We start from the raw sequence: 144179 nt of genomic DNA on the forward strand, positions 1-144179 counted from the left end.
TGACCTCTGGAAGTAATATTGCATTTAGTGTTCCTCCCTTCCCAGATCTAATTAGATAAATGAGATGTCTCTACTCCCTGACAGCTCTCAACAAAAAGGTACATTTCAAGTAAATGCAAAAGAAATTAAACAATATTTATTTTAAATATAGAATTAGTTGTTACCTATTAACTATTGCTTATTTTACCAATCAATCAAATGAATATTGAATAAAAAAATAACAAAAATCTGAGTCCTTGGAATCCACACAATTTAACTCAATGCTATAGCAAAATAACTTTCCCTTCAATGACAGTGTAACAAATGACATAAATCAGGATGAAACACTTGCAGATATGTAGATATGTACATGCACATTCAATGAATAAATATCAATGAACATTCACGTTAAAAAGAAACACAAAGAACAAAAACACAGGCATATATAAAATACCACATCAGAATGTGTCAGTGTATATGTACAGTAGTTGAAGTGGCTAACTTAAACAATCCACTTGACTTTGTGAAAATGTACAAAAAGTAAAAAAGATTCATTTGAGATGAACCAGTTGAAGATGTCACCTGGATGGCAAGGTAACAAACAATCTACAGCTCCGAACCACCTGAAAGCTACATCTCTGCACCAACTGCATCATGCAGCGGCCTCGGTCTTGGGCTCCGACACGTGCGGGAAACTCTAACACTGGAGAATGGTCCCGTAGATGTGTTGGTCCTCAACACTACCCCTCAATCAAACTTTGGCTGACAAGAACCCAGCAGAGTTTGCACTCTAAGTGTACTCACATGGCATTCACGATATGTCACGGCGTCATGCTAACCACTAACACATCTTGTAGAAACAAATACTAATAAAACCCCCTTTTTTTTACTAAAGAACGCGTGTCACTATCCACATTGTAACTTAGTGCTGTTGTCTTTAATACTCTAAGTCTCAATAATCTTTGTTGAAACAACTTTATCAAACAAGCTTCCCAAAACACAACACTACACTCACTAATGTGTGGCCTACACTCGCCATGTGCTCTCTCTACTGCCATACTTCCGAGAATGCAAGTTAGATTACTTGTCAAAATAAAAGTATCACAAATACAATCTCTTAAGATTATATAAGTATATACCTATTAGATATGTATGGACAGACAGATGCACAGACAACCTGATACAATAATGCCTCCAACACCTACTACAACTGACTATAGAGTGAGTTAAAACATTCCTAAAGTCTTAAAGTTAGATCAGTTATATTCCATCCCTTTTTTCTCAGTTTTAGATAATCATCTTGTTTAGGATTTTATTTATATATATATATATATATATATATATATATATATATATATATATATATATATATATATATATATATATATATCATTATTTCTCTCTAACTTGAAAAGCTGGACATTGGCCAAACCCACTGATGAAAGTGGTCCCAGATGGAATCACCCCTGACAAATCTGCAGGGAGACATCCTACATGCTCATATGGGAACAGCAATTTCTGAACATAAAAATAAATATATATAAGCTAGAGAATCAGAGACTCCTACTAAAGGACAGACAGTCAGTGACCAAGCTGTGATCAACTTTGTAAGCAGTTGTAAACCATACAGAGGTTTCGTATTGTGATTTATTTTTTGCAAACTATGCTTAAAGGACTATTTCATAGCTCGCTGTGTGTTTTTGTCCTCATATACACAGAAAAGAAGTGATGGAAAATTCCTCTGGAGAATTCATGTTTGTGCTTCAAGGACTGAATGACACATGGACAAACAGATATATTTATTTTGCATTCGGTCTAATTATCTATATTATGACTTTTTCCCTAAATATGACATTAGCTATTACAATCATACTTGACAAAACACTTCATGAACCTATGTATATGTTTGTATGCAATTTGTTTGTTAATGGGATACTTGGGGCTTCCACTTTCTATCCAAAAATCCTTGCTGACCTTTTATCAGAATATCATGTTATCTCCTATATAGGATGCCTCTCGCAACTTAGCATAATTTATTGTTATATTTTCTGTGAATACACATGTTTAACAGTCATGTCATATGATAGATACATATCCATTTGTAAGCCTTTGGAGTATCATTCTATTATGACACCTCAGAAAGGTTTAAAATTGTTGATTATTACTTGGTTCTGTTCCATACTAGAGGCTGCTGTTGGGGTTTTGATGACTGCCCGACTTCCGTTATGTAGTAATGTCATTGACAAGATTTACTGTTCTAACTGGGAAGTTGTTAGGCTGTCTTGCACAGATGTGACAGTGAACAATGTGTATGGGTATTTTCTAATGGTCTCTCATACATCTCAAGCTGCATTCATCATTGTGTCATATATTAGCATTATCAGAGCTTCTTTAAGATCCAAGACACAGTGGGCAAAATTCATGCAGACATGCCTTCCTCATTTAATAGCAGTCACAAACTTTGCTCTTTCCCTGCTCTTTGATGTCATGTATGCACGTTATGGGAAAATCCAGGGACTGCAAGCTCTACGCAACATCTTGGGTATTGAATTTCTTGTTGTGCCTCCTCTCCTAAACCCAATAATATATGGATTTAAATTAACGCAAATTAGACATGGGTTTGTTAAAATATACCGCCAGAGACGTAAAGCTTTGCGTCATAGTTAATGTATGTGGTGGCCAGGGAAAACCCTCCAAGCGATACCTATTTCATATAATCTATAAATTATAAAACATATAGAAATATATAGTATTATATTTATATCAATAGTATATAAATATACTATAATTCTCAGAAGTACAGATGTTCCTGAATGAAATATATTTCCCTATTGAAGTTAACTGGTTCAGAAGTAATGTTTTAAATGTTGCTTAGAAAGTAAAAAATAAAAGGAGAAATCCCTGTAAGATAATAATATATCTGAATATACTTATGGAAAACCATTACTACAAAATGATTAGTTTACACTGTGAATCAAGTGATTTCTTTGATTATCAGCATAATCCCTATCAGTCGGAACTAATTATTCATGTGTCCATTTAACTATCACAATTACATATAAAATAAACTCAACAACAAAACAAGGAAACCATGTGAAATACACTTTTGGCTAGCAGGTTTTACGCAGACTGAGTTTAGCCAAGAACACAGTCACTCATGTGCTCAAGATCTGGCATGAATGTTTTTGTCTGTCTATCACAATATTATAGAGATAAACTATGTAAACTGGCTAAAACCTGCATATTGTTTGATGATATTTATCTTCTTTTTCATGTCTTAAATTTATTGTGTCTTTAAATGCATACAGTGTTTAATCACATAAAGCACACTGTTGCTACTGAACTCCCAGATAAACAACTTACCAGTGTTAATTGAAACCCATATAGTTTGGGAGAAATGTCTTTAGAAAAGTATTAGAAGAATACAATAGTCAATCTATGGAATCTCCAAAACTGGATTTAAAAAAAAAAAAAAAAACAGTTGTTAATCTGTTTTAATAAATGCAAGAAATAGAACTTGATACCAAAATGCCTCAAACATGATGCTTCAGTCACCAACAAGTTTAGCCCTTTGTGTTACTAAACTGTATCCCTCACATGCACTTAAAAATGCCCTTAAAAGTACATTTGAACTTTCAGACATTTGACCTCACTATGACCTTCAGTTCATCTGTTCATTAGAATAATAATTCCAAATAAATCCTACAATCATTCAACTGCTCAAATTTGAGCAAATGAAAATCTCTAATATATGCATGGACAGACAGATGCACAAACAACCTGATACAATAATGCCTCCAACGCCTATTACAACTGACTACTGAGTGAGTTAAAACATTCCTAAAGTCTTAAAGTTAGATCAGTTATATTCCTTTGGTTCCCTTTTAGAACTCAGAAATCAGCTATTATGATAGCTATTTAGAGCACAATTATAGAATCAGAACACTCCACAAAGCTAGGCAATGGAATAAGCATGGCAACAAGTGTGGAGCTAATGTGAAAAAAGGTAAGTCTCGTGCTGGTGGTCTGTGTATTTACATCAACACGGAATGTGCTTGTTTCTAATTACTGCTCATGCCCCTAGTGGAGTTTGTGACTGTTAGATGCAGGCCATTATATTTATAACATGAATTCACCATGCTTTTCATTGTCGGAGTGTACAATCCCCTAAGCTCTAATGCTTAAGAGGCACTATAGGAGCTCTATGGGGCTATCACACTGGATCTTGTTTACACAAACATTCCTGGCGCGTATCTTGCAGTGCCCCGCCCTCACCTCAGTTACTCAGATCACATCTCTGTTATCCTAATTCCAGCATTCAAACCACTCATCAGACACTGTTAACCGGTTCTGAAGCAGATGAAAACCTAGCCAACAGGAGCCACCTCTGCTCTTCAGTACTGCTTTCAGTGCACTGACTGGAACTTCTTCAAGGAGGCTGCAACCAATGGTAACTCCATCAACTTGGAGGAGTAAACGGCATCAGTGACCAGCTACATCGGCTAGTGCATTGATGACATGACCGTCTCCAAGACCATCACCCACACACACGCTCCAACCAGGTCACTTCACCTGGTCACTTAACACCAGCTCAATCACCAAGAAAGCCCTGCAGCATCTCTACTTCTTACGAAGGCTGAGAAAGGCACATCTTCCCCATCCTGACTACTTTTTACAGAGGGACCATTGAGAGAATTCTGAGCAGCTACATCACTGTCTGGTTTGGGAACTGCACCATCTCGGATCGCAAGACCTGCAGCGGAGGACAGCTGAGAAGATCATTGGAGTCTCTTTTCAAGTCAAGTCAAGTCAAGTCAAGAAGCTTTTTTTGTCATTTCAACCATATATAGCTGTTGCAGTACTCAGTGAAATTAGATAACTTTTCTCCAGGACATGGTGCTACTTAGTATGTAAGTCTTAGCCACATAAAGTGCAACTGTGCAACTTGGAGCAAACAGTGCTGGACAAGACAAACAAGAGAGACAAAACAGTGCAGACAAAAGACAGTCAGACTCTTCCCTCTTTCGTGGACATTTACACCACATGCTGCATCCGCAAAGCCAACAGCATTGTGGATGACCCCACAAACCCCTCACACGCATTCTTCATCCTTCTGCCCTCTGGAAAAAGGTACTGAAGCATTCAGGCCCTAACGACCAGACTGTGTAAGAGTTTCTTTCCACAAGCCATCAGACTCCTTAACAAATGAACTGAACTGTACTTAGCACAACACACACAACTGTATGGACTGCATAGACCTACACCATATCCACACTCTTCCAATATATATCCATTAAACTGTTTACATGCTGTTTTGCACATTGTTTTTGCTCTTTGCACATGCTGTCTCACATTTCAGTCAAATTGCTGTTTTGCACAATACTTTACAATATCTCATGTAACTGCTGCTATAATACTTTGTTCATTCCAGTATTTAAGCACATGCAATATTGTTTGAACATACAGTATTTACACTGGTCGGTGCTGTTTCTGTTTCTGTCTTTTGTGTATTGTCTTGTGTTTTTTGTTTGCACTGTCTTTTGTCCTGCACTGTCGTTTTTGTCTTGTCCTGCACTGTTGCACCAGGTTGCCCAGATGCATTTTATGTGGCTAGGAGTACTTACTAAGTCCTTAGCTCTGTCTTTGTTTTATGTAGCACCATGGTCCTGGAGAAACATTGTATTATTTTGCTATATACAGCTATATATGGTTGAAATGACAATAAAAGCTTCTTGACTTGACTTGAAGTACTCTAGTCTAATGAGTCCAAAATCCATGGAATCCCAAAACTGCAATATTAACAGTTGTTAATCAAATCAAAGTGATAATTAAATACAAGAAATTGATCTCGATACCAAAAAGGGTTCCAAAAGATATGCTTTGGTCACATACAAGTTTAGACATTTACTCATTTACCCATGTTCTCGTCACCAGGAGAACTTGAAAAGGACATTGGCCAAACCCACTGATTAAAATGGTCCCAAATGACAAATCTGCAGGGAGATGTCCTACATGCTCATTTGTGAACAGCAAATTCTGAACATAAAAATAAATGTATGTTGTGCAAATTTATGGACGAAAAAATGCTCTTCGCCCTCTGCATCAGCAGCCAAGAAGAGAGAGTGAAAAAGGCGGCAGTTCAGCACCTCGCCTAGCAGTTCTGAACGCGATCTTCAAAACTTCAGGCCCTTGGTCAATGCCGCTGGGAGTGAGAGTGAGGCAGGGCAGCAGAAACTCCCACCAAAAAGCAAGGGCCAATCAGGAGTGCTGCTGGAGCATTCACCCTCCAGGAGGAGAGCACAGCAAAAAGCTAGGCTCAGTGGCTAGGGAGAGGTAAGGGGGCATGCCTGATGGAACTAATGAACGTTATCTCTTTGATATTCTTTTTCAAAAACCTCCAACTGATCCAAGACTTCAGATTGCCGGCTGAGACTATGGTACGCTCCTGGAGAGGACTGCTTCACCTTGTTACTGCCGTCCCCCCTTCTGCTGCCTAGGCTTGGAGCCTGAATTTCTGCCCAAGCAACCCCTTAAAGGAATGAACTAGTTTGTTTTCTCTTCATCAATGAATTTCTGCTGCACTAGAGACTTAAAGAAATATAAAACCATGCCACTGCTTGCTCTAATCCCGTTTCTGTGCCTGTTCTTCCTTGTCCCATCTCTCTAAGTGCCCTACACTGGTGGAGAATGCGGGCACCAGACATGGAGGAAGCTCCTGAACCCACTGTGGTGCAGGTCTTACAGCACCTTACTTTTGGCCTACATGGGGCTCCGGCCACCTTCCAGCACCTCATGGACATAGTCCTCCAACCCCTCCGCACTTTCACTGCGCCTATCTTGACGATGTCTTAGTCCACTCCTCCACCTGGGACTTTTTAGGATTGCCGGGCTATTACAGACGTTTTGTGCCTAATTTCTACTCTTTAGCTGCCCCCCTCTCAGAGTTAACCAAAAAAGTTCAGCCAGCCCAGACGCACTGGAAAGACAACACAGAACGGGCATTCTGCCAGCTCAAGGAGGCCCTCACCACCCAGCCAGTACTGTGGAATCCGGATTTTGATCACCAGATGCTACAAAAGGATGCTTCCAAAACGGGGCTAGGAGCCATTCTTTTGCAGGAGTTCGATGGGGAAGAGCATCCGGTCCTCTTTATCTCCCGAAAACTGACCCCCGCCGAGAATAACTATGCTGCAGTGGAACGAGAAGCCCTGTCGGTCAAGTGGCCCATTGAGGACCTTCGGTACTACCTGGCAGGACGGCACTTTACCCTTGTGACAGACCATGCCCCTCTGCTCAGCAGCTAGGCAGAGGTAAGTGGGCATGCCTGATGAACCTATGGACGTTATCTCTTTGACATTCTTTTTCAGAAACCTCCAGCTTATCCAAGACTTCAGATTGCCGGCTGAGCCTACGCTACGCTCCTGGAGAGGACTTGCTTCCCAGAAAAACAGATTACCAGAACCCATATAGTTTGCGAGAAATGTCTGTAGAAAAGTATTAGAAGAATACGATAATCAATCTATGGAATCTCCAAAACTGCAATATTTTTTTTTAAAAACAGTTGTTAATCTGTTTTAATAAATACAAGAAATAGAACTTGATACCAAAGACCTCAAAAATTATTTTTTGGTCATGTACAAGTTTAGCCCTTTGTGCTACTAAACTGTATACCTCACATACACTTAGAAATGCCCTTAAAATAACATATGGGCATTCAGACATTTGACCTCATTATGACCTTCAGTTCATCTGTTCATTAGAATAATAATTCCAAATGAATCCTACAATCATTCGACTGCTCAATTTTGAGCAAAGGAAAATCTCTAATATATGAGTAACGGGGATTATTTAGCCCGTCGTGTAGGGGAAATCAATCGCAGCTGCCCCGGTAGCTTCTACAAAGAAAGGTTCTTAGTCCCCCGCTCCCCAAGCTTTTTAGTCCCTTTACACACTGTGTGTATAAAATACCCTGCTGTTTCGTTGGTGATGTAATATGTGGGCGGAGTGATAGACCTGCGCAGACAAATTCTAACTAGTTCAGTCGCTACGTAACAGGCGGATTATTGTTTGTTTGGATATGTGCGTCCTTGAGACTGTAAGTTACGTTTATTAATGGTTAAGATACGTTATGCGACTGTTAATGTGCATTAATAATTCCTATCACATTTATGTTTGTAATAATTTTTGGTCACGTGTCATGATAGCATGAGCATGTTCAAAGCTTAGCTTGCTGTTGCAATTGCTCATACTGGCAGCAAAATATTTAATTCTTTGTATATGTTTGTTGTTAAGCTAAGATATTAGAATTTTGACACACATATATTATTTATAAAGCTTAATCGGATTTATCGCGATTACCTACGTTAGATGTTGAAATTATTTCCGGGGTAATAGTGCCATATAGTGGCTAAAGGTGAATAATTTACCTTTCTTGTATATGTTCTATTTCACTGTTTGTTGAATTAGTCTAAATGCATACTTTATTTTACCACTTGTAAATTCCTGTTAAGTGAATTTATTATTTGTTTTATTTCAGAAACCACACATACATATACACACACAGACAAACACATAAACCCAAATGGAAACTGAACATGATTCAAGTGGATTTTCTAGAATAAATCAGAGTGTTTGAACCATATATGTCGTGGACAATCCATTATTGCATAATCCCATAACCTTCTAATCGTGGTTGAGGACAAGTGTTGACACATCAGGATCTCACACGCATATATCTAAAACAAAGTGGTCCTTCGAGCCGGATGTTGATACCTTGTCCTCATGGCAACATCAAAGGATTACAGGGAAGAGCAGAGTCATCGTCCTAGCAGGATCCGACGGATTCCCGGACATCTGGAGGACTTTCTACTTACTTCCCAGTCACGGCATACAGTTTCAAACCCCTTTCATGACGATGTAAGGTTTCATGATAATGTAGACGTGGAATATCACTCGGCAACACCTGAGAGGCTTCAAACTGAGCGCTTGACTGAAACAGAGAGGCTTCGTAGAGTTGAGGAAGGAGTATGGAATGTACAAGGGCAAATTAAGGAGTTGCAAAGCACATTGGAATCGTCTCTTGCACAGCATAAAGGTTCACCACGCATGCATCAGGGCTTATTTCATCCCTGTGCCACAGGTGTCGGACATCAACAATCAGTTCCTCACTCAGGCATCCAGAAACAGCCCATCCTGCAACGTAGTGCCAGCTTACCTCTTATTCGTGCAGACATTGAACTTAGTTCAACAACCCCAGATAATGTTGAAATAACAAGGTACTCCACACCATTAATTCCTACACACCCATCGAGCCCTGTCATCTACTCTCAGCTACCTAGTCAGCGTTCAAATCAGTTATCAAAGTTAATACCTCAGGTTCAACAGTCAATGTCTTGTCCAGGATCTGTCCCAGTCTGTATGGTTCTCTGACACATATTTAATGGGTTATCAACCTGTCAGACAACCAGGTGCAGTGTCTCAGCACCAGATGTATTCTGCACCATACTCATGTACTGCACTGCCAGCAGCTCAAGTTCCTAACATGGTGGAGATGGCTATTGCTTCCTCATACGGAATACCTAAACCTAAGCTGATCAACTTCACGTCTGGAAGAGAAAGTGAATTTGCTTTGCTGAAAAGGGGACTTGATAGCATATTGGGTCCTCATATGCACCTGACAGAAGACTACAAATACCAAGTGTTACTTGATCATCTGAAACTGCCAGCTGCCTTCCAAATAGCAAAGAGGTACATGTATGATCCCATGCCATATACTCGAGCCATGCAAGCATTGCAACAGAGATACGGGCAGCCTCGTCAACTAGTTCAAGGAGAAATTGGCAGCATTCTGCGCACTCCTACAATAAAACCTGGGGATTCCCAAGCCTTTGAAGACTTCTCTTTATCAGTCAGTACTCTGGTTGGCCTTCTTAGTACATTAGAAGGGCCTTCTCAGACTGAGCTTATGTGTGGATCTCATGTTGACAGATTACTCACCAAGCTCCCATCATTGTACAGAGATAGCTTCATTGAATATTGTCTGTCAAAGGGCATTTTCCAGAATGGGACTGATAAAACGTATACCCTCCTTGAATTTGCAGAGTGGCTTGAGAGGAAATCACAAGCGCTGCAGATATCCAGGAAAGCAGTTGAACTTTACAGCTCAGAAAGAACTCGCTAAGAGAATAGAGAACAGAGAACCCTAAAACCACCTAAGGTACAGTCTACAATTTACTATGGCATGAATCAGACAGCTGAAACTTCAGCTCCGGTAAATGTATGTTCCCAACCCGAAGAAGGATCTGACAAAGGTTAAGAAACGGGAAAGCTTTAAACCATACTGTCCCTTCTGTAAATGCCAAATGCATTATCTTAACTCTTGTGCCGAATTTGGTAAACTGACCACATCACAAATAACTACCTGGATAAAGGATAACAACAGATGTTGGAATTGTGGCAGAGGACATAAGCCTGCTAACTGTACCCTGAAAAGGCCCTGTACCCTCTGTAGTGAACAGCATTTAACGGTTCTCCACGAAACAGCAGTCACTATCAACAAGAGCATTCTTACTATGAATACGGTACCCAGAACAGTTTACCTTGATCATGTGACTCACTCTGGCAGAGTTATGTTGAAAGTGGTTCCCGTCAGACTCCATAATAATGGAAGAACACTGGATACATATGCGATCATTGACGATGGTTCTGAGAGGACTATAATTCCCCCCACAGCAGTAAATTACCTTGAGCTGGAAACCGTGGTCGAATCATTAGCTCTTAGGACCGTTAGACAGGAAGTAGTCGAGATTCAAGGCGCATCAGTTTCATTTGAACTGTCTACACCTGTCGATCCTAGCATTCGGCATAAAATACACACAGCATTTACTGCTCAGGAGCTGAACTTAGCCAAACAATCGTGCCCCGTGGATAGGTTGAAAGCAAAATTCAAACATCTCAAGGATATTCCCCTTACTGCTTACAAGGATGTTCAGCCACTGCTGTTGATCGGTTCTGATTACCCCGAACTCATCATACCAATAGCCCCAGTCTGTATGGGCTCACTACGCAGTCCTGTAGCTGTTAATACAAATTTGGGTTGGGCTATTCAAGGACCAGCAACCTTTCTGGATCAGTCATCTGACTTCACCTGTTTGAACACCTCCCTGTTCTGCTCTCTCACACAAGATCTATACCAACACGTGGAAAAGTTATGGCAGGTAGATGTACTTCCCTTCCAAACGGTGAAAGACTGTACACGTTCCAAGCAGGATAAGGACGCTCTTAAAGTGCTGGAAACAAAGACCAAAAGAGTAGATGTAGATGGAGTATACCGTTATGCAACACCTCTTCTCCGCCTGAAGGATGCAAAGGTCTTAAATACTGGCCCAGAATCAGTTATGGCCCTCCTACGAGCCACAGAACGCCGATTGCAACAAAATATAGAATTGGCCGAAGTTTATAATAATGGAATCCAAAAACTGAAGAATGCAGGATATGCAGTGAAGCTCACTCCTGAAGAGGCTAAAGGTACAAATGAGTCATGGTTCATTCCACATCATCTTGTACATCACAACGGGAAATCCAGAGTTGTGTTCAACTGCTCTTATCAGTATCAGCAAGTTGAATGATCAGCTACTTCCAGGACCTACATTAGGTCCATCTTTGCTGGGTGTTCTCCTCAGATTCAGACAGTATCCGGTAGCCATCAGTGGTGACATCCGAGCAATGTTCCACCAGGTTCGTCTCCTACCAGAAGATCATCCGTTGCTTCGGTTCTTGTGGAGAAATCTGGAAAGAGAGAGGAGCCCTGACATTTATGAGTGGCGCGTCCTACCATTTGGAACTACATGTAGCCCATGTTGTGCCATATACACCCTCCAGCGTCATGTCATAGATCATCACGAAACCAACGAAGAGGTAGTGGACTCAGTATTACACTCCTTTTATGTAGATAACTGTTTGCAGTCTCTTCCCACAAAAGACCAAGCCAAGCGACTTGTTGACAAAATGAGACAGTTACTATCAAACGGCGGATTTGAAATCAGACAGTGGGCCAGTAATTACCCAGAAGTAATTGAACACCTACCCACTGAGGCACGGTCCGAAAACTGCGAACTACAGCTGACTGAGCACAAAACCGACCATCAAGAGTCTACCCTTGGGCTCTCTTGGCATTGCATATCTGACAGTCTGAGTTACAAAAGTAAAGAATTATCACCCGAGGAGCCCACCATGCGCAATATATACAGAGTACTAGCCTCCCGATATGACCCTCTTGGTTATATTTTGCCTTATACCACCTGGGCTAAAATCTTAGTACAAGCTCTGTGGAACAAGAAAAGAGGCTGGGATGATATCATTGAAGAAGAAATGCTAAAAAAATGGCAAGATTGGACTAGTGAGCTCCAGGTTCTGCCCAAAATAAGCATGCCAAGGTGCTACTTCCCTCTCTGTCCAAATACAGATCGTGGCACAGTTGAGTTGCATGTGTTTTGTGATGCGACTGAGCGCGCATATGGTTCGGTCGCGTACCTACGTCTGCAACTTGAGAAAGAAGTTCAAGTCTCCTTTGTAATGGCTAGGTCCCGTGTGGCCCCTAAGAGGCAGTTATCAATACCACGATTAGAACTGTGTGCTGCTTTAACTGGTGCCCAGCTAGCTAAACTCCTCCTAACTGAACTTTCCATACCCATACAGATCCCTGTTCTATGGACAGACTCTACAACAGTCCTTACTTGGATCAAATCAGAATCCTGTCATTACAAAGTGTTTGTTGGCACACGGATTGCTGAGATACAGGAATTGACAATTTCAGATAGTTGGAAATATGTAGACTCAAAACTAAACCCTGCAGATGACATTACAAGAGGCAAATCTCTTTATGAGCTCTCTCAAGTATGCCAATGGAATCAGGGCCCTCACTTTCTACAGCAACCACGAGAAAACTGGCCAATACAACCCAACTTATCCTCAGCAGATGAGGAGTTAAGAAAATCATATTTCTGTGCACATGTCGCTGTTACTTCATCTTCTCTACCAGCCCCAGACCAGTTCACAACATGGGCAGACTTAGTACAATCTGCTTATCAGTCTGTGCATGGGGCGACCACACCCTCAATGTCAGCCACACAGCGTATCGACACTGAAATTCTCCTCCTGAAACAGGCCCAGCAGGACTGTTTTCCCGATGAAATCCATGCACTAAAAAACGGGAAGGTAATAAGCTCCAACAGCAGATTAAACTCTTTGTCACCTGAATATGACCAAGCGATAGGATTAATTCGAGTAGGTGGTCGTCTTCGTAAAGCAGAGAAACTAGAGATTGATGCTTTGCACCCCATTGTACTCGCACCAGAACACCCCATCGCTAAACTCATAATACAGGATTATGATAATCGCTCTTTCATCCTGGACCTGAACGCGTCTTTGCCGAATTGCGAAGAACTTATTGGATACTTAGAGGCAGGCAGGCCATAAGAAAGTATCAACGACAGTGCATAGAATGTAGGAGGTGGCGTAGTACTCCAATCAAGCCCAAAATGGCTGATCTCCCTGTAGCTCGTCTCCGCATTTATCAGCCACCCTTTTGGTCGACAGGAGTTGATTGCTTTGGACCATTTACGGTAAAAATAGGCAGAAGACATGAAAAGCGCTGGGGTATTATTTTCAAGTGTCTCACCACAAGATGTGTCCACATAGACCTGCTACATAGTATGGATACGGACTCCTTTCTAATGGCTTTACGTCGCTTCATTTCCCGACGTGGTAAGCCCTTCGAATTAATATCCGATCAGGGCACAAATTTCAGAGGTGGCAACCGAGAACTCCAGTCTACCTTCTCTGCTCTTGAACCAACACTCAAAGAAAAACTAATGAAACAGAGTATATCTTTTCAGTTTAACCCTCCACATGCACCTCACTTCGGAGGGGTCTGGGAACGGGAAATACGCTCTATTAAGTTCTGTCTTCGAGTGATACTTAAGGATCAGGTTGTATCAGAGGAAGTCCTTTCCACTGTTCTAGTAGAAGTAGAGGGGATGCTAAATTCTAAACCACTTGGTTACGTATCATCACAGATATCCGATACTGACCCAGTCACTCCAAATCTGTTGCTCATGGGGCGGCGAGATGCATCTCTGCCACAAGTGGTTTATGGTCCAAGAGATTTATTGAACAAGAGACAATGGCGACATAGCCAAGTGATTGCTGACCAGTTCTGGAAACAGTTCATTCAGAACTACTTGCCAACCCTACATCGTCCTAAATGGAGACAGTCTACACCCAACCTATCAGTGGGAGAAGTAGTCATGGTTATGGACTCTCAATTGCCACGATCTCATTGGCCTGTGGGTAAAATAACTCAAGTTTTTCCTAGCAGTGATGGAACAGTTAGAGTGGCAGAAGTAACTATTGGGGACAGTATCTACAGGTGCCCTGTTTCCAAACTTATTGTCCTCCCAGAGTTACCAAATGATTAGTGGTATATAACCTTTAGTTGCAGGTGTAATTTTATTTATTTCTAATTTGTTGAACAAATTAGGGGGCGGCTGTATAAAATACCCTGCTGTTTCGTTGGTGACGTAATATGTGGGCGGAGTGATAGACCTGCGCAGACAAGTTCTAACTAGTTCAGTCGCTACGTAACAGGCGGATTATTGTTTGTTTGGATATGTGCGTCCTTGAGACTGTAAGTTACGTTTATTAATGGTTAAGATACGTTATGCGACTGTTTATGTGCATTAATAATTCCTATCACATTTATGTTTGTAATAATTTTTGGTCACGTGTCATGATAGCATGAGCATGTTCAAAGCTTAGCTTGCTGTTGCAATCGCTCATACTGGCAGCAAATATTTAATTCTTTGTATATGTTTGTTGTTAAGCTAAGATATTAGAATTTTGACACACATATATTATTTATAAAGCTTAATCGTATTTATCGCGATTACCTACGTTAGATGTTGAAATTATTTCCGGAGTAATAGCGCCATATAGTGGCTAAAGGTGAATAATTTACCTTTCTTGTATATGTTCTATTTCACTGTTTGTTGAATTAGTCTAAATGCATACTTTATTTTACCACTTGTAAATTCCTGTTAAGTGAATTTATTATTTGTTTTATTTCAGAAACCACACATACATATACACACACAGACAAACACATAAACCCAAATGGAAACTGAACATGATTCAAGTGGATTTTCTAGAATAAATCAGAGCGTTTGAACCATATATGTCGTGGACATTCCATTATTGCATCATCCCAAAACCTTCTGATCGTGGTTGAGGACAAGTGTTGACACATCAGGATCTCACACGCATATATCTAAAACACTGTGTGTATGTGTTATTTTTATCTTATTGTGTGTGGACACTACAGATCGACAAGGGTAGGCTTCAGGTATTGTAAGATTACATGGTGACCTCCTGAAGTAATATTGCATTTAATACTCCTCCCAGATTTAATAAGATAAATGAGATACCCCTACTCCCTGACAGCTCTCAACAAAGGAGTATGTTAGAACTCAGAAATCAGCTCATATGATAGCTATTCACAGAACAACTACTGTATAGTCAAAACACTCCACAAAGCTAGGCTATGGAATAAGCATGACAACAAGTGTGGAGCCAATGTGAAAAAAAGTAGTCTAGTCCAGGGGTTCCCAAACTTTTCAGACAGTGACGCCCAATATAAGACTGCTGATGATCCCCCCCCCCCAAACAAAAACAAATACATCCCATAACTGTGAAATGCTTACAGACAGAATACAAAAAAGCTGCCTGTAACACACATACAGCTTTGGCTGGTGCCTTGGAACAATTATAACTTCATAACCGCCGTTTCATTTTTTATCAAGTTTAGATCTCAAAATAGACCAACCGCTGTTTAACAAAACACTAAATGTGCGTCTATCTAGAGCATGTTGTTGTGCTGTAAATTGTGATTGACGCCGTCACTTAACTGTCGTAATTAATCGGAGCAAATAAAGTTTTATTTCCAGTTTATTTTAATTATCCTAAATTTATACTCGCATCATTACAACCTTTTTTAAAAAATATATATATATAAAAGGAAATATAGTTTCTGGAATTCATCTCACGACCCGCCGCCCCCACTCTGCGACCCCCCGAGTCCCCACTTTGGGAACTGCTGGTCTAGTCTAATGAGTCCAAAATTCCTGTATGGTTAAACGGCAATATTTCTTTTTAAACAGTTATTAATCAAATCAAAATGATAATTAAATACACAAAAAAAATAGATCTCGATACCAAAGGTCCCAAAAAGTGATGCTTCGGTTATATACAACTTTAGCTATTTAACTCATTTATCCATATTCTCATCACCAGGATAACTTGAAAAGTTGGTCAAACCCACTGATGAAAGTGGTCCCAGATGGAATCACCCTTGACAAATCTGCAGGGAGACATCCTACATGCTTATTTGTGAACAGAAAATTTTGAACATAAAAATAAATGTATATATAAGCTAGAGAATCAGAGACTCCTACTAAAGGATAGACAGCCAGTGACTTTGTAGACAAAGGTTTCGTTTTGTGATTTGTTTTTGCAAACTATGCTTGAAGGACTATTTCATAGCTCGCTGTGTGTTTTTGTCCTCATATACACAGAAAAGAAGTGATGGAAAATTCCTCTGGAGAATTCATGTTTGTGCTTCATGGATTGAATGACACATGGACAAACAGATATATTTATTTTGCATTCGGTCTAATTATCTATATTATGACTTTATTCCTAAATATGACACTAGCTATTACGATCATACTTGACAAAACACTTCATGAACCTATGTATATGTTTGTATGCAATTTGTTTGTTAATGGGATACTTGGGGCTTCTGCTTTCTATCCAAAAATCCTTGCTGACCTTTTATCAGAATATCATGTTATCTCCTATATAGGATGCCTCTCGCAACTTAGCCTAATTTATTCTTATATTTTCTGTGAATACACATGTTTAACAGTCATGTCATATGACAGATACATATCCATTTGTAAGCCTTTGGAATATCATTCTATTATGACACCTCAGAAAGGTTTAAAATTGTTGATTATTACTTGGTTCTGTTCCATACTAGAGGCTGTTGTTGGGGTTTTGCTGACTGCCCGACTTCCGTTATGTAGTAATGTCATTGACAAGATTTACTGTTCTAACTGGGAAGTTGTTAAGCTGTCTTGCACAGATGTGACAGTGAACAATGTGTATGGGTATGTTATAACAGTTTCTAATACATCGCAAGCTGTATTCATCATTGTGTCATATATTAGCATTATAAGAGCTTCTTTAAGATCCAAGACACAGTGGGCAAAATTCATGCAGACATGCCTTCCTCATTTAATAGCAGTCACAAACTTTGCTCTTTCCCTGGTCTTTGATGTCATGTATGCACGTTATGGCAAAATCCAGGGAATGCAAGCTCTACGCAACATTTTGGGTATTGAATTTCTTGTTGTGCCTCCTCTCCTAAACCCAATAATATATGGATTTAAATTAACACAGATAAGACAAGGGTTTGTTAAAATATACCGGCAGAGACGTAAAGCTCTGCGTCATAGCTAATGTATGTGGTGGCCAGGGAAAACCCTCCAAGCGATACATATTTAATACAGTATATTCTGTAAATTATAAAATACATAGAAATATATAGTATTATATTTATATCAATAGTATATAAATATAATATACTTCTCAGAAGTACAGATGTTCCTGAATTAAATATATTTCCCTTTTGAAGTTAAGTAATGTTTTAAATGTTGCTTAGAAAGTAAAAAATAAAAGGAGAAACTCCTGAATGATAATAATATATCTTGGTATACTTATGTTAAACCATTACAGCAAAAAAAATGATTAGTTTACACTGTGAAACAAGTGATTTCTTTGATTATCAGCATAATCCCTATCAGGTACTGTCTCATCTCCTGAGGTAAATCATTCGAATTTCACAGACCAAATTATTTTTCTTTTACTTTCTTACATTAACGAGGAAATTATCACTGATTAACTTATTTAAAACTGTTTTGTTGACAAAATTAATTATTCATCTCTTTTAATGAATGAAACAGTTTATTCTGTCATCTATACACAGTGTGTAGGCACCCTTTTCTGTTTTGCTAATAACAATCAGAATTAATTATGCATGTGTCCATTTAACTATCACAATTACATATAAAAAAAAAAAAAACCTCAACAACAAAACAATGAAACCATGTGAAATATACTTTTGGCTAGCAGGTTTTAGGCAGATTATGTTTAGCCAAGAACACAGTCACTCATGTGCTCAAGATCTGGCATGAATGTTTTTGTCTGTCTGTCAAATGTTATAGAGATAAACTATGTAAACTGGCTAAAACCTGCATATTGTTTGATGATATTTATCTTCTTTTTCATGTCTTAAATTTATTGTGTCTTTAAATGCATACAGTGTTTAATGACATAAAGCACACTGTTGCTACTGAACTCCCAGATAAACAACTTACCAGTGTTAATTGAAACCCATATAGTTTGGGAGAAATGTCTGTAGAAAAGTATTAGAAGAATACAATAGTCAATCTATGGAATCTCCAAAACTGCAATATTTTTTTTAAAAACAGTTGTTAATCTGATTTAATAAATGCAAGAAATAGAACTTGATACTAGAAGGCCTCAAAAATGATGCTTTGGTCACATACTGTACAAGTTTAGCCCTTTGTGTTTAGATCTCAAAATAGACCAACCGCTGTTTAACAAAACACTAAATGTGCGTCTATCTAGAGCATGTTGTTGTGCTGTAAATTGTGATTGACGCCGTCACTTAACTGTTGTAATTAATCGGAGCAAATAAAGTTTTATTTCCAGTTTATTTTAATTATCCTAAAGTTATACTCGCATCATTACAACCTTTAACATCTAAAACAATTTTAAAAATAAATATAAATAAATATAAAAAAAGAAATAAAGTTTCTGGAATTCATCTCGCGACCCCCCGCCCCCCACTCCGCGACCACATGAGTCCCCACTTTGGGAACTGCTGGTTTAGTCTAATGAGTCCAAAATCCATGTATGGTTAAACGGCAATATTTCTTTTTAAACAGTTATTAATCAAATCAAAATGATAATTAAATACAAAAAAAAAGTAGATCTCGATACCAAAGGTCCCAAAAAGTGATGCTTCGGTTATATACAAATTTAGCCATTTAACTTATTTATCCATATTCTCATCACCAGGATAACTACAAAAGTTGGACATTGGCTAAACCCACTGATGAAAATGGTCCCAGATGGAATCACCCTTGACAAATCTGCAGGGAGACATCCTACATGCTTATTTGTGAACAGCACATTTTGAACCTAAAAATAAATGTATATATAAGCTAGAGAATCAGAGACTCCTACTAAAGGATAGACCGTCAGTGACCAACTTTGTAGACAGAGGTTTCGAATTGTGATTTCTTTTTTGAAAACTATGCTTAAAGGACTATTTTATAGCTCACTGTGTGTTTTGTCCTCAGATACACAGAAAAGAAGTGATGGAAAATTCCTCTGGAGAATTCATGTTTGTCCTTCAAGGACTGAATGACACATGGACAAACAGATATATTTATTTTGCATTCGGTCTAATTATCTATATTATGACTTTATTCCTAAATATGACATTAGCTATTACAATCATACTTGACAAAACACTTCATGAACCTATGTATATGTTTGTATGCAATTTGTTTGTTAATGGGATACTTGGGGCTTCTGCTTTCTATCCAAAAATCCTTGCTGACCTTTTATCAGAATATCATGTTATCTCCTATATAGGATGCCTCTCGCAACTTAGCCTAATTTATTCTTATATTTTCTGTGAATACACATGTTTAACAGTCATGTCATTTGACAGATACATATCCATTTGTAAGCCTTTGGAATATCATTCTATTATGACACCTCAGAAAGGTTTAAAATTGTTGATTATTACTTGGGTCTGTTCCATACTAGAGGCTGTTGTTGGGGTTTTGCTGACTGCCCGACTTCCGTTATGTAGTGATGTCATTGACAAGCTTTACTGTTCTAACTGGGAAATTGTTAAGCTGTCTTGCACAGATGTGACCGTGAACAATGTGTATGGGTATTTTATAACAGTTTCTAATACATCTCAAGCTGTATTCATCATTGTGTCATATATAAGCATTATCAGAGCTTCTTTAAGATCCAAGACACAGTGGGCAAAATTCATGCAGACATGCCTTCCTCATTTAATAGCAGTCACAAACTTCACTCTTTCCCTGCTCTTTGATGTCATGTATGCACGTTATGGCAAAATCCAGGGAATGCAAGCTCTACGCAACATCTTGGGAATTGAATTTCTTGTTGTGCCTCCTCTCCTAAACCCAATAATATATGGATTTAAATTAACACAGATAAGACAAGGGTTTGTTAAAATATATCGGCAGAGACGTAAAGCTCTGCGTCATAGCTAATGTATGTGGTAGCCAGGGAAAACCCTACAAGTGATACATATTTAATACAGTATATTCTGTAAATTATAAAATATATAGAAATATATAGTATTATATTTATATCAATAGTATATAAATATAATATACTTCTCAGAAGTACAGATGTTCCTGAATTAAATATATTTCCCTTTTGAAGTTAAGTAATGTTTTAAATGTTGCTTAGAAAGTAAAAAATAAAAGGAGAAACTCCTGAAAGATAATAATATATCTTGGTATACTTATGTTAAACCATTACAGCAAAAAAAAAAAAGATTAGTTTACACTGTGAAACAAGTGATTTCTTTGATTATCAGCATAATCCCTATCAGTTACTGTCTCATCTCCTGAGGTAAATCATTCGAATTTCACAGACCAAATTATTTTTCTTTTACTTTCTTACATTAATGAGGAAATTATCACTGATTAATTTATTCAAAACTGTTTTGCTGACAAAATGAATTATTCATCTCTTTTAATGAATGAAACAGTTTATTCTGTCATCTATACACAGTGTGTAGGCACCCTTTTCTGTTTTGCTAATAACAATCAGAATTAATTATTCATGTGTCCATTTAACTATCACAATTACATATATAAAAAACCTCAACAACAAAACAATGAAACCATGTGAAATATACTTTTGGCTAGCAGGTTTTAGGCAGACTGAGTTTAGCCAAGAACACAGTCACTCATGTGCTCAAGATCTGGCATGAATGTTTTTGTCTGTCTGTCAAATGTTATAGAGATAAACTATGTAAACTGGCTAAAACCTGCATATTGTTTGATGATATTTATCTTCTTTTTCATGTCTTAAATTTATTGTGTCTTTAAATGCATACAGTGTTTAATCACATAAAGCACGCTGTTGCTACTGAACTCCCAGATAAACAACTTACCAGTGTTAATTGAAACCCATATAGTTTGGGAGAAATGTCTGTAGAAAAGTATTAGAAGAATACAATAGTCAATCTATGGAATCTCCAAAACTGCAATATTTTTTTTTAAAAACAGTTGTTAATCTGATTTAATAAATGCAAGAAATAGAACTTGATACCAGAAGGCCTCAAAATGATGCTTTGGTCTGTACAAGTTTAGCCCTTTGTGTTACTAAACTGTATACCTCACATACACTTAAAAATGGCCTTAAAAGAACATTTGAACTTTCAGACATTTGACCTCACTATGACCTTCAGTTCATCTGTTCATTGGAATAATAATTCCATATAAATCCTACAATCATTCACAGGGCTCTCAAGTTTTGAAGACAGGCAAGTGTGACATCTCAAGCAATCAATAGAACATCAGTCCGACACACAAGTCAACTTAATCGGATACAGAGTGTGTCGAACCAAATCCACCACATCCGCCTTTTTTAGCCAAATTTCAGATATTTAACTTACATTCAAGGTGATCCAGTCAAATCTACTAATGTGCATATTCAACTCTATCAGACAGAGACTTTAATTAAACATTTGACTAATTTAACTAACCAAAACACCATTGTAAACATTTATTCACAAGTGTTCTCTGTAAACATCAGTCCCTTCAAATTTCTTTGACAATATTTTACTTATGTCTGGTCTGCATATGTACTGTGGATCCTGGAACAAGCTCAGCTAGTGTCTTGGCATGTGGGTTTTACTGATGCCGCATATGAGATTGCAAATCCACCAGCCTTTTGTGTATATGTTGTGGGGTTGACTGTTGAAGCACAGCGCCAGAGCATGGGAGTGTGCTCCGCAGGACTCTGCCCATTAGCATCTGTGCAGGGGATTCATTCAGGCCTGTCACTGGTGTGTTTCTTAGTGACATTAATACCAGATGTGGGTCTGTGCCTGTTTGCATCGCTTTCTTCAACACATGTTTGACAGTCTTTATTGCTCTTTAAGCAAGTCCATTGGACTGAGGGTATCCAGGAGTGGAGAATGTGAGCTTAAAGTCCCTATATTGCTGCAAATGACTTCATCTCGTAGCTGTCAAATGGAACACTGATTTCATTTTTTGTATTACTGAGTGGGCTGATTTGTCAGGTAAGTTTAGCACCTCTGGGTATTTTGTCAGATAGTCCACTCGCAGTAGATAAGACTGAAGTTTCACAAGAATCTCCACTCCGACCTTCATCCATGGTAGTTCTGGAACGTCATGTGTGATGAGTGGCTCTTTCTGATGTCGTGGCTGGAGTTGTTGACAAGGCGCACATTTCTCCACCTGGATACCTTGGTGAGCTATGTGTAGCTTATCTAAGATGACTTTTTTGAAGCTCTGAGGTATGATTATTTTGTCTCCTACCATCATGATTCTGTTCTGTATGCTGATTCTGTGTCGCATAGGCCAGTAACTGTGTAGGTTGTTGTTCACGCTGCGTCTTTTCAGTGGCTAGCCGGTTTCTTACTTTCTTACACAGATCTTGCAACAACATGTCTGCAAGCAGTGGCCTCTTCAGCTGTTGTGTCTGTGGGCTCAATGCATCAGTGGCCTCCAAGCCATGCACAACTTTCTCATCATAGAGGTCTTCACCTTCTTCAGCCTCTCTAGTTACAGTTGCACAGGATAGCGTATCAGCAATATACATATGCTTGCCCGGTGTATATGCAATGTTCAATTCATACTTTTGTAGTTGTAAGAGTATTTGCTGCAAATGTGCTGGGCCCTTGCACAGCTGTTTCTGCATGATGTTCTCGAGGGGTTTATGATCTGACTGCACGGTCACTGGTTTGCCGTATATATACTGGTGAAACTTCCTCGCTGCGAAGAGTATGGTGAGTAACTCTTTCTCAATTTGAGCATATCTTTGCTCAGTATCAGGGAGTGCTCGTGATGCGTAACACACAGTGTTGCCTCTTGCAGGAGACAGGCTCCCAAGCCGTCTTTTGATGTCTGCTTGTATTAGTAGCTTTTTGTGATCATAGAATCTAGGGCTGGGAGACATGGCCTAAAATAAAAAATCCCCGATTTTTTGTATATTTATATACACACTGCTGAGACAGATTCCAAGGGACCGTCTGCAAAGTGCAAACCCCGAAAAGCAAATACTATAAAAACAATCAATAACTTCACTTTAATACACTGTACTGTCACCAAATTCAGCTCACACACCACTGATGTCCTGATAGTTATACAACAACACATATTTGGGGGAAATGTCTTTTTGTATAATTTTTATGATTTTTCATATAAAAAAAACAGTGCAGCGTATTACAGTGAAGTTATTGAATGTTTTTAATAACTTCACTGTAAAATTTTTCGGGTTTTGCACTTTGCCGACGGTCCCTTGGAATCTGTCAGGTGTTTGCACATAGAGACTTATGTACTTTGTCCAACGAGGAGGAAAGCTGATTTTGAGGAAAATTAGGTTGTAGCTGCCTCTCTACATTACTACGATAAAAAAAGAGGTGTTATTTGTGTAATAAAAGTGTTTAGCTCAGGAGTTATTGACTCAGGAAACTCGAATCTGTGAATATTTGGCCAACTTTACTTAAGTCTCAATACACAACATAGAGTATAATTTTTGTTGATGCTTATAACAGGGATTCTCTGCATCCATGATCACTTTCCAGTGGGCCACCTTCTCATCATACTGTATACAGTTTCTAAATGTTTCTAAGACGGTAGGTTGTTTTTTGGCGGTGTGCTTGTGCTGCCACGGTCTTTTTCATTTCGCAGGGCGCAACATCTCTCCCACTCGACAGCATGGCTCTGTTTAAGGTGCTGCAGTAAATTAGTCGTACTGCTACCTTTGCTAGCAACAGACTTTAAACACACTTGGCAGCGGGGTGTTGTGTGTTCTAGGTCTGATGCCGCAAAACCGAACCAATTCCGTATGACAAATGACACTGTGCCTTTATTGGGAACGAGTTCTTCCCTGCTCACTGCCATGTTGTTTGTGTATCTCTATGGCAAACGCATGGGGGGAGGGCTGAACCCATTAGGAACTACGGGAGCCCAGAGGGGAGCGTCAGTGGATGTTAAAGAGAAAGCCGATTGTCATTCAAACAAATCGATGTAAACTACACATTCGAGTTAAGCGATAAAATCAATTTATCGCCCAGCCCTAATAGATTCTAAGCACAGGTGATTTTTAGAGAGTGGCCTTTCAACTCTCTGAAGTAGCGCTATGATGGGGATTCCACTGCCATACCACATCCTTTCTCAGCAATTGCCTTAGAGGCGCTGTGAGTGAAGCTTCATTCGGAATGTACTGAGCTAAGTACTTAGTCATGCAGAGTAGACGTTGCAGGCCTTGTTTATCCTCTGCAGCTGGCATGTCCATGATCACAATCACTTTTGCATCGTGAGGTCGGAGGCCGTCTGGTGTGTTTATGTGTCCCATGAATAAATCATTTCCCATAAATCATTTTCACGGAGCAATCTTTCTTTGAGATTAGGGTTTGTTATGCTAAATACAAGCTGGTCTCTAAGCATGTCATTCTCACTTGCACCAAACTCACAGTCTTTGCTTTTTTGTCTCAGCTCTGTGATGAATCTTTCCACTGTAATGCATTCGGCCATTTGATGAGACCAGAATTGATCTTTTTACTGACTTCCGCAACTGCAAGGCATAAGTAATCAATAGAACATCAGTCCGACACACAAGTCAACTTAATCGAATACAGAGTGTGTCGAACCAAATCCAAAACACATATGATAGCTATTCAAAGCACAATATAAGCACTATAGTCAGAATACACCAGAAAGCTAGGCTATGGAATAAGCATGGCAACAAGTGTGGAGCTAATGTGAAAAAAATTAAGTCACGTGCTGGTTGTATCGTGCTGGACGGAATGGTGCAAGAACTCTGTGCTTGTTTCTGATTACTGCTCATCACTAGTGGAGTTTGTGACTGTAAGATGCGGGCCATTATATTTACAACATGAATTCACCATGGTTTTCATTGTCAGAGTGTACATTCCCCTAAGCTCTAATGCTAAAGAGGCACTATGGGAGCTCTATGGGGCTATTAGCAATCTGCAGAATGTTCACCCCGATAGACTGTTTATCATCACCGGAAATACATTTAATATAAAGTACAGACCAAAGGTTTGGACACACCTTCTCATTCAAAGAGTTTTCTTTATTTTCATGACTATGAAAATTGTAGATTCACACTGAAGGCATCAAATCTATGAATTAACACATGTGGAATTATATACGTACATAACAAAAAAGTGTGAAACAACTGAAAATATGTCATATTCTAGGTTCTTCAAAGTAGCCACCTTTTGCTTTGATTACTGCTTTGCACACTCTTGGCATTCTCTTGATGAGCTTCAAGAGGTAGTCACCTGAAATGGTCTTCCAACAGTCTTGAAGGAGTTCCCAGAGATGCTTAGCACTTGTTGGCCCTTTTGCCTTCACTCTGTGGTCCAGCTCACCCCAAACCATCTCGACTGGGTTCAGGTCCGGTGACTGTGGAGGCCAGGTCATCTGGCGCAGCACCCCATCACTCTCCTTCATGGTCAAATAGCCCTTACACAGAGGTGTGTTTGGGGTCATTGTCCTGTTGAAAAGGGGGTGTGTCCAAACTTTTGGTCTGTACTGTATATATATAAAACACAACATCAAAACAATCAAACCATGTGAATTACACTTTTGGCTAGCAGGTTTTAGGCAAGTTTAGCCAAGAACACAGTCACTCATTTGCTCAAGATCTGGCATGAATGTTTTTGTCTGTCTGTCACAATGTTATAGAGATAAACTATGTCAACTGGCTAAAACCTGCATATTGTTTTATGATAGCTACCTTCTTTTTCATCTCTTAAATTTGTTGCCTCTTTAATTGCATACAGTTTTTAAGCACACTGTTGCTACTGAACACCCAGTAAGTACTGAACTTGCCAGTGTTAATTGAAACCCATATAGTTTGTGAGAAATGTCTGTAGAAAAGTATTAAAAGAATACAATAATCAATCCATGGAATCTCCAAAACGGCAATAGAAATCAGAAATAGAACTTGATACCAAAAGGCCTCAAAAATGATCCTTCGGTCACCTACAAGTTTAGCCCTTTGTGGTACTAAACTGTATACATACTTACACATACACTTAAAATGTCCTTTAAAGAACATATGAGGATTCAGACATTCGACCTCACTATGACTTTTAGTTCATCTGTTCATTAGAAAAATAATTCCATATAAATCCTACAATCATTCAACTGCTCAAATTTGAGCAAATGAAAATCTCTTATACATGTATGGACAGACAGATGCACAACCTAATACAATAATGCCTCCAACACCTATTACAACTGACTTCAGAGTGAGTTAAAACATTCCCAAAGTCTTAAAATTAGTTCAATGCAGAGCCCCGCAACCACTCATCAGACGCTCTTAACCAGTTCTGAAACAGGTGAAAACCTGGCCAGCAGGAGCCACCTCTGCTCTTCAGTACTGCTTTCAGTGCACTGACTGGAACATCATCAGGGAGGCTTCAACCAACAGCAACTTCATCAACTTGGAGGTGTAAACGGCATCAGTGACCAGCTACATCGGTTAGTGCATTAATAACATGACCGTCTCCAAGACCATCACCCACACACACGCTCCAACCAGAAGCCGTGGATGACTGCTAAAGTGCATGCACTACTGAAGACTAGAGGCCTAGTATCCACAGATACTTCCTGGACAGCGTAGACACCCAACAACTGTGGCAGGGCATACAGGCAATCACGATCTACAAGACAGCTTCACCTGTCTGTGATAGTGATGCACTAATTGACTATATGCTCTCTTTGAGGTGCAAAGGAAGGCAAGGAAGACCATTCCATCAGAACAGCTAGAGGATGTCTTCACTGACATCTTCAACATTTCCCTGAGCAGCGCTGTTGTGCCTACGTGTCTCAAGACAACCACCATTGTCCCCATCCCAAAGAAGTCTACGGTGTCCTGCCTCAATGAATATCGTCCCAGCGCACTCAAACCCATCTTTATGAAGTGCTTGGAGAAGCTCGTCATGAGGCACATCAAGACCCAGTTACCACCCTCCCTGGACCCCATACAGGTCGTGTATTTTCTAAACTGCTCCACGGACGATGCCATTGCCACGTCACTTCATTGAGCCCTCACCCACCTGGACAATAAAGACACGGTACTGTTCATAGACTTTAGTTCAGCAGTCAATACAATCATCCTTCTGCACCTGATTGGGAAGCTGAGCCTGCTGGGACTGAAAACCTCCCTCAGCTACAGGATCCTGGACTTCCTGACTGGGAGACCTCAGTCAGTCCGGATCGGGAACAGCATCTCCAGCACCACCACATTGAGCACAACCCACTGCTATTGAGCACAACCCACTGCTATTCACCTTGCTGACTCACGACTGTGCAGCAATGTACAGATCGAACCATATCATCGAGTTCGCCAATGACACGACCGTGGTGGGTCTCATCAACAAGAACGATGAGTCAGCATACAGAGAGGAGGTGCAACAGCTAACTGCCTGGTGTAGAGCCAACAGCCTGTCTCTGAATGTTGATAAAACCAAAGCGATGGTTGTTTTCAGAACAGAGCAACCACTTTCTGCTGATCATTGACGGATCATCTGTAGAGATCGTCAAGAGCACCAAATTAATTTTGTACATGTAGCGGAAAACTTTACCTGGTCACTTAACACCAGCTCAATCACCAAGAAATGCCTATCAGTGTCTCTACTTCTTACAAAGTCTGAGAAAGGCACATCTTCCTCCCCCCATCCTGACTACTTTTTACAGAGGGACCATTGAGAGAATTCTGAGCAGCTGCATCACTGTCTGGTTTGGGAACTGCACCATCTCGGATCGCAAGACCTGCAGCGGATAGTGAGGACAGCTGAGAAGATCATTGGAGTCTCTTTTCAAGTCAAGTCAAAAAGCTTTTTTTGTCATTTCAACCATATATAGCTGTTGCAGTACACAGTGAAATGAGACAATGTTTCTCCAGGACATGGTGCTACTTAGTATGTAAGTCTTGGCCACATAAAGTGCAACTGTGCAACTTGGTGCAAACAGTGCTGGACAAGACAAACAAGACAGACAAAACAGTGCAGACAAAAGACAGTCAGACTCTTCCCTCTTTCATGGACATTTACACCACATGCTGCATCCGCAAAGCCAACAGCATTGTGGTTGGCCCCACACACCCCTCACACACACTCTTCACCCATCTGCCATCTGGAAGAAGGTACTGAAGCATTCAGGCCCTAACGACCAGACTGTGTAAGAGTTTCTTTCCACAAGCCATGAGACTCCTTAACAAATGAACTGAACTGTACTTAGCACAACACACACATCAACTGTATGGACTGCATAGACCTACACCATATCCACACTCTTCCAATATATATCCATTAAACTGTTTACATGCTGTTTTGCACATTGTTTTTGCTCTTTGCACATGCTGTCTCACATTTCAGTCAAATTACTGTTTTGCACAATACTTTACAATATCTCATGTAACTGCTGCTATAATACTGTGTTCATTCCACTATTTAAGCACATGCAATATTGTATGAACATACAGTTGAACATTTATACTGGTTGGTGCTGTTTCTATTTATTGTCTTTTGTGTATTGTCTTTTGTGTATTGTCTTGTATTTTTTGTTTGCACTGTCTTTTGTCCTGCACTATCGTTTTTGTCTTGTCCTGCACTGTTTGCACCAGGTTGCACAGATGCATTTTATGTGGCTAGGACTACTTACTAAGCCCTTAGCTCTGTCTTTGTTTTATGTAGCACCATGGTCCTGGAGAAACATTGTGCTATTTTACGGTGTACTGCAACAGCTATATATGGTTGAAATGACAATAAAAGCTTCTTGACTTGACTTGAAGTACTCTAGTCTAATGCAAAATCCATGGAATCCCAAAACTGCAATATTAACAGTTGTTAATCAAATCAAAATGATAATTAAATACAATAAATTGATCTTGATACAAAAGGGTTCCAAAAGATATGCTTCCGTCACATACAAGTTTAGCCATTTACTCATTTACCCATGTTTTCGTCACCAGAATAACTTGAAAAGTTGGACATTGGCTAAACGCACTGATTAAAATGGTCCCAGATGACAAATCTGTAGGAATATGTCCTACATGCTCATTTGTGAACAGCAAATTCTGAACTTAAAAATAAATGTATGTTGTTCAAATTTATGGAGGAAAAAACACTCTTTGCCCTCTGCATCGGCAGCCTAGAAGAGAGTGAAAAAGGCGGCGGTTCAGCACCTCGCCCAGCAGTTCTGAGCGTGATCTTCTAAACTTCAGGCCCATGGTCAGTACCGTTGGGAGTGAGAGTGAGGCAGGGTGGCAGAAACTCCTGCCAAAAAGCAAGGGCCAATCAGGAGTGCCGCTGGAGCATTCACCCTCCAGGAGGAGTGCACAGCAGAAAGCTACTGTAGGCTCAGCGGCTAGGGAGAGATAAGGGGGCATGCCTGATGGAAATAATGGATGTTATCTCTTTGATATTCTTTTTCAAAAACCTCCAACTGATCCAAGACTTCAGATTGCCGGCTGAGACTATGCTACACACCTGGGGTCTCATTTATAAATCGTGCGTATGCACAAAACGGGGCTGAAAACGTATGTACGCAAGCCAGTTCCCACGCAAAGGTTGTGATCTATAAAAAACAAACTTGACGGGAGAATGTTTGCACCTTTAAGCAAACTTTGAGCCGTGCGTACGCACATTCTGGAGACAAAGGGAATAGGCGACACAGATGGTGAGGTCGTGAACTGAAGTTAGATTGTAGAAAATAAATGTGAGAAGAACGATTATAAGAAGTAATGACATTAAATTTTCATTCCATTTCATACGTTATATCCACATTAACATGAAGATTAAATCCAACAGTGTTATTTGTGCCGATTGTTTTAGGCTATTTACATCTAGTAAAATCCAAATGTAATTCAAAATGTATTTAAAAAAATAATAATAATAATAATCAGCGCTGCCTTACAGTCACATTGTCCACAACGGGAGCGCAGGAGGAGATGGCGTGACTACATGTGATACAGAATAGCATGAAATACCCTTTTATTAGAGAACTGCAGAACACGGTGTAAAAACTAAATATTTTCTTTAATGTACATATATCATAAAACGTCAAAGTCTGCAAATACAGTCATGAAGCACAATCGCTACTCATCATCGGTCCTAACTATTACGGTGTTCATTACAAAACCTTCATGAAGAAGCATGTGTTCACTATAACATTTTCGTCTTAAATTTTCACCCACAAATTAATTCTGCGATCAGTCTAATTGCTAGAAACATATAAATCCTCCGGTGACCTGTAATGCTTCATGATGGCACAGTTGGATTATTACGCCAATGGCAGAATAAGGAGAGAACGAGTTTTCAGGGAACATAATGATTTCCTGGCCCATGATGATGACTGGCTAATAAGCCGATTTAGATTCCCTAGTGTCATGACTCGGACTTTGGCCATGTGCAGTTGTTTGTTTATGTTCCTCGTCACGTCTCTGCCCCGCCTTCGTCTGCTCCTCCCTGTCTACACACCTGTTTCCTATTGTGATCTCCGTGTCTATTTAACTGTGCCGCGTTGCCTTGTGCATTGGGGAATCTACTGTTGTCCTGTCCTGTTTCCAGACCGTGTCCTGTTTCCAGTCCGTGTCCTGTTTCGTGTTCCCTTTGTTATTAAATCCTGTTTGTTTGGGTCCGCTTCCTTACCTCGTGTCATGACAGAAGATTCCGCCCCACCAGGACCCAGCAGGATAGCAGCTTGGACCGGCTTATTGTGGGAGCATTTTTGTTTTTTTCTTTCCCCTGGACTTCGCGGGTTTGGTGACATCGGTCCGCATTTTTTCGGTGAGGGACGCCGCTCCAAATCCGGTTTCTCTGCGGGGGGCGCCGACTCACTTCCGGGTTGCAGGCCATGTCGCCAGCCCGAGTTTTCTGTCATGACTCAGCCCAGACTTTGGCCAAGTGCAGTTGTTTGTTTATGTTCCTCGTCACGTGTCTGCCCCGCCTTCGTCTGCTCCTCCCTGTCTACACACCTGTTTCCTATTGTGATCACCAACACCGGGTCTATTTAACTGTGCCGCGTTGCCTTGTGCATCACGGAATCTACTGTTGTCTTTGTCCTGTCTCTAGTCCGTGTGTTGTTTCATGTCCTTTTGTTATTAAACCCTGTTGATTTGGCTATCCTGCGTTTGGGTCCGCTTCCTTACCCCGCATCATGACACCTAGAGCTGTGCTCTTGGATCTATATGCTGAATTGGGTCCAGTATTAGAGAGGGCTACATGATGGAACCATGCCATCCCAGTCCAAATACAAGTCCTCACCACTCTGGGGTTCTTGGCACCCGGCTGTTTCCAGCAGGAATTGGCAGACAGGTAAATTATTTATATAAAAAAACTAGAAGTAATCCTCAACTTTGTCTCTAAGTCCTTTTTGTATATGAAATAATTCTAGTGGAATCTATCATCTCACCCTATACAGTAGGTCTGGTATATCACAGCCATCCCTGAGTGCCATAATATCTGTCATTTTGAATGGTATACTTTAATATGGGTAGTCGATACATCAGGTTCCCCTATACTGTGCGAGAACAGGCCGAAATTAAAATGCAATTTGCAGCAATGTCTGGTTTCCCAAATGTAATCGGCGCAATTGACTGCACTCATGCTGCTATAAGGGCACCATCTGAAAATGAATTTGCTATGTTAATAGAAAGCATGTGCATTCTATTAATGTGCAAATCATATGTGACTTCATCATTCATTCATTCATTCATTTTGTACCGCTTATCCAAATTACTTGGGTCACGGGGAGCCTGTGCCTATCTCAGGCGTCATCGGACATCAAGGCAGGATACACCCTGGACGGAGTGCCAACCCATCGCAGGGCTGACTCCAACCTGACCCTCACAAACATTGTGGCAGGCTGGCCTGGTTCAACACATAATTCCATTATCAGACTAAATGCAGGCGCAGTACGTGCTGGCTGGCTTCTTGGTGAGTTTAACAATATTAAAATGTAGAAACTGTAACAATTTTGTTTTTAATATAATTATAACAACGTTGCTTTTAATATTATTATAACCTGCAGGCGACAGTGGCTACCCCCTGAGATGCTGGCTCCTCACCCCATTTTTAAACCCGGAGAGCGCAGAGGAAACTCATTATAACGAGGTCCACTCTCGTGCCCGCGCAGTGTAATGGGCGTGTAAAAATGGGCGTGTACAGGGCGGGATATGAGGCTGGTTCATGTACACACATCATGAACATTGTTTGCAGGTGTGCGTATGCACGGTTTTATAAATCAGAATATTTTTGGCTTATGCCATTTTTGGCTTTTGGGCGCACATAAACTTTTAGTAGGGATCCACGCACAGTTTTATAAATGAGACTCCTGGAGAGGACTGCTTCACCTTTCTAGTGCCATCCCACCTTCTGCTGCCTAGGCTTGGAGCCTGGATTTCTGCCCAAGCAACCCCTTAAAGGAATGAACTAATTCGTTTTCTCTTTATCGATGAATTTCTGCTGCACTAGAGAATTAAATAGAAAAATAAAACCATGCCAGGCCTTGCTCTAATCCCATTTCTGTGTCTGTTCTTTCTTGTCCCTACACTGCTGGAGAATGTGGGCAACGGACACGGAGGAAGCTTCCGATCCCACTGTGGGGCAGGTCTTACAGCACCTTCCTTTTGGCCTACATGGGGCTCCAGCCACCTTCCAGAGCCTCATGGACATAGTCCTCCGACTCCTCCACACTTTTGCTGTGCCTATCCATTCCTCCACCTGGTCTGACCACCTGTTCCATCTGGAAAAGGTTCTGGGAGCACTCCGGAAAGCTGACCTTATGGCAAATCCCCATAAGTGCCGCCTGGGCCTATCTGAGGTCCAGTACCTGGGATATTGCATAGGTCCCTGGCTGCTGAAGCCCCAAGAGAAAAAGGTCCATGGCATGAGCGAATACCCCCGACCCACTACAAAGAAACAGGTTTTTAAGGATTGGTGGGCTATTACAGACGTTTTGTGTCTAATTTCTCCTCTTTAGCTGCCCCCTCTAAGATTTAACCAAAAAAGTTCAGCCAGCCCAGGTGCACTGGACAGACGGCACAGAACGGGCATTCTGCCAACTCAAGGAGGCCCTCAACACCCAGCCAGAAATGTGGAATCCGGATTTTGATCACCAGATGCTACAAAAGGATGCTTCCAAAACGGGGATAGGAGCCGTTCTTTTGCAGGAGTTCGATGGGGAACAGCATCCGGTCCTCTTCATCTACCAGAAACTAACCCCCGCCGAGAAAAACTACGCCGCAGTGGAACGAGAAGCCCTGTCGGTCAAGTGGCCCATTGAGGACCTTCGGTACTACCTGGCAGGGTGGCACTTTACCCTTGTGACAGACCATGCCCCTCTGCTCAGCAGCTATGGAGAGGTAAGTGGGCATGCCTGATGAAACAAATGGACATTATCTCTTTGATACTCTTTTTCAGAAACCTCCAGCTTATCCAAGACTTCAGATTGCTGGCTGAGCCTACGCTACGCTCCTGGAAAGGACTGCTTCCCAGAAAAACAGATTACCAGTTTTAATTGAAACCCATATAGTTTGCGAGAAATGTCTGTAGAAAAGTATTAGAAGAATATGATAATCAATCTATGGATTCCCAGAAAACAATGCACGGTGGGCAAGTGCATCAAGTGGGTAAATATCAGTGGACTATTTTATGTTGTTACTGACACATTTGGGGACTGTAGGTAAATGAAACCCCACATTTTAGACAAACGGGGGCGCTAGAGAGACACGCCTTTGTCTGTCCTTTTTGTCCACACTTAACAGCCAACAAATGTGATGTATGTGTCAAATTTCAAATTTAAATTTAAATTCAAATTTAATCTAAGCATGCCAAAAGCCTTAAATATGCCGTTCACCGCATGCACTTATAAAACAATCCAAAATGGATGACTTCCTGTTGGGCGGAGCTCATATTTTAGAGCGCGAAAGTTGATCGGGTCGATGAGATGTATAGGCGTACAAACTCTCGTACATGTGTAATGTTCTGAGTTTTGTGTTCCAGCAAACTTTAGTGTCTTTTATTTTGAAAGAGATTTCATTTGAATGTATTTAATTATTTTTGTAATTTTATGTTTTTCTTATCAATCCATATAATTTTCATTTTTTTATATAGCACAAGGAAAGAAAACAATGTACTTTGTAAAAAGTTAGTTTACATTGGTGTGACGTCACTTAGAGGCGCTGTTACGTCTGACTCTCAGTTCTACATGTGACTGAAGAGAGTCAGGTTGGTTTCGTTGCATCTCTGTACAACGAGTAATACAAATATAAAAATAGTTAAAAATATTAGTTGATATTAAAGTTAGAAGTGTTAGAAAGATGGATTGAGTTTATATTTTTGATTTTCTATGAGAAGTTAGACGCATTTCAAGTTTTAGAAATGAACGGCCTTAATTTGTTTGTTTAATGTTGCCGCCCGCATGGAAATTGAGTGCGAGGTTTTTCCTTTTAATATTCGTTTTAAATACAAAGTTTTGGTGGATTGTGTCTGTAGATATGTTATGTTGTTTATTTTACTTTAATTGGGTGTTTGTAAATTTTATTTAAGTCGTGTATTTTGTATATTTAGCCAACTGAGACCCAGAATTTAAGTATGCAGTTACTGTGTTAATGGAGGACAGGGATTAATCTGTTTGTCTCACATCCTTCAGACAGACTGTTGGTGAGAGGATGTGTGTGTGATCCCGTGTCTTTTGTTTAATAAACTGCAGGTATGTAAACCACAAACCACTATACGATCACATAATTGAGTGAAATTGGCTAAATATTGTCTGATAAGTGTGTTTCATGTGTAATGTAAAGGAAAAGTGTACATGTTGAGTTAATTTTATTTTCTATAATTTTTATGTATATTTGTGTAAGAAATGTAAGAGACTATCAGATGGACTTTATTCAGGACTCTCAGTTCTACATGTGACTGAAGAGAGTCAGACAGACTGTTGGTGAGAGGATGTGTGTGTGATCCCATGTCTTTTGTTTAATAAACTGCAGACGTGGTTCACCAAAGAGCCTGGAGTCGGTGTGTCATTTGTGGTGCTGGGTGAAATCCGCTACACATGTGCGTACATAATTGCCCGATCTGTGCACAAATGTTTGTTTTTGCATTACAGGGGGCGCTACAGAGCCCCCCTGCCACAGCCGTATTCCAGCCTTTGCCCGAGCTAGTGTTGCACGACTCTGTCGTGTGTGCCAAATTTCAAGAGTTTTCAAGCATGTTAAGGGACCCCAATTGGCCAATGTGTGCAAAAAAGAAATAATAATAATAATAATAAACCCGAGCAAAAACAATAGGGCTTCACACCATTCGGCGCTCGGGCCCTAATGAATCCTACAATCATTCAACTGCTCAAATTTGAGCAAAGGAAAATCTCTAATATGTGTGTAACGTGGATTTAGGGAATCCCGTCTTGTAGGGAAAATCAATCGCAGCTGCCCTGGTAGCTTCTACAATAAAAGGATCTTAGTCCCTTTTCACACTGTGTGTACGTGTTATTTTTATCTTATTGTGTGTGGACACTACAGATAGACAAGGGTAGGCTTCAGGTATTGTAAGATTACAAGGTGACCTCCTGAAGTAATATTGCATTTAGTGGTCCTCCCTTCCCAGATCTAATAAGATAAATGAGACACCCCTACTCCCTGACAGCTCTCAAAAAAGGTGTGTTAGAACTCAGAAATTAGCTTATATAATAGCTATTCACAGCACAACTATAGTCAAAACACCCCACAAAGCTAGGCTATGGAATAAGCATGGCAACAAGTGTGGAGCTAATGTGAAAAAAGGTAGTCTAGTCCAGGGGTTCCCAAACTTTTCAGACCGCGACCTCCAATATTAAACTGCTGACTGCCGACAATTCTAACTTCATAATCACCGTTTCATTTTTGATCAAGTTTAGATCACAAAATAGGCCGACTTCTGTTTAACAAAACACCAAATGTGCGTCTATCTAGTGCATGTTGTTGTGCTGTAAATTGTGGTTGAAGCCGTCACTTAATTCAATTCAATTAAATTCAAATTTGTTTGTATAGCGCTTTTTACAATGGACATTTTCTCAAAGCAGCTTTATAGAACAGAAGGTAAACATAAGGAATAATATAAAGAATTTATATAATAAAAATTTTGTAAAACTTTTTATATAATAAAAAGTGTGTAGGTATGTATGTATGTATGTATGTATGTATATGTACTGTATTTATCCCAGTGGGCAAGTCTGAGGTGACTCGGGCATCAGTGGCAAGGAAAAACTCCCTTAAATTGGTAAAGGAAAAAACCTTGAGAGGAACCAGATTCAAAGGGGAACCAATCCTCATATGGGTGACACTAAAGGGTGTGATTACAAATATACAGTCAAACAAATGTTGTATTGGTGTAAGGATCACATAGAGTTCAGATCTCCTCTTAGTATCACAGAGTCCAACTGGAGCTGGTAGATCGGTGGATGTCTCAGGATTCTCATAGAGTCAGCCTCATCTCAGTGGAGGTCCAAAATCTTCATCGCATGGAAGACGATCAGCTGGTACAATGTCTGGATGACTTAACTGTCATAATTCATTTTTAGCAAAGAAAGTTTTATTTCCAGTTTATTTTAATGATCCTAAATTTATACTTGCATCATTACAACCTTTTTTAACATATAAAAATAATAAATAAATAAATAAATAAAGTTTCTGGAAATCATCTCGCAACTCCTCGCCCCCCACTCCGCGACACCCCGGGGGTCGCGACCCCCACTTTGTGAACTGCTGGTCTAGTCTAATGAGTCCAAAATCCCTGTATGGATAAACTGCATTTTTTTTAAACAGTTATTAATCAAATCAAAATGATAATTAAATACAAAAAAGAAAAAATAGATCTCAATACCAAATGGCCCAAAAAGTGAAGCTTCGGTTATATACAACTTTAGCCATTTAACTCATTTAACCATATTCTCATCACCAGGATAACTTGAAAAGTTGGACACTGGCCAAAGCCACTGATGAAAGTGGTCCCAGATGGAATCACCCTTGACAAATCTGCAGGGAGATGTCTTACATACTTATTTGTGAACAGCAAATTCTGAACATAAAAATAAATGTATATAAGCTAGAGAATCAGCGACTCCCTACTAAAGGATACAGTCAGTGACCACACTGTGATCAACTTTGTAGACAGTTGTAAACCATACAGAGGATTCGTTTTGTGATTTGTTTTTTGCATACTATGCTTAAAGGACTATTTCATAGCTCGCTGTGTTTTTTGTCCTCATATACAGAGAAAAGAAGTGATGGAAAATTCCTCTGGAGAATTCATGTTTGTGCTTCATGGATTGAATGACACATGGACAAACAGATATATTTATTTTGCATTCGGTCTAATTATCTATATTATGACTTTATTCCTAAATTTGACACTAGCTATTACGATCATACTTGACAAAACACTTCATGAACCTATGTATATGTTTATATGCAATTTGTTTGTTAATGGGATACTTGGGGCTTCTGCTTTCTATACAAAAATCCTTGCTGACCTTTTATCAGAATATCATGTTATCTCCTATATAGGATGCCTCTCACAAGTTTGCTTAATTTATTCTTATATTTTCTGTGAATACACATGTTTAACAGTCATGTCATATGACAGATACATATCCATTTGTAAGCCTTTGGAGTATCATTCTATTATGACACCTCAGAAAGGTTTAAAATTGTTGATTATTACTTGGTTCTGTTCCATACTAGAGGCTGTTGTTGGGGTTTTGATGACTGCCCGACTTCCATTATGTAGTAATGTCATTGACAAGATTTACTGTTCTAACTGGGAAGTTGTTAAGCTGGCTTGCACAGATGTGACAGTGAACAATGTGTATGGGTATTTTCTAATAATTTCTCATACATCTCAAGCTGCATTCGTCATTGTGTCATATATTAGCATTATCAGAGCTTCTTTAAGATCCAAGACACAGTGGGCAAAATTCATGCAGACATGCCTTCCTCATTTAATAGCAGTCACAAACTTCACTCTTTCCCTGCTCTTTGATGTCATGTATGCACGTTATGGCAAAATCCAGGGACCGCAAGCTCTACGCAACATCTTGGGAATTGAATATCTTGTTGTGCCTCCTCTCCTAAACCCAATAATATATGGATTTAAACTAACACAGATAAGACAAGGGTTTGTTAAAATATACCGGCAGAGACGTAAAGCTTTACAGCATAGCTAATATACTGTATGTGGTGGCCAGGGAAAACCCTCCAAGCGATACCTATTTTATATATTCTCTAAATTATAAAATATATAGAAATATATAGTATTATATTTATATCAATAGTATATAAATATACTATAATTCTCAGAAGTACAGGTGTTCCTGAATGAAATATATTTTCTTTTTGCAGTTAGCTGGTTCAGAAGTAAATTTGTAATGTTTTAAATGTTGCTTAGAAAGTAAAAAATAAAAGAAGAAACTCCTGAAAGATAATGATATATCCTAATATACTTATGTAAAACCATTACTGCAAAAATGATTAGTTTACAATGTGAAACAAGTGATTTCTTTGATTATCAACATAATCCCTATCAGTTACTGTCTCATCACTGGAGGTAAATCATTAGAATTTGACAGACCAAATTTTTTTTTTTTACTTTTACAATAATGATGAAACGATCACTGATTCATTTATTCAAAACTGTTTTGTTGACAAAATGTATTATTAATCTTTTTAAATGAATGAGAACATCTATACAGAGTGTGTGTAATCACCCTTTTAGACATTTTGATCAACAATATCCAATTACAGTCATTATTCATGTTTCCATTTAACTATAAGCAAAATACACAATAACAACAACAAAACAATCAAACCATGTTAATACACATTTGGCTAGCTGGTTTTACGCAGACTGAGTTTAGCCAAGAACACAGTCACACGTGCTCAGGATCTGGCATGAATGTTTTTGTCTGTCTCTCACAATGTTATAGAGATAAACTAGAACGGTACATTTCCTAAAGAAAATGTGAATGTGCTTGCACGTGGCAAGTTCCCCTCATCGTGCTGAGTGTTTTATGTTGTGTAACTGAGATATGGCTTCTTTATATTGCAATATGGTTCGTAAGGTGCACTACATGGTTGCTAGGGTATGGCTGCACAGTTACTATGGTTATTTTGCAGACTAGTTTCTCACCTGCAACAAAAGAGCACACCTGAAAATCCATTTATCTTTTCCTGAAACAAGCGCCATGAAGATCTTGAACTAAAGCATCAATCAGTGATTTTACTGGGAAAAAATGAAATCACATTACAATAAGGATCATTAGTTCAAATTTAATGTATTAACTAACATTTACTAACCATGAGCAATAAATTATTGTATGTAGTAATCTTTGTTAAAATAAAGTTTATTCTTTGTTCATGTTAGTTCACAGTATATTAACTAATGTTAACATGGTGTTAATAATGTATTAGTAAATGTTGAAATTAACATGAACAAAATTAATAAATGCTGTAGAAGTGCAGTTCATTGTTAGTTCATGTTAAGTAATGTGGTAACTAATGTCAACTAATGAACTTTTATTATAAAGTGTTAGAAAAAAAAAAATACTGTCCAAGGGTGGATTCGAACCGCAAAACTCTTGCATGCTAAACAGAATCGCTATCCACTAGTCCATTCAGGAACACAAGAAAGCCTTTGCGGTGTTATGTATTAATTCACTAATGTGAAGAATGGCGATTCTAACAGTACCCAAGCTTTATTATATTAAAGTCATTCTTATCATTCTTTGTGATATACATTTGTCATATGTTTAAAAAATAATTATGTAATGTGAGGAGACCAAGAAAAAAATGCGCTTAATTTGAATTAATGGGTGGCTCTTAAAAGAACCGTTGCTGCTCTTAAAGGACATTAGTTTAAACTGAAATAAAAAATTATAAAAACTACACTGATAGTTGAAAACAACAAAAAGTTATACAAATGGCAGAAACAACATATGTGACCGCCGTACTGTCCACGGCAGGCCACCACTAGTTTTAAGCATTAAATCCTCTAAATACACGGTTAAATGTTATATTGTTTGAAAGCTTAGACTCTCGGGATTTTATTAAGCCCACACACAAAGCATAATATGATTTATAGCCATCATACTAATTTAATTCAAGTTGATAGTCACCTGAACTAGGCGGCGCTTACCTTCAAACGCTTCCCTTTCTTCACTGGGGTAATATTTTCCAAAACAAATGCTTGTAAAAAATCCCCAAGAGTCTAAGGAACTGGAATATGTAAGCCTTTTAATCCAAAACGCTTTAATCCAAAACGCGTTTCTGACCGAAACACACAGCAGTTCAGTTCGTCCTTTGTTTCGGCTCTCAATTGTCTTAGGAGGCTTATAAAACTACACTGAGGCATCAGATTTGTAGTCCAGGGCCTAACGAATCAAACGAAAATCATGAAAATAGGGGGCGATCCCACAATATATATATATATATATATATATATATATATATATATATATATATATATATATATATATATATATATATATATATATAATGAAACGGGAGCTCACCAATTCTAACAACTTTGAAATATAGCAACAAGCTTTAAAGACCTTTACACAGATTCACTGGTGTCTGCTGCCCTCTTTTGGATGTTGGCACATCTACAGAGAGATTCCCCATTCAAGTCTATGGGGGAAAACACCCCTTTGAGCTTCCATACTGGGAATTCTGGAATTCCGATCGCTTATAAAAACCATAGCACACCTCTCCTCAATGAGCCGGTCGATTTGACACCTCATTTATGGGTCTAGGACAAAAGCTGCGGGACAATTACGCACCGAAAAAGTGTCCGGAAGAAGAAGAAGAAGAAGAAGAAGAAGTTTGCAAGAGAATAAGAATGTGCTTTGCAAGCACATTAACTATGTAAACTGGCTAAAACCTGCATATTGTTTGATGATATTAATCTTCAATTTCATCTCTTAAATTTATTATCTCCTTAAATGCATACAGTGTTAAAGCACATAAAGCACACTGTTGCTACTGAACACCAAGGAAAACAACTTACCAGTGTTAATTGAAACCCATATGTCTTAGAAAATTGAAATGTAATTGAAATGTCTGTAGAAAAGGAGAATACGATAATCAGTCTATGGAATCTCCAAACTGCAATATTTTTTTAAAAACAGTTGTTAATCTCAAAAATGATGCTTTGGTCACATACAAGTTTAGACCTTTGTGTTACTAAACTGTTTACCTCGCATACACTTAAAAATGCACTTAAAAGAACATTTTAACTTTCAGACATTTGACATCACTATGACCTTCAGTTTATCTGTTATTTACAATAATAATTCCATATAAATCCTACAATCATTCAAATGCTCAAATTTGTTAAAACATTAAAACATTCCTAAAGTCTTAAAGTTAGATCAGTTATATTCCTTCCCTTTTTTCTCAGTTTTAGTCCATAATCATCTTGTTTATGAATATATATGTACATCATTGTTTCTCTCTAACTTTAGTTTCCTGTCAGAACTCAGAAATCAGCTCATATGATAGCTATTCACACAACTATAGTCAGGGGTGACAGGGAAATCAAGCTTTGCACAATATCTTGGGTATGGAGTTTCTTGTTGGTCCACCCCTACTAAACCCAGTGTTGTAATGTAACGGAGTACAAATACTTCGTTACTGTACTTAAGTAGAAATGTCACGTATCTGTACTTCACTTCGCTATTTAAATTTGTCAACTTTCACTTTTACTCCACTATATTTCCTAAAATGTATACATTTACTCCGTTATATTCCCACTAAGTATCTTTGTTACTCATTACTACAAAATAAAATCAGAAGAAATGTATGTGACCGTGATAAGCGAGGTTTGGTGAATCACTGCTCCTAGATTGTATTACGCTCCGCACGCTGTACGGAGAAGCACAGGTACGCGCAGCGTGCACGCGCAGTCAGAGTTGGGGGCGTTTATCTACGGCGGCAACCAAAAGCAAACAAAAGCAGTGAAATATCACTATTCTTATTACCAGAGTTGTAGCACAAACAACATATTAATGCAATATCAATACTAAATAAACTACTAAATAAAAATAACATTTATTGATTTGGTCTTTGTCTTGTGAATATTAGTTTATTAATGACTGCATTCATTGGACACAGTTTGTACAGAATGCACACACACATGAACTGATCTGATTCAAGACTGACATCATTACCTCATGCATAAAATTTTGGTGTCCACTTTTGCCATTTTAAATAATACCATAACTTTTGGCTTACTATGTAGTCATATAATATATGATATAAAACTCTTCTTGTTTTAAATTCTCACTGAGGGATAAAACCCCTAAAGATGAAACCCTAGAACCGCCCCTGCTCTTATGCCTACCGGAAATCAATGAAATTTTACTTTTTACTTTTACTTCAAATACTTAAGTACATTAAATATCTGAAAATGACTTTTGATACTTAAGTACAGTAAATATCAGATACTTTAAGACTTTTACTTGAGTAATATTCTAAAAGGTGACTTTCACTTCTACCAAAGTCTTTATGATACTTGTACTTTTACACAAGTATTGCTTTCTACTACTTTATACAACACTGACTAAACCCCATAATATATGGAATGAAAATGACCCAAATACGGCATGCATTAACTGAAAATGTACAGACACAGACTTACAGTAAATGTTTGCAGCACAGTTAATACTTGTAATACTACTGACAGAAAACCCCTGCAGATAGTCAGTTAATGTGTTTGTATGTTATCTATGACAAGACACAAGATACTTTATTTTATATATTTAACCTACAAATGTCATTTTGACATTGAAAGCTTTTTAGCACTAATGACCAAAGAGTGCACATGATAAGAAAATAACATGGTATTTTAAATGTACATATTGTAATGTTTATATTTATAAAGTGTTAGTTAAACAGAGAAAAAATGTCCTTCTACAGGCTTTGTAATATACTTTACAGATAAAAATAGATAAAAAAAATCTATTCTTTGACTACAGTTTGATTTGGATATTTTCTTTAATTCAATACATCACACTTTAATTGGTAAATGAAACAATGTAATATATTAAATATATCTGGAGTATCGCCACAAATAAATAATTATTTTGTACTCATCAATAATATTAATAATTTTGTAAAGAAAATATTCTTTTTTGGTGATTTACTTAAAACAATAGGTTCTTTGTCCACTTTACAATGCCAAAATTACATGCTTCTGCCCATATGTATAAGGTGAAGAAAACACAATATAAATTTTCAGTCTATCAACATTTCTTGGCATTATTTATATATTGCTTTGAAAAAAAATAGATATCTATATAGTGCAAGCTGAATACTACATAAAGAATTCAGGACACTGAAAGCAGCAGTAGTCTTCCTGACTTGCTCAGTAGTTTAAGGCAGGAAGACTACTGCTACTGAAAGCAGCAGTAGTCTTCCTGCCTTAAACTACTGAGCAAGTCATTTGTATACAAACCTCAAGCTCAACCAACATGTTTACAAAGTCCCATTTCAAATGATCATCCAATTGCTAAAATGCATTCCTTCATGGGTGATTTAGGGGTCTTCCCTTTTCTGAATTGTGTAGGGACCAAGTCTGCATACCTAGTCTTCTACTGTACAAAATTGTCCCTATCCAAGAATTATTAATGACACCAAAATGTATACGATGGAAAATCAGCAAACTTTGCCCATGCATTCTATCACAACTGGCACTGATTTTTGCAAACCATTGGTGCACACAGAGGTGCCTGACTAGAATGAAATACACTACATTGGATAATGTTTGCAATCAAAATCTACACTCTTCATGTATTTAGTACTGGATAAAAACTGATAACTTAAGCATTACTGAATTAAAAATTATATAGATATTTTCATTAAAACATCTGCCCCATCTATAAAGCAGCAAAGCAGAGTAGTGTCACGTTATATATTGTCATAGTAGCATGTTAGCAAGTTAAGACGTAATGTACTCCGTGCAGAATCTGATTTTAATTTCAGTGAAAGGAACCAAGTTGTGAATAACAAATAACCCAGGTTGTTATCACAACCACAGTTACATCACATCATAATACAGAAAAGCATTTCATTTCAGGACAAATGATTTGTTTGTGTCTCATAATTAACTAAAATGTTATGGCAGGGATAAAGCCTTGTGGTTTACTGAACAAAGATATATTTAAACAGAATGACAATTTAACAGTTATATTACATAAATCATAATAGCAGAAACAGCCATGCTTGTTGACTGTTTCAACTAAGACCCAAGACCTTTACAACAATAAAATAAACAAAGCTGAAAATCGTTTTATATTAAGAGAACATTCCAGGCATTGAAATAATATGTCTGGCCAATTGCTCCTACATACTGCTACATAGCTAGTATAACTACTACATAGCTATACTGATCTGAGGATCAGATTGTTTTTCTCAGGCTCCAGATACTCCTCCAGCAGAGCAGAGGTCACATTTGCTAACTCTTCTTCAAGACTTGATATATCTCTGTGGGAATAAAAAAGTCTTTAGTTCTCTTTTCAGAGCTGCTTACTGAACATACAATATTTGTATAAAATATATCACTTAAATCCCCTCCGTGCACACAGCCTGAGAGGACCCTTATAAACTTACCTTTTTCCAGGTGGTGCACAGAACTCTGTATAGTACTTGATCTTGGGTTCTGTCCCACTAGTCCTAAGGGTGGCAATGATACCATTCTGAAATGTGAATGTCACCATTTGGCTGTTTTTGGATACAGGTAGGACCTGAGCAAAGAGGACATACCAACACACATCACTTATTATTACTTAGTATCACTTTTTTTCACCCTAAAAAAAATCATCGCAGATTTAGGTGGCAAGAGTTTGCGTTAGTTCTCATCACCAGTCCCGGAAACACAATAATCTGGTCAATGTGATGTTTTTCCTACTCCAAGAAAAAAACACACTAAAAATGAAGCAGCACTTAATAATAAACTTCCACTGGATATTTCTTTGCATAACTTGGTATAGAAAACCTTAAACTGTGGAGGGCATGGCACTTTCAGAATTGGAGTTTAGCAGATGCTACAGTACATGTCTGGTACTATTTTTAACATGTACTTTTATTAAATCGGGGTGTTTTGCATATTTTCTAAAAGACTACCAAATGCTTTAATACTTCAATAAAAATTGCATTGAATAATGGAACCACTACTTGGGCAAAACTAATTATTGCAAATAGAGCGATTTAAAAGTACCATATACAGATGTTTAATAAACATCTAGATAACAACAACAATAAAATACCAGGTATATTATTTTAATGTATGTAAGAGAGTAGCATACAGATGTATGACCAAATAAAGGCTGCAAGGCACCTTGGTAAAGATACTTTAAATTGATTCAGAGGGTGTCTAACATTTCACTGCAAAATCTAGAAATAAATGTTTAATTAGATTGTGATTTGTGACAGCCATAGCATATGACTTTTATAGTAATGAACCATTAAGTGAGGCCTTGTGTGGAAGGGGCAGAGTCATCCTGACACAGACCCGTTTCCAATTAACTTTGCTTGATTTTTGCAACAACGACTGCCTCTCACTCATATGTACGTGTTGGAAAATTTCATCAAAGAAGACTGAACAAAGAAGAATATCTTGTCTATATAATTTTGTTTCCAGGAAATATTACACCCTATAATATATCTAAAACAAAATCAAAATCAAGACAGATGATACATACACATTTTTTGTCAGGTTGGCTGCTGTCAAAACCTGTAGTCACATCTCTGATATGTGCAATGCTGTATCCACCACACGTCTTCGGGTAAACTGCCTCGCCTTCAAAGTTGCGTAAACGATAAAATATTCTCTTGACAGTTGGAGCATCATTGCAGATAACATAAGAAGTTCTTGAAATGTGGTATCCATAACTGTAGCAAAAACAGTGAAAGAAATTGTACAAAAACAACATGAATAAATCTTCCATGTAAAGGTCAGCCTTAAAAACTTAGAGAATATTTAAGTGTTAAATTATTCGATTATTCAAGAACCAAGTTTGATAGAATAATGCTGATAATGCAAGACTCACGTTTCATAGATGTTTAGAAGTTGTTGTTTAAGTGTTACATTTTTTGTATGCAGATACACTGCCATCTCAGCAACAACTACAGCAGCACTAACTCCATCCTTGTCAGGGACCATTCTCCCACACAGAAAGCCTGGTGCAACACAAGCAAAGCTAATAACCACAAATTTATCAAACTACAAAAACTGCTTGGATAGCTTGAAAAGACAATAATGAGGAGAGTTAAGAAGCAAAAAAAAATCAAAATAAATAAATATTTACCTACACCTAGCTAAAGGCATTCAAACTCAATTTTACACATTTTATTTTACCATATATTTCCTCTGTTAAATATATTAGGGTATCAAACAGGTTACATATAATTTCTATAAGAGGTAAAGGTTTCACATAATCAGATTTTCCGCGGGTCAAATGTTACATACACTTTGTTAGTATTTTGTGGCATTTTCTTTTAATTGAATAAACTTGAATCAAACATATAGGCAAACCTTCCAAAATCTGTTCACCAGACTTTGCCTTTATTTTTCTCCATTGTACCACTAGATGCCAGCACTGAACTAATAATTCTTCACCTAGCAATTCTTATAATAATATAATATATAGTACGTATTTGCCAGTTACAACAGCAAAGCCTGTAGAATGAAGTTACAAATGACTGGCAGAAAGTCATTATAGTGTCTAATTGTCCAATGTACCTTTGGTGATTTTTTTTTAAAATCAGCATAGAAATAAACTAATGAATGCCTTAGTAAGAAACTAAGAACCGCATTAGTAGTTCAGTGCTGACATCTAGTGGTACAACTAGTGGTTAATTCTACATGCTTTGTCAAAGCAGTGACAACATACACAATGGATGTATATACATACATACATATACATTATATATATATATATATATATACATATGTACGTATATATTGTTTATATATGTACATTTGTTTATATATATATATATATATATATATATATATATATATATATATATATATATATATATAAAAAAATGTCTAACACCCCCGTTAAAATGGCAGGAAAAAAAGAGGATTTACGAGACCTTTTTACACACACACACACAATGTGAAATGGCAACATATAATAATATGTTAAATATTAAATTGAAAATCAAGGGAAAAACATTCAAGTTTCACTAATTTACTCCAAACTATGTGGCAAATTGTGTTAAGATCTGATTAACCCAGTTCTAAAAGAATCAGAATTTAAATGTTAAATGTAATTCAGAATAAGAATTAAGGTTAAGAATAATTCTATTACCAAATACCACCTCCAAACCCAAAAAGGAATGTTTGTTGGAAAAATAGCACATCACCTAAGGAACACATACCAAATGTGAAGCATAGTTGTGGCTATCAAAAAAGAAAAAGGTTTATGGTGCCATTGCACATAATAAATAAATGTGTATACTTCTAAAATTAGCACTTGGTGTTATTTAGAGAGTAAACAAGACACTGAGAAAACAATAACATGTTTCTGGTGACCCAGTATGCTTTTGATGTTAAACACTTGATAAAGAAATGACATGATCAACTGAAATATTGTATACTTCAGGCTTATCATATGAGTATTAGTTAAAAATGTGCATGTCCACTTACCAATGGACTCCTCAAAGGAAAATATGACGTCCTTTCCTGTTTTAGCTAACTCGTGGATTTTATTTCCAATCCATTTGAAGCCAGGTAAAGTTTCCTGAGATCGTGAAACGTCAAACAGGACAAATGGAACAGGACACAGGCAGCCTTTCAATTGACAAGAGTACAAAAACGTAACAATATGAATAAAATCTATAAGGTGTATTTTGTTTTATGATTTTTTTTTTTTTTTTAGAATAAATGCAAACCTATTCATGTTTTTATTGCTCATACAGCTTTTTACATTCTTTGAAATGTATCAAGCATACTGGAAGAGGATTGATGGAACTGACTGTATACTTTATTTACAGTTATATAAATGCAATTATATTTGCGTGTTTGCCTGACACCAACACAGAAACTAGCAAAAGTTGATATGATGAGATTTTGAGTAAGGGCCCAAGCCATATACTGATGTAAATCTAAGACACCTCAGCTGTGGAAGTCACCTATCATACAGTGGTATAAGACAACCTGAAGAGTTTTGCACTCTCACTGGTGATCTCCCTCCTTTGCAGTTTTAACTAACCTCAAAATGAAAGCCCTCCATCTCTGCCATTGTCTTGAGGATTCTGGAGGAGACTGCTGTGGCCAGCATGTATACACTGCCAACCTCAGCTGGATCTGGGTGAGTCTCCTTCCAGTTTAATAGCATCCACCAACCCAGCAATGCAGCCAACTCATTCCCAGTAAAAAAATTCCAGCCACATCTGCTCACAAAAATATTACTAATTGTAAATATTAGTATGACACTTTAGGCCACGGGTCTTGATATTCCTAAATACTTAATTGGGAAGAGGAAGATAAGTTTCCAACCCATTCCATCATGACAATGGCCTTGTCCACTAAGCAAAGTTCATTAAAACATGGTTTGACAAATCTGAGTCAAAGGTCATATGGAGTTAAATTTTTTTGTAATGAATCAAATATTAATACTGGAATATTCATGCTTTTTATAAGGTACCCAAAAAAGTGCTTTATTTACACAAATGTTAGTAGATATTAAACATATACATTACTAGACACAAGTAACAGTTTGCATGCCTAACAGTAAAAATGACTGACTTGTCACACTGCTCTGCCACAGCCAGGCGATCAGCATCAGGGTCTGTGGCCAGCACAATCCTAGCTCCCTCTCTCTCAGCCAGTCTAAGAGACAGCTCCTGCAAAATGTGAATAAGAAAGTGCATTATTTCAACATGGAACTGTAGCATGTGCCATAAATACTGAACTTGGGCATAAGGCTCAGTGTAGTTATAGAGTAATAGAACACTGAACATTACGAATTTTCTGATTTTGCTATACATCTATGTTTTTGTATGAAAGAATGTAGAATGAAATCTTTTACAGATGTGGTCAAATGTGTGGTTGATGTGGTAAAAAACCTTGTTCAAACTGTAGGGTGAAATTCATGCTCCTGTACATATTTTTGTCCAATGAAACACTTGTTTTGTTTTCAGACCTCATGGTCTTCATGTTTAAATTTGTGGTTCTCACCAAAACTGACTCTCCCTCTTCAGGATTAGGGCAACTGACAGTAGAAAAGTCTGGATCTGGATTCATCTGCTCTGGTACAGGGATTGGAGGCCGAAAGCCAAATGCCCGAAATGCCTCCTGGACATACTCATGTCCAACTCCATGAAAGGATGAATGTATAAACTTCAAGCTAGACTGTGTGTTGAGCTCTCTAGAACAAAAGAATTACAGGTCTTATCAACTACATGCTGTATATAATTTTTTTTCCCCAACAGTGGTGTTAGACAGCACCTGTGGAAGCAGAGAGTACTCAGCTCCTCCATGTACCAGCAGCAAACATCTTTCAGTGGATCAGTCCTTAATGAGCTGCTCTTAACCAGGTCTTGATTCCAAGACTTATCCCAGGGCTCTGCATTTTGTTCTATACAACGTAGGATTTCCTTATCATGTGGCGAAGAAATCTGAGCACCGTTCTCCCAGTATACCTGTAATAAAAAAATTAAATAAAAACTTATACCCTGTCCTTTGGCATATAAACAAAAGTTTCAAATACAAGAGTTTATATTTAACAAGTATAAACATCTAATTACAGTAAGTAAGGGCCACTACTTACCTTGTATCCATTATCCTCTTTTCTGTTGTGAGATGCAGTTATCATTACACCTGCAGCAGCTCCTAACTTCTTCAGTGCATAGGGCTGCAAAAAGATTACATTATTGTTAGAATGTTATATTAAGTAAAACAAAAGGAGTAAACTATGCACATTAGGTACAATTCAAAACGAAAGTTCATATTAACACATCATCTTACCACAAACGGTGTAGGCACATGTGTTGAAAATAGATAAACTGGAACATTCTTACTAAGCATGACTGCTGCAGTCAAACTTGCAAGCCTGCAAGCAAAATAGGTGGAAGAATAAGGAAATCTAGGCAGACCAAATGATTACGTCCATCAACATTGCATGATCACATTACTGGTGTTTGTCTTAAGTGCACACTGTTGAGTTATTGAATTTTATTCCTGTTTAATACTATCAAATGTTTTTTTGTGTGCTCATAAAAACAAGGGTTGACAAGTTAATGCTCACAACACCACTTGTGGATCAAAACAAACAGTAACAGTAGCATAAAGTGTTCTTTATTGCTTTGCTGCCTAAAAAGAAGACTTCTGCAGTGTAAAAGATATTTAGAGGCATCACTCACACCCACAGAATCAGCAAATACAGCTTTGACTAGATCATGTTGATAAAGCACTCACACAAAATACAGTCCTGAATTGTTAACGGTTCATTTAAAACCAGCTAAAAATTCAACAAGCTGACTTTCCATTTTTTCTGAAGAGATCATTACTTAGTTAATTATTGAACATTGCTTAGGTAATTATTTTAGTAATAATAAGAAACTGCAGAGATGAACTATAAAAATATATTTGAAAGACATCATAAACATACAGGTGAAATCAGAAGTTTACATGCACCTTAGCCAAATACATTTATACTCGTTTTTACACAATTCTTAAAATTTAATGGTAGAAAATATTCCCCTTCTATCATCAAATAGGATCACTTTAAAAAAAACAACAACAACAACAACAACTTTACACTTCATTTTAAAAATGGAAAATGTCAGAATAATAGTAGAGAGAATAATATATTTCTGCTTTTATTTTAGTTAGTATTTGGTAGCAATTCCTTTAAATTGTTTAACTTGGGCCAAAAAGATTTGGGGCTGTATATGGCTGAAGATCATGGATATAATTAGGAGCCATTTTGTGCCGTGCGTTATACACAAAATCTTAAAATAAACTGTAAATTTAATCTGGAGCCAATTTAAATGAGACAGGAATAGGAGAAATATGATCCTTTTTCTCTGTTCCCATTACCAGTATGGTTGCTGCACTGCAAGTCATCTGCAACTGAGACACATGGACTGAATCTAGCAGACATACTGGGAATTACAGTAATTTAACAGAGAAGAAATTAGTCCATGGATCGCAACTTCAAAGTTGTTACAATTATTTTAATTTTTCAGTAGATCCAATTTGGAAGCTATTCTTTTCATCAGCATTGATTTGCCTGTCGAATTGGACAAACACGTAATGTAAAAATGTAAACACATTCAAGATTTCTTGAATGACTAAGCAAGTTGTTAGTTAGGAAGTGAATTGAAGTGACTTGTTGGATACATAAGAGTCTAGCAAAGAACTTCATTTTCATTTGCATTTAACTGTAGGAAGTTATTTTCCATGCAAGACTTGAACTTGGCTAGACATGGAAAAAGATTTTCAAATTAATGAGTGGCATCTGGTTTGTTTGGGAGCTAAAAAAGGCATAAAAGCAAAACTGTAAAACCTGGCTAAAATTTAGAGGCACCATGTGTGAAAACAGGCCTTAAAGAACACAGGTACATCTTCAATTGATTCCAATTGGCAAATGAGAAGCTAACTAGCTAATTGCCTGATGGCTTGAGAATTTTGTCTACATATATTGACTGTAAACATCTGACTTCGATTCTGTAACACACACGCCTGTAATTAAATTTAATTTCTAAAACTTATTAAACAATTCTTGATTACTGTTCTTGATTTACTGTTTTATCAATAAATCAATCAAGAAAAAAATGTTCATACATGTAAAACCTTAATCTTTCAAGTGAAAAGATTATGAATGGTTATGAATGCATAACTTAGTTGTCTACCTTTCACTGGTGCAGCCACTGCACTCTTGTGCTCGTGTGTCGTATCCAACCACCAAACCTCTGGTCCTCAGGTCAGGAAAACATTTAGTCAAGTATACATACATCCCCTATAATGAAACCACAGGTGGTTATTGCCATACAATACTGATATAGAGAACACTTACAGTCAGACTACAAATGTAAAATGTTTTCCAAATTTTGAAAAGACAACAGGGCAATCTAGTAATCAAACAGAACAAAACTCCCCCAGTTTAATTAGAAATTATAGAACACAGCACAAGGAGGCTTTAAAAGAAAAATAGACAATGAAGATCAGTTCAATAACTGCACCGACAGAGACTAAAAATCTAAGATGCAAATAGCAAATTTTCTAAAGCTTTTTTTAATTTGAAGATTCCAATCATTCTGGGAGATTCTATATGTTGATCTATATATGTGATATTCTATGTTATAAAAAGAAGTATTATATATAAATCTTAAGGAAAATGTATAATATATTTTATATTTTATAAATTGCATATTTATATATATAATATAAATGAACCTGTGTTGACTGGATGATAGTGAGATCATTGACACGGGAAAATCCGGCTCCCATAGCTGCTCTTAGTCCAGCAGTTCCAAAAGTCATCCGTGAGCACAGCCTCCTCCTGAGTTCTTCTACACGGGTTTCCTGGACCAGGTTTTGAATCTGTGCCCGTGTTGCTGCATTCTAGCATAAAAAAAAAAAACATTTAAAAAAAACACACACACACATATAGCATTTCACAGTAGCGTCATCACTGAACTTATTTCACCTAGTAGCTGTTTACATTTCTTCAGTCATACAGTGGATTACTTTTGTACATTTGTTTATTGAAAGGCTTCCTGAAGTCTGTCTGCTTTTTGCAGAAGGGCAGTAATGCCTACACTATGCAAACTGTACAATAAAAAAAATATTTACAGGCTAAATAATAACCCATAAACAGTATGTATGTGTGTATGTATATATACATATACACACACACACATATACACATATATATATATATATATATACACACACACACACACACACACACTCACACTCACACTCACACTCACACTCACATACACATATATACATACAAGAAACAGGAACTGAATAGAGTTAGAAATCATTCTCTTTTCCTGTAGCTGTTTAATCTTTAATCACCCTATGAGTTTGACTAGGTTATGTGAATATGTGGTCTGCACAATCTGTAGAGAAAGACTATACTCCTGTGTCCTTACACAAAGCATTCCTGGTAAAGCTCACTTCACACACAACCCCACAGAAGACACATGACATTCTGAGGCTGCTTTCACCTTTCAGAGAGCTGCATTGCATGTCCTCATATGTCTGGGTGGCATCATGGCTGCTTTTTTGCACTGATACATGTATAGGATGTGGCTTGTAACATGACAACATGCAAACAGTGCTGATAACAATTGAAGCAAATATATTTTATGTATTAGATTTGAAAAATTTTGTTTCCCTTTCAGGTCAATAACAGATGGAAATGCCTTTTGTCATATGATGCACGGGTTAATTTCAAGTTTTATTTAGCATCTCTGAACACTTTTATAACAGTAATACACTTTTCAGAACAGTATCAGAAAAGCTAAATCCCCCACAGCTTGTATATTCACCACAGAACAAACAAAACTAACAATCAAAATATATGAATATCAGTGCTAGACACAGATCATTAAGACATCTTGTCTATAATCTCAGCTAATCCATGTGTCCAGTAGGTTTAAGAAAATATTCAATTAATCCTCACATATTGAAACATGGTGGCAGATGTAGAAACACTTAAAAGATCATATTTTTCTAGTTCAAAAATGTAAATGTGACATTTCAAATAGACAGTGTAAATGATGTGTGTAGGTATTTAACAAGATACATTTTAATGGATATTCACACAATACCATCTACACAAGATTCAGAGACATTCACCCCTTATCTCTGGGCTAAAATTAATTATGTCAAGAAAAATCTCCTAGACTCGGATGCCACGTCATTAACTTTACTATGAGCATGTGACTGATGACTGGTGAAATGCTATTTTCTCAAGAAACCATTACACAATTGCTTATAATTTGTAATTACAGTTTGCAATCCTTTATGACCTAGAGACCTAGCACTCAGTGTGCACTTGCAAAGCACTGAATCCCAAATGTGCTGCTGCAGATGTCCTCCCAGCAGCAGAATTTAGACTGCAGACTGATTTAAATGTCTGGCTCATTTGCATGTAAAACATGCAAACATAAAACTATTTTCTTTCATTTTGCAATTAGGTGGATATTCAGAAGCAAATCTTTACAGTCCAGTGATCATCAAATATCATCCGATCAATCGATTTACAGTATTGTATTCGAATGAAGCACAAAGGAAGCCATTGGAATTAAAAAAAGTGCTTTAGCTGCAGTAATCCAGCAGCTTGTAGCATATAAAAATACTGACCACTGATGAGAATCAACGTCAACACAAAGTGAGTGCTGTCATATTCTAAATTAGTAAGACTGCCCTTTAGATCTCTATGTGAACTCTGTATGATGTAATTCAATATAAATTCATGTACATTCAGTACAAAACAGAAAAGTGCTGTAGACTGCACTGTTCAAGAACAAATCAGTCTTGTAAATCTAGAATTTATTCTTATTTTACTGCTATATTGTATATGTATTTACAGTACATATAAATATACCAACTATGCTGTGTTAACTCTATAGAATTATGTCAATAAATATAAATCTTCCTGAAGTTTCTCACCTTAAACTATGAGAAGGTGTATAGATGTAGATAACAGGACCATTATCCATAACAGCTTGCAGAGCAAAAAGAACACTAACCTGATCCCAGCTGATCCACTGATATACCAGTTTGTCTAAAGTAGCATCACCGGTGCTTATTAGACCGTTGGCGTTGGCGTCGAGGTCTGTATTTGACCACATGCTGCAAAAAAAAACACAATAAAACGCCGAAACGTGTTCTTCCTAATCTCTCTTATGTTGAACTGAACGTTAATTTACCACGTACAAGTACAACTCCGTTAGGTAAACATTCCGACAGTGGTTTACAAACGGGCTCGAAAACGTTAACTGACATTAAATAAAGATCCGTCAGCTAGCAGCGCGTGATTCTCGAGGAATATCGCGAGATTTTACGACAAAGTTCCTTCGGTTATCTTGTCAAGTCCGTTAGAAATAATAATAATAATAATAATAATAATAATAATAATAATAATAATAATAATCGTATTATTACTACTATTTTTTTTACTATTATTACTACTGTAATAATAATAATAATAATAATAATAATAATAATTATTATTATTATTATTATTATTATTATTATTATTATTATCATTAGTAGTAGTAGTAGTAGTAGTAGTAGTAGTAGTAGTAGTAGTAGTAGTAAAATAGGACAAAAAGGAATACACATAAATTAATGAATTAATTCAATTAACATACATGGTCACAAACCTTTTTATGTACAGAACGTATATTCACTGAAAATATTTTGTGGGATTTATTGTAGCTATAAATTCCTATCTATTTAGAACAGATAGGATTTTAAAGTTTTATGGCTATTTTGAATTAAATTCCGATTTGGTGTCTTAGATCCTTTGGACTTACCTGACCAGCTGATCAATTCAACCATTTTTACTGGTTTGGTTAGAAAATTTGGACACATTTCAAAATCTAGTGACTCAATAATGACTCAAGAATTAGCTTGTATTATTGTGTCACAATCTGTCCAAATATCTGTAACTGCAAAAAATACATTTCTTCAGACCGGTGATAAACAGTGACATACAATGGTGTGAAAAAGTGTTTACCCTCTTCCTGATTTTTATTTTTTTATTTTTGCACATTTGTCACACTTCAGCTCATCAAACAAATTTAAATATTAGTCAAAGATAACACAAGAAAAACACAAAATGCAGTTTTTAAATGAAGGTTTTTATTAAGTTAAAACAACCCCACATGGCCCTGTGTGAAAAAGTGCTTGCCACAAACCTAATAACTGGTTGGGCCACACTTAGCAGCAAGAACTGCAATCAAGCCTTTGCGAAAACTTGCATCTATGAGTGAAGAATGTACAAACACTACAACATATGCAGACACAGTAAAATATCCAACTATAAACAGTTTACATGTTGATTGTGTTAAAAAATGTTAATTAAATGATCAAGAAATGTAAAGTATGAATGCACAATTTCGTTTCTGTTTAATAATGTATTTTATAAAAGTTATAAATAAATAGATAGGTATTAAGGTTCTACCTATTTCTCATGATTAGATTTGTATTTTGTATAATACGATGAGAGCTAAAACTTGATTTTACTTAGACTTAGAAAGAAAAGTTGTTATTTTCTTAAACAGTTCAATTTATTATTGCTCTACCATGATAAAACATCACAGAAAAGAAATGCACTCCCTTGAAGTATTATCTGGATATTAAAATACGGCCCCAATGTCTTAAAGGAAAGTAGTGTTTAGATGATGTGTGTGTAAAAAATAATATGCAGCCAATATACAAAACAAAAATCTAGATTGATAATACCTTCTAGAAATACCTAAAAAAAAAACAAAAAAAAACTTAAAGACCATGTAAATTCAATAATTGCATTAATTTCTCCAGCTGAAGGTCCATAGCAAAGATATTCTAACACATGCATATGTACGAATGGTAATACTTACAATATGCTGATACGTTCATATTTGCTCCATATTCAATCATATAAGATTGTACCACTGTGATAAATAAATGTCATTTTTGTTAAAGCTGTTCTGTATTAAAATTTATATAAAAAATTACAACATATAATTTTGTTCTGTTTTTCCAGATGTTGTGATGCTCTGACATAACATGGACATTTAATTATTAGAATGTCAGCACTCTGGCAAACACTATTTACTTAAGATGCCCATTTAATAAGGTCAATCTGCATTGTTAACAGACAAAAAAAGGGTAGACAAAAATAAACAAACTACATATTAGCAACATCTAATATGATCATTTGACAGTGATATGAACCATGCCAATTTACAAATAGCTAGTCATGTTTTAAGATGCTTTTCCAAAAGTTTTTTTTTTTACAAAATATTTGTGTAGATGTGTTATGTCACCAGTGAGAGGTTAAATTTTTACCCTAATTTTGCTTATAGCAAAGGTTAATGTAGACACAAACTTTATTTATCTGAAATCTCAAAATAACAAACTAAGTGCACAACAAGTAAATACTGTGCATTTTATTATTGACTATGAATTATCCTGACTATGAAATTATTGATAGTGTATAAGCTTTAAGTGCAAGGGCAATGAGAAATTGCATGGCTATAGATTTGAATCCCATAAACAACATATTAGCTGCCGTGGCCCACAATTCACAGTCTTACTTGGATAGTGTACAGCCTCTCAGAGCATGCCAGCACTCCAAGGCTGAATGCAGACTCACTTTTAGAGTCTACAAAGGCCAGAGTTCAGTGCAGCAACTTCCAAGACAATATCAACTTGGAAAAACTTCCCAGACACTACTATAGACACTGCAACCTCCATCCAAGGAAGGCTGATCATTGAGCTATAATGCACTTGTGTGGGTAAGCTGACAGCTCAACAACGTCAGCTGATCTGCCAGCTCATCCACACAAGTGCACTGTAAGAATTTGTATGTCCATAAATTGTGTAATATAATGCACAGACTTATTATTGCACAGATTTTATTCCTTGAATTGAAGATAGAAAAGGTATTTTATAGCTTTTATGTGTTAATTGAATTGCAGTTTTTTGTTTTCTTTATTGCTGTTAATGATATTTAACTGCAAGAAAATAACCTAAAATAGCAATGTCTTGAATCAGTTTTAGCTTTAACGATGGGAAAGCTGACTAGTCCTATTTAGTCATACCACTACTAGCAGAGACCAGCTCTTAAAATTGTGAAACCCTTTCCTGTGTCTGATTGTTATTGTTGTATCCTATTTATTGAGAATAGGATCCATCACACCCAGGGAGACGCAACATTATACATACATAATGTTCACAGCATAAACCAATATAGTACATGAGACCAACTCCCTGATTAACTGTTTAAACCAACTGCAGATTGTCACATATACTGTATATGTACTTAGATTGTCAGTCCATATCCTTTTTTAGTGCAAAATAGTGCACCGAGTGTGTAGTTTAAACTGTTCATTGTATTGCTTTCCTTATATGGACTTTTGCTTTAGCACTTTTGTTCTCCTAGCTCACCATTCCTTGGGTCTTGTTTTGTCAAAGTGTTGCTGTTTACCTCTCTGCACTGATTTTGTAGCGGAGGACAAAGTAGGCAATAAGGCGCAGAGAAAAAAAGAAGATGCCCAACACAATGAAGTCCAGATACAACTCAGCATTCTCAACATCTAGCTCCTTCAAAATAGCTTTGGATTTTTGGAAGTGGCATGTCTCATCTTTTTCACAGTATAGGTCCTCACGGTCCAGCCCATAGATGGACAAAATAACTCCTTCAAATCCATACCTGAAAAACATAAAACAGCTACATTAAACAAGCACTCTTGTCACTATTTGGTATATATATATATATATATATATATATATATATATATATATATATATATATATATATATATATATATATATATATATATATATAAGCTCCTCATGCCATTACTATATAATGTGTCAGTTGTTATGCATAAAATGTGTTTTGGGTTGATCGATTAAACCAATTATAAGGAAAAGAAACTACACTGCTATTATTCAAATTTAAAAAATTCTTTCCAAAGACTATTAACACTTCATACCTGACATAGGAAATGTAAGATATCCACTGGAGGTATTTTGGGATGGTGTCAAAACTGACAAAAAACCCTGAAAATAGCAGCACAGGTATGGCAGTCACTGGCCCTACAAAAGTAGCCACCTAAGAAATTGCATATCACAAAAACATACATTATTAATTCAGTAATTATATTAACCATAATTAAACAGATTCTATAAAAGGAAACACTAATTTAGAATCACCTGCAATGATGTAGATGCTGCCCCAATCAAAAGACCCAAAGACTGGGCCACCAACGATGTCAGAGTACCCAAAGCCAAGAAGAGGATGAACCTAACAGCATCTGATGGTTGAGAGGTCATCCAATAAACAATGCTGCAGTATGCCACTGGGAATGCAATCTATTAACCAGAATCAGTAAAATAAATGATATATTACAGATTACATTTAATTGTTTTAAGAAATGTTTTAGTACTCATCTCTGAAAAGTATTTAAATCATGGTGCACTTTATTACATGCTCAAGGCAAGAATTAGCTTTAGATTTCTTTATTTCATCTTTAGATTTTCATTTTTTCAGATATTCCTAACAATATTAGACTGCACCATCAAACTTACAAAGTCTGATATAATGAGATCATTATAAAATACCTAAATAGAATAAAATCAGTCTTAAATATATCACTCATAATTTAAATAATCAATTTATAACATTTTAAATAACAATAACTTTAAAATGTGTAAAACTCAGATATGGTAAAAGGATTCAATATGAAGAAGCTTATATACACAGTTGTTGCAACCATTAGTGAATATTAGTTTTAGAGAAAAGCCTTTCTATCAGGGAGCACAGCCTGCTTATATAATGCTGCTGCTGGATTTTCCTAAATTGGCAGCACCCTTCTCTGACCTGACTAAATCTCCTCTGAGCTTTTATAACATGTTGGTTCCAAAGCTGTCCTTCTTATAGTACCATGAAAATGTGATCTTTCACCACCCCTTTACCAAATCTTTAAAATACAATCTAACAGTCACCCTTTATTCTCTATAACATATTTCATATGATAACATAAGATATTACCTGGAATGGGACATCGGCCATAGTCTTTGCGAGGTAGTACGCCTTCAGGCTGTACCAGTAATTTAAGTGCTCTCTCAAAAAGACACCCATCTCAAGAGGAACTATGATTAAAAAATACAAAAAAAAAAAATCTTGATATTTATATATATATATATGTTTCTTGATACAATGTAATTATGATAATATGCTCTAATATAATTAGACTGTTAGCACAGAATTATGTAGCTTGACGGATCACTGGTGACATCTGATCGCTTGCTACATATTACTATCAGATACAATCACCCATGAAACAAAAATCATGATACAAAACCATCCATGCTGGCTGCAATAAGATGTAATGAAACATCATGCTAAATGAATAGATACTATAGATTGATAGAAAAGTTAATAGATACTAGAAAATGAATAGGTATGTAGCATATATATATATATATATATATATATATATATATATATATATATATATATAGATATATAGATAGAGATAGATAGATAGATAGATAGATAGATAGATAGATAGATAGATAGATACATACATACATACATACATACATACATACATACATACATACATACATACATACATACATACATACATACATACATATCTATACAGAGAATATAGATATTGTACTTAAGTCACTCACAGGTAAGCACAGTGGGCATCAGAGCAGCAAACATGAGGAAAAGCATTGAGAAAAAAAGGAAACCAGAGTTGCTGAGGACTTTCTTAGCTTCATTTCCAATCCCAAGGTAGAGAAGCCCTATCAGGAGCCCAATTCCAATATGAGAGGTGATACGCAGGTGGGTCAACACCTAGTCAAAAAGAGTAACACTACATGACTTTTTATTGTCTTATTACATTGCTTTCTTTGGTATAGTTATCTTTTGGAAAATATAAAATCAGACTGGTAGCAATATGGTTCAATATGCGATTATATTTGTATATAGTGTTAGTGGGTAAACAGTACATAAACTTGTACTGCTAATTATCATACATTTGCTAAATCTGGATAGTTTAGCAAGTAATTACAGTTTTCCCTTGAACTATTGAAGTTCTGCTCATTTCATAGCAATGTTTCTCAACCAGCTACTTATCATGGCAAAAGCAACATACAGTATATATATAGACTATTATATATTTATATTGGAGTCAGCTGTGTTATTATTTATGACAGGCACTTAAATGTGTACAGTATTCTCCAAAATGACTGGAATGGCAAGTGTAACAAGCCACGAGGCTAACAAGAGATGTGCAACCAAACATAATGTGGTTTCACTGTAATTTTCTTTAAGACTTATTTGTTCTTATATTTCTGCTTACATAAAATGGTATGGTTTGATACAGAAAATTCTATGTTTTATCGCTCAACTCATATACATCTCCCGTATCCTTCTGATCTTGATGCCAAAGGAATTGGCCTAGAGGTTCCAATAGTTTTGGAGGGGACTGTAGACAGTCAAACTCAATTCATAGTTGAAGTTTGCTTGGCACACACTGCAGCACGATCTGTCTCTCTGTCTGCTGCCGGTGGTAAGTTCTGTGGTATTTACTTGTATTTTTTATACCGAGTTAAAAGTATGTCTCCCAGTAAGAGGGTCCTGATTTCAATCCAGAGGTTACGTATCTGTCTGCGTGGACTTTCACACGTTACACACACAACAACATTTACATACATACAAGTGAGAGTACCCTTTTGTTTTTAGCTGAAATAGTACTTTTGTAGTATTTTATAGTCTTAAAGTACTATTTCCTCATTGTTTGCACGTCATACATCGTAACTGCTAAAAGCTAAACTCTTGAATGGATTTTGAAGACTTTCTTTGCATAGTTGGATTTTAAATGTGTGAGAATCTCAGTGATTCATCCATTTAACCATGAAGTTGCCCAAAGGTTTAACCTTTGAGTCCACAGCTGTTCTTTATTTATGACAATATATGCAAAACTATTGAACAATTTTGGAAACAAGGTGAAATAACTATTTAAGTAATCTTACTGTGTTCACAAAGTTTATCAATAAATATTGTATTACATAATGTTCAATTTCTTTATATTAATTAAGACAGTATAGTCTTATTTTTTTGGAAGAGACATGTTTTCAGTAATATAGTGTGTATTCATAGAACATAAAGTGTGTATACTGTATAAAGGATTTTGGACAGAATATACATGCTGAAACTGATATTGTATACTTAATCATTTAATGCATATTTGACTTTATAGCTCTTCACAGTGTTCATGCTCAAAGCTGTTTCTGAAACAAAAAAAATCTAAGAATGTAATCAATTTACATGATCAATTAGACTGCCTATTATATGATAAGCAATGTGTAAATTTAAATACTGCTTTATCAAATGTGTTACTACATTTATGCAATGATCAACAGTTTTGTTTACCGAGTCCCTCATGATGCTTAATATTGTTCTTTTAAAGAGGATACAGAACTGTGTCTGACAACTGGCAGAGAAGCTGTGACAGCCTTCAGTGGAAGAGGAGTCCTAGAAAAAATAAATGTACCTCTTATAACACAAATTAACATAAGATACGTAATTAAATTAGCCCATTTTTTAGTTATCACATTTTGTAGGATAAAGAACATTGTCTGTGTTTTCACCTCATCAGGTGGTTTCTGCCAAAAGAAAGAGTTCAGAGCCTCATCGCCATTTGTCTCAGTTTTGTAATCTTTTTCACACTTTCCCTCATTAACAGCTTTCACCAATTGAGCCAAGTGTTCACCATAGTCTCCAGAGGCCACTTCCATTACTGAAGGCAAAAAATAAATAAAAAACCTGTTCAAATATACATATATACTACAACCCATCTCTTTCGTAAACATGTGGAATGCACTTTTACAATATATTTTTATGTTTACAATAATTTACTCAATTCCAAGAAATCTTTGACATGGATAATCATTTATATCTACTGATACACATTTGCTTCATGGTTTTTAACAGCAAAGGTGATTTCTTACTGAAATCAGCTGGGTTGTGATACGTAGGGCAGTTGAGTCCATGTTCCCTTAGATAGGGGATTAGGTTTGATACTTTTCCTCGGTAGATGCACTGACCTTGGCTCAGTACATACAGCTATAAAACAATTAAAAAACAACTTTTAAATTATTCTTTCAGTTGAGCAAACACTTAAAGACAATGGACGATCTTGGCATGGGATGAGATGGGAGGTAAGCCAGTCCAGCACTGTTTGCCACTGTTTGGGTGACATTGGATATCCACACACACTTGTCAGATACAGACAAATAATAATATCATATCACCATATAAGGCATTTACATTTTAATTTTAACCTGTCAGAATGGGGATCTTGTACTGCATTTCCCATCATCCCTTGTTTGAAGTGTGGGGTTGGGATGGTGATGGTGGGTGTTTGTAATATTATTTTGGGCAAGCTGTCAAATATGCTAGAACTGGTAATGCTAAAGGAATTTATTAATATCTGCAATCTTGTTATGCATTTTCACATAATTTGATTTTATTATCCTATGTTGTGTTATACAACCTCCCATTTTATTATATGTTATGTTATGTTATGTTATGTTATGTTATGTTATGTTATGTTATGTTATGTTATGTTATGTTATGTTATGTTATGCCATGTCATGTTACACAACCTCCCATTTTAAATTATGCTAATACACCAACAGTTGCATAATGGCATAATGTAGTTATCTTCTTCAGTCTCTATAGCTTACTTTGTCAAAGAGCTCAAAGACTTTGGCACTGGGCTGGTGAATGGTGCAGATAACTGTTCGGCCTCCTTGAGCCAGAGCTTTCATCAGTGAGATGACTTGGAAACAGGAGGAGCTATCAAGTCCACTAAAAAGAAAACAAATTATATAAGTGAGAAGAGCTCTATCTATTCCACTGTAATAAGTTAAATAATAAACATTTTGATGTGATATATAAGTCAAGAGTGGTTAGTATCTTGTGTTCTGAACTCTATATTTCTGCTGTCACTGATGTTGGGTCTTTCTTCACAGCTCTCACAATATTATTATTATCATCATCAACCGTTGTCTTCCTTGGCTGACAGGTTTGATGTCCAGTTTAGCACACCATTTTTTTTAATTATTTATCAAAGCATTCCAATTTGCTGTACTTGCAATGCACAATGTGAGTGCCAGCTTGCATCTCTCTCGTCTTCATGTTGGTTAAGCCTTCTCAGTCAAAAACAAAGAGTAGATATTGAGAACTATTAATTGTTTAAACAGGGCAGATCTGGGCAAAAAGAAACACCTGTCAGTCAAGTTTTTTTTTAATACTTTTGATCATTATAAAAGTATCATGTTCTCAGTTTGTAAACATATCCAGATATAAATATCAGGACATTCTCATCTATCTACTCATACTCGTCTTTTTTTTTTTAACTCAAACCCAAATATATTCAGTGTATAGCAAAAACAAAAGAATTTGTCTTGCTGTTGAAATACTTTATAATGGTGGATTATGTATTTATTAGACAGGAAAAAAAATTATATGACCTAATAAGCAATCAGTTATATGGCGTAATCCCATAAGGAGAGTCCAATAGGAAGAAGGAATAAATAGATTGCCTAATCATCCCCTCAGAGATGTTTGTGGTTATCAAAACTTTCACCACAACCAGATTGTCTGTGTTCATATTTATTATTATATTATGGTATTAAAAATTCTATATAATAGGGTCTAGTGCATGCTATGATGCTCATTGAGAATTAAATAATCCTTAGTATATGTGAGGACACAGAGGAAGATGTATTATGAGTGAATGTTTCTCAAGGGGATCACCTTGTGGGCTCATCAAAGAACATGACAGGTGGGTTGTTGACAAGTTCCAAGGCAATTGCTAAGCGCTTCCTCTGGCCACCAGAGAGGTTAGATGTGCGTGTTTTAGCACATTCCAACAAGCCAAGTGCAGTCAAGATCTCACTCACCTACAAAGACAGAGGCATTATTTTTATATTATAAGAAAAGTTTGAGACCAGTTGATTAAATTGATTGAGGAAGCAATGATCCAAAGTGCTGATATTCATCATCACAGCATGGGTACATTTCACTGTTTGCATAACTCCAGTTCTCTGTTTTAGCTACAAAAACGTCCAATCCTGGAACTGGATTAGACGTTTTTGCAATGTGCTTTATACAAATATTAAATCAATGTTTGTAAAATCTGAATTCTTCAATGGTATATTAGCTATTATAATACTATTTTCCATTACAGAAATGATATTTACTTAACTGCTTTTGCAATTAAAAATCAAAATCACAAAAAGCAAAATCAGAACATTAATTTCCAGCTGGCAATATCTTCTTTCATTATTCATAGGCAAGTTATTGAGCAGTCCAGCAAAATCTAATAGTGTTACAACACTATGCTCTAAATTCCATATCTCTAACATCTAGACAAGGATCAGACAATAGACAGCATTAAATGTGTGAAGAGGTTCACACAGTTTTCTCTTACCATCTCTCTTCTGCCCTCCTCCTTTTCCTGAAGTTTTAGATTAGCTGATACCTGAATGGAGTTCAGAATTTGTTTAAAAAACAAAATAATCTTTTGATTATACATAACATTATGCTTCAAACTCTTATTTTTGTCAAATACACATTAAGGCATGCAATCCATATATCAGTAGCCACTGGGAGTTCATTTGTAGCTACCCAGTTTGTGAATGCTAAAAACTAGTAAGTCACACAAGCAGAGGTGAAGTATTAATCATACATCTAAAAAAGCTACTGAATACAAATAAGATATCAATATCATTTTGTTGTTTTCACAGAAAACACACTATTTTAGCTCCTTACCATCATGGCCTCCTGGACCGTCAGGTGTGGCAGAAGCATATCATCTTGCATAATATAACAAGACACTTTCCTAAAGGACCTCAGATCTCGGGGTTGTCCGTTTATCAAGATATCTCCTTTCATTCCCGTTTCCCTAAAAGGCAAAAGAAAATTTTGGGGCATAACTTTAAACTTTAAAATGAGCAATTCTAATACACATTAGGTTCAGTCATAACAACTGTCAGGATTCATTTCATTAATTTCATTAATGTTTACACACACACACACACACACACACACACACACACACACACACACACACACACACACACACACACACACACACACAGAGAGAGAGAGAGAGAGAGAGAGAGAGAGAGAGAGAGAGAGAGAGAGAGAGAGAGAGAGAGAGAGAGAGAGAGAGAGAGAGAGACATGCTGAGCAATATGCTGAGAGAGAGGGGCCATGTCTGGGTGTCAAGATAATAAAAAGTTATTATCATCTAGTGATGGGAAGAGGTTTATGGCTGAACAAGACATTAATGTACCCTACATTATTATTGGACAGTGTGATTTGTGTGTGTGTGTGTGTGTGTGTGTGTGTGTGTGTGTGTGTGTGTGTGTGTGTGTGTGTGTGTGTGTGTGTGTGTGTGTGTGTTTGTGTGTGTGATAGAGTGACATGGCTTTGTTGTCTTCACCTGTATCCTGCCAGGATGTTCATAAGCGTTGACTTCCCTGCTCCTGAGGGCCCCATGATAGCCACTAGACCCCCACTGGTAAAGCTGCCAGAGATGCCTTTCAGCAGGGTCTTGTAACCTAAGAATAAAGAGAACAGGGCAATGGGTACGTGTGAGAAACATTTTTCTGTGTTCACAGCAGAGTGCTGTTTTCTCCCCGTGTCAGGCTCAACCTTAATAAAACATATTCACTTAGCACCTCCTTTTCTCATAAATGGTTCTTTGTGAGTTGGGTGAAAGAAAGCATTTGTTATACACCTATCGTGTTTCTCAAATTTTTTGCATGGTTGCTCTTGTTTGCCTTTTTCCTAAAGGATAATGCTCATTCTCACTTGTTATATGACCCTTGCAATTTTTCCCCTCAGTTCTACTAAACTACCTACTTTTGTCCAGTTTGACAATGCATTCTGAACTCGATCCAAGGTGTCGAGTGTTGAGACACTTCTAAAGACTTTTTGGCAATGTACATTTTCCTGTAATATATTTACGTTGGTATGCCAGACATACTTTTTGTATAAACATGTTCTGTGTACTTTTAAGAATGAACTGTGTAGAATGTTGTTTTATATTCTGTGTGTAATAACAAGCAGATGGATGGAAAGCAAAAGAAAAAATTCCCACTGTGGAACAATAAAGTCTCTTATAGTCATTATCACTGTTTCATTCAACAGTAGGTTTAAACAAAACAAAACAAAAATAATAATTTAAAAAACAACAACAACAACAAAAAAACAGTGCCAGTTTGTGGCAAAATGCCAGATTGTGACCTGTTATTTGTCTAGCTGAAATATCCAGCTGTTTTCAGAGGCTGGGAGCCTGATTGGATTTGCAGTCTCAATCCTTCCAAGTAATACACAAATATCTCTGACCTTTGCTGTCCTCTTGTGTGGGATCCCCCATACTTAGCACTTGAAGAGTTGTATTAAATATCTAGTTGAGGATTTGTTTCGAGGCAGAAGTGCTACAATGATAACTTACCTTAGAAACCCCTGCAATGCCAGGGTTTGTGCATACTACTTCATGTGTTTCTTTCCGTTACTATTGTTGATATTGTCTTATATTAAACCTTTCTTTCTTCCTACTATGTTTTTAATACCTCTGCTAACTGTCTGTGAGCTGGTGTGATAAGTGAATTTCCCAACTAACGGTTTTGTCATTGTATGCACAGTGACTAGAGGTTCTTGACTCTGAACTAATCATCTGTCATCTGTGCAAGCTAATTAATCCTTTTAATAAAAAAAAAATACTGGCAAACAGATTAAATAAGCAGATTGACTGCATGAGTGACTGTTAATAGCAGTTGGAGTTTTTTGGATTGCTTGTTTGTACTCTCCTGATGCACATTCTACTGCACTACTGTACATACTTCTTCTGGCATATAAGGTGACATCCCAGCTAGAAGAGGCACAAACTATTGGAAAAAGATGAAGACATTTGATTATGTTAACAAAGCTTTCTACACTTCAGTATATTACTTATTTTAGTGACCATGGAGACCATTTATATTTCTAGTACGTTTTAATATAGACTGTAAAGTCATAAAAGAGTTTTCCACAGACAGATTGTGGACATTATATAAAAAGATGGAGAGTAAGCCTATTCCAGCCCTGTTCTCTGATATAAACCTAATGTCCTGAACATAAGGTCCATATCTGGAAAAATTGGATATAAAATCACATGCATGAAGTGATCCAAAATCTGAATGTCACCGAACTATCTGTAAAGCAGCATGTGTATTTTTAAATGTTTACTGGACAAATCTGAAAACAACTGCCCAAAATATCAGCAATTTGACACATATGCATAAAATATGCATCCAGATAAAAACCTAGAAGTTGTAAAACATCTAAAATCAATGTACCAGCATGTGTATATCAAATGCAAAATGCACATTGAACATTTAATCATTGCCTGACAATCTCTTTTTAAACACTGTAGTATCACACATGTACATGCTTAAAAAAAAACAAGCTACCTGGCAACTGAAAAAGGCAATCCTACACAGCATAACTCTGTACTGCCCTCATCTCCAACATGTGCACAGCTGTTTGTTTCATTCTAATTGGACAGGCCCAATCCAACCCCGGTGCTCATAACTAGGGTTAATACAGTTTGTTGACCGACAGTTACCAAATTAGCTGTGAGCGTGGATCAGGGTCACAGACACTACTGTAGCCAGAGCTCACTTTCCACTAAGTATGGATTACAAAGATTTGTTAGACAGCTCAAAGGCATTGGATACAGTTGCAGTCAGTTAAGGATGAGCAACCAGTGAAGGACAGATGTCTTAGATATTTTGGACCAATTAAATAATTGCCTATCAATACTATTTCCAGATAAGATAAGATAAGATAAGATAAGATAAGATAAGATAAGATAAGATAAGATAAGATAAGATAAGATAAGATATTTATTAAGACTAATAAGACTTTATTGATCCCACAGTGGGAAAATTCACTTTTCACAGCAACTCACAGATAGTTAAGTGCAGGCATTAAAGACTTATAACAGGAAGAAAGAAAAGTTTCATATAAAACAATATTTAAAAAAATAACATTTTATAAAATGATAAAATATTGCACAATAACATCAATGGAATGCAGCCTGACAACCAATTGTAGAAATGACCTGCGCTAGCACTCCTTCCTACACTGGGGGTGTAGCAGTCTGCTGCTGATGGAGCATATAATTCCATTAACAAATTTTCGTATGAACTTTCCCTTAGCAGTTATGTTTTAATAAAACATTATGCTAGATAACTAATCAAACACAGCTCTAAGTACATGAATTGATGGTATTAAGGTGGTTAAAAACTGGTTTAAAGTCTTATGCATGTGCAGGTGGATAATGTTGCAATATAACTGCTTATTAACTTATGCCACTGAGACATCTACAAAGCACATAATATACAATGTTTATCTAAAATAATATTATTTTAATTAAAATAATATTTTTATTACCATTACCATAATAAATGTATCATTAATTGGAAAAGATAAATAGTCCTATTTCTCTGGTCTGTGTGTAATCCCAGTATTTATTCACCAAAACGTCCATAGTATGCTCTAGCTAAAGTACAAAAGGATCAGACTGGTCCTCACCACAATATGCACCCAGTGAAACATCAAGCTAACTACTGCCATTTTGGACTGTTATCGTACAAGCTTTATACAAACCCCAGGGCTTTATCTTTGGCCTAACACCTAATATTCTGGCGGTACTATCACACTGGCTTTTAAGAAGAAAGGGTTCAAAAGAATCAATAGCCATCTGTGAAGATTGAGGAACAGTCTAATAGACTCCAAACTGTCACAAGGATGCATTCATGAATTTTTCATAAAAACATAATTGTGTACTCAGTAATTGTATAGACTACTGTAAGTATATATGTGTAGACACCTTGGCTACTAGCCAATGCTACATGTAATAAACCATAATGCAAAGAAAAAAGTCAGTAGGAATGTAAATAAATAAGTATACCTTTACACTGTACTGATCATGTGTAGCAAAATTACCATAAAATTAGTCCCATGGTGCTTTCAATTTTACCTTTTCACCTTGGCTCCTGCCAAAAACTTTTCAAGATGATCTTTTATCTTCATGTTATTTTCACTATTGCTACACTAGATCTTGATTGTGTCTCATCTACAGTAAATTCTCAATTCTATGAATGTAATATCTGTTGCTTAAACAGTACTCAGATTCACACAACACATTTTAAAGACACTGGAAGTGTGCAAAACAGCTCCATTGTAAGCTTTTGTAAGCTACGCTTACTGATAACACTGAAGTTTTTGAGTTCTGTGATTTACAAAGCATTGTGAATAAGTCCCTTTCGTTTAAATAATTAGTATTAAAGTAATGAATGTAAGCGATTACTTTCGATCCGAAAAACTCCAGCACCCAAACTGATTTATATTTGTACATAAAATGGACAAAACATATAATCATTTAAAGACCAGATTGAACAGATCAGATTGAGTTGAAATCACCCTAAACTTTATTTTCACAGACTGAAACATTTTAGCACTCACATTCCAATATGTAAATGTGGGTCATACTAATAATGATTACAAATAAAAAAGATTCAATATATATTTGAAAAAAATATATTTGAGAGCTTAATTCGGTTTGATTTTAGTTATTTATTTAAAAGACCACCATTTATTTACAGTGAAAATAAATGGTGGTCTTTTAAATAAAAAACTAAAATAAAAACCAAATTAAGTTCTCTCCAAATAATCAGTCAAGTATGCATAAGGAAATTAAACTATACCTTTCTTTCTCCACCATGGTCCCTGAGGAACTGAGTAGGAGACGTCTCTGAATTCAATATTGACTGCTGGCCTTCTGGGCAGGTACGAGAATCGCTGTGCCTCCATTTTGTTGTTCTCCACTTTTTTTAAGTGTGCATGTAACAGTGGGGTCTGTTGGCTGCCAGTATGATTAGTCATTAAATTATCAATGGATACACAAACTATCCTTGTATCCAACATGAGATCAGGAGGTCCATTGGTGTTCTGAAATAGGAACATAATACAACATGGTATATAAAACACCAATAAAACAGCACCTATAAAACAGGGCAAAAAAATCAACTGTACTATAGCTATAATATTTCTATAAATATTCAGTATGATTATAGAAGCAATAAAATTTGTGTTTTATGTGTCACATTGTAAAATATTTAATTATGGCATTAATAATGTCAGTAAAAACTTAAAATAGAGAGTGCTACCCTACAATAGAGAATGCTACACTTTGTATTGTTTTGTGATTGTGTATGCAGTTGAACACTATCCAGGATGAGTGGGTGACTAACTGCAAAGAGACATGCAGGTGTCTAATCCCTGTCCCTCTGGTTACAGAAGACATATGGGGTTACTATCAGTCAAAGCTTCTTTGTGTTTCAGCAGAATGAAAACATCCAGTCTACAGCTTTAGCTTGAATGGAAATCATGTTCAAATAACACTGCCGTGTCATATTACAAAATGGATCTCTGCAAACTGATGTGTTGTCTTTTTTCTATGAATATCACCAATCAAGCAAAGACAGTCTACAGTGAAAACAAACAAACAAACAAACTACATTTTACTAGATTGGACTATATCAAGATGCAAGTGGACACATTACATTTTTGTATGTCCCTGTGCACACATACTCTGTAGTAGAGTCATATTCTGTAGTATATTTACTTTAAGCATTAAAAAGATTTCACACAATAAACAGTTATATAATAATGTACATGATCCTATAACTTTTTCTAAAAGCTCTAGTGTTTCTCTATGTTTCCAGTCTTAAACGAGGTAACTCAAGTTCATTTGATGAGCACAGACACTATCTAAACAGCTACTGTTTCACCGTTTCAGGTATCTGATAATGGTGCACATCAGACCAAACATAAACAGCCACATAGATAAACACTGGTTGTCCCTTACCATTATGATAGAGTTGGTCACAGTATTGCTGACTGAGAAGGCTGCCATAAGATATGCCATTCCTCCCCGGTGCACACCTGAGAAACTGCACAGGTGGGAAGAAATCTCGCGCATGATTCCTCAGCGCGCGCGCGCTCTCTCACTTTCTCACGGGCTCTGTTTGCAACCTGCCGGTCGATGACGTCACCCACTGCTTTTTCATTTTTGTTGAATTTTGATGCTTGATATAGAATATAATCAAACCTCAGTGATCTATGGTTTTAAACTGAGCCCTTTTAAAGTTATGATATTATGAAATATTATTTCTTGATTATAGTTTGATGTTAGATAACTACAAATATATATATACATACAGAAATGGCCAACTTCTACCGTTAAAACATCGCTAACACCCGTTACCCGTTACAACATCTCTAACACCTCAAGTTATAAACTCTAAAGGGATTTCAAGGTATGATATCTCAAGGTCCTCTGAAGGTATGCTGTGTTTTTTTTGGCACAAACACATTATTGGCAGTTCCGTAAGTTAAAAAGTGGTAGGGTGAAGTCTCCGTGGATCAGGCTTGTTTGTTTAGCACATCCCATAGATGCTTGATTAGCCTGAGCTCTAAGGAAATTGAAGGCCAATCAACACCTTGAACGCAAGCCTTTTCTGAAATCTTTGTAGTGTGGCAGGGAGCATTTGCCCTGCTGAAGTGCCCACTGCTAGGGTAGCTCTTCCGATGGGATTGTACCAGGCAGGCAAGCATATGCATATGCAACACAAGCATCAATGGACATAGGGTGCCTGTTTAACTGTTGCTGTTCCCTGGACCACTGTTCCCTGGACCACTAACCCTTGCATACCAAGAACACCTTAACATTTATACCAATGTGGGACTTGCTCTGACCCAGTCATTTAGTCATTATTGGCCCTTTTCGAAGTTACTCAGTTCCTTACACTTTTTTCTGCTTCCAACAGATCAACATTTGAGTTTTTGTTGAATTGCTGAGTGTCTCCATTTATCTGTACTTCTCCAGAGTGAGCAAAAGGGCAAAAAAAAATCACTCTGGACCCCTCACATCCAGCACGAGCTCCAGAACGACCAGACATAGGAACAGTTTCTTCCCTCCAGCAATCCATCTGTTGAACAATTAACACCATGGAACACACAACACCTAATATTTGTACTATGTATACCTCAATTGTACATTTCATACTTGCACATCTGTACATACATACATACATACATATTGTCTAATGTTTACTGTTTACTTCAATTACACATTTCACAATTGCACGTGTATACACAAATTGTATATTTTGTATACTTCAATTGTACATTTCTCACACTTGCAAATTTGTACATACAAATTGTCTATATTTGTATATGTATATTTCAACTGCACATTTCACACCTGGAAATGTGTACATACAATTTCGTTTACACTATACATATCATTCTGTTACACAGTGGAGCTTATGTCACTAAAACAAATTCCTCGCATGTGAAAACATGCCTGGCAATAAAGCTGATTTTGATTCTGATTTGAAATCTAAGCACGCAGCTTGATATGTAATCGGTTAATCTATAAAGTTGTGGACAGGTTATTTGTAAATAGAAAGTGCATCATAATAAATACAAATGTGCAGAACTGGAATATTATTGTCGTTAAGAAACAGCCCTTGCTCCTTCTCTTATTAGTCAATAATAAGAGATGCAGGCGGGTGCAGGTCGATATGATAATGTTTGCGCCCTCTTGTGGAATTCTTTGTAATTAACATTTGTTTACTGTAAGAGAGATGAATAAACAAGAAATACAGTGTCATCCTTCAGTGAGGTATGAATAAAGCATCTGACATGCAAAAAATAACTTTCGTACATGAATCTGTTATATCTCTAAAAAAAATTTTTTATAACTATTAGAAAAATATTTAACCACAGAATTTGAGCATTTAAAGAGGTGTATAAAAGAAATATAGCACACTATTTTTTTTAATTTATCTTTTAATAACTTTTCAAAATAAATACAAACAAATTGTTGCCTTTGTAAAAAATCTCCAGAAACTCTTCTTCAAAAGTTTTTTTTTTTTTTGACTCCCAATTGTAAAATTTCATTCCTCCATTCCTTGATCTTGAGTCTATGCAAGGAACACTGGGCATAAAGCAAAAATGGGATGGGATGCCAGTCCCCCACATATATGGGAAATGAAAATAATAATAATAATAATAATAATAATAATAATAATAATAATAATAATAATAATAATAGCCCTTATATGTGTACTGATTTAGGATATATGTAAATACATCAATTATAAGGGGTGTGTTAAAAGGGATGTGTGTTAAAATGCCTGTGTTACGTATGTGGGATTAAATCGGATATGGGATGAAAATCCACTATTATTACTTTTCTATTATATAACTATGTTGTCCAGCCATGTTTATGTCTAGGAGGGGTGTCTGGTCACGAGGGACTGCATGTGCCTCTTTTGCTGTTGCTGTGGAATCTGAATCTTTTTTTTGCTGACAAAGTGTCTCGTCCACCTCATCAACACCCCTGCATGTTTATATAGGTTTAACAGTTTAAATGTCTCTGTAGTATCACAGAGATAATAAAATTTATGAACAGATTGGTATAATGATATGTGAGAGATAAAAAGCAAATGATATTTATACCCATCATTAATAAAGAAAAGCAGGTAATGATCAATTATAGTATAATCTGTACATCAAGTATATAATTTCATTCCTGTTCTCTCTACTCATAAGACATTTATATGTGCAGTAAAGTATCAGTTTAGTTCAGAGTTTATGAATAAAATGTATGAGAGAGATTATTACTAAGCCTCTTCTACCCAGCCCTCCCCTCTATGGGTGTAATTGTGTATAAATGGAGCCTAGCACAGGCTGCTTTGATGACTGAGATTGTAAATAAAGGTACTCTTTAAACTTTCTCTTCATAAATTTTGGCTTAACAGCATGGACACATTGGGATTGATCATTTTTACTTTACTGCTGCTTACAGCTAGCAAAGGTAAATCATGACATGTTTGTAGTAAAGGATCAGATGCTGCTCATTGGGCTACTGGGAAAGTTTGGATTAATTGATTATTTACATTTATTGTGTGATGGTTCTGTTTTTCAGCAAACGATACAAATGTTCATGGCTGGACATGTGGCTATCGAGGACTTTGTAGAAAGCAGTGCTATGCCCAAGAATACATGGTGGGTTACCATGGCTGCCCTCACAGATACAGGTAATACACATTAATTCAAAAGGTATTATTAGCACATCAAATTTCATTTCCTATCCAATCCATAAAGTGCTCAAATTTATTAGCCAATATATTTCTGACATAATTATTCTATTTCTATCTAAACCTCAGTGTTTATGCTAAACAGATTCAAAGGCTTATATGAACTACACATATCTCTGCTCATTTACAGATGCTGTGCTTTGAGATTTTAACAAGTATTGATCGAATCCACTCCTGAAGAGCTGTTACTCCTACTCTATCTTGCCTTGTCGTATATAAAAGGAAACTTGCAAACATACACACACGATAAATGCTTCTTTGCTTATACATAGCAAATTAATTTTAAAACCCAGATATTTTATGTTAGGTGAATTTAGTAAAAATATGTTCAGAGTATGTATTTATTAAACACCTTAATTATAATAAATAAAACAAGATTGTGTTTAGTTCATGCAGAAGATTAACATTGTATACCTTTTGCATAAATTCAGACATGAAGCTTATGTAAAAGTATTGTGTTTATTTTCATAGAAATGCTAATGACGAAATTGTTTAAATATTAGTTATATGGAGCATTTAACCAATGTACAGTTAAAATTTCCAAACAAAAATGGCATTTGGCAAACGGCAAAGTGATGCAGTAGAAGAAAAGCATAGTAAAATGTAAAAAAGAAATAATAAAAGCTTAATTTTAATTGTATGTTTTTTGGGCAAACAGTGCCACATTAACTGATAAAACAGTGAAATTCATGGCAAAGACTGCAGCTATTCTGTAAAACTACATTGGAGTATAATTCTAACTATTAGAAAATAAATAGTTTACCCATTATTTGATTCATTTATTGAGAGAAATAAACACACATGGCTGTGTGTAGTCACCTGGGCTCCATTTCATACCTTGTTATGCCTCACACTTAGAACAATGTATGTAACAAAAAAAATATATAAACGATCTAAACTGAGTAAACTCTCTCTTGTATGTGTTCATAGAAAAAAAATCCAAGAAATTGACCAATCATTTTAATGAGTCTTAAAAAGGAAATAAAAAACATCACTATTTCCACTGTAATGCAGCTCAGAGATATCAGCACTTCAATAAACAGTCTTTTAGTAGATGCTGCTTATGAAAGATATTTAATATTTTGTTAAACCACTCATGTTCTCCATCATGAGGATCAGGCCAGTGTCACAAGGAATCATAGAGAAAGTTTACATTCACACAGAATGTTAAACCAAGACATTGAACCTTTAGGTACAAATATTGTGATGCCAAATGAACAGTTATAGCAGGACAAACTTTATACAACTTTCTTCACTGTAGGCTAACATTAGAGGGATATTAACAACACACTCTTTCCCAGTGAAAGAGCCAACTCCCTAACCCCCCACCCCCACCCAATTGCTGGGTCAATGCTGGTACACTGAGTTTCTGCTCAAGTTTACTTAGTCTTCTTCTCCACTGCCAATGTGTCATGAAGCTTTGACACACACCTTTCATATTGGTCCATCACCAATGTTCCGTTTCCATCAAAAAACACACCGACTGACTTTGTGAACTCTGTCGTCCTAGACTGCTTGTTTTTTCCATCTTTAAAGGTTGCTTTCAGGGTGTACTTATCGTCAAACCTACAAAAGATTGTTTCATCATTTAGTACATGTCTCCATCCAAACATCTAAATCTGGGAAAATGTGAGGTTTAGAAGAAAAAAAAACCTTTTAAGACTTGATGAAAGCTGCCAGAGGTGATCCGGGTCCATGCCAGTCGGGTCTTTTTGGACGGCCACAAGAAAGATGTTTTTCTCTTTGTAAGAGGTATACAAAGTTAGGATGCCCATCATTATGAAATATGTGTGAGGTCATTAAGGAAACAACAGTGAAAGTATTGGAGTTAGACAGTATTGTAGATTCTATTCAATTAAACTATCAAGGATTAAACTCTGATAAATACATTTTAAGTTTGTGGACTAATTTCAAGTTTATAGCTGATAACTAAACATCAAAAGTCAAATAAAAAATAAAAGGGCAACATACTGTAAATATGACTTCTGTTTAAGTTGTAAAGGATATGAAACAACACAGCATGCTAGTACAGGTTTGGACTCTGGGAATGGGTGCAGGTAGTCCCAAATTAAGGCTACAATGGCAAAAAGGCAGGAGATTGTACAAATGAAAAGACGTCCATCTACAAGGTTGAAATTCTCAACGTAACCATACTTCTCGATGAGTACCTAGCAATAGAAAAAGAAATGAGAGTAAGTCAGGGATAAATGAAACATGACACAACACAACACAACACTTTCACCTGCCTTCTTAGCTGCATCATCAAGAGAATTCTTCACAGCTGCACCATCCCATTTGTCAATCTTGACAGGCTTTTCATCAATCCTCCACTGAAAACACACAAAAAAAACATGTTTTTAGTAGATCTCCATGCAACTCCATTTTAAAATACATCCTATACAAACAACATTTATCCCAGTTTAAAATCATTTATATCTTCGATACTAAACAAATGACTGATGTAGCATCATGAGTTGCACACGGCGAAATAACCTAAATTCTAGCCATCGTGCTTAATGTAGTTAAATATCCTGGTGTTGAATTTTGTAGCTATATACCGATACTACAGCAGACTACAATATGATCCTCGGTTAAACCGTTAAATCTCGTTATAGAGCCAAACTGCTCGTTGTTTATTCGACACACCTTAACATGTATCAAGACGTGATTAAACCTTCGGAAACTTTAAACGTAGTGTAAATATCTATCGATATTTCGAGAATTCCTGTAAATCAGATTTACTTTTTTTTTTTTTTTTTAAAGGCTTCAGATTTCCGTTTGAAGCCGTTAGCCGTTAGCATGATCATAGCTCGTGCACATCTCTCTGTTTCTCACAAACAACGTCCGTTATTGAGGTTGTATAAAAGACAAAAGGATGACTAGGATCGCGCAAACGGTTTCCACACAAGCTGGAAAATATAATAACTAGTTCTTACTTTTTGTAGCAGACCATTCTTTCCATTTCTTGCTGCCATCTTCTCTTCCTGGTCATCCGTGTGACCTGGCTTACTCTGATTGGCTGAGCTCGTACGCCACGCACGCAGCCAACCCAAAACGCGGCGGGCTCGAGCTGCCTGATTTCCGCCAGCGTACCGGAAATGTGCTACCTCGTGTTGCTTCTATACAGATGTTTCTGAAAGCTTTTGTATGCATTTTGTTCTGTACTACTATACAATATAACCGTTAACTTCCATATTATCAGGTCCACAAACATCTCCATTTAGTTGCCAGTTTATTAGACACACACTCCATAATGTATGTTGGTGCTAAACAGGCAGGTTTGCTGCTGATCACCCACACAGCTCAAACCACTCTGGACAATGTCTTCAATGTCATTACATTTACGGCATTTAGCAGACACCCTTATTCAGAGTGACTTACAACTGAGCAACTGAGGGTTAAGGGCCTTGCTCAGGGGCCCAGCAGTGGCAGCATGGTGGACCTGGGGTTTGAACCCATGACCTTCCAATCAGTAGCCCAACACCTTAACCACTGAGCTACCCACACATATTGCAACACAGTCTGCAATACTGACAACATCTTGATATCCCAGTTGGACATATCTTAAACAAATTTGTCCTGAACCTATAATAAACTATAGCCAGCTAACACCACATTGGCTAAATGTGACTTTTAATGAGTCATTCAAACATTACAACAAACATTCCATTAACTTTGAATTTAAAAAAATTTCAATCATCTTCGGTAACTGTTTCATATTGGACAGAATAATTTAGTCACCGATCCAGAAAACCCACAGGAAACCCACAGACAAGCAAGAAAATAGAGTTTTATTTGGTATTTAGAATTGATTTACTCCAATATTTGTCATTTCTTTTAAGAACATTGTTCCTTTCCTTGTGGAAACAATAAGATTTGATTTTTGTTAACTTATGCATTATAAAATTTAAGATAAACTTTAACCAAATTGTACTGCTAATGAATAACATTATAATGCAGACTAATAGTGTTAAGCTGAACTGATAAACACATAATCCTCTGTCTTAAAATGTCATATGATTGGAATATTATTAAAATAAAATTAAAAATGCTTACATTTGGTCCCACCATTCACACATTTTACAAATCATAAACAACATTCTCCAAATGCCACTCAAACATACATGTCAAACACAACCAATACTTTTAACAATTCAAAAAATTAGATGAGATGTCTCATCCATTATTCTCTGTGCATTAATATACAGTCAAAACTCAAGCTAAACTCAAGCTTTAAAAAAAAAAGTATTATATAGCACCCATACAGTACTGAAAAGAGATTTAGAAGGGGTTTCATAAAATAAACATGGAGAAATGTGAATAGATGATAAATTTAAACAGATGAAAAATTGGCATATGAATAAAACCTCATAATTTCTATTAAAATAAAAAATAAACATTTTAGAAGTCTACAATGATTAAATGCAATATGCAGGTGCTTATTCAAGCATATAGTGCAATATATATTTTTCATTGAAAGTCAAGCTGGCCAAAACTTTAGCAATACTTTAAAATTGATCATATCAGACATGAAAGACATGAAAAAAAATACTCACTGTCCAAGCCTAATTAATACGGGGCAAATTGGTAATGTAAATTAAATATAAAGCAGAAAATAATCTTTCCAAGCAAGATTGGACAAAAAGAGCAAATGCAGCGAGTTGGGTAACAAAGCTTTTAGAGTTCTATCCAAGACAATCTAATTATCAGGTACTGTAAGAGGCTCTTGGGCAGAAACTGACTAAACTGAGCACTAATATGAACCCAACTGCCTGTTAAAGTACCACGTTTATAATTGACAGCATTTTCTTTGACAATTATGATTAGATTTATAGAAAATAATACACTGCATAAAACAGTGCATTATTTTGTAGTATTTATGTTTAATGGCTAAAAAATGAACAGTCCTACTTGCTGATTACGCAGTGCCAAATTAATTAGAGAAATACTAAGGGCACTCTGCAATATTTTCATCTGAGAAAGGAGATTTTATTTGGTAAAATTCTCTGAGATATATAGTTTGAAATGACAAGCACAAGCATAGTTGTCCCAGTCAATAAAACCATTCAAAAGATATCGGAATTCTCTGTCCTACAGACAGAGCCAGACTGGTTTGTCCCCTGTTAACAACTTTATTTAAGACTTTAATTAAAGTGTTTTATCTTCCTAGAAATCCTTCTTGACCTGCGTGGATTACGAGCTGCTCTACTATCTACACAAACCCAGGACCGTAGAGGATATTGATCAGAACTCATCCTATGCCTTTCTAATTTCTGGCCTTCTTTGTCAAACTGTCTTTGTAGCTTTAATGCCAGTTCTCTGTCCATTCTTTCTTGATGGATCCGCTCGACATATAAATCATTTTGTCTATATTGATGGTCACAGCTATCACAGCTTTCCATCTTGGATATTTTTATCCTCTTACTCTCCTCTAAATGTTTGGTCTTCTGGCTCCTCTTTTTTCCTCTTCTTGAGGTAGGTCTGTTAATTACACAACTTTTGACAGTAGGCTCATTCCTTAAGTCCTGAAGGTCCTCTATACCCTGATTATGACAAACTCCCATATGTTTGTCCACTATTGGTGATTTCAAGTTTTCAACTTTTCCTGAAGGTGAGCAATGTGGTTCACAATCACCACACTGCTTTTGAGTATCATAATTGCCAAGTGCCATCAATGTAGGATGTGCATTTGTAGACTGTGAGCCATTATCTTTGTTACACTGATCAAAAATCAACTGCCGCTTATTGTAGAGCAAATATTTTTGCTTTCTAGGCAAGTTTGTAGTTGCAGTACAATTGCAATCCTTTTCCGTACCCTGCAAGCCTTTCTCCATGGGACCACAGTTACAGGATTTGTTCTCTTGGTCTTCTTCAGAGCGCTTTGTAATGCTGTAATCATCCACCACAGGACTGGTGACGGTCCCTTTAGACATGAACTTGACACGTTGCCGATCTAGCTCGACCTGCTTCCACTTTTGCAGGATACTAGGACTGGCTTCATAGCTGGTGCTTTTCTGCAGGCTGTGGGTCAGGTTCCTGGGTGTGGACTTTACTATGGTGGGTTCCATTAACCGGCCATCTGGAAGTCTCTTAGGTGGTGTGCATGGTGAGCAAACTATGGGCTTGAAGTGGTTCAGCTCTTCTGAGATGCTGTCATTGCTCTCTGGGCTGACGGACCGCTCGGCTTTAGCGTGAGGCACTAAAGAGGAAGGAGGAGAAGCCAAGATGGAACGCCAGAAATGCCTCTTGTTAAGGGGAAGAACCGGTGCTGAGAAGGAACGACTGTTTTCAGATGATAGCAGTATTCCAGCGTTGAAACTATGACAAATACTGGCCTACAATAAGAGGAAATACAGGAATTATTATTATTATAATAACAGAAGAAAAAAACTAATTTTCTATTAGAACGGGATAGAACACAATTTTGAACACACATGACAACAATGTGAGTTGAAATCATTTTGCAGGTGTTAAGTTCTGTCATACTTTTTCTGGTGATGAAAGGTGTGATTGGGCTCTGACTTTTCTTTTTCCTTCCTCAGAATCTGTACAGCTTTGGCTTCTTTGTACCCTGATGTTGTACAGACTGTACGAAAAAAACAAAATGTTGGGGACATGAAAATTAATTTGCACACCCAATACAAGAAATTGTATAATGCAGATCCTTTTTTATGAATAGTCTTGATACCTTCTGCATAAAGCTGGGGAAAACCTTGATCTGCGCACGAATGCTGATGCATGCCTGGTTTTCATTCTCATAGGTTCTTCGTTCTCAGAGTCCGACAGCACTCCTAAAGACTGAAAAATACTACTTGTTACGAATAATAATTTTATGGGCTGCTAGCAATATCAGCTAAAATATTAACTACTTTATGGGTTTAAATTTTTTTTTTTTTTAAATACTGAGAACTACAAGTATTCATACTACATTCACACACACAGGAAATTACAGAGTAGTTAATAAAGCTACTGGGCACAGAAGGAAAATAAGAAATCCAGCACAGCCAATAACCAAAGAACCAAGGCTTAAACTTAAACTCTGAAGCTGTGAAGCAACAATACACCTTGCTAAGCCACTTATTAAACAAACAATTAAACATACAGATTCTTGAGATTGCTGCAGTCCAGAAGTTACCCCTTTCTTACGGCAGGGTAACTTCATTCTCTCTTCAGTTTCTTCATCAATCATCATCTGGAAGCACAATTTTTAGATTACTGTGATACTTTGAAAGTGGTTGTTAAAAGGTATTTCATATATTTTAACATCCCACATATGTCAATACATGTTATAAACTTAAAAAGATCCTTAAGTTACACTACCACAATTCGTCTGATTTTTGCATGCCAACCAACCTTATTCTTTTGTTTATCATACTCATGTTGCATTTCTCCAGGCTTACATATCTTTACAGGTGAACAGAAAACATCTGTGGAAGACAGGACAATAAATATCAGTGACCTGTGAAAATCTCAGCAACTTCAAAGATCAATCATAGCAAAACCAATCCACTACCTACTAGACTAGTAGATTGGTTTTATAATAACAAAGGCATCAGAAATGTAATCATATTTATACCCCAGGAAAATAGGATATGGTTAAAGACAAGAGTCTGTAAGTATGTTATGAAAATTATATTTGTTTTGTCCAATTAATGATATTTCTTATGTTTGTCAAATTGCCACATATTTTGACTTACAAAAGTAACTCTGTAAATCAAATAGCTCTAATTATTGTGTGCTATGGTTAGCACTTTACCTCTCTCTACAGGATAAAATAAAAACTCCCCAGTTGTGATCCACCGTTCGAGCTAGAAACATTAACGTAGAATTGTTTACATTATAGCTTGCGGTACTGAAGGACAGCAGAAAACAAAAGATGGTGATGTACTAAAGCAAATTTAAGGCCTACAGTAAAAAGTACAGACAATGTCACAGATGAAGTGAAGCCACACCCTCAGCGCATGCTGCCTAGTCTGAATATTATGCAAGAGAGAGAAAGTTTGTACACTGACAGACAAGATGAAAACACCTATAAAAACATGCGTTTAATCCAGTTTAAACAAAAGGAACAGATTACTAAAAAAAAAAGAAAAAAAGAAAAAAGTTCCAGTTTTAAGTATCTTCTAGTATGATGTGGAATAGTTTGAACTTTATTCTTTCGAAAGCGCACAAATACATTTCTGAAAACGTTGATGTAATTCAAGAGATTCAACAGACAAATACTGCTGTTACTCTGCAGCTGGCCCTTTGCTAGGTTTTCTGCTGAAGTGACAAATTCTTGGGCTGTTGTGTTTAATGGCTCTGTAGAAGCACGCAAACATACACTGGCCTTAGGGATGTTTTTCCTTTCCTGATTTGCTTGAAGCTTAAAGAGCACAACAGATCATCTACAAAGGTATATGCAGCCCAGTGCAATTTAAGTGAATGAACTAAAATGAGGTGAAAATATTTACAGTGATCACTCTAAACCAGTCACATGGGCTGTCCGTTTTCGACTCCAATAGTCCTTTTTCTTGATTCCAAAAATACACAAAACATATAAGAAAAAAATGAACAATGCAATAATGAGACAGAAGTATGGTATTATTAATAGCAGGACTGACATGGATGTCGATCAATAAATTATTCCGTGTGGTAACCTAGTGGTTAAGGTGTTGGGCTACCAATCAGAAGGCTGTGAGTTTGAATCCCAGGTCTACCAAGCTGACACTGTTGGGCCCATGAGAAAGGCGCTTAACCCTCAAATTAATCAATTGTATAAAAATAAGACAATGTAAGTCACTCTGGATAATGTAATCTGCCAAAATGCTGAAAATGTATATTATATACGCCTGTTCATATTAAACAACTTCCATTTTAGTGATTAACTAAAGCTTCAGAGTCGACTCTTCATTTAGGATGGAATCGAAGAGTCGATTCTTTCGACGGGATTCTTTTAAGAATCGACTCCCAGCCATAAATTAAATTATCCAGTGTATTTTCTTTTAGACCCGCGATTTAATTACGTCTTTGTAATTTCGCAGACTAACTGTTTCCATGTAAGAACAGTTATTGAGTTAATACAATCCCCATGTGTGCAAAACAGCTTGTTTACATCACCTTCCGAAGCCATCAGTCTGTCTCTCTGCTCCAGTCTACGGACGCATCTTTCCGGATAACTTTTCCGCACCATGTCCCAGAGCTCGGTGTTGACGAGGCTTTTCTCCCGGGACTGTTTGTTTCGGGCCCAGCTGGACACCCGCAGCCGGCAGGACGGGCAGCACAGACCGCTGCACTCCACCGTCCGCTTAAAGCACTGCAGACACACCGAGTGTCTACACGGCATAGTCACGGGCTCCAGGAGAATCTCACAGCAAACCGGACACCGAGCTTCTTCCAGAGTCAGACAGCGCACACGACGGTGATTAGAAACGGCTCCAGGCCTCGCTTTAGCCTGCTGTCCCAGTCTACTGACAGACCCGACGCACCCCGACGCCGCCATTTTCAGCTGCTTTTTTCACTCGGACGGTTTGAAAACAAACCCCGCCCCTTTTTTTGTACCAGGGGCGTGTTTACTTTTAATGTGTGGATTTGTGACTGAAAGCTGGACTTGTGTTCATTCCTACTAAACTTTACTGACTTTTAAAACACTTTCCTTGGTTTCTAGGAGGGAAAAAAGTCCCCTTAGACTTTAATGTATAGTTCCCAGGTGTTAATAAAGCAGTAAAATTAAATTACAGGTGAAATTTTATGGGAATTTAAAACCAAACAAACAAGCAAACATGTTTTGCAATCAGTCTTTGGCAGTGAATTGCTAAGGTTAAAAAAAACCCACAACATTATTAAAACATATATTAATAATATAAAAAACATATATTAATAATATATCATTATATATAAGCATAGTTTTTTGTTTCTGAGGGCGAAGATACGATTATAAATTAAAAATACCTGAACTTAGTTTTTCTAAACTAAGTCTGTACAGTAACTATAAGTAGAAGGAAACAATAATGCACACACCAAGTAAAAACGATTGTAACACCACTCCTGCTAACCTCGTCCGTTTGTCAGTTTAATACTTTCTTTTATTAAGATGTCCAGATAATTAAAATCCTCTGTGAGAGACAAGGTCTCTCCTCTCAACTGAAGGGAACATCACCCACACTTTTCACACAAGTTATCATCAGCTTAGATGCAGCTTTTAAACCAGTAGTAATTGTTGGAACTAATGTAAGTGAACTGATCTCTATATTTAATGTATTAATCGATTGCTTTAATTACACATGACATTCATATTTATATGTGTAATAGTACACCGATGTGCAGTCTATAAAGATGATCTTAACCCTGTTACAATATTTCTTCTGTGAGATGAGGGTCCATCCATATGATATTTGTTTTGTGTGAGTTGATACAAATAATAAATCACTGATTAAAGTGTAGACATGCTATAATTCTTCTGAACAATTTTTTATGATGATGATGACTTCAGATGCATGCTGGCATTCTTGACAGGTAACGTAATGATTCCTCAGAGAATAACGTGAGACACACAGCAACTGAAATTAAAAAAGGAAAGCACAGTTTAAATGGTTCAAGAATAGGGATGAATCAGAAATACACCAATGTGATTAGCTAGTTTGTAGTAAACTTTCAGCTTTATATAATAAATAAAACACAGAATCATTTTAAACTTACACAAACCCTTTAGAGCAAGCAAAAGGTCCAAAGGGTAGTTCTGTAGGCAGGCATATTGGACGGCACACACCACTGTAGTTTGTACAACTCCAGGGAAATGCTGCCATTGCATTTCCTTTAGCTGAAATGGAAAATTCATGCTATTTATGTTCATTTCAAGGATAAATTTTTCTATACTGATTTATTCACACAGACACATCATCATACATAACATATCAATAATTAGTTTTCTGTGAAACATTAAATGGCAAATATTAATGAGCACTTACCAGCAATTGCCAACATGATAAAAAACCACAGGAATAGCATTCTTTGATGGTTCATGGTCATCCCTTGATACTTCATTTCCTCTGGATGGTCCTTCTGGATGGTCTTTGAAAGACTATATCCTTATTTCTCAAAGGAGGAGCAAAAAAAGGGGTCTGAACAAATTCTGAACAAACCCTGAACTCCATATTGAATAATGCACTTTAAAAATTAAGTTAAAGCACATAATAAAATTGAGTTCATGTGATGGTACATAATTAAGTTTCCTGTGGGATAATTTAGTCATGGGACTCTTGTGGCATGGGTTTAAAAATAAAAAGCTGGGTAAATTTTCCTGGGGTGATGTTCTGAGTTCAGAGTTTTATAATTCATACGTAATTAATCAGTGATCACCTTTTCCACCTTTGTGTTATATTCATTCTGAAATTGTTATGCAGTTACCATCCCTATGGAGTGGTATATCCTCTCTTCCGGACCACTAGGTGGCGCAGTACGGCGAGTCCTGCAGAGAAAACAGCACCAAAGATGTTAGACAAATAAGGAAGACCATAAATTTCAATTTCATCAACGCATATTCGACAGTATGAATAAATCTGTGGAATAAAATTACAGAAGTATTTTTTATCACATTCTTAATTATGCTTAATGTAACAAAATTATGACCGCTACGGAAACGAAAGTCTAAATATGTCTAAATTTTTGCGCCTCTTCCTTTTTTTTTTAGCTGAGCTCTTTGGCCAAAATGGCGATGCAGCAGTAACGTTGAGGACAAACTGAATCTCACAACGACATGAAGGTATTGCAATTTAAAGTAAATGTTCTTGTCATTAAAAGTGTATTAATGATTATTATAAGTAAAACGTCCTTAAAATGTCAAGAGACGAATATTTCTGCCTATCTGTGTATATTATGATGAATGTTTTGACTTTGTAAACAAAATACTTAATAAAATTAATAGAATTTTGAATAGAATTTGGACCAGTAGATTTTTACAGCACAAATACAACAAATCACAACAACAACGACCTTTGGGTAAAAGGTTTGGTTTAAATTCGTGATTTTTCTGTATGTGATTTAAAACAACTTTAAAATTTATTTGTTGACAAATAAAGCTATTTACAAACACAGTAATATGCCACCTAACACACTATAGGACAGATGTTACATCACGAGTTTAAGGATATATTATATGTCTGTATATTTAATAACATCTCATCATGTCAGACAGCCGAAGGTGCAAGCCTGCAATTTTAATATGAAGATGTCACCTGGAAAGACCTCAGTCAACATTGTGAACTTGGGGAAAGTGGCTTACCAAAGTGCTCTACAGATACAGCAGCAATATGTTAGACAACATTTTGATTCTTCAATCCAAACTCCAAACACGTTACTCTTGTGTGAACACGATCCTGTTTACACCACTGGCATCCGTAGAGCGCTGTACCCTGCTGAAGAAGAGCAGAAACTGAGAGATCTGGGAGCAGATTTCTTTCGGACAAACCGTGGAGGCCTTATCACTTTTCACGGGCCAGGGCAGATGGTGTGTTATCCTATTTTAAATCTGGGCTGCTTTAAGAAGAGTGTGAGGTGGTATGTGTGTGAACTGGAAAAGACAGTTATTAAGATGTGCGGCAAGTTCGGAATTACAGCCTCCACCTCTCCGGACACTGGTGTCTGGGTTGGAAACAACAAAATATGTGCAATTGGTAAATCTGTTTTTTTTTTTTTTTTCTCCATTGTTTTACACAGACTGATGTTTAGAAATAATAAAAGAATGGTAACCTAGCAACATATTTTTAGGTATCCACTGTGGTAGGTACATCACTTCTCATGGTTTGGGACTGAACTGCAACACTGACATGAGCTGGTTTGACCACATCGTGCCCTGTGGTATTAAGGGAAAAGGAGTCACTTCACTCAGCCTTGAGCTCGGCCGGGACGTCACCATCGAAGAGGCAGCACCAGTGTTACTACAGACTTTCAGTGAACAGTTCAACTGCATGCTGAGTAAAGCTGAGTCTCTATAAAACCACTAAATACCTTTGCACTTTAAATTGATAAATGCTGTAGGACCCTTCTGCGAAGGGTAACCCTAATAAAACTTTACAAACCTGTGAAAGTCTCCTGATTAAATGCTCATCTGCTACAATGGGAAAATATTTTATTGAACTAAATTGTATCAGCAAATTATTAAGTAGTGAGTCTTCTCATAAATTGTTTTCATAGTTTTACTTTGTTTAGTATATGTTCATAGAAGCTATTGCAGACAGTTATACTGGAATGTCATATTGTCTAACTGCTGCTAATTTGAATACTAGCACTCAGCTTGTACATCTTCAGACTCTTGTCCAAAACATCATGTTTCTTTATACATAAAAAATGAATGTTTAGTACAGGACAGTTCACTAAAGAGCTGACACACAACAGCATGATATGCCAGTATAATATAAATTGTTTATTCTGGTCAGTGTTGCAGTGAATTTGGGAAGATTGTACCTGGAAATACACAGAAAGCCATTCCATTTTACATAATTTATTCCATATTACAGAATTTATTTATAAGTAACACCATTATACTGGTCAGGTTCCCAGGAACACTCAGTCTACCAGTAATAGACTCTAGATGGGATTATTTTGTAATAGATCACAAATGCGATTGCATAAATGCATCAAATGTAAAATAATAAATGCAATTGTTATGTTATGCCAAGTTAGACACCAGGGAAGGTGAGAAGGACTTGTACAAATTAGTGAGACAGCAAGATAGAGACAGGAAGGATTTGCAACAGATAGGGGTGATTAAAGATAGAGATGGAAAGGTACTGACAGGTGAGGAGAGTGTGCAGAGAAGATGGAAGGAGTATTTTGAGGAGCTGATGAATGAGAAGAATAAGAGGGAAAGAAGGGCTGAATAGTGTAGAGCAAGAAAAGATTATAAAGGATGAGGTGAGGAAGGGTCTGAGGTGAATCAAGAGTGAAAAGGCAGTTGGTCCAGTTGACATGCCTGTGGAGGTGTGGAAGTGTCCAGGAGAGACAGCAGTGGAGTTTCTATCTAGATTGTTCGACAGGATTTTAGAGAGTGAGAAGATGCCTGAGGAATGGAGAAGTGTTCTAGTGCTGATCTTTAAGAACAAGGGCGATGTGCAGATTTGTAGCAACATCAGAGGTATAAAGTTGCTGAGCCACACAACAAAGCTAAAGGGAAAGTGTAATGGAAGCTAGGTTAAGAAAGGAAGTGGATATTTGTGAGCAGTGGATGGCTTCATGCCCAGAAAGAGCATTTCTAGTGCAAATTTTTCTTTGAGAATGTTAAAGCAGAAGTACAGAGATGGTCTGAAGGAGCTATCTTTCTAAAGCTTTGTAGATTTAGAGAAAGTGTATGACAGGGTGCCGATAGAGGAGCTATGGTAATGTATAAGGATGTCAGGAGTGGCAGAGAAGTACGTCAGAGTAATTTGTGATGTATGAGAGGAGTATGACAGCAGGGAGATGTGCTGTAGGTCAGACAGAGGAGTTCAAGGTGGGGGTGGGGCTACGTGAAGGATTGGCATGGAATCCCTTCTTGTTTTCTATGATGATGGACAGATTGGCAGGCTGAAGTGAGACAGGAATCGCCATAGACAATGATGTTTGTGGATGACATTGTGATCTGTAGTGAGAGTAGAGAAAAGGTGGAGAACACTTGGAAAGGTGGAGGTCTGCATTGGAAAGAAGAGGAATAAAAGTCAGATGTAGTAAGAAAGAATCCAGTGTGACAGGGAGTGTAGAAAAGAGGTGAAGAGGCGAGTGCAGGTGGGTTAGAGTGGATGAAGAAAAGTGTCAGTAGTGTTGTGTGACAGAAGAATATCAGCAAGAATCAAAGGAAAGGTGTACAGGTCAGTAGTGCGAGCAGCTTTGCTGTTTGTTTTAGAGACTGTACCAGTGAGGAAAAGACATGATGCAGAGATGGAGGTAGCAGAGACTAGATGTTGAGGTTCTCTTTAGGAGTGACGAGAATGGACAGGATTAGGAATGAGCACATCAAAGGGACAGCTCAGGTTGTCTGTTTTGTGGACAAGGCCATTGAGATGGTTTGGACATGTACAGATGAGTGGTTATATTGGTATAGTGGTTATATATACCATGGTTATATTGGTAGAAGGATGTTGGAGATGGAGCTGCCAGGTAAGCGGTCAAGAGGAAGGCCAAAGAGGAGATATATGGATGTGTTGAAAGAGGATTTGAAGGTAATTGGTGCGAGAGTAAAGGATTCTGAGGATAGAGTTAGGTGGTAACAGATAATTCATGTGGAAAAAAAAATGGGAACAGCTGAAAGTAGAAGAAGAAGAAGAAGAAGAAGAAGAAGAAGAAGAAGAAGAAGAGGTCGATAATTTAGTTTGGCTTAAAAACAAAATTTATTTGGTATATTAATTAATATAAATCTTAGTAATTTTATGAGTTTGTTTACTTAAAGAAATGTATGACTAATCACCATTATTAAGTATTAGGTACCTGCACTGGGTTGTTGAAAGCTCTTCACAGATCAAACACAAAAATGTGTTGAAGCAGAGACAGGTAAGAATGTTTTATTTAATAAAATGTTAAGCAATATTGTGGTCACAAAATAGCAGTTTGGCATGAAAACCAAACGACAAAAAAAAAAACAAAAAAAAACAAGCAGAACAGCAACACATGGGCTAAACAAAAACTTCCTTTAATTACAGTTTACTTCAGCTTCATGAATTTGGGTAAAACCACCAGCATGCTATTTAAAAATTGTGAGCTGAATAAAATTTTACAGAACTACATTAACACAGTATCTTCACACTAATTTTACCCATACTTTTTGCATGATAAAAGTCTCTGAGTAGTTAATAAAACATTTTTTGAAACAAGAGTATTTGATTTATTAAAGAAGCAATGTCCATCAGGTTGGTCTATGAAGTCTCCTGATCGGTGATTTCACATGGACTTTTCCCCATGAACGCAGAGCAAAACAGTGGAAAAAGCTCAGTGTCCCACACGTTCCTGCATCTTCAGATCTCAGGTCTTTTGAATGATCAACCAACAATCAACAATCCATATCTGAGTGCAGTAATGGTTTCACTGATATGTCATCTAATAAGCAAGAACAGATTATAAAGAGTTCACCAATAGTTGGGAGCTCACAAGTCGATTGCTGTTTTGCACAATGCATTACAATACCTCATATACAGTAACTGCTGCTACTATATTAAGTGTTCATTCCAGTATTTTTGCACATGCACTATAGAACATACAGTATGTACACTGGTCAGTGCTGCTTATGTGTATTGTTTTTTGTGTAATGTCTTCTATTGTTTGTTTGCACTGTCTTTTGCGCTGCACTGTCTTTTTCTCTTTTGTCTTGCACTGTTTGCAACAGGTTGCATAGATTCACTTTATGCATCACAAGTTCTCCAATTACTCTGTTTTCAGGGTTACAATCACATACAACTATTGCATAAAACTGCATTGACAGCTGGATTGAAGGCTGTTTCATTTGTTTATTTATTTACATTTTACATTGTATTTATCTCTTTAATAGTACAACCAACTTTTATAAAAAATAAAAAAAACAGTAATGCTCAATTATAAAATTACTTTGTTGTTTTAAAGGATATTTAACACATGATACCATATATATTATATGATTACTTTGGAAAGACCTTTTAATGGTTCATGAATTTCAGAAACTGTTCTCTTATTTCTTTGGTTCGTACTCCATAAATAATTGGATTAAAACAGCTTGGAAAAAGCAAGTACATTGTACTCAAGAAGACACGAATGGAGGGAGAGATGTTGTTTCTTATTCTGTATGACATAAAGGAAATTAAAGAAAAAGCCAGAGTAACTGTCATGACTATTATATGAGTAATGCAGGTGTTAAAAGCCTTTAAGCAGGATTTGCCAGATTTCAGTACAGAAGAAAGTATTATTATATATGATATTGAAATGAAAATAAAATCAGCAGTTATTGTAAGAAAAATACCCGAAAGCCCTAATGCATTATTAATGGAAATATCTCCACATGCAAGCTGAACTAATGCCATGTGTTCACAAAAACAGTGATCTATCTCATTTGTTGCACAAAAAGTCAATTTCCCAGCCCAAGAAACCATTGTGGTAATTAAGAACAGATTTCTGATAACTGGAAATATAATAAACTTTAGAAAATTTGCTAATGCCATGTATTTATGGTAATTAAGAGGTCTACATATAGCAAAAAAAACGATCTAGAGCCATCCACAGCAGTATAGTAGATTGAAGTGAACCAAAAAGATAAATGCAAAACATTTGTACCAAACAGCCCACTAGTGAAATTTCTTTCCAGTTAAATAAGAAACTTAACAGCATATTCGGAATACAAAATACTGCCATAGAGAGGTCCACAATTGCCATAAGACCAATTAGTATGCACATTGGAGAATGAAGAACCCTCTGAGATATGATTAAATATATTAGGATAAGGTTTGCAAATAAAGTCAGTAAAAACATAGCAAGATAGGGAATAGTTAGGATGGGCCGCCATTCTCCCAAGTCATGAAAACCATTAAATGTAAATGTTGTGAATGAAACATTTTGTACAGGAGTCAACATTATCCTGAGATTAAAGAATTCAGACCAGCCACCACATTTAAATATATAAACAATCTGGGATTAATACAAGTTGAATATTTTCTTATGAAATAATTCTAAGAATATCTAATTTAATAGGTCCTGTTTAGACTTCAATGAAGGATCTTTCTTGTCAGAAATACTTTGCAAGCTTCACAGTGCCTCCAAGTATCACCAGTATCATAAAATATTGTCAAGTAATTAATCATAATAATAATTAATCATAAGTAATTAATCATAATAAAGACCAAAACTACTAACATATTAACCTTGAATGATAATCTCATGCTATTTAAACAATACTTTTTGTGCAAATTTAGTTGGTTATAGAACACATTTTTAGTGAAAAAGATTAACTATATGCAGACATATAATGTGCCCTAAACTGTGGCAACAAGACAATCTGTCTGGTCTTATAATTGCTTATGATGTGCCCTGTTTTGCTTCTGGACATGCAAAACAACTTTGCCTTGGTCTCTGTACACCACTGTTCCCAGTCCCATGTGATTCTATAATATATTTAGCATTTTGAGAGGAACTATGAAGGACAAGCCCTGTTGTTCCATTCTTGCCATCTGAACAATATATACTGTATTTAATGATAAAATATTGGACCATGTCTTTTATAAATAAATTATTTAGGTCAAGCATAAAATCTTATCAGTGAAACTGCTTCCTTATTTAATTATGATCACCAGATATGCAAAGCAAAAAGTCATTATAAAAGTTTCACACAAACCACTGCAAATTTTCACCTGGGCAAATAAATTAATTGTCACTTTGAGAGATGATTTCTCTTATAAGAAAACTACGATTTACAGTTTTTTCAATCTCTAACAAGCGCTTACCCATACTTAAGATAATTTTTCTAAACTCTTAACACAGACTTACACCTACAAAACACAATTGGCCAAATTGATCATTTTCCTCTCAAAAACACATTTTGTTAAATATATACTAACTCTCCATTTCAAAACAGAACACATCTTTCCCTGCACACACTAACTTTACCGAAACACTTGAAAACTGACTCAAAATGAAATTATTCTGTCAAAGAATAACACTTGTTTTCACTTCACAAGGTATATGCAGTCAATCAAAGTACACCAGGTTTCAAAATACTGGCTATTGTTGACATTAGAAAAACTGCATAGACTTTTATGTTTCAGGTAACATGCAATCCACCTTTTACACAAAATGTCTTAGTTGGGAACTGTATGTCCACATGTACAGTAATGTTCACATTCAAATGCATTCCAGTAAAAAGCAAATCAGTTATTTTTTTCTTTACTGTTTACTAAAGGAGGTACAGTAGAAACACAATATAATAGAACAGAAAAAGTTTTACAGTATTGCTTACAGTGAACAAAATATCATATATAAGAGCATTCTGAAAAACAAAACAAAAAACAAAACAGCAAAAAGCCCAGATAAGAAGGGGGGAACTAAAAATAGCATAAAATTAATGTATCTAATCCCTGCGATCTTCAGGGTTAGGCCACATGTTTTCGTCAACATCACGTCTGATATCATCCAAGGCGATGCACTTGGGTTAAAACTGCTAGGTACAGTATGTCGGATGCACCCTTGGCAATCTTGAACTGTGATGTCCCTGCAGCCAGCATCCATGGCTTCAAGGAGGGACATCTGGTCATGTGGCTGATGGTCATAAACCTTCCACCTCCATGCAGAAAAAAATGCAATACTCACCTGTTGGTTTGTTGAAAGATGCTAGTAATGGAGGCAACCGTTGACCGCCTCAGATTGGGTTGCACTCTTTCATCAGCCTCTCTTAGTGAGAGACCGTGGTTGATTACATGGTCAATGATAGTGGCACGAATTTTATCACTGACTACTGTTCTTGCAGCCCTTGGAATGCCACCACCAAACATTCTTACACCTCTACCTGGCCCTCTCCTTGGGCCTGCTCCTCTTCCTGCACCTGCACCTCTCACTGCACCTGCACCTTCTACTGCACCTCTCACTGCACCTCTCACTGCACCTCCTACTGCACCTCTTACTGCACCTCCTACTGCACCTCCTACTGCACCTCTCACTGCACCTCTCACTGCAACTCTTACTGCACCTCTCACTGCAACTCTTACTGCACCTCTCACTGCACCTCTCACTGCACCTCTTACTGCACCTCTCACTGCACCTCTCACTGCACCTCTTACTGCACCTCTCACTGCACCTCTCACTGCACCTCTCCCTAGCCCTGCATCTTTCACTGGAGCTGGTCTTCTCCCTGGGCCACTTGCTCTTCCTCTTCCACGTCCAGACATTACAGTGTTTGTCTTTTTCTGTTTCTGTTTCCAAAAATATCACTCCTCAAAGTCCTCATTTTATAGTAATAGAAAAAAATAACCCCTGCCACTGAGTCTAAGCCAGACTGGAATCAGCTGTGGTTGGCCCAATTCACCCAACATTCACCCAATTCACCCAACCCAATCAGCTGTGTGTCAATTATTCAATTGTTTGTTTATTATCAGCTGAGACATATTGTTTTTGAACTGATATCATTGCAGAAGCAGAGGTTTTTATACTGTATCTAAGGTTTGGAATATTGTTTTTGCTATTGTGGGATGTTGTGTGTTAACATTCGTGAATACTACAAAAACAATCCATAATTTTGTTGGGAGGTATAGCTTGTCTGTTAAGAAAATGTAAGCATTGTGGAAATGTGTTTACTGATTGCATATTGTGTGGAAACGACATGAAATGTGTGAATGGTATGGCCACAAAAGACTGATGCTGAGTTTTGAAAATGTGACAACTGTTTGGACAAACACTTGTTAGCAAATGAAAAAAACTGTAATTGAGAAAAGGGCTCATTGGTAAAATAAATCCCTATACACAATGGCTAAATGTATAAGCAATTACAAGGCAAGAATTCCTGTAATATATGTCTTATATAAAGTTTAAATGTTTTATTATAGCCATCTGTTTTGACCACAGCCTCTCCCACATCTTCAGGAAGCATCAAACTCTATAACAGACAGTTTCTTGGGTCTGGGTAATTCAAGGACCAAAGCACTACAGGGCTGAAATTTCAGGCTCTAATCTTTTTACCTGTCAGAATTTGTTAATTTTGATGTACAGTACATGTCATTCCCCAAAAAGTGGAGAATTATCGTCTGACACATTCCTATATTCCTATATGGTTGTCAATTCAGGAGGAGATGGGGAAAGGCAATCCCTGGAGGAGATGGGGAAAGGCAATCCCTGGAGGAGATGGGGATAAGGCAATCCCTGGAGGAGATGGGGAAAGGCAATCCCTGGAGGAGATCGGGAAAGGCAATCCCTGGAAGAGCTTGATGGTTCCATCATATGGTCAACCAGGGCCTTCCTTTCACTAAAGACAGCCAGAAAGTACCAAAAAACTCTCAAGTACCTTGAGAGATGGAGGTCCAGGGGAACATGGTCCTGGTTTAGAGCATTGGTCCCTCAAGCATAGTAATTTACATTGTGGACCCCAAGCCACCACTGAAAGAATGGACCAAAGGGGCATGTACGTAGGACCTGTTTTGTTTCAACAACAAAATATGTGCAATTGGTAAAACTGTTTTTTTTTTCTCCATTGTTTTATACAGACTGATGTTCAGAAATGATAAAAGAAAGGTAACCTTGCAACATATTTTTAGGTATCCACGCTGGTAGATACATCACTTCTCATGGTTTGGGACTGAACTGCAACACTGACATGAGTTGGTTTGACCACATTGTGCCCTGTGGTATTATGGGAAAAGGAGTCACTTCACTCAGCCAAGAGTCATTTAATTTCAACTGTATCTGTAGAAATATTAACTAGTGCGTCTTCCCATACATTGTTTTTATGTTGTTACTTCGGTAACTATGCATATGTTTAGTGCATGTTTATCTAAGCTATCATATGTCATATTTTCTAATTGCTACTAATTTGAATACAAGCACTCAGCTTGTACATCTTCTGTCAGGAAATAGCCTGGACCTTTTCCTGTTTGGACAATAGGGGGACATTGTTGCTGTTTGTGTCTGTGCCATGTGCCTTTATTTTTGTTTTTTTGTATCAAGTGTGTTATCCCCGCCCTTTCCTTATATGTTCCCGCCTCTGCACAACTGTTCCTAGTGTTTCAATGACTGTCACTCCTATTTATTTATTCCGGTTGTCTTGTGTCTTTTTTTTTAACCGAGTCCTTGTCGCTTGTGGGTTGTATTTATATTTGTATTTATTTTTCTGTATTTGTGGTTTGTTATGTCTCCAGGTTTTATGTATTATTATCTCAGTTCCTTTGTCTTCCCCAGTGTTTTTCCATGTGATTGTATTTTACTTAATAAGGCTCATTTTTAGGATTTCCCTACATTTGGGTCTAAGTCCTCCCTGTAAAGACACCTGCTTTTTCTGACATCTTCAGACTTTTGTCCCAAACCTCATGTTTCTTTAACCTTTAAAGTGCTTCTGACTCTGTAGGACATAGAAAATAATTGATTCATCTGATTTGTATTTCCATGGACAGATGAATGTTTAGTACAAGACAGTTCACTAAAGAGCTGACTCTACAGCACGATATGCCAGTGTAATATAAATTGTTTATCCTGCTCAGTGTTGCAGTGAATGTGGGAAGATTGGATGTGGAAATACACCGAGAGCCATTCCATTGCAGACATTACAAAATTCATTTATAAGTAAGAACTTTATACCGGTCAGGATTGCAGGGGATCCAGAGCCCTGTCCGTTCCATATTTTGATAATAATGAATGGTTATTGCTATTCCAACACACAGGAAGACAATTTTTATTGATTTAATTTCACATTTTATTTGCAGTTCACAATTTCATTTATATAATTTAACTAATAAAAGGTGTATCATATTATATTAATAGAATAAGACAATTTAAAACTTGTAATGAGTGTAACATATCTAGAAATAGCCTTAATATATTAATTATTTATAACCATTTATTTTTATATTTTGTTTAAAAACTATATAATAGGGGGGGCATGGTGGCTTAGTGGTTAGCGCTTTCGCCTCACACCTCCAGGGTTGGGGGTTTGATTCCCGCCTCTGCTTTGTTTGTGTGGAGTTAGCATGTTCTCCCCGTGCCTCGGGGGTTTCTTCCGGGTTCTCCGGTTTCCTCCCCCGGTCCAAAGACATGCATGGTAGGTTGATTGGCATCTCTGGAAAATTGTCCGTAGTGTGTGAGTGTGTGAGTGAATGTGTGTGTGCCGTGCGATGGGTTGGCACTCTGTCCAGGGTGTTTCCTGCCTTGATGCCCGATGACGCCTGAGATAGGCACAGGCTCCCCGTGACCCGAGAAGTTCGGATAAGCAGTAGAAAATGAATGAATGAAGGAACTATATAATAAATTGTATTTCATTAAATAAAGTCAGTAATAGTCACTTTTGTAATTTTTTGTTATTTTAATTTGCCTGCATTCAAGAATTAATTTTTTTTAAATTAGAATTTAAAGTACATATGATAATTATTTTTAGATGAATATTTTTCTTTGTAGTTGCCTAATAGACTATCTTTATTTGTAAGACACTGCTGATTTGAAACATAGTCAGCTTGAATAGAGTTTCATTACATAGAAGGTACTAGGTTTGGAGGATCTTGGTTAATGGCAAGGGATGCAGTTTGAGTTGCCTGGATCATTCACCAGCTATTATTTGTGGCATGCACATACCACCTGTGTATGCTCCAAAAATGCTCAGACAAAGTAAATAGGTCATTATATGGTCAGCCATTTGATGACAATGAGCCAAAGAAAGTGGCTATTTGGCATAATTTTGGTGTTTTCTTCTGTTAAGTAAAAGTAAAAGCAGATTAGTGTGATTTCTGAATTGGTAATTTGATTAGCAATGTCTTTTGCTTGGTCACATGTGATTCTAATGGACACAGTTTGGGCTGTGATGGAGCATGCAAGTAGAAATCTTTCTAATACCTTTACAATGTCACTAATATAATTGTTCATAATTATGCAATAAAGTTGATGAATTACAATTTAGTTTGGTTTTAAAAAAAAAGAACTGTAATTAACTTTACGAATCCTAAATAATATAAATCTAAGTAATTTTATGAGTTTGTTTACTTGTAGAAATGTATGAATAATCACCATTATTAAGTATTAGGTACATGCACTGGGCTGTTGAAAGCTCTGTAAACTTCACAGACCAGAAACAAGTACAGTATGAGTGTTTTATTAAAAAACGATGTTAATCAAACTCCGTCCAGGGTGTATCCTGCCTTGATGCCCGATGACGCCTGAGATAGGCACAGGCTCCTCGTGACCCGAGTAGTTCGGATAAGCGGTAGAAAATGAGTGAGTGAGAGTGAGATGTTAATCAAGATTGTGGTCACGAAATAGCAGATTGGCATGAAAACCAAACAACAAAAAAACAGAACCATAACAGCATCACATGGGCTAAACTCGGTAATGTTAGTCAAGAGTACAGTGATATTTATAAACCTTTATTAACATGGCACTAGAAGTTTGATATCTACCTACCTACTTAATAAAAAAAAAAAATATTGTCCAGTTATCAGATTTAGACAATTTCCTTTAATTACAGTTTACTTCAGATTCATGCATTTGGGCAAAAAAGATTGTGAACTAAATAAATTTTACAGAAATACATTAACACAGTATCTTCACATGAATTTTACCCATCCTTTTTGCATGATAAAAGTCTCTCAGGTTGGTCTAGGAAGTATCCTGATCAGTGAATACAAATGGATTTTATCCCACTCAGGCAGAGCAAAAAAGTGGAAAAAAATGTTTTTCAGTCCATTTTAAGAGTCCCACATGTTCCTGCATCTTCAGATCTCAGGCCTGAATCAACAACCAGCAATTAATAAGCCATATATCTGATGGCACTGATATGTCATCTGATAAGCAAGAACAGATTATAAAGAGTTCACCTTTTGTTGGGAGCTCACAAGTCTGAATCATCAAAATATCACAGCTATCTGTGGCCAGTAGTCAATGAGTACAACAGCCATAATCAACAAACAAAATCAGCCATTTATGAGAGCATCTCTTTCAAGCATCAGTCACTCACTTATGATGCATAAGCAACATTTTAAAAAGATGCAGTGCACATTAGCCTTTTCCCATACCAGCTGAAATGCATCACAAGTCCAACTTCTCAGTGTTTTAATCACAAACATAAAACTGCATTGACTGTCATATTGAAAGCATTTTCGTTACCCTGTAATACAAACAAATAAAAGACAGTAATGCTTAATTAGAAATTAACTTTGTTGTTTTAAAGGATATTTAACACATGATACCATATATATTATATGATTACTTTGGAAAGACCTTTTAATGGTTCATGAATTTCAGAAACTGTTCTCTTATTTCTTTGGTTCGTACTCCATAAATAATTGGATTAAAACAGCTTGGAAAAAGCAAGTACATTGTACTCAGGAAGACACGAATGGAGGGAGAGATGTTGTTTCTTATTCTGTATGACATAAAGGCAATTAAAGCAAAAGCCAGACTAACTGTCATGACTATTATATGAGTAATGCAGGTGTTCACAGCTTTTAAACAGGCCTTGCCAGATCTCAGGATAGAAGAAAGTATTATTATATATGATATTGTAATTAAAATAAAATCAGCAGTTATTGTAAGAAAAATAGCCAAAAGCCCTAATGCATTATTAATGGAAATATCTCCACATCCCAGCTGAACTAATGCCATGTGTTCACAAAAACAGTGATCTATCTCATTTGTTGCACAAAAATTCAATTTCCCAGCCCAAGAAACCATTGTGGTAATAAAAAACAGATTTCTGATAACTGGAAATATAATAAACTTTAGAAAATTTGCTAATGCCATGTATTTATGGTAATAAAGAGGTCTACATATAGCAAAAAAACGATCCAAAGCCATCCACAGCAGTATAGTAGATTGAAATGTACCAACAAAATAAATGCAAAACATTTGCACCAAACAGCCCACTAGTGAAATTCCTTTCCAGTTAAATAAGAAACTTAGCAGCATATTCGGTACACAAAATATTGGCATAGAGAGGTCCACAACTGCCATCAGACCAATTAGTATGCACATAGGAGAATGAAGAACCCTCTGAGATATAATTAAATATATGATTGTAAGGTTTGCACAAGAAGACAATAAAAACATAGCAAGATAGGGAATAGTTAGAATGGGCCGCCATTCTCCCAAGTCATGAAAACCATTAAGTGTAAAAGTCGTGAATGAAATATTTTGTACAGGAACCAACATTATCCTGAGATTACAGAATTCAGATCAGCCACCACATTTAAATATATAAACAATCTGGGATTAATCAAAGATATTTACTTACAAATTTATTCTAGCAAGATTTAATTTAGTCATCTTTAGACTTCTATGAAATTTGTATTATTTTTCTTGTCAGAAATACTTTGCAAGCTTCACACTGCCTCCAAGTATCATAAAATATTTTGTTTTTCAAGTAATAAAAAAAATAATAATTGCAGTATCTGCCCAAAAATACTAATATATTAACCTAGAACGATTATCTCATGCTATGTAAAGAATATTTTTTGCAAGTTAATTTAGTTGTTATATTAGTTCATTTAGTCAATTTAGTTGCTCTTTTGCATGTTAAGCACATTTTCAGTGAAAATGATTAACTATATGCAGACATATAATGTGCCCTAAACTGTGGCAACAAGACAATCTGTCTGGTCTTATAATTGCTTATGATGTGCCCTGTTTTGCTTCTGGACATGCAAAACAACTTTGCCTTGGTCTCTGTACACCACTTTTCCCAGTCCCATGTGATTCTATAATTTATTTAGAATTTTGAGAGGAACTATGAAGGACAAGCCCTGTTGTTCCATTCTTGCCCTCTGAACAATATATACTGTATTTAAAATCTTGTACTATGTCTTCTATAAATAATAAATTATTTAGGTCTGGCATAAAATCTTAAAATTGTAAGAATTACAGTTTTTCGGAGTGTTTCCCCGTTTCACAGTTTCCATTATATTGTGGTTTATTCATCAAAACAAATCAGGTGGTTCATGTTCTTCTGATAGTCTTCTAGGTCTAGACACAATCTGGATGCTTTTTTCTTTATTCAATGATGAGCATCAGATATGCAAAGCAAAAAGTCATTATAAAAGTTTCGACGCATTGTCGAAACCACTGCAAAATTTTCACCTGGGCAAAAAAATTTATGACACTTTAACAGATGATTTATCTTATAAGAAATTCCAATTTAATTTAGAAAAGGGCTCACTGATAAAATAAAACCTTATGCACAATGGGTAAATGTCTAAGCAATTTAAAGACAAGAATTCCTGTAATATATGTCTTATCTAAAATTTGAATGTTTTATTATAGCCATCTGTTTTGACCACAGCATTTACCACATCTACAGGAAGCATCAGACTCTATAACAAACTCTAAGGTTTCTTGGGTCTGGGTAATTCAAGGACCTGTCAGAATTCAATAGTTGATGTACAGGTGATTGCCCAACAACTGGAGAATTATCTTGCTTATTGTCAGACATATTCATATATTGTCATGGTTGTCAATTCAGGAGGAGATGGGGAAAGGCAATAACCTGGAAGAAATTGATGGATCCATCGTATGGTCAATGGGGGTGAGACCGGGGCCTTTCTTTCACTAAAGACAGCCAGAAAGTACCAAAAAACTCTCAGGTACCCTGCGAGATCCAGGGAAGATGGAGGGAACATGGTCCTGATTTAGAGCATTGACCTTTCAAGCATAGCTATTTACATTGTGGACACCAAGCCACCACTGAAAGAGTGGACCAAAGGGGCATGAAGAACCTGTTTTGCATCAACCCCTAGTTATGTCATCAAATGATTACATACCACTTAACTTCATGGGTTCAGGGGAACTGGTGTCAAAGGTGTTATTGTGTAGTGAGACAGAGGAGGGGATTAAGGTATGTTCTGAGAATACAAGGCCCAGGTTCTACTGTATCCCTATCCTTGAGGCTTTTGTTGACCGAAATAGAGGGCCTCTATGGTGTGTGGTGTGTAGTGATCTCAGAATTCCAGCCACTTTACAATCGTAGCAAGTTACAATAGTAAATGTCAGAATCAATGCGTTGGTTTTTTTTTTTTCACAAAGCCATGTAAGTTACAAATGTATTACATTTCTAGAAAAGCACTTAATTTGTGCCACTTTAGCTTGCTGTGAATGTAGATTTTGTCTTGGGTTATTTATTGGTGTACCTGTACCTCAGTCACATGTGAGTTTAATCAGAAGCCTTGTGAATGGGTTATGTGACTTTATGTGACTTTGTTTAATCTTTAAAACGGATATATTTGAAAATGAACTCTTTTAAACATGAATCAGACATTTTAGATAAATAGTTATGTTGTTAAATCTAAATTATGGTGGGTGGTGTGTAGTGATCTCAGAATTCCAGCCACTTTTGGTAATACAATTGGAAGCTCCTTGCTGGTTGGCTGTAGGATTACTGAAGAATGATGTGTAATGAAGTTAGGCTGTGCAGTGCCTGACCTTCTAACTGGGAAAAGTGGCTCAGTCTGCTGCTTGAAGTGGCCATTAATGCATTATTCTCCTCATGAGACACTAATCACATGCATTACTACATATTGGATACACATCGGATATCAGTTCCAAATGAACGTGGCCCAAATCAGAATAGTAAATGTCAGAATCCATGTGGGTTTTTTTCTCACAAAGCCATGTAAGTTACAAATATATTACATTTCTAGAAAAGCACTCAGTAGTTTGTGCTACTTTAGCCTGCTGTGAATGTAGATTTTGTCTTGGGTTATTTATTGGTGTACCTTTAGTCAGTCATGTGAGTTTAATCAGATGTCTTGTGAATGGATCATGTAACTTTGCAGTGGCATCTTGTGGGTAGTGGAGTTTCATCTGATCTTCAAAAAGGATATATTTGAAAATGAACTCTTTTAAACATGAATCAGACATTTTAGATAAATAGTTTCTCTGTTAAATCTAAATCTAAGTATGCGCCTGTAATAAATTCTCCGTCATTGTCATATGCCACCCAGTATCCCACAGTACTTGGCCTAGCATGTGGAGATATTTATGTATTCTCTATTTTTAATGCAGGTCACCATAAAAATATTGCTAGCACAATGTAATGGACATGTCATCAATAAATAAATAAATGGCAATGTCATGGACATATCATCACTAAATAAATAAAGCAATTGCATTTGGGACAATAATGCTAACAGACAAAGAAGCTAACAATTGTAATGAGAGGTGTTCCTAATGTTAGCTCTGTTATTGTTTACAGATAAGTTGGTAAAGATAATTGGCCAACACTGACTGCTCTAAGTAGACAGTGGCATAATTGGTCTCTTGGTAATTTGAGCTGTGGCCCTTAGTCCACTCCAGTTCTGTTCTTTGCCACTTGAGGGCAATTTGTTATGTTTGCTTGTAAAGTATTAAGTAAAGACCTGGTCCTGTTGATTAAGCAAAAAAATATTCAGAAGTCAAAATGGCATTAATAATTAGAATGTCACAAAATAATAAGGGAATATCGTAATGTCCAGTAACTTATGTACATTTGTTTTTCAGGTAGCATATTTAAGTAAGTGTTGTTGTACTTTCCGCTGCACCCTGTTTGGTGTCAAATAGTGGTTCATCTGGTCTGCATATTTGATTTGGCACAGGTTTTATGCTGGATGCCCTTCCTGACGCAATCCTCCCATTTCATCTGGGCTTGAGACCGGCACTGAGAGTTAGCTTTTCAGTGTCTGGATTAGCTCCCTGCCTGGAAAACAAACTCAGGCTACGGCAATGAGAGTAAGTGATCCTGACACTGGACCACTAGGAGGCATAGCATATTCAAGAAAGTAATGCATGTAAACTAAATGCAGTCTGTTTCCTATTTTTGTTGCAGGAAAAATACCACCTGGTTAGATATCCACCCAGACAATGCTCTAAAAGCCTCAAAACAGTGACATATCTATTTTTCTCTGACTTTTTTCAGGTTAAAGCTTGCCAAAGGATTTATGATATTATTCAGTCAGTGGTCTCTCTCAAAGAGAAGTGCCATAAACCAGAAAAGTGTGCATGATAAACAAAAGCTTGGAACAATACACACACACACACTCACACACACACACACACACACACACACACACACACACACACACACACACACACACACACACACACACACACACACACACACACACACACACACACACACACACACACACACACACACACACACACACACACACACACACACACACACACACACACACACACACACACATTTTTTGGTTTTAAATAATCAATTTATATACTATATTTGTATATAGTACACATACAGTACAGTCTTTGAGTCTTTAGGCAATTTGTCTAATAGGTTGGTTTCCATTTATAGTCAAATTTAAATGAACAACAACAAAAAAAAAAAGCATAAAAAAGGTTGACTGGTACTCTAAACCACTTTGCCACAACCTATTGCATCCAGGTTAGGCCCCAGTGTGCACCAAGAGAATTTGTTGTCAGGCCAAGCAGGCAAACACTGTCTGGCTTTCAGACAGTACTATACATTACTTTTTTGCAGTACAGGAAATTCTGAATCTTAGAAACAATTTCAAAATTCTATCTGTAAAAACAGTCTGACCAATGCATTTTACTAATAATATGAAGCTTTACTATAATATTCTGTAAAAAATAATATGTATAACATTTCATATTTATTAAATATGTCTATTCTAAGCTATAAAAGCAATCCTGACATCTATGTATACCTGTAGGTGGTTTCCGATTGCTGATTTGTTATGATATACTCGATTACATGGCTGATGGAAATCAACAGTCTTTCAATTATGCACATTTCAAATCAGTGCTATGCAAATTCCATTAGCAGGTATACAGACAAGATTGCTAGGTCAACAGCTGCCTCCCCACACACAAGGGAGGAAATATCCTGGACCTGATTTTCACCCGTCCTTCCCCAGCTACAAACATGACTGCTACCCCACTTCACATCTCTGATCATCACCTGGCATCCTTCAACATCACTCTCCCTATCCTACCTAAAACCAACTTTCAGCATCTCTCTCTTACCTGGCACTCTTTTATCTCTTCCTGATCCTGGACTTTCTCTGCCCTCTGTCCACTAAACCCAAGAAGACTTCTTGTTATGCTCCTTGGCTTTCAGATATTCAAACACAGCAATCAAAGAGAGCTAAGATCATCAAAGAGAAAGTGGAAGAAAAAACAACTTGATACAGATCTTAACTCTTACTTTACACTCCTGGCCAAGTTTTCTTCAGACGTGACTTCTACCAAAACCTCCTTCTACAAGGAAAAGTTTGAAGCTTCTTCACAAGACCCTCATAAGCTCCACAACATCTGCTCTTTTCTACTCAACCCCTGGCTCCACCTGCTTCATCCTCCCTGACTGCAGAAGACTTTGCTTATTTTTACTATTAGAAGATTCTTTACCCATGTTTACCTTCAGAGGGCCATCATACGTCAATGCTTACAGGCAGATCGGTGCAGATGACTCCATCCCCCTACCAACCTGTCCATTTTGTGTAGCGCTTTTGTGTAACTACTGCCCAGCCAAAAACTCAGTCCCAGGTTCATCGGTTCATTTAAAATGCTTTGCCAGATCAACCCAGTGACTTATCGCCTTCAAACATCTCTCCATCATGCCATGTGTCGCTTCTCAAGCCCACCCGAATCACCCAAATGGCTAGGACTCTTCTGCTTACCTAGCCAACACACTCCTGGACTCATGGCGGGGCACCCTCCAGTACCTAGTTGAATTGGTGGCTTACATTTACAGCACTTGGCAGACGACCCTTATCCAGAGCAACATACATAAGTGCTTAAATCTCTAACATTAGATACATTAATGATGCCTCACTAGGATACATACATAAGATACCATGAGTTTAAAACATTGTTCAAGTTACAATGAAAAAGTGTCAAAGGTTTTTTTGTTTTGTTTTGTTTTTATAAAAGAAGTGCTAGTTGAATTGTTTCCTGAATAAGTAGGTCTTCAACCGCCGTTTGAAAATAGCCAGTGACTCAGCTATCCGGACCTCTAGGGGAAGTTCATTTCACCAACTTGGTGCCAGAACAGAGAAGAGTCCTGTAGTATACTTTGCCTCTTACCCTGAGAGATGGTGGAACCAGTCAAGCAGTGCTGGTAGATTGGAGGGTGCGAGGAGTGATGAGGGCTTTTAGGTAAGAGGGAGCTGGTCCATTTTTCTCTTTGTAGGCCAGCATCAGTGTTTTGAATCTGATGAGTGCAGCTACCGGAAGCCAGTGGAGGGATTGCAGCAGCGGGGTGGTATGCGAGAACTTTGGTAGGTTGAAAACAAGCCATGCAGCTCCATTTTGGACCATTTGCAGAGGACGGATTGCGTTCATAGGTAGACCTGCCAGCAGTGCATTGCAGTAGTCCAGTCTTGAAATGACAAAAGACTCAACAAGTACTTGAGCAGCCTGTGTGGAAAAAATGGCCAAATCCTTCTAATGTTGTAGAGAAGAAACCGACATGAGCGAGTCACATTAGCAACATGAGAGGAAAAGGACAGTTGATTGTCCATGGTTACCCCAAGGTTGCAAGCTGTGGCTGAAGGGGAGATCAGATCGTTGTGCAAGGATATAGCAAGATCATGACCTGGGGGATGAATCACCTGGGATGAACAGCAGTTCAGTTTTGCTAGGATTGAGCTTTAACTGATGAGCAGTCATCCATGATGATATTTCTGCCAGACATGCTGAGATCCGATCAGAAGCTGTGGTATCTGAGGGTGGGAAAGAGAAGATTAGTTGTGTATCATCAGCATAGCAGTGGTAGGTGAACCCATGTGAGGAAATAACTTCACCAAGAGAGTGAGTATACAGGGAGAAAGGTAGAGGACCAGGTATTGAGCCCTGTGGGACACCAGTGGAGAGTCTGTGTGGAGAAGATGTCACTCCCCTCCATGTTACCTGATATGAGCGTCCTTCCAGGTAGGAAGCGAACCATTCCCAAGCTCATCTGCACTCTTGAGGGTGGACAAGAGAGTCTTGTGGTTGACCATATCAAACACTGCTGAAAAGTCAAGGAGGATAAGGACGGATGACAGTTTGGCTGAACTAGCAGCATGTAGTTTCTCAGAGCTGCTTTAAAGCCAGACTGGTTGGGATCTTGGAGGTTGTTCTGTGAGAGATTGACAGACAATTGATTATAGACAATGCGTTCAAGAATTTTTTAAAGAAACGAGAGAAGTGATACCGGTCTGTAGTTACTGATGTCTGATGGATCCAGAGCAGGTTAGGCTGGGAATAACCCTTGCTCTCTTGAAAGTAGTTGGTACCTGACCAGATGCTATGGATCTATTGATGATAGTGGTAATGAAGGGCAGAAGGTCTTGCGAGATGGTCTGGAGCATAGTGGAAGGAAGTGGATCCAATGGGCAGGTGGTAGGATTGCAGGACTGGATGACTTGTAAAATTACTGCTGCAGCTTACGGGGCCGTAACCTACTGTTAAATACTGTTAAATTTGTGTCATTACTGTACATTAAAGATTATATTACAGTCTATTTTATGTTAGTATGGCAGCTGTGGTTGCCAGAGATGTACTGTGAATAAAAAATGGTAAAAAATGGTCAAATGAATTGTACTGCTGCACTCTATCAGCATTTTTTTAATAACTAAAATCATTTTACAATAAAATGATTTTAATAACTAAAATAATTTTATTGTAAAATACTGACAAAACATTTAAATTATTTTCTGTAAACAGTTGCATTAAACATGGATTTAGAGGCAGGGGTGTGGTAAGGGCCAAGTGGAGCAGCACAGTGCGTGCATTTGTGTGTGTGTGTGTGTGTGTGTGTGTGTGTGTGTGTGTGTGTGTGTGTGTGTGTGTGTGTGTGTGTGTGTGTGTGTGTGTGTGTGTGTGTGTGTTTGTGTGTGTGTGTATGTGTGTGTGTGTGTGTGTGTGTGTGTGCGTGCATGCCTAGTGAGATAAAATCACTGAATAGGGAAGGAAAATAAAAAATAATGAGCCCCCTTTAGAGTTTTCTCAAGCCTGCCTCCCATCTCTTTAGTCCATTGTATAATCCAGAGTGTCACAGTAAACAACCCACATTATTTAGACTTATTGTAAACAGGTCTTCTTATTTAGCTACACCATAATACACCGCACTGAGAATGAAGGTTTGAATTTTTTTAAGCAAACAAAAATATGAATTGGAATACTGGAGTACTGGAACTGAAGTGTGTGTTATGGTTAAGGTTTCTTAGATTTGCACTACTCATTTCATACTTGTGAGAAGCTGTAATTTATAGCTGTTGTAGCTCTTAGTCATGGCACTGCTTATGTAAGCATGATTAATTATCTGTCAAGTTTGTTGAAATGACATCTCAGAAGAGTGACCAGCCATGACTTACTGGTCTGATTTTATCATGGTTGCTGCTGTGGTGCAGAATAAACAAGCAGTGGAAATCTCAGGATCGAGTTCCATTACACATTTTATCATTTTTCAAGGACGTATGATGTCAAAGAAAATAACTTAACCAGAGACTGCTTCCCAAAACAGTACATAACTTTCATTTATCTGAAACTGTAACTATACTAAAATATAACATATATTTAAAATGTAGACCCTAAAAAGTCTGCATGTTGTTAACAACTGTAATACATCCTCTTTCATAATTTGTTTGGAAGGAACTAACATAAATGTTATAATATTTACTGAACCCTAGTCACGTTTAAAGATGCTATCATCATGTCTTTCTGAAAGGAATATTTACCCTGGTATCAGGCATAAAATATGAGCATTTACAGAATATGTCCACTAGATGGTAGTGTTCTAAAAGACGTTCATATACCTTCAACCAAATCTGCCATTACACCTCATTACTTAATTCACAATTAAACGTCACTCTTTTATGATTATTTACGAGGCCAGAATGTCTGTTAAGTGTACCGTGTAGGTTGTTGCTCTTTAACAATCCCAAAACACAAGCTGACGTGATGAACATAACGAAAACTAGAAGAGGAGAACCTGGATAAAATACTGCCACAGACTACTCGTTTGTCGACATCTGTCCATCACAACGTTATGTGCTTTTGAACATCCTATTCCAGATAAAATCTACCCTTTGCTTTTGGAACATCTTTCCACTAGATTTGGTTTGGTTTTGCCAATTCATCCACTAGAGTATTTGTGAGGTTGTCTAGTAACATGGCCTGAGGCACAGCTGGCATTCCAATTAATCCCAAAGGTGTTCAGTGGGATTAAGATTAGGACTGTGTGCAAGCCACTTTAGTTCTTCCACACCAAACCTCGAATTATGCACAGATTTGGACCACTTCCAGTGAAGATAAACTCCAATGTTGCATTATGTATATTATAATGTCAAATAACTGTTATGTTGTCTACCCAAAAAAAAGAAATTAGTCTTACTAATATATATTTTCCCAATGTATCTTCTAATGACACTCAATCATAGTGGCTGGCTCCATTTCAGTTTCACACGAGCATTATAATCTTGTGGTTAGAAGACTCTAGTCCCCAAGTACCTCAATAATAGCTGTTTTAACATTAAACATGTACTGAGGAGCACAGTGTCAACAAACAAGAACAGCAGTAAAACAGCAACATACATGGATACTTACTTATACTAAATAACTGTATACATTATCTCCAGAAATAGCTTTCTCAATGAATCAAGGTAATTATAATAATAATTATCACCCTACCCACAATGTTTATGCAAATATGAATCTCATAGTATGACACTTGCAGTACTAATAAATCAAAATGACTGGAGTCAAGGTATAATCAGATATGTATTGACACTTATCTGAGCAGCCTCACTAGTTCATCACAATCAACTTTGTATGATAATTCAGAATTGATTTATTTGATGAAGTATTTTTAGATTATACCACCACTTCAGTCACCATACTCATCTTACAACTATACTATTTTTCAGGATGGCTGGAGGGGGAAATGAAGTAGCTAAATGATAACGGAAAAAAGAGTGGCCAGAGTTATTACTTTTTATTCACTGACAGCATCTAGTTACAGCATAGAAGAATAGCTCCCAGCTAACCTGAAACACACAGACACACCTCAGACAAAAGCAAAGGACTGCTTTGCTTTGTGTGTTAAATGAAAATGCATGCTCCACAGCCACTTTGCTGATGCAGTGGACATCAGTAGTTTGACAGGAGAATCCCACTGGGTTTTGAGGCGAAAGACTGAGGTAACGTTCAAGAATGAACCTTGCATTTATTTGCATGTGAATGGCCAGGTTTACTGTCAGACTGGTCTGGATCAAGGGACTCAGGGTCCCTCACACAAATACACACACATGCTAAAATAAATGGAACAATGTAGACAATAACAATATATCTACTGTATGCAGTCATATTTGGGCTTTTTTCTCTTTCCTCCCAGAGGGTTGCTCTGTATGTGATATATTAACCTGAAATATGTGTAAAAACATCACGTTATTTCATATAAATGTCCACAAAAATATAAAGATGGGATAGATTCTTGGACAAAGGTCTGTATTTTTGGATGAATTAGTCACTTTCATTCATTCATTCATTCATTCATTCATTCATTCATTCATTCATTCATTCATCTATAATATGCACTACAGTATAGTGGGAATACTCTGTAGATGTGATAGGAGTCGATCATTAATCATGCATTTTCACAATTAAAAGCAATTTAGCATGGCCAATGCAAAATTCCATACAGATAGTAATTTAAAGGACCTTGTAGCTGTGCAGGGGCAGCATTAATTACTGCACCACTGTGGCATCCTTGTCACATTAAAGACGCTTTAATTTTACAATAGGATATCATCCTGTCATGTTTATTTTTCCTGGGTAGGGACAGGGGAACATGCCCTCCTAAGGTTTGGATGGAAGTACGTTGCAGTAAATATGAACTAATGCAAACTGTATTAGTAGTCTGGATTAAAAGGACGTTCTAATAATGTTTTTTAACTATAGCTTGCATGCCTGGTTTAGGACATATATATCATTTTAACACAGTCTCATGAACATACATTTAATTTTTGCAATTATTATTTTTACTAACTAGCTAACTGTTATAACTAGAATTCTATAACAAAAGGGTGAGGTTCTTCAGACATATGTAAAGATATTCTATTTTTCCCAAAGGAGGAGGAGAAGAAAGAATTAAGTTTACACTTTAATAATTTGGATTTTTCAGTGACTCCAGGTGTCCTTCCTATTGCATCAGTTCTTTGCCTTCGGTATGAGGTGAGGTTTGTGAGGTGTTAGTACCAGAGCAGTCAGCCATGGGATTAAGGTTCTGGTTGGCCTGGGTCCAGTAATTGGACTGTTGCAACTGAGTCCAGTGACAGCCAGGGTTGAGCAGCCTGTCAATCAAAGCAGTTGGCCTGTAGTTTTGGTATTTGAGAAGATTGGTGGGAAATGTAAAGAGTAAGATTGAGATGTAGGCTGAAAGTGGTACAGATAAGAGACAAGACACCTAACAATTCACTGTGAAGTTTTAAATTAGTCAAAAATAATTATTCCTATTCTGATGAGTTGTCAAGTCAACATGCCCAAGAGAAATAACCTTAGCAAATTGCATTTGTTGTTTGTGAAAAACAAATTACCAGAAATGGAAGACATGCCCCAAGCATTCATGATTACATCTACATTGTACAACAAATGCTTAAAAAACATATAGATGGAGAATCAGAAACTAGGCTGACCTTTAGCCTATCAGGGCAGGACTAAAATATAAAATATGTTTCTAAAAACAAACTGAAAGATTTGCAGATTTGCCATTGAGGGAAGAAAAGTACAAGGAAATTGCATGCTACTGCAGCAAAGATTCTGTCTTGTTTCTCTCCACGGTTTGTGAACTGAGGACAATCGATTGCATGCTTTGCCTTAAATCAGACACTGTGAGGACATGAAAATGGTACAACTAGGATAAGTTTGCCCTCAGAGAGTTTCAAGGTGTACAAGGAAGTAGGGTCAGAAGAATGTTTCCCATCTAAAAATTCAACATCCAGAAGAGGAATTACAAAGTTGAAAGTGAGGTTACATTTCTGAGAAGTTAGAAGGATTACAAAAAATATTATGCCAATGTTTTGAAACTATATTACTGTACTATCTTCTTAAATGAAAAAAATAAAAATAACAACCCTTTCTGATGCTCTAGATTCTTTAGGCAAGAGATTATTTGGGTCGTTGAGCCTTAGCAGCACATTATTTGCATAGTTTCATGTTCTGTAAAATGGTGAATTTGTAATTGATAACTACCAGTTGGAAATTTTTAATTACTTTATTGTCATTCATTTATACAGAAAATAAATAGGCCATCCAACTTTGTCAGTTGATCCTGATTTATCAGAGCTTCATCAGTTTAGCAGCCTCCAGTTCCCCCCTACGCTAGTCCAAGTTACTATCAGCTGTTCCTAATTTCCATAATGAGACTGTCCATATATACCACCACTATCATCATTTCATTCTGCAGTCATGCCATTTTGTTTTCCTTTGCATTTCTAAGCATTTGTTGTTGTTTTTTTATTGTACCGACTGGTATCAAGCTTCTGTTTATTTGATTGCTAGATCTGCCTTGCCGACACTAAATGTTGGTTTTGATCCAAATAAAATCCTGTGTAAATACATTCAAATCACAATCCAAACAATAGCTAGCCACAGCAAAAATATTAAAGTAGGGAAGAAATCATCAGGGCAAGGCTAAGGACATGCTTATATGCACAATGAGGCCAGAAATATGGCTGTATATGCTTATATGCACAATGTGACCCCAAACTATTGCCACAAAGTTTGAACAACACAAATGTTTAAAATATCTTTGTATGCTGGTGCAATAACACTTCCCTTGGTGGGTTTAGCACATTTTTCATCATGACAATGCCCATGTGTACAAACTATGGCCTATAAAGTCATGGTTTGCCAGGGTTAGTGTGGAAGAACTCTAGTGGCCTGCAAAAAGAGGCCTAGAGGCCTGACCTAAACCAAATTCAAATTTAAATTCAAGTTTTATTTGTTACATACATAAACATACATGGTATGATGTAGTGAAATGTGTTTTACGACTGTTCCTTGTAGTGAAAAGAGAAGGTGCAATAAAAAGATAAACAAAACACATAGATCTATGAATCCTAAAAGAAATGAGGATAAATACAAAAAGTAAGAATAAAAACAGATCAGTACAATGTGTATTGAATGGGGTGGGAATGCGGATAAGTATGTTATATATAATTTAGATGTGTTATATACATGAAAGCATGCAATGTATGTAAAGTGACCAGTGCAAAAAGAGTTCCAAAGTGATATGTGCAGTGTGCAATGTATGCTGTGCAAAAAGGTCCGTCTGAAGTAGTAATGTCATGTGTGAGTATGAGTCCATGGAGAAATTGTCACAGTTGAAACTGCAACTGAGACAAGGGTCCATTGTTGGGATGGCTGAGGTCCTTCACAATCTTCCTGGCTTTGGTCCAGCACCACTTACTGTAGATAGAGTACAGATCAGGTACAGTAGCTCCGTGGAGCAGTTGGGACGGTATGCGAACTGAAGGGGGTCTAGTGTGTCAGGCAGTGGTGAGGTGATGAAGTCTCTGACTAGTCTTTCAAAGCACTTCATCACGACGGAGGTCAGAGCTACAGGGCAATAGTCCTTAAGGCAAGTGGATTGTTTGAAGCACGTAGGGATTACCGACTGCTCCAGGGAGAGGTTGAATATCTCGGTGAACACCGGGGCCAGCTTTTAGGACCCTGCCCGTGATGCCGTCTGGTCCTGTTGCCTTCCTGGTGTTCACTCTCCTGAAACGCCTTTTTCAGGTTGTGTTCCAAGATCATGAACGTATTTTCCTCTCTGGCTCTCTCAGCATGCACGCTGCTAGCACCATTAAAGCTGTTAGCACCATTACTACACTGCCAGAGAAGTGTCCGCATTCACTGCACAGCGAAAACCTTAGGAATGAACTAGAATATCAACTGCACCCCAATCCTCCTCTCCTCAATAATGCTCTTTTGGCCAAATGGGCACAAAAAACACAAGTGGAAAGCTTTTCCTATGGGGGTAATTATAACAGCAAACGGGGGACTAAATCTGGAATGGAATGTTCATTAGCAAATATTGGTCAGGTGTCCACATGCTTTTAGCCAATATTGTGTTGTTTCTTGGCCTGACAGGCAAAAATGCTTTAATTCTATTGCACTTACAATTACTTTGGTGGAATATTATACTAGGTACCGTATATACTGTAGGTGCAAAATGGTTATAGGGCGTTAGTTGTTATGGATACTAGGACAGAATACTAGGACAGAAGAAAAAAGGTAGTGACAGAAATAAAGTGTTTGTGTGGGACCACCCCATTTCTTTTCAGCAGCGGTAAACTAATGGATTTCTCTCATCTTTTCAATTAAGCTGATTGCCAGTCCTTTGTAAAGGGGTGTCTTGTAACATTGTTATGAAGTATTACAGTGCGTAGCAAAGATGAATTGAGTGTTTTCCAGTAAAGAAACCTGACCTCTATTTATAATATAACAGCTAGCCAAAAATCCTCTCTTACATCTAAAGCAAAAAAAAAAAAAAAAAAAAAACTTTGGGGACATTTTAGAACAAATGAGGGATGGAAGGAAATGACAAACATCTTTCTTTTTTCCCCATTACAAATTTTTTATTCACCATTCAGTTTCTTCGATAAAGGTTATTTGAAAGACATGGTGGTACTTGCATTCTTACAAGGTTTTTTCTACTCCCCTGTAGCTTCTTTGGGGTGGATATAATCTATTTATTTGTTTGATGTGAGCAGAATCCCAAACCCATCTGCTTGTGTCCTCTGTGTCACCCTTTTCTGTCATAAAAGGATAATAAAAGAACTTCAGTCCAAGAGGAAAAAGGCTACATACAGCAATGATTAACATATAATGTCCGCTACTAATGTTACACATCTCTCTCAATTTCAAGGCAATGCTCTTTTGATTGAGGCACATATCAACACAGACATGCAAGAGGAAAGTAATAGATGAATGTGAAATGAAATGGTGTTACTGATTTAGTGAGCTGTGTGAAAAGCTGATGTAATTTCTCCATTCAGTGCCTTTGTATCATGGGAAATCAAGGCCTCCTGACTCAATGCATACTTTAGCAAAGAACAATGCCATTGTGCTCTGAAGTCTAGACAAGAGACCCACAGCTTTGCCTCAAACATAAAATAAGTTCAGCACAATGCTGATAGGCTAGGTTAAATTTTATTTTTGTTCTTGCAGTGTGAGTAGAATATGAATACAAATTCAGCTACGGATCGCAGAAGTAGACTTTGTAGATCATCTTCCAAGATCTAATGGTTATTGAACTACTGGAACAATGTTAGGAACACAACACAACAACACAAATTAATGCAGTGACCCAAGCAACTTGTGTCTGCAGTGCATCTCAATCAGATTACTGCCTCTTGTTGTCTGCCCCTTAGATTTTGTAAGCTTAGTTTCTATCAAATGATCTTGTGTGTCATTCAATGTAGTGGCCTATTGCTGACACAGTACTGTATGTCTTGCTTTTTAGATAGGCAACTAAGTAAGACATTGGCTTAGGTGTTTAAAGCAGAATGTACAGTGATTAATGATCAATTCTACTCCTTTTGCACCTATTTAACCCCTTCCACTTACTGTGTCTGATGATTATATGTTAATATTACTAGCAATGTGTAAGAAGTCTTTATTTTTTATTTGCTTAGAGGTGATGTACTTTTGCATTAACATGAATAAGCTTGTTGATTTAATGAATCGTACAATATTCCATACATGTATTCTAACATTAATTTTTGTAAGAAATATTAATGAATTCTTGGAGTGGCTGATGTCCTATCCATATATCTTTCATGTTCATGTTCACTGTTATTCTAAAAATTGATATTTCAGAAGTTAGTTGATGGATTGATTTTGTCATCGCTTAAGAAGCGTATTAAACAAGAAATCTAATCTGAACCCTAAAACACATGCAAAGTCTTATACAGTTCCTTTGTTTAAGACAGACGTAGGCTGATCATGGAAGATTAAGCCAACCCCAGAATAAGTTGTTATATCAGATCACACTGAATGTATTATACACCTAAACGTAACTCTCAGTAAGAGGTGGGGTGTAGAAAGAGTGTGAATGAAAAGCCTTTGTGAGAGCTAAGTGAGAATTGGATCAAAAAAACACTTAAATCATATCAGCGTTAGTGTTAAAACTTATTTTATTTTACAAATTTATAATAACAAATTGTAACCTTTTCGCACAAGAAATCGTTCATTAAAGGACATATAAAAACATGTATGCACATTAATCCATGCATAATCCACCATCACAATTAAGAAGCAGTAAAAACAAATCAGTGTAAATCAATTGTAGGTTTCTATAGGCGGGGCAGTTGTGTGTATATACTGTGGCTTTATGGTCTCAGTGAAGTAAAATCATCTCTCAACACTCATATTGAATTTGCTCTAGCCACACAGAATCAGTGTCATTAGTTTTTATTATATGTGATTGTGTTGTAATGACTGACTAAAATGTAACTAGGTACACTAGAGTACAGCTCCCTGAACCATAGAGTGCTTACTAACTGTTACCACATTAAATAAACAAATTAGGTTTTCATGAAAGAAATTAGTTTTTTTTTTTTTCAAAGAAATTCATGACTTAATTAATTTAAGTTAATTCATGGTTTTCATGACTTAATTTCAAAAAGACTTTTGCTACATTAATATTATTAATATTATATTAATATTTTTCTTAGTTGTTTTCTATTCATAGTTATTTTAACGTTGTCATATTATTAATGGTATTAGAAAGCTGAGACAACGGTGTTTCTGGTATTTGAATCACATAACGATTACCTCCTTGTCTAATCTGAATTTAACCCTGGTCTAGTACAAGAGCAGATTTAAAATGTTTACACTGTCTATGCATGTAGACAGTTCCTCAAAAGTTATCACTGAAGTGTGTCGCTAATACTATTTGGTTGTTCTAATAAGATTCAGGATGATGGATCAGTAGATTACTGTCTTGTTTTAGACTTAAAATTGAAAATTCTTCCAGAAACCAGTGACTGGACTAAAATATAAACTGTCCTTCAAATTTGTACACTGATTTTACTAGACAGCAAAACATTTGATAAATTGCACTGCAATGTATGGCAAGGAACAAAAGCAACAAAAGAACCTTTCTGTATGAATGAGAAACTAAATAAGAATCTTTTAATTTACTGTCTAAAAACATAGGTCTGCTTATAGTTATATGCAGGTGCTGGTCATTTATTTCACTAATTCCATTCAAAAAGTGAAACACAGACTGATTACACACAGACTGATATATTTCAAATGTTTATTTCTTTTAATTTTGATGATTATAACTGACAACCACGGAAAATCCCAAATTTTCATGGCATATCGCATCTTCCTCTTCACAATACCCCAATTAAGAACAGGGATCCCATGGTCCTTAAACCAGGTACTGGTAGCTTTGGAACTGTGTGCAGGTGCCAAGTCCTGTTGGAAAATGAAAACTCACCTGACCTTAACCCCAAAGAAAATATATGGGGTATTGTGAAGAGGAAGATGCGATATGCCAGACCCAACAATGCAGAAGAGCTGAAGGCCACTATCAGAGCAACCTGGGCTCTCATAGCACCTGAGCAGAGCCACAAACTGATCGACTCCATGCCACGCCGCATTGCTGCAGTAATTCAGGCAAAAGGAGCCCCAGTATTGAGTGCTGTACATGCTCATACTTTTCATGTTCATACTTTTCAGTTGGCCCAGATTTATAAAAATCCTTTCTTTGTACTGGTCTTATGTAATATTTTAATTTTCTGAGATACTGAATGTGGGATTTTCCTTAGTTGTCAATTATAATCATCAAAATTAAAAGAAATAAACATTTGAAATATATCAGTCTGTGTGTAATGAAGTTTCACTTTTTGAATTGAATTAGTGAAATAAATCATCTTTTTGATGATATTCTAATTATATGACCAGTGCCTGTATATGTATATACATTCACAATTCTATTGGTGCATGTTTATTTTGGGCTAGTCATCATTTTGGGCTTTGCATAATGTATTTGTAATCTGCGTAATGTATTTGTAATCTGTTAAACATCGTAATTTTTTAGTTTTTAGTAATAAACTTCACCATGTTTTTTGGTGGCTTTCTTTCAATTATGCCATACCTTAAAAACTCCTATTTTCTCTGAAGACAAACCTTCCCACCAAGCACTTAAGTGCTAATAATGCCTCAACCTAGAAAATTACTTTTCCACCTGAGGACTTCTCAGTGGCCTTGATACACTGTAATAACAGCCTGTTCACACACTGTGCCAGGTATAATGCAGGTCATACCTGAGATGAATCCATAAAAGGAAAAGCTGTGTGAAGTGCATTACCAGTAACTGTAGTGGGACGTAGCCTTAAAGAAAGAAAACCAATATACATGAGCACAGGTTATATAATGTTATGAGGTCAACAAGAATAAAAAAGAGGGCTCAGAAAATATATCACCGTGATCCCAAGAAAGGATTTTACTACTTAGGTGCTCAGAGGGAAAAAATAATAATCATTTTCAATAAGAAGAAGATGGAAGCAGTTGTCCTGCATATACAAACTAGTATAAAAGGTATACATGCAATACATACAAATTAGTTTTACCCAAATACATGGATAGAATCTAATTTTCTCAGTACACTCAATAGAACATTAGACTATATACTGTAAGAATATAAGAAACATTGTACTCTAACTGAGTTCTTTAATATTTAAGTCTTACTTTGCTGTGAAGCAGGAATCAGCTGCATGGCTAATTCACATGTGAATTGAGGAAGGAAGCTTCTTCACTTATAAATATTTGATGAAACAAGAATTGCTGTTCTCTGTAGGATTCTGTCTCTCTTATGTCCAAGTAGCTACCTTTCAATGGAATGTAAATATTTCCAGTCCTATGGAGTAGTCCTATATTAAGTAGTCTACATATCTGAAGTCTGGTTATTTTTAGGAAAACCATCGTCAGAGACTCAACAGCAAGCACAAAACAGGTCTCTCACATCCTGAATTGGTACATTTCCAAGGATAAATCTCACACCTACTGCTGTGTTCACAATCTGTCTCACACCTAAAGGCAGTTAGAGAATTGCAGCAAGGTTATACCGCATAATACTTGGGGTCATAGCTGATCGAATGCCTTTGTCTCTAGAGAGATGATAACCCTCTCGAACTGGTTAGCGCTTAATTAATTTCACTGCCACAGTGCCTGTAAATGAATTGGACAGTTTTGTCAGATACAGGGCACAGCTCAGCGGCACAGTGCCAGAAAACATTGAAACCTGCCTACTCTAACTCACCTGTGCTGCATATCATTGTTTTAACATTTTCACTGTTGCAGTTACCTTGGGTTGTGTCCAATTCCCATGAAATTCTATATATAGATGGCAAACCTGGTAAAGTGCAAACATTTTGTGAGGGTGAGAGGTGAGGTTAATACTTTTCTTAAGTGATCATTCATGAAATTAATAGAATGTATTGACATTGGTATTTTTCATAAGATTATCTACAAAAATAATATGCAGTAATATTTATGCAGATTCTTAATTATAGATTTGTGTTAATTGTTCATTAGAGATTGGTTAGTCATAAAATATGAAGAGATGTTTTGAACAGAGTTTTTAATATTCAATAGGAGATCACTGTTGGACATGTACCTGTACAGAGGCAAGGGCAAAATGCTGTGTGCATGTCCAGAAAGTAGTGGGGGACATGTCAGACTAGATTAAGTTTGCAAGGTCTGTGAGAAGCAGTCTTTATTAGATTTCCCTGCACCATAATGGACTATGCCTTTGTAAGCTGAGTTTTACCATCAGCAAAACATTGTATTCTTGAGTAAGAAAGGAAGAACCAGGGCTGTCAGAGAACATCTGTATCATTTAATGTGCATTATAGCGTATTTAGTAAAAATCTCTCCATAACACTAATTACTAATTACACCCAAATTACATGGCCTCACTCTACAATGTATTTACCACTTTGACAGTACATTTGTGAATATAATCATCACATTTATTGGATATTCTGAGTTATTTTAATATAAAATTTCTATATTGTTAACACTGAATGATAGAATATCATAGAGGTAAAATATGGAATTAATTTTTTTACTTTCAATAAGTAACCAATATTCAACAAATGAATTAGACTCTCCATTGCTCTTGGGGAAACCTTAAGTAAATAAACATTTCTATACACATGTATAAAATGTGATGTCAATCACAAGTCAATTCAATCGAAATTTATTTATATAGCGCTTTTAACAACGGACATTGTCTCAAAGCAGCTTTACAGAACATGAACATAAAACAAAAGGTTATTATACAGAATAATATAAAGATTAATATAATACAAATATTTAAAACTGATATTAGATATATTTAAATGTGTTTGTATTTATTGAGCAAGTCTGAGGTGACTCAGGTGACTGTGGGGATGAAAAATTCCCTTGAATTATAAAGAAAGAAACCTTGAGAGGAACCAGACTCAAAGGGGAACCCATCCTCATTTGGGTGACACTGGAGGGTGTGATTATAAATATACAGGCCAAAAAATGTTGTACTGATGAGGAAGTTGTGCTCAAAGACCACATCTCTTCTTAGTATAGCAGAGTCCAACTGGAGCTGGTAAATCTCTTGATGCCTCAGAAACCTTACAGGGTCGGCCTGATCTCAGTGGAGTTCCAAAATCTTCACGGCACGGAAGACAATTGCAGCTGTTACAATTTTTGGAGGCCTCGGGATGGGTAGAAAGAGAGAAGCAGTGGAGAGGAATTAGCGTTGTTGCTGTTCATAATATTTGCAAGCACTAGATGATAATGTGCATTTGGTCAGATGTATTAGAGCACAAGATTATGGGATGTATTATGTGTACGCCTGACTAAAGAGATGTCTTTAATCTACATTTAAACTTGGAAAGTCTGTCTGAGCCCCGAACACTCTGGAATCAGGAAGACTGATTCTCAGCATCAGATACAGATAGATTGTTTCATAGCTTAGCAATATTTCTAAGAAGGAAGAAGGCTGTTTTTGTAATTTGGGTGATATGATTTTCAAAAGGCAAATTGCTGTCTAATATAACACACAGGTCTTTCACTGTTGAGCTAGAAGTTACAGTACATCCCTCTAAATGGAAGTTGAAGTGTGAGAGCTTCTGTGTACTGGTTTTTGGACCAATAAGTAGTTTTTCTGTCTTATCAGAGTTTGATAACAGAAAATTGCAGGTTCAATTATGTGAATTTTGTACTGCTCATAACTGACTCCAGTCTTAAATAACACATAATACATACTGCTAACATGTTCAAGCAAGCCAATAAATTAATGTAATATTTCATATTTTTTAAAAAAAATTTTCTGATATTGACACTTGTACATTTCTAAAAATAATTGAGCAAGATTTAAAATGTAGTGAGTGTATATACAGGTTTATTATTATAGCAAAATGGCTTTTGTCATGATCTACTAACTTGACTTTTATACTGTTTCAGATATGATAATCAGCAATAAAATGCTTGAGAAAAAACACCCTCAGGTGGCAGGTAGCCACTCTGACAAACACCCTCAGGTAGCAGGTAGCTAGCCAGCTAGTCACTTATTTCTACTGCTGAAGTCTGTCTTAAAGCATCAAACTTATCACTATTTCCTATGCTCAATTTTAACTTTTCTGGGTCATTACTTTTGTAGCTCCAAATTATCTTTTATGGCCATCATCAATTTGTCTCTGACTGAAAGTCCTGTATCTAGAAAACATTTACAGTTTTGAAGACATGGCATTATAAAATACTTTTAGAATTATGCTCTGTTTATGTCTGTCCTTTATTTGTTTACCTTAATCTCTGACAGCAATCGCCAAGATGATGTTCTCTCGACAGAGTTATCTCTGGAAGTTTATTTTGCCTTTTTATTGACATTTTATTTAGTAACATTCAGTTACTGTAAGTCCTCACAAGACAAGAGAATACAAATATCATTTCACAATGAAGTCTGCTACCTCTGTTTCTTCATCTGTGTCTGTTCTGTTGTGCACTATATTTAAAGGAATTAAATTAGGCTTCAACAGGGTGACAGAGTGGCCTAATTAAGTGTCCCAGTTAATGTAGAAAATGACTTTCCCAGATTTTACTCATTTTTAGTTTATAGGACCGCTTTAGGGTGAGCACCCTTAGGTTTCCTTGATGATTATCTCTGACACATTTTCTGACACATTGCTAATTATCAATTAATCAGCCCTACTGCAATCTACTATTCAAACTACATCACATGTGGATGCAATTGCTGAACTCATTGTGGCTGGATGACTGGTGCAGTTGAAAATCTGAATTGACTAGAGAAATTGATTTTTGGGCTAATTTACTGTGAGGGGCAGCATCTCAACACTTAATTCCCTTCAGGACCTCATGGTTATCAGTGTTGGACATGACACTGTTGCATTGTCATCCATGAAATCAAGAAGCCTCTGATTACTTTTTTATTTTTTTTTTACAGAGTACCTGAATTCACCTATTAAGCAGTGGGATATGAGGATTTGACACAAAGCACAGCACTGGCCTGCGGGGTCGCTGACTATTAGAAGCAGGAAGGTGGAAGCCAGAGCCCAGAAGCCAATAATTCTTCTCTCAGTGTAGTCACCATCTGTGTGACAGGCAGGCAGCTCAGCAGCGTAATTAAAAGGCCAAGCCCACAGTCGTTAAGCAGGTGAATGGTGGTAAGACTATGCTACAATGCAGAATGAAATGTTAAACAGGAATTATTTTACATTTTATTTGCAGTCAGAAAGGTATTTCCCTCAGGCCAAAGATTATAATAGATCATATTCTAGATGAACAATTCATAAATTCAAGAACAGTTAATGTGGCATAATACCCAGTAGTTATTTTTTTATGAAACAGATTTTTATCTTGCTTTCATAATTTAATGTACACATTTTGGAGTTTAATTTAAGGCTAAAATATTAAAATTATATAATTAGTATCATTCCACCCCTTAAGTCTAGCCCCATGTTGGTTTGAACTTTAAGGAACAACACCAGTGCAGTTCATATGCTTTTTTGCTTTAAAAAATTTGAACAAACACATTAATTTAAAAGGTAAGCTCTCCTTTAGCTTCTGGTTATGCCCTTGAAACAAAATGCATTAATCAAGACAATTTTCTCTTTCCCTGGCACTTCTGCAAGTCAGTGAAACAGTGAAACTGAGAAATCAATAAATTGTGTTGCTCTCCTCTTATCAGCAAAGTGAATTGCTATATTGAGCTTTTAAGAACAGGGTGTGTAAAAGAGGAAACTACTCGTTGAAATGTTATTCATTGGTGCAGGCTTTCAGCATTAAAGACTAATTTAAAGAAATAAGAAATAAAGAAATATATGTTTGGTGAAAAAATTGTATTTTCCATAATAAATAGTTCTTCAATATTTATTTATTCCGAACACTAAACAATAGCTACTTACACAATAATCTAAATGTTTTGGTTTCAAGTGTTTTTTTGTCTATTCATAAATTCATTGTATATTTCCAGGTTGTATTTCAAGGTTTAAATTTTCTTGTTTTATTTCTAGAATAAACCAAATTATCTGTTGAATGTCAAGTATTTTTTCAGTATAATATAACAATATAACAATAAACTCTATAACTAACATAATGCTTGTAATTGGGATTGCAATGCTTTGAAATCAGTGAATTTTAATTTAAATAAATTTAGCAAGAGATCAGGTAATAAAACCAAGATCATACTTAGTGTTTAACATTGGGAAATTTTCTATTTTAAAAGTATTTTCTATTTATAATTTTAAAAAAATGTTTTAATTTCTAAAATGATTTATTAATTACTTCAGCACTACTTTATGTTCCTGACAACATGACATGATTGATTTTAACAAATAGGATTTCAATTGTTTAATGACACATTTATCTGGAAGGGATTACTGCTCTGTACCCACACAAAACACTCTTTCATTTGGCCCTCCTACTCTCCTTCAGTTTCTGTTGAGATGCCTCAATCCCCAAGTGCAAGAGTAGCTGGGGCTGGAGATGTGGAAGAGGCAAAAGATAATAGGAACTGTGTATAAAAAAAGTGGTCTGTGATTTTTACTCCCACCACTCACGGTTTTTAGTGTGCTAAAGCAGAGGCGTACATGTTAACAGATTAAAAGTGGGAGGCAGGAAAAAATACATATTTAACTTCCCACACAAAGACACTCAGACTCACAAGAAAGATGAAGAGTAAAATCGAGTGAGCTGGAGTGGCATTTGCAAACAGGCCAAAAGTAGCCAAAAGTGTGGGTAATTTCTAATTTATCACATCGTCACAAATCTGATTAAAAGATGTTTAAAAAAAACAAAACTCTATGGCTATTAGCACTACTTAAAAAAAAATAAATAAATCTGTGTTGTGTAGGAAACTACTCGTTGTTCTATGGTGCAGGCTGTCAGCATTAATTGACTGATTTAAAGAAATAAGAAATAAAGAACTATGTTTGGGAAAGAAATTGTATAGTTTGCTGTGATAAATAGTTCTTGAATATAATTCCTAAATTCAAAACCATAGTAGCTACTTACATAGTAGCTACTTACTCTACGGCTATTAGCCCTACTTATCCAAAAAAAAAAAAAAAAAAAAGGAAAAATAGTCAGTGTTGTGATAAGCACATATGTGTTAATATCATTTTCCTCATTATGATTTAAAACCATAATGGCTTTATTCTTGTAGCACACCTTATACCCTCCTATCTCAAAATAATTTTAATGTTATTGTACCATATTTTCATTTTACCTAAATTTAATTTATACACGTGATAGGGTGTGTGTTTTCTACAATGATCTATTTAGAATGATCCTACAGTCTTGCTATAACAATTCCACAAATACTTACTTTCATTCTTACAAAACAATTGGTATACAAGTATCTGAGCTGTTAATCTATGTTCAGTCTCAAGTGTTTAGTTGTGCACAGTTGTAAACATTTAAATAGTTAAATGTAGGTGTTTTATTGCACATAAATAAATCAATACAATATTATTTCTACAGAAATTGCTCAGAGTACAAGCACTATATATGCACTGTATTCAACAAAATAAATCTTATTTGAACACACACACACACACACACACACACACACACACACACACACACACACACACACACACACACACACACACACACACACACACACACACACACATGCACTGTGTATTTTGACTTCATTTTGTAGAATAATAGGCTTACCATCCAAACCCATTTTAATGGGCCTTATAAAACTTGGGCTTGGCATGCGTAGGCAAAGGAAGGTGTCCAAGTGATTCTCACCACCTCTGGAGGTTGTCCAGGATTCACAGTATTATAGTTATGTATGCAACTACTGAAATGTTTGCTCTTTTTTCATCATAGATTTAGCAATCTAAAATTTTGTATATTTCTTTAGAAGGTCTTTTCTACTAATTTTTTCTTGTATACCAGATTCATTCAATCATGTTTTTAATTTGTGCTGGAGTTATTCACTAGAAAGTATTTGGTGTAAATTGAGAGGTGCAATTCATTTAATAAATTTACACAAATATACTTTATATATCAGATTAAAATTCTGGTTGTGTCTCAGTTTAGTATAGTGATTTGTTTGCATATTTGCCACTGTACCATTTGAAGCACCATGATCCTGCTTGTTGGGGAATTAGGTATCCACAATTTAATATATCTGTCATGTTGGCAGATCATTTCTAACAGCAGAGACATAATTACATTGTAATTATTAGAGCCTGTTGAACCCTGTTGTGCCATAATAGTTTCAATCTGCCAAGAGAGTGGTTCAGAAAACAGTGTGATTCCATCAGGAGGTCAAAACGAGCACTTTTACTACCCAATAATTTCTAAACATAGGAAATAATGACATGCAATGGAATAAATTAACTATAAAAAGGAAAAGGATAATTATGTTTTACCTGTTCAATAGAATACCTGTCTATTGTTGAGAACATTGCATGTCTATGCTGGATGTACCTATTGTATTAAGTCCATTGTACAGCTAAAAAGAAAGAAAGAAAGAAAGAAAGAAAGAAAGAAAGAAAGAAAGAAAGAAAGAAAGAAAGAAAGAAAGAAAGAAAGAAAGAAAGAAAGAAAGAAAGAAAGAAAGAAAGAAACTTGGTTGCAATAAGAGCCCTGTTTAAATCTTCTGAGCTATTTTCTTGCAGTGAGGTAACCATCTCCTTACCACTTATTTTCTTCATCTTTACCAAGCCATGGAGGGCAGGGTGAAGATGGTGACCATAGCAACAAGCTTGTTAAATATAACTCAGCACATGTGAGCTTTAAATTTTGTTAATTTACTGAGCTGTGTTGGTGCTTATTCTATTTTTGGTTATGTGATTGTGCTTTTAAACCTCCTATTTATATGAACTGACATGTAATCATTTATAAAAATAAAAAAAAAGTCATCTGTAATTATACATTCAGGGGATCTGAAAACAAGTCAGAGAGTGCAGCATGATATCTTGGCAGCCCAGCATTTGACTACCATTTGATTAAATTTCATATCGAGAAGGATATGCCTATATTGCCATTTCATATTCTCAGTATTCTTAGCCATTTGCTCAACCTTTTCAATCAGCATGCAGACAACTGAAAGCTCTCTATGGTAATTTTCCAGTGAGCAGTCTACGGTAATTAGATTGTATTCCAAGCCAAAAAGAGAATCAGTTTACAAGAATTTAGAAACAACTGTCTTTCCTGTGTGGCTGGAGAATTTTATTTCCCCAATAGCATTTAGTAAAGTACAAACTAGTGGAATTTTTTTAGACAATTAATCTATTGATTAAATAAAGTATTAATAAGATTAAATGGTTAAATATGATTAAATTTGTAACAAAAAGGATGTTACGTACAATTAAGTATGCTTGCATTTGGCATGATCTTTTTACACTCATTTACACCCTTCACTTTATTAAGAGTAGCTGTAACACCTGCACATGCATGCTGTTATCTAAACTGCCAGTTGTTGTGTTCTGTACTGAACTAGTGAATACAGGAGATTGGGAGAAGTAAGATGATTAGGAGGTGTGAAGAAGCATGTGATATACAAAGATATAGTCATGGTTCAGTCAAAGTTTAAAAAAAAAAACAATAGACTATGTTCAATGTGAATCATTACAATTACTTTGTGACTATTGCTTACTTCCCTACCTTGAACACAATATCATCGATATCCTCAATCATGTTTGTGAAGCATCATGAACGAACAGGTCAGGAGCATCAGTGAATGTTCACATCAAAAAACATCAGAATGGGAAAACGTGTAAACTTATAAACTGTGATTATAGTGTAGGTGATGATGCCAGATTGAATATTTTAAATAGCTGATCCCCTGGGTTTTTCACATGCAGCAGACACTAAATTTAGCACAGAATTGTGCAGGGAAAAAAATTGTGCTGTGGATGAAAATGCCTTGTTAATAAGAAGGTTAAAGGAAAATCCTCAGGATATAATAAAACAAATAATCACTCTTTACAACTGTGTGGAGCAGAAAAGCATCTCAGCATGCACAAAAAAATCTAATCTTGAGGTAGATAATTACAATAGCAGATTATAATCTGCATTGGATGCTAAAAACAAAAAAAACAGAGACTATCATGGGCACAGACTTGCCAAAGTGGACAATTGAAGATTAGAAAAAAAGCATGTTTTTACAGTCAGGTTTTCTGTCCAGTTTGGGTGAGTGTGTCCATGATAGCCTCAGTTTCTTGTTCTCGGTTGACAGGAATAGAACCTAATACGGTCTTCAGCTGTTGTATAAAATGCTCAATCTTGCCATTCTGGTACCTACATCCTTTCCATGATCAAAGTTACTGTAAAGAGATCACACTTTATCCTGATGTCTGATGTGAAACAATAACTGAAGCTCGGGACTATCTGTATGTTATGCTCCTTCTCCAATAGCTGATGTGCAGGTGTACAGGTATTCCTGAGTGAATGTAATTTCAAAAACAGCGTTGATGACATGACTACTGATTGTGTTTTACTTATTTAACGGGACATTTATCAATTTCCCCTAAAATATTGCTAGCATTGACATTATCATTTTCATGGCCAGCTTTAAAAGGACCACAAATCTCTTGCGGTTGAATGTCAAGTCAGGGTTTTTTCTACAGCACATTTAGAAGACAGTAAGTCTCAAGCAAAGTGCTGCACAGTAAAAAATGTCATCAGTATGACATTAACACAAAATAAAATAAAAAATAAAAACACCACAAATAAGAAATCAAACAGATGAAATAAAATAAGACAATAGGGAGACAGCTTAAGGCAAAGACAATCAATAACAAGACAAAAAAATCAGATAGCAAGATAATGGAGACCTTCCAAGGACCCAGATGCCTTGAGGAATAAATGTTTAAATCTAATGTCAAATTAGATTTAAGTATGGCTGTTGTAGAGGATGACTTTATAAACTGTAACTACAAATAAACTATTCTGAAGCAGCAACAGCAGCCTGGTCACCACTGAGTTCCACTGAGAGCACGAAATATAATTTATATATCAATTATTTATTTTTTGCTGATTAAAAGATTTTGGTGTATTAAATTAAAATTATATTCTGGTATATTAAATGATATAGCTTTGTGTAGTACCACCAAAAGGGTCAGAAGATTGCACAATTAAATCTGCATAAAACTATGCATTATAAGTCTGCATCATCATTTAAGCCTGATAGCTCACACATGCATAAGCTTTTGTAAATCCACCCACACACATTTTAAAGCACACCTCCTTGTCAGACCACATTGTTTTGTGTATGAATTCATCTGTCAAGAGTTGTTAAAATAAACCTACAACCTAATTTCAGTCCTGTCTATTGGACTTTCTTTAGGAGGAAAACATCAGCCAGTACTAATTAAGTTTAAATGACCGTATTACTTTCATCATAAATGGCACAACACCAAAAAAGTACTCGCTTATTTTCTGGGATGAAGTGAATATAAATAATTTATCACAAGTACCACTTTTAAGTGTAAATAATTGGGAGGAAAGGAGCATTTGAGTCTTTAATATTTCAGACCTTCAGCTAAGAGAATGATGAATATTGTATATGAATATGATGAATGTAAGACTACTGTACATGTCATTTTGGGGTCACATGACTTTTTCACATGAAAAAATATGGTTAGATAATAATAATACTAATAGAAGCTATATGGCTGATTAATATATTTTAATAATATTTTTATTTCTATTTATTTTATTAGCTACACTAAGATCCCATGTTAGTAATCTGGAAAAATTAACCGTAGATTAAATGTATTAAACAAATATTGATATGTGTTTCATATATGACATATTAGCATCAGATTCTTGCTATGGTATGATTATATAATCTTTAGTATCTTATACTTCGATAATCTAAATATAAAGTAGCACTTTTATTATTCTCAAAACTTTCAAACATGTGTGCTTCTCTTCATTACCCCAGATATTGTGTTCATATAGCCTGATAAATATAGCCATTCATCACACTGAGCTGAGATAGAATAAATCTATGTGTCTGCTACTAGATAGTGATACCTCAGCAAATTGAGACTTAAAGAAGCTTACAGCAGGGATGCCTGTGCATGCGTAATTATTATAATCAATTTTCAAGCGATTACTTAAAATGATTTGAGACATGGAGTAATTTATCTTTATATTGGCCTCTACATGGAGGGAACAATTGTTTGTTAATATTCAATAGTATAATAGTTTTAAATTTCATATATAAATTACTACCTTGTAATACAGTACAGTTCAACACATCATAATATGAAATAATAAACTGTCCCATAGATTGTCTGAAATAAGTGACTCTAACCGATACACTTCACTTTAATAACCCACGTCTTCTCTAGTTTAACTATATGCTCTCTGTATTTAATCCAAATGTCAGTATTAAGATGTTTTTTCCCTAAAGTGTGGGACTGTTATGTACTGTTATGTTCTGATCTGAATGGAATGGACTCTAGAATGGAATCTAGAATGGACACAAACACTATTCTCTCTCTCTCTCTCTCTCTCTCTCTCTCTCTCTCTCTCTCTCTCTCTCTCTCTCTCCTCTCTCCTCTCTCTCTCTCCTCTCTCTCTCTCTCTCTCTCTCTCTCTCTCTCTCTCTCTCTCTGTGTGTGTGTGTGTGTGTGTGTGTGTGTGTGTGTGTGTGTGTGTGTGTGTGTAATATCAAAAGAAATATTAATGTCTCAATCAATTACTAGGTATAATTAGGTTTGAGGCAAAATCCACAAATTCATGTAGAGATCTTTAAATGTTAATCAGTTCAAAAGACATTTGGACTTATTTTTGTGGCTATGTTTGATATGTTAGTAAAAAAGTTTTTGTTTGTGATGTCCAGACTATCATTATAAAAAATTGCAACACCTCCTCCTCTGGAAGTTTGATGAGCTGATGTAAATAGCTTGATATACATCAATTTTGGCTAGCTTTATTTAATGCAAGATACTCATTAGGATTAATCCTGCACTGCATGGCCACTCAATGCCGGTGAGCTGCTGTGCTACAGCTGGTGGCCTCATCCTTCTTGATAGCATGTAGGACCTTACTTAATATATTCTCAGCTAAATTTACTAATACTTTATGTATGGGAATTTTACCATGCTTTTAAAAAAGGCTTACTCTAATAAACTATTTAGTGCACCAGATTTTTAACATTTTTAACAACGTATGAATAATACCACATTGTTTATGTTTTTTGTTTGTTTTTGAGAGCTTCTTTTGTTCACAAAATAAAATGCATGCTGTCAGGTGGTCATGTACATGTAATTTTTCTGTCTGTATGTCTGTTCAGTTCAGCATTCATCTTGCTTTTGCCATTTGCTGTCACATTAGTATAGTCATTGTTTGCAATCAGTGTCTTTTTATGTACCTCACTGAGTGTAGCTCACTGAGTGTCTTCTAGTGTCTAGTGTCTTCTTCTACAATAATTTCTTACAAATTTTAGACCACATGATAAATAATATTTTTATATTTTTTTCTATATTTTGTTTTACGCAGATGTTTTATGCAAATGTTTTATGCAGATGTTTCAACCCTCCCTTCTTTTCACTTTAGACCAAAGCAATAGACAGATTCTTGCTTATGTATGATTAATATAACCTTTAGTATCTTATACTTCAACAATCTAAATATATAGTAGCACTTTTATTATTCTCGTGCAGATGTTTCAACCCTCCCTTCTTTTCACTTTAGACCAAAGCAATAGACAGATTCTTGCTTATGTATGATTAATATAACCTTTAGTATCTTATACTTCAACAATCTAAATATATAGTAGCACTTTTATTATTCTCATGCAGATGTTTCAACCCTCCCTTCTTTTCACTTTAGACCACAGCAATAGACAGATTTGCCACATTAAAACCAATGAAATATAATATGAAAAATATTTCAAATTGTGTTTTTCAAATTATAATATAACATGCTATATTTGTGTATAATATGCTACACATAAAATTACTTATAATGGATCCAATACATTTAAATGGGGAGGGGGGGCAGAGAAGCCTTTATTATCACCACATATACATTACAGCACTGAGGAGGTTGGGGTCAGATCACAGAGGCAGCTATAATACAGTGCCCCTGGAGCAGGACGGTTAAGTGCCTTGCTCAACGGCCCAACAGTGGCAGCTTTGCAGTGATGGGGCTTAAATCCCGATCCTCCTTTCAACAACCCTGAGTTGTTTTCACGCTATAATATACCTACTTCCATTTTTTTATTATAGAAATTTAAAGATGAGGATGATTAAATGTAAGGTTTTGATGATTTGCTGGTACATGTCAAGTTTAAGATGTGTCTCAGAGCTATAGCAGCATCCCTACTTGGTAACAGGAAGCTGTCAGTCTCTGAATTATTAAAATGGGTAAATGGTTTGTGCCACTGTCTTTGTAGTTGGGTGAAGTTCAAGAACATGCTAGTTTGCTACCGGTCGTCGTACATCATACTTTAATGCACACTTCCTGTGTTTGACAATCAGGACTAGTGCTAACATATCCTGCCTACGAAATGTCTGACAAGGAAACCTTTGTCAACAAATCTTGAGTGCATGAAGAAATATTAATTGCTCACCTTTAAATGTTTACTCTTTCATGCTGTAGTGGGCATGTATGTGAAGAACCTACCACTTTAACAGATAAGAGAAAATGATGTTTGCCTAGAGCTCAGTGCAATCAAGGATGATCTTGGGGTCAGGAAAGTAGAGATTGACAAAAGTGGAGTGTGTGTGTGTGAGAGAGAGAGAGAGAGAGAGAGAGAGAGAGAGAGAGAGAGAGAGAGAGAGAGAGAGAGAGAGAGAGAGAGAGAGAGAGAGAGAGAGCATAATTATGCTTGTAATCATGTGATGGTTAATGACATTGTACATTATGTGCATCCATCAAAACTAGCTATGAGAGCATAACTTGAAGGGAGAGCCAGGAGCTGACATAGACATGAGAGCTTTTGATCGAAGTAGACGCAAGCATTCAGTGCTTTATAGATCATGAAATAGTGTCTTATAACTGATGCAACATTTGACTGGGAGCCAGTTCAGTGTGGATAAGATAGGAGTGATGTGTTTATATCTTCTGGTTCTAGTTATGGACCCTAGCTGCTGCATTCTGGACTTTAATCACTCACAACTCCACTTTAATAACTCCACTATCCCATTTCAGGTTGGAAGCAATTATTTGTGATCTTTAGACATAGAATCATATCAAACAATGAGTGAACAATTTTTCTGAACCCAAACCTGAATGTTTATATAAAACAGCACAGAGAATGTGCTACATATTATTCATGAAAACACATCAACCCCTTTAAAACTTATTCTGATCTATCTGATTACTACCTGAGGTCCCACTGGACTCTTTACATTCAGCTTGTCATTCTCCTGTGGTCTGGAAATAAGAGCGTATACCACTCCATCTCAGCCATGGCTGTCTCCCTGAAGGCTAAGGAAAGAATATTATCTGTCTGTGCCATGGGGGAGCAGGCGCATTGTCTAGGACAGCATGGTTATTAGCAAAGGATGATAGAGGACTGGCACAGGCTAGATTAAGTTTTAAAGTGGCCCATGAGCTGCAGGCTGTGCAACCTGATAAACTCAGCAAGATTGGGGAGAGTGAGATCGGGAGTGATGGTGATGAGGAAAGTCAGAGAGGCAAAGCTAAACAGATTTAATATTTGAGTGTGGATTTAATTGAGTTTTATTTTTGCAATTTGTGGATTCTTCCCAGGCAATGAATTTGAGTAAGAATGAGAGGGGTGCAGAAGTTAGTGCTCTCTGTTGCTCTTTTTTCCGCTATCTGCAACGTGGTTCAGTGGAGAACAAAATGCATGTATATTATTTAATGCTAGACATTTTTTGGTCTGTTAGGGTAATAGTGCTTTGTTTAGGCTCATAAGAAATTATGGTAAAGCAGTCAGCTGTGAGTTGTTTGTCTCTGGTAGACAATATTAAATGTCGCCGTCCATCTTACCTTAAACCCTGTCCAGTTTCCTCATCCCTACTGCTGGAAAGCATTACTACAGGAGGATAGCATATTTCACTGTGGGTATAATGTTCTCAGGATAATATGCGGTTTTGAGTTTCCACCAAATGTAATGTTTTTTTTTTTATAGTTTGTTCACATAAGACAAAAGATTTTTTTCTACTTGAGTCTATATAAGATCACAGTTTTTTTTTCAGTAATGTCTTTCTTTCCTTTTTTTATATTTTTTTCACACTTGTTTTAATATTTATGATGCGGTTTGGTAATGTATGCTCTTCCATGGACATATTTTACAGAGATTATTTGACACTTACATTGCACACAGATGGATTATTTTCAACTAATGATGCTACTTCTAATAGTAACTGCTTGTGCCAGAACTAATTTAACAGTTCATCAACAGTGAAGGATAATATTTATGCAAGGTACATACATACATACATACATACATACATACATACATACATACATACATACATACATACATACATACATTACAAAAATATGTAGCTCTAGCAAGTATCCTTGAGAATATATAGTACATTTGCAATAAATCTACTGACTTTAGCTATAGTTGTAGGTATGCTGAAGACTCTTCATCAGTAATCAGATTTGCTCACATGGTGCCATATCATTTTCAGATTTATAAACAATTTGTGGAGCAAACTTTGTGATTTGCTTTCAAGTCACATTTATATCCTGAATAATTAGAAAGTTACCAAATATGTGCAGCAGCAGGTCATTTAAAAGTCTGGCACTGACTATTAAAGATAATTCATTTAGAATGCCATTTAGGTGGCAGCATTTTCCATTTATCTAATTGGCATGCTTCTCAGAAGAAGTAGTTAACAAGGTCAATCATCGTATGACTTACATTTTTCATTCTCATAACTGCACACCTTGACTATTACTTTAACTATAGTTACAGAAATATATTCATCTAATTCATATTCAAAATGAGTAATATTTTGTGGTCTTGTCTAAATGATAGTTAGACAAGACCACAAATATGAACACAGCCAATTCATCTCTTCATTATGGTTCTACAGTTTGTCTATGCAGATACTGTTCTGTATAATGCCCATTTCCATTAAAACATCCATGAAGAATTCAGGCCATTCTATTATTCCAAACATCAGACTTCATCTTGAAGTTTCTCTTTCCCAAACCCACTTAAATAACCTTTTATCTAAATCAGAGAGCGATGAAAAGCCATGAAGACAGCAGCATCTCTACATTTCTTTGAAATTGTTCCAAGGACTATTGATGTAAGTATATACAGTATAAATTATGTAATATGTACTATTTCAGCTTTATTATGATGCTATTTTTGTTTCATGTCAGGTGACCTGAAACAAAAATAGCATCATAATAATGCTGAAATAGTACATAAACTATTACATAATTTATATATACTTCCATCAATAATTGTATATTAAGTTTGTATTTTTTCTATGTACTATGTTCTATGATGTGTTAGCTAAATATCAGCCACTGGATCAGGTGTTTACAACTCTTCAGAAAAGCATCAAATATCACTATGATCATAAGGAGAGTGGCAAATTGCACATGCTGCTTGTATCATAGGTGGTATGGTGGTGCAGCAGTTAGCACTGCAGTCTCACATCTTCAATAAACATGCCAGGATGTAAAATGGCTCAAATAAATTGCCCCAAGGTTTGAATGAGTCTGTGCATGGTGCTTTGCAGTAGACTGGTGTTTCATTCAGGATATAGTCTATAGCCTAATGTCCAGTGTTGCTGTGGAGGGCTCTAGATTTGACACTGACTCGGACGAAGCTGTTAATGAATGTGAATGTATTAATGTATGTATGAGTGTAAGATGTTCATCCTATTCATTTTTATTCTTGGCTTAATCTGGTTAAGTGTTATAGAAAATACATGAGCTCTATCTTTTAATTGTAGAGAAAATGAAAATGTAATTCAAACTTAATTTCACCTTTTACATAATTCAGAAGACTACATAAAAGACTTTTTTCTTACACATAGGCTACATAACCAGCTGTACATACGTGCAGATTTTTTGATACTTGTGTTCAGCTTTTTCAGACTCTTTTTGGATTTAAATGGATTAATGAAAACAGGTGCCTTTATTATTCTTGTTGACAAGATTTTGATCTACTAAAAAAACAACGGGACACTGGAAGTAAATAGTAATTACATGCAAGTCATTGTGTTTTGATGAAAATCCGTGGCACCAGGTGGTGTGTTGATAGAACCAATTATGACCTCAGCACAATTATCCTCATTCAGGAATTGAATCCAGAAAAAAAATAGAGGATTTGTTTAAATGCAGTAAGACAAATTGTATTTTAGTGTTCATTTTGGCAAAGATGTTTAAATGAGGTCCCTATTACATTAGATTTCAAATTTTGAAAAGATGTGAACTATGTTCTATCTCAGCATTATATCTCATTAATTTATAATGATCATAAGTAGACTTGAGACATTTGTCTTTTCTTACTTGATTCATTTTTCTCAGTAAGGATATGTGTGATTCTTTTTCCATTTAGAATGATGTAAATAACCATGATATCAATTTTCAATATGTAACTAGAATTTAGCCTTGCTTCACACACAAGGACATTTATACATTTTACCATTAATAGCTTTGTCTCTGAAGGTTTATTACTGGATTATTAGTGTTTGGGTCATTTGTATTAACCTAAGTGAGACTGCTACTTTTGCTTTTACATTGGTTTTTGTTGTTTTTCAGAGTGCTGTTGCGTTTTTTAACAATATGTTGAACACATGTTAAATCCTTAATACGTGTTATTACTCTTTATAAGGTCTTGGAATTAAGTTATCTTATCCTGAGTGTTCCCAGAATACGCTCCATATCAACCAAATCCCTGACCAGGATAAAATACTTATTGATGTTGAATAAATGATGTTGGGATTCCCTCATAAACTCTCTTACATAAATATGCCACTGTTTAATTCTGAATGCTTAACCTGTTGCATTTGGAAATATAATACAAGTTGAGCCACTTCACAGTACACATTTTTAATTAATATTCCACTTGAAAACATTTATTATTATACTATTACAGTTATGTTCATACACTATTTTGCACTGAAATACTAAAAGCTGCACACCAGCAATTATAGTAGGTTTATTGAATTGAATGTCTGGATTCAATGTGTGAATTAAATGACCAGTTTTGATTATTGAGCTATTTTATTTCTCTATCATTATCTGAGTCAAACACTCAAGAAACAATGTATGAATGATTTATTCTGGTAATGAATGTCCTTATAATCTAACTTAGAAGGTGATCATTAGTTCTAGTGCAACTTTCTCTTTTTTTTTCTTTTAGCTTTTTTCTTTCTATTCCACAAACACATGCCTTTGTGCTGCAATACATATTGATAACAGGCCAGAACCATCTCAGAAAGCTATTACAACACATTAAAGTAACTACTAAATACTAAATACTAAAAATAAAGTTTAGTTTTTTGCTGTGATGTCAAATGTACAGTATGCCTTGAGTGGTTAATAATTGCAAGGGGAATGTTCAGTCTGTGTACTGTGCATTTTTCAGCTGATTTTTTGTATAGCTCAGAAGAGTACAGATATTCTTATGGAGATATTCTCGTAGAACTTTACTAGCAATACTAACCTTCATGTGACCCGAGTGCAACACTTGCTAATGATAAAGCAATACTATGCAATCTTTCACTATATGGTGAAAGATTGCAGAGTATTGCAATAAAAGGTTTCTGAGCATACATTAATTGGTCTAGCTGTTGACACCTAGCCAGTTTGTTATTGCTAATAAGCTAACCATTTGACTAGCCAGGTAATTATAGATAATGCTGCTGTGCACTTCTGTACTTGTATTTATGCTTTGTTTTCTTTGCTATTGGCATTCCTCTTACTGTGTTTGTACTGAAGATTTGACAGGCTAGAAAATGTTTGTGATGTGACGTTTGGTGCTTTACAGTAAAATAGCTGCATTTAATATATTACATCCACCATGGATTTGTATGTACTACTTTACAGGCAAAAGTATGGCACTGCAGAATAGAAATTCCACTGAGGCAGCATGCGGGAGCCATAGATCTTTAGTCATGACAAGGTCAGCCCCTCCACTGCAGATTTACTCTACTCACATTGGCTCGAAATAGTGTAAACAAAATAGTGAAATGTGTAAACACATTTAATCCTCTGTCTTATATATAAACTAAATATACATATACAGCTTACATATACTAACAGAAATTATTATTTGATAAATATATAATTTTTATATTTTATTTGAAATTTTTATTTTGATTAAGTCCTATAAGGTGTTCCCTCATAAAGCCTGATCAGGAATACTGTTAGGAATTTAAAATATAAAATAGTTTCTGATCTGTTTACTATGTTAGTATAGCACATGACATTTTTATACAATAAATAAATAAACAAATAAATAATAAATAAACAAATAAACAAATAAATAAAAAGAGCTGGTGTGACTAGGTATTAGAAAAATACCATTTACATATTAAAGTTGAAGATTTTTTGGCAAATTTCATGTAGTGAAAAAGAGCAAATTTGTTGGGAGAAAGAAAGAAAGCATCTGTGACTCTCAGAAAGAACAAACAAGCCTGGCTCTAATCATATGCAGTCTTGTAAAAACACAACACATCTCTGAGGTCAAGTATTTATATGTGTGTGCCTGAACATGTACAGTAGTGGTTGCCTCAGCAACACTGTCTCACTTCAGTTCATGTTACATATACTGCTTAATTCATATTCATGATCTCATGGCACTTTCTATAAATAGAGATTTCATTGAAAGCTCCCTACAAAAGTGCTGTCATTTTATGACAGCATGCATAAATGTTTTGTTATCAATGGATTAGCAAAATAATCTGGAATATAATAGAATGTAAATTAAATAGCAAAGTGAACGTGCAATAATCTTCAAATGTGCAAGGAAACTACTCATTCATTATCGTTTATGAAAAAGTCTTATTCTCCCTTATGTAATATTTGACAAGTTACTGTAGCTGAATTGTTTTAATATTCTTTTTTTCAAATGACATATAGATATAATATCAAAGAACATACAAATATGTATTACAAATATTTGCAAAAGTAGTATAGTGTTTGATAGCCAAGGTAAGAGATTCACTCTAACAAACATGGGTTCTGTGATTATAATTCTTCTGGGTGACAAAAAATTGGTTTGTTCTTGTTTTCTTTCATATTTAATAAAATGTTATATAGCATGCCTATTGTGGTTGCATTTCATCAAAGAATGAAGGTGTCTTAAAAGAAAATTATATCTTACATTCAACACAATGTCTTTCCTGATTTTTGTATCCCATTTTTGCAGTCATTTACATTTACTCATTTAACCTTACTTAATTTCACTCCATACAAAAACCTGTTGTCAGATACTGTAATTTGTTTTCCATTTTTTGGGTGATCTGATTATCTGTGTGTGGACACACCTCTTCACTGCTCTGCTGACAAGCAGTGTAATTGGCTCATCTGGAAACTGTATGGCAGATAAATGAAGCAAGAAGTGGTGAGCAAACAATTTGTAGTACAGACAGAATACTGAATGGCTACCTACTGTACAGCACACTGAACCCTTTTCTGGATGTATGCATGTTAGGAACATTATAAATAATTTCTGAATGATAGTATAACCAGTGCTGCCAGCCATATATATAGCCATGTTTGAGTGAACTCTTTATGTTCTATCTTTATCACTGGCGTTAATCTTATGCCCATTGGCCCTGTAAATTCGGCTCTTTGCTGCTGTTAATAATCTGCTGCTCTTTGTTGACACACTATATATATATATATATATATATATATATATATATATATATATATATATATATATATATATATATAGCTTTATTACCAACAGCATATGTGTGTCAGTTTGAATTGTGTGTCATCAATCATCTGTGAAACAGCACCTTCTTTATATGTCAGCATGCAATCTCCATAAGGCTGGATGCAGACCCATTTCATCATTGCAGGCTAGAAAAAAATCAGGACAAATAACTAAAGCTGTGAGCAGAAAAAGTACTGAAGTGCTAAAATGACCCGAGCTGTGAAGATGGAAAACATACTAAAATTATTGTATGTATGTGTGCTAGTCAGGCTGCCAGTTGATAACCTGTGCAGAAATCCAGCATGATTCTTAACTTGTCATATGGATAGGTTGTTTAAGTGGCACACAAGTTTACAAGCACTGATATAAAATGAAATAATCGATGTAACAGATCACACCTTGGCAACAAGGAATATATCACATGATCCAATATTTAAAAAAAATCTTTTGATCTCAAACCATAATATCAGAGGAATGTATTTGACCACAAAAGCTTTGAGTCTGCAATATTTTATCTCATGGATAATCTCATGTAATTTATATGCTAATTTGCTTAACGTGTGACTTTAGGCTTTTATTCCTGCCTCTATTAAGGAAAACAAGTCTGCTGCAAAGACATTGATGACTTTTATGATTTTTTTATTGAAATTCTGCTGGAGGTCGGACTTTGGGAGCATCTGTGTGATTTCACACTGTGTCAAAATAAAAATGTTCTGGGTCGACTCGTGGGGCTAAACCCATTAACAGATACTTCTCTGGGATTTTTTAACACCTGGATTAATTGCATTTTACCTGTGGCAGTACATAGTGCTTAGCTCCCATAAGCATCTCGGAGCTGTAAATTAATTCATGGTATTTTAATTCATGTTTTATATATTTAGAGAAACTGTAGGGACAGATAGAACAATTAGAATATGATTCTGGTTTATACTTAAAACTAAAATATTCTAATAAGCTGAAGATATTTCACCTTGACATGTATAGTCATACATGCATGTGTCTGCCTTAGGAATACGGTCATTTTGTAAAAGGTTTTCTCAATCTGACAGTGAATCCCTAATACTCTACCTGAAGAAAGATGTATGTGTTGACTATGTGGGTATGAAAAATCAATAAGGCCAACAACTGTGCTAGGTTATATCTCATAGGTTGTGTCTCTTTCATAATGAGGGTGAAGCAGCAGCCAGGACAAAACAGTTTCCATCTTCAAGGGGATTGTCTGGCTCACATCCTGTACAAATGCCCCACTCAATGCCTGCCTCTCAGTTGCACATTGCAACAAACAAGCAAGCTAACAAGCTCTACAGCTACCAATTCTCCCTGAAGCATACTCATTATTTTCAGTAGTAAAAGCGGCAAGCCTCTGTTCAGACTCGCGTCTCTTTCATATCATCTTTATTTATATATTTTCCTTTTTCTTTAGAACCACATATGTCAATTATACTCAAGTAATCCTGATGCATTTGAAGCCTTACAGTATTTTTTTAAGCCTTGAAAACAGATGATTTAATTGATCTGCCATTTCCTGAGCTTGGGTAAACTCTAGAGCTGCAGCTCACATCCATATCTGCGTATTTGAGAATTAAACACTGTTAGTGCTAAAAATGTCTCTTTTATATAAAAAAAAGACTATACTCTGATTTTTATAGGCTGCATGCAAACTTATAAAATGTTGTGAGATGCTAGTATACAGTATATTGCAGATCTACTCCTCAGACAGTGGCAGCAAGAACCAACTAGACCAAACAGGAAGAGGAAATAAGTCTAACCAATGTCTAATTCTCTCTCTCTCTCTCTCTCTCTCTCTCTCTCTCTCTCTCTCTCTCTCTCTCTCTCTCTCTCTGTCTCTCTCTCTCTCTCTCTCTCTCTCTCTCTCTCTCTCTCTCTCTCTCTGTCTCTCTCTCTCTCTCTCATCTCTCATACATCTCTAGACTGACCACTAATGCCAGACTTCCAGCCATACAATAAAGCTAACTGAAAATAATTTACACAATGTCACATACCCACAAGACTTATATACTGTATACTATTCACTCTCTGCTTCGAGCATTTTAACTTTACACAAAATAATACTCACATAAGCATTTCATTATAACTGATACAGACTGAACCTTTTAAATTTGATATAACACTTGCGTCAGGTAAAACATTTTTTATTCTGATAGTCAGCTGTCATGGGATTATTCATTCATTCATTCATTTTCTACCGCTTATCCGAACTTCTCGGGTCACGGGGAGCCTGTGCCTACAGTATCTCAGGTGTCATCGGGCATTGAGGCAGAATACACCCTGGACAGAGTGCCAACCCATCGCAGGGCACACACACTCTCATTCACACACTACGGACAATTGTCCAGAGATGCCAATCAACCTACCATGCATGTCTTTGGACCGGGGGAGGAAACCGGAGTACCCGGAGGAAACCCCCGAGGCACGGGGAGAACATGCAAACTTCACACACACAAGGCGGTGGCGGGAATCAAACCCCCCAACCCTGGAGGTGTGAGGCGAACGTGCTAACCACTAAGCCACTGTGCCCCTCATGGGATTATAACATATGGAATATGTCATGGTACAAATATATTGCCACTTCCCTCAAGACAATTATTAAGCTGAAATGATTTGACAATAGCTAGCTTATTTCTATTAGAAAAAATTTATAGACGTTAACAGCAGCCTTGCATAGGTGTATTAACACTAACCCTATGCAAAGTGCTAGCTGATATTCTGTGTGAATATTAAAGTGCGGGTCATGTTAAAATCATCTGCATGGGAACAGTATCAGAGCATTACTCTAATAAAACCAAGTCTGCCTAGCATATGTTAAAAATGCTGGATTTTCACCATTGAATTTTTTTGTACTAAACCTGTAGAGAGTAGATCCCTGGCACAATAAAAGGAAAATAGGCAGCACTTTGGTTTTTATAATATGTCATTCAGAACAAATTAATATGCTCTGAAGTGCTGGCATTTGTACAAAGATTAGTGGAGAGGTAATCCATACTACAGTGCTTTCTAGCAGATATAAACTCTGCATGATTTGTCCTTTTAAGAATGAATGGCAGTTGATTCTGAGTGAGTTTAGTTTGAAAGATTATCTCTAATAAATGAGAAAATAATGCAATAAGAAGCATAAACTGTTGGTTGCTTTTTGTAATGGAGGCTGGTGATGTCCTGTAAAGTATTGCAATAAGGTCAAGTCAATTTAATTAATTGATTATGTACTTAATTAGCCAGAAATTAATATTTGTAGAGTGTTTTAACAAAACATGATAAGTAATGCTCTGGAACATGCAGTTGTTTAGTGGATACATACAGGTGACACAGTGGGAAATATATTTCCTGTGGTTTTATTTATTTCATCTGACTAGCACTGTGAAATCAATCAAATTCAGATAAAGTTTTGGGTCTCACTGACATTTTACCTTGGCATGGTTATTTGTGCCAGAGGGGCTGGTTTGTGTATTTTAGAAACTGCTTATCTCCTGAGATTCTCATGGAGTTTACACAGACTTTTGTGTGAAGATCTGTAAGCAGGAATACCTTGCTACTGAGTGAAGAGGAGAATGGCCAAACTCATTTGAGCTACCTCAATAATCACTCTTCTCACCACAACTGTAAGCCATATATGAATGTCTGAATGAATTATTTGCTTGTGCTAACTATAGCAGTAAATATATTAAAATCGGAATGATATAG

General features: G+C 36.4%; 11 protein-coding genes, 1 non-coding gene and 1 pseudogene across 18 annotated transcripts in view; 7 read left to right on the forward strand and 6 right to left on the reverse strand.

Moving 5' to 3' along the window:
- Positions 1-1707: 1707 nt before the first annotated feature.
- LOC113642556 (olfactory receptor 1030-like) lies at positions 1708-2646 on the forward strand. The gene has a single exon (XM_027146126.2). The coding sequence runs from the start codon at positions 1708-1710 to the stop codon at positions 2644-2646; it is 939 nt and encodes a 312-aa protein (XP_027001927.2).
- A 13686-nt stretch (positions 2647-16332) lies between these two features.
- On the forward strand, positions 16333-17578 carry LOC113643619 (olfactory receptor 1509-like). Its single transcript, XM_027147969.2, has one exon. It carries the CDS (start codon positions 16618-16620, stop codon positions 17554-17556), a length of 939 nt encoding a protein of 312 aa, XP_027003770.1. The 5' UTR covers positions 16333-16617; the 3' UTR covers positions 17557-17578.
- A 1627-nt stretch (positions 17579-19205) lies between these two features.
- Positions 19206-20441, forward strand: LOC113643618 (olfactory receptor 1509-like). The gene has a single exon (XM_027147967.2). It carries the CDS (start codon positions 19503-19505, stop codon positions 20439-20441), a length of 939 nt encoding a protein of 312 aa, XP_027003768.2. The 5' UTR covers positions 19206-19502.
- A 17295-nt stretch (positions 20442-37736) lies between these two features.
- Positions 37737-38675, forward strand: LOC113642117 (olfactory receptor 1509-like). Its single transcript, XM_027145463.2, has one exon. It carries the CDS (start codon positions 37737-37739, stop codon positions 38673-38675), a length of 939 nt encoding a protein of 312 aa, XP_027001264.2.
- Positions 38676-44462: 5787 nt separating this feature from the next.
- pgm2l1 (phosphoglucomutase 2-like 1) lies at positions 44463-56038 on the reverse strand. 3 transcript variants are annotated; one of them, XM_027145139.2, is made up of 15 exons: positions 56020-56038; positions 55231-55333; positions 52919-53086; positions 52375-52481; positions 50486-50570; positions 50289-50372; positions 49967-50160; positions 49697-49886; positions 49265-49362; positions 48729-48909; positions 48164-48257; positions 46557-46686; positions 46209-46398; positions 45118-45251; positions 44463-44991 (listed from the first exon to the last, which is right to left on the reverse strand). In XM_027145139.2, exons 2-15 carry the CDS (start codon positions 55330-55332, stop codon positions 44889-44891), a joined length of 1860 nt encoding a protein of 619 aa, XP_027000940.1. In that variant the 5' UTR covers position 55333; positions 56020-56038; the 3' UTR covers positions 44463-44888. The 3 variants fall into 3 exon arrangements, with proteins under 3 accessions (XP_027000940.1, XP_047676824.1, XP_027000948.1); XM_047820868.1 differs by lacking the exon at positions 56020-56038 and adding an exon at positions 55418-55494; XM_027145147.2 differs by lacking the exon at positions 56020-56038 and having other exon boundaries at positions 55151-55283.
- A 1757-nt stretch (positions 56039-57795) lies between these two features.
- On the reverse strand, positions 57796-72353 carry abcg1 (ATP-binding cassette, sub-family G (WHITE), member 1). Its single transcript, XM_027146091.2, has 15 exons — positions 72211-72353; positions 71048-71291; positions 66733-66850; positions 66057-66189; positions 65716-65766; positions 65040-65185; positions 63965-64088; positions 63227-63341; positions 62867-63015; positions 62649-62750; positions 60899-61067; positions 60249-60349; positions 59411-59569; positions 59191-59309; positions 57796-58904 (listed from the first exon to the last, which is right to left on the reverse strand). Exons 1-15 carry the CDS (start codon positions 72322-72324, stop codon positions 58676-58678), a joined length of 2073 nt encoding a protein of 690 aa, XP_027001892.2. The 5' UTR covers positions 72325-72353; the 3' UTR covers positions 57796-58675.
- Positions 72354-74966: 2613 nt separating this feature from the next.
- Positions 74967-76106, forward strand: defbl3 (defensin, beta-like 3). Its single transcript, XM_047820509.1, has 2 exons — positions 74967-75228; positions 75340-76106. The coding sequence occupies exons 1-2, from the start codon at positions 75174-75176 to the stop codon at positions 75453-75455; spliced, it is 171 nt and encodes a 56-aa protein (XP_047676465.1). The 5' UTR covers positions 74967-75173; the 3' UTR covers positions 75456-76106.
- Positions 76107-76458: 352 nt separating this feature from the next.
- spcs2 (signal peptidase complex subunit 2) lies at positions 76459-78599 on the reverse strand. The gene is made up of 5 exons (XM_027145158.2): positions 78448-78599; positions 77758-77841; positions 77519-77679; positions 77165-77299; positions 76459-77077 (listed from the first exon to the last, which is right to left on the reverse strand). Exons 1-5 carry the CDS (start codon positions 78484-78486, stop codon positions 76891-76893), a joined length of 606 nt encoding a protein of 201 aa, XP_027000959.1. The 5' UTR covers positions 78487-78599; the 3' UTR covers positions 76459-76890.
- Positions 78600-79281: 682 nt separating this feature from the next.
- Positions 79282-85076, reverse strand: rnf169 (ring finger protein 169). Its single transcript, XM_027147805.2, has 6 exons — positions 84611-85076; positions 82865-82938; positions 82614-82703; positions 82200-82309; positions 81998-82097; positions 79282-81846 (listed from the first exon to the last, which is right to left on the reverse strand). The coding sequence occupies exons 1-6, from the start codon at positions 84990-84992 to the stop codon at positions 80656-80658; spliced, it is 1947 nt and encodes a 648-aa protein (XP_027003606.2). The 5' UTR covers positions 84993-85076; the 3' UTR covers positions 79282-80655.
- Positions 85077-86919: 1843 nt separating this feature from the next.
- Positions 86920-88569, forward strand: lipt2 (lipoyl(octanoyl) transferase 2). 5 transcript variants are annotated; one of them, XM_027147806.2, is made up of 4 exons: positions 86920-87069; positions 87180-87251; positions 87684-88161; positions 88256-88569. In XM_027147806.2, exons 2-4 carry the CDS (start codon positions 87246-87248, stop codon positions 88480-88482), a joined length of 711 nt encoding a protein of 236 aa, XP_027003607.1. In that variant the 5' UTR covers positions 86920-87069; positions 87180-87245; the 3' UTR covers positions 88483-88569. The 5 variants fall into 5 exon arrangements, with proteins under 5 accessions (XP_027003607.1, XP_027003609.1, XP_027003610.1 ...); XM_027147808.2 differs by having other exon boundaries at positions 86921-87069; positions 87680-88161; XM_027147809.2 differs by having other exon boundaries at positions 86954-87036; positions 87680-88161.
- Positions 88570-92124: 3555 nt separating this feature from the next.
- On the reverse strand, positions 92125-93052 carry LOC113643751 (annotated as a pseudogene).
- A 7326-nt stretch (positions 93053-100378) lies between these two features.
- On the reverse strand, positions 100379-101305 carry LOC113643772 (olfactory receptor 52K2-like). Its single transcript, XM_027148212.2, has one exon. The coding sequence runs from the start codon at positions 101303-101305 to the stop codon at positions 100379-100381; it is 927 nt and encodes a 308-aa protein (XP_027004013.1).
- A 42834-nt stretch (positions 101306-144139) lies between these two features.
- LOC113643776 overlaps positions 144140-144179 on the forward strand; it is a 103-nt gene continuing 63 nt past the window's right edge. Inside the window, exon 1 of the small nuclear RNA XR_003440865.1 lies at positions 144140-144179. This exon is cut by the window's right edge and continues 63 nt beyond it. This is a non-coding gene — a small nuclear RNA (U6 spliceosomal RNA).

This window comes from Tachysurus fulvidraco, chromosome 11 (assembly GCF_022655615.1).
Source record: "Tachysurus fulvidraco isolate hzauxx_2018 chromosome 11, HZAU_PFXX_2.0, whole genome shotgun sequence".
Classification (NCBI taxonomy): Eukaryota; Metazoa; Chordata; class Actinopteri; order Siluriformes; family Bagridae; genus Tachysurus; species Tachysurus fulvidraco.

What these genes read in the sequence shown, in the direction of transcription:
- abcg1 (XM_027146091.2), bottom strand. Translation starts at nt 72,324, where the DNA reads ATGCGCGAGATTTCTTCCCACCTGTGCAGTTTCTCAGGTGTGCACCGG. An exon ending in ACCATGGTGGAGAAAGAAAG is followed by an intron (nt 66,851 to 71,047) that starts GTATAGTTTAAT and finishes CTTTATTCTTAG; the next exon opens with GTTACAAGACCCTGCTGAAA. An exon ending in CGGTCCAGGAGGCCATGATG is followed by an intron (nt 65,767 to 66,056) that starts GTAAGGAGCTAA and finishes AACTCCATTCAG; the next exon opens with GTATCAGCTAATCTAAAACT.
- LOC113643619 (XM_027147969.2), top strand. Translation starts at nt 16,618, where the DNA reads ATGGAAAATTCCTCTGGAGAATTCATGTTTGTGCTTCATGGATTGAAT.
- LOC113642117 (XM_027145463.2), top strand. Translation starts at nt 37,737, where the DNA reads ATGGAAAATTCCTCTGGAGAATTCATGTTTGTGCTTCATGGATTGAAT.
- spcs2 (XM_027145158.2), bottom strand. Translation starts at nt 78,486, where the DNA reads ATGGCAGCAAGAAATGGAAAGAATGGTCTGCTACAAAAA. An exon ending in AGAATGGTCTGCTACAAAAA is followed by an intron (nt 77,842 to 78,447) that starts GTAAGAACTAGT and finishes GTGTGTTTTCAG; the next exon opens with TGGAGGATTGATGAAAAGCC. An exon ending in CTAGCATGCTGTGTTGTTTC is followed by an intron (nt 77,300 to 77,518) that starts ATATCCTTTACA and finishes ATGACCTCACAC; the next exon opens with ATATTTCATAATGATGGGCA.
- LOC113643772 (XM_027148212.2), bottom strand. Translation starts at nt 101,305, where the DNA reads ATGTTGGTTCCTGTACAAAATATTTCATTCACGACTTTTACACTTAAT.
- rnf169 (XM_027147805.2), bottom strand. Translation starts at nt 84,992, where the DNA reads ATGGCGGCGTCGGGGTGCGTCGGGTCTGTCAGTAGACTGGGACAGCAG. An exon ending in TCCCCAGCTTTATGCAGAAG is followed by an intron (nt 82,098 to 82,199) that starts GTATCAAGACTA and finishes TTTTTCGTACAG; the next exon opens with TCTGTACAACATCAGGGTAC. An exon ending in ACCTTTCATCACCAGAAAAA is followed by an intron (nt 81,847 to 81,997) that starts GTATGACAGAAC and finishes CTCTTATTGTAG; the next exon opens with GCCAGTATTTGTCATAGTTT.
- LOC113642556 (XM_027146126.2), top strand. Translation starts at nt 1,708, where the DNA reads ATGGAAAATTCCTCTGGAGAATTCATGTTTGTGCTTCAAGGACTGAAT.
- defbl3 (XM_047820509.1), top strand. Translation starts at nt 75,174, where the DNA reads ATGGACACATTGGGATTGATCATTTTTACTTTACTGCTGCTTACAGCT. An exon ending in GCTGCTTACAGCTAGCAAAG is followed by an intron (nt 75,229 to 75,339) that starts GTAAATCATGAC and finishes TCTGTTTTTCAG; the next exon opens with CAAACGATACAAATGTTCAT.
- lipt2 (XM_027147806.2), top strand. An exon ending in CAACAAAATATGTGCAATTG is followed by an intron (nt 88,162 to 88,255) that starts GTAAATCTGTTT and finishes ACATATTTTTAG; the next exon opens with GTATCCACTGTGGTAGGTAC.
- pgm2l1 (XM_027145139.2), bottom strand. Translation starts at nt 55,332, where the DNA reads ATGTGGTCAAATACAGACCTCGACGCCAACGCCAACGGTCTAATAAGC. An exon ending in GTGGCAGAGCAGTGTGACAA is followed by an intron (nt 48,910 to 49,264) that starts GTCAGTCATTTT and finishes TTTTGTGAGCAG; the next exon opens with ATGTGGCTGGAATTTTTTTA. An exon ending in GCCAACCTGACAAAAAATGT is followed by an intron (nt 45,252 to 46,208) that starts GTATGTATCATC and finishes CTCTTTGCTCAG; the next exon opens with GTCCTACCTGTATCCAAAAA.
- LOC113643618 (XM_027147967.2), top strand. Translation starts at nt 19,503, where the DNA reads ATGGAAAATTCCTCTGGAGAATTCATGTTTGTCCTTCAAGGACTGAAT.